The sequence below is a fragment of the Centropristis striata genome, chromosome 6 (genome assembly GCF_030273125.1).
Source record: "Centropristis striata isolate RG_2023a ecotype Rhode Island chromosome 6, C.striata_1.0, whole genome shotgun sequence".
Taxonomy (NCBI): domain Eukaryota; kingdom Metazoa; phylum Chordata; class Actinopteri; order Perciformes; family Serranidae; genus Centropristis; species Centropristis striata.
The window spans coordinates 28,144,262-28,256,020 of NC_081522.1; the positions used below are offsets into that span (position 1 = coordinate 28,144,262).

The 111,759-nt window shown below is 38.2% G+C and overlaps 2 protein-coding genes across 3 annotated transcripts in view; both read right to left on the minus strand.

Annotated features, from left to right (window-relative positions):
• parvaa (parvin, alpha a) overlaps positions 1-9,700 on the minus strand; it is a 24,241-nt gene extending 14,541 nt beyond the window's left edge. Inside the window, exons 1-5 of the mRNA XM_059335764.1 lie at positions 9,306-9,700; positions 2,608-2,697; positions 1,032-1,102; positions 305-407; positions 1-80 (exon numbers count right to left, since the gene is read on the minus strand). The exon at positions 1-80 is cut by the window's left edge and continues 61 nt beyond it. Of these exons, the coding sequence (XP_059191747.1) occupies positions 1-80; positions 305-407; positions 1,032-1,102; positions 2,608-2,697; positions 9,306-9,441 (480 nt within the window). The 5' untranslated portion in view covers positions 9,442-9,700. The remainder of the gene's footprint in view (positions 81-304; positions 408-1,031; positions 1,103-2,607; positions 2,698-9,305) is intronic.
• Positions 9,701-11,398: 1,698 nt separating this feature from the next.
• On the minus strand, positions 11,399-98,518 carry mical2b (microtubule associated monooxygenase, calponin and LIM domain containing 2b). Of its 2 annotated transcripts, XM_059335011.1 has the most exons (37): positions 98,335-98,518; positions 71,232-71,620; positions 67,550-67,757; positions 63,993-64,109; positions 62,767-62,868; positions 61,337-61,492; positions 61,089-61,189; positions 56,846-57,103; positions 56,633-56,748; positions 56,376-56,502; positions 55,698-55,788; positions 52,804-52,951; positions 50,864-51,063; positions 47,827-47,921; positions 47,339-47,407; positions 47,010-47,138; positions 45,326-45,514; positions 44,884-45,132; positions 44,658-44,783; positions 43,052-43,558; positions 41,332-41,433; positions 41,053-41,145; positions 39,020-39,206; positions 37,061-37,134; positions 35,828-35,906; positions 27,273-27,428; positions 24,120-24,170; positions 22,908-23,029; positions 20,796-21,032; positions 20,455-20,630; positions 19,909-20,291; positions 18,693-18,766; positions 18,514-18,603; positions 16,189-16,282; positions 13,668-13,776; positions 13,467-13,540; positions 11,399-12,716 (listed from the first exon to the last, which is right to left on the minus strand). In XM_059335011.1, exons 2-37 carry the CDS (start codon positions 71,493-71,495, stop codon positions 12,481-12,483), a joined length of 5,589 nt encoding a protein of 1,862 aa, XP_059190994.1. In that variant the 5' UTR covers positions 71,496-71,620; positions 98,335-98,518; the 3' UTR covers positions 11,399-12,480. The 2 variants fall into 2 exon arrangements, with proteins under 2 accessions (XP_059190994.1, XP_059190993.1); XM_059335010.1 differs by lacking the exons at positions 11,399-12,716; positions 13,467-13,540; positions 13,668-13,776; ... (25 more) ...; positions 56,633-56,748; positions 56,846-57,103 and adding an exon at positions 59,378-59,482.
• Positions 98,519-111,759: the final 13,241 nt, after the last annotated feature.

The window sequence follows — 111,759 nt, forward strand, 5'->3', positions numbered from 1 at the left end:
AACCGTCTGCAGCTTCTGTTTCTGGGCGATCTCGGACTGGGTCACTTCTGCCACGTTCAGTTTCTCACCTTCCAGCTTTTCTGAAGCACAATGCACAGAAAGAGACACACACATGAGCATAGATATGCTTAATACTTACAAACATCTACAGTTTTAAATGGAACCTTAAGTTCAACATAAGCTAATGTCAATGCATCATTTTATGATTATAACTCGCCTCTTTGTACGACTAAAATGATACAATAGCAGCACAAAATGCCAAGTTTTTTTTTTCTCAGTGCGACTGTATGGTACAACTCCTCACCAAATAGCTTCTGCAGCACCTGTCCATCATACAGATCTTCAGCCAGATCCTTCACAATGATCCTCTCCCCCACCAGAACATCATTTATCCAGTCGATCAGCACCTACATGGGCAGAAATAAAGTAAATAACCCATACATTTACACTTTTCACAGTATTTGTAGCTTTTTTGTGTAGTTGTGTCTAGACCCTGACATGCATAGCATTTGATATATTATAATATATAATGCAGCAAAATGTTGCTGATTTAATTCTTGTTTTTTAATAGTCAGCAATTGACTGAAACTTAACAGTAATTATGTTTATTTAGCTATTTATTTTATTACTATTTATTCTTTATTTTCTCAGTTGTCATTTATAGAATTGGCTGACAATGTAATACATTATTTGTATAATGTATAACAATGTTAAAGTATTACTTAATAAAGTTTTATGTTTCAGAAAGTAGTTCTGTTGGTACCTTTGCAAAGTAAAAAATCAGTGCACAATCCACATGAAAAAGGTCTATTTTCATTCCAGCAAAAAAAAAGAAAAAAAAAGGCTATACGTATCTGCTGCCATATCTGTTATCGATGGATTTCCCCTCTCAAATCAGTATCAGCATCAGTCTCAAACGTCCCATATCAGTTGGACTCTAGTCGTGTGTTTTTAAGTTATCGAAACAATACAACTCTAAACTACATGTGTATATTGTAGAAAAGTTAAAGACTGGATGATTTGAAGCTTACCTTCATGAGTTCTTGCAGTTTACGGTCGTTCTTGGAGTTGGGGTCGACCATGGTGCGCACTTCGTTCTCCTCTAATGGAGGAAGAGAAACAGGATAAATGTTAAAAGCTGAGAGGTAACATTTTATCAGCTTAAACTTAATAAACTGGGCTCAACACCAGCTTTTGCCAAAAGTGGCAACGAGGCATTGCCATTTTGAATTACCTTATATTTTGAGTAGTTAAGATACTATGTCATATAAAAAAATAAAAATTTGATTACAGTATGTATGTTCTTAACCATGTGTATGTTGTGCATGACTTGCAGAGTAATTTCGTTTTTTTCTCTTGTAAGGCTTAGGCACACACAACTAAGTCAAATGACAATTAAATGACAACAAAAAAACTAAATGGCTTTTCCAAGATAGTTATAGTATAGTATATAGTATATAATAGTTATAGTTGGTTCTATGAGCAAGTTTTCTCTTTCAGCTTTCCTTCCTTTCACTGATATTTCAAGTGCAATATGATTCACATTTTTTTTCTCAAATTTTTACTAAAAGATATATTCAAATGATCATGATGTGATTCTTTGTGAGGATCTCTATCAAATAAAAATATTTTTCACAAGTCTGTAGAATATGATTTGCAGGCCATCTCTGCAAAACCATAATACTGAATTCAAATTTGGATATTGCAGCCCTAGTCTAAAGAAGAAATACATACGATTAAATAAAGGTTTCAAAATGTTTAACAAAATGACATATAACATATGTCATAACATATATAACAAAATAATTGTGAGAAGTGCTTTACATGACATTTATATGGAAATAAACAATTATTTTCTTTGTAAAGATATGTTGTAGTAATAGCGTGCTGACCAGAGAGTGTGGTGTAATCTGAGCTTCTCTGTTCTTTGTAGTGGTAGCTATGTGTGCAGGTTAGTGTTTAAAGTGCCCAGTGTGTTAAAAAGGGATGCAGATGAAAATGAGAGCCATGTGGAGGCAATCACAGCTTAAACTCTGAGCCATTGATGCTCTCAATATTGTGTACAGCAACTTTAGGAAAAGGTATCTGATAGAGGTGGCCCGTCAGTATTTTCACCGCTTTTTGTTTATTTTGGGAGGCCATAGCGTGCTCAAATTTAGGAATATACTGGAGATACTGGTATCATATGAAACTAGAAGATCTAAAGGAATCTATAGGCACAGGATATTGTGTCAGGAAGTTGTCAAAATAACACTGCAAAGTTAGGCTTTTTTATGATTCATTCAAAAAAATTCAGAGCAGTGAAGCTTAAAGTTGAGGAAAGTTTGAGAAAATGCTGCAGTTGTTGTCGTCAACATACATGTTTATCAGTTCAGTTCAGTTTGACTGAATACTGAATACTTGAGATGAATAGACTGAGAATTTTCTCTAATTTGACAAAACAATTCTTGACTGAATTTAAACAGTTAAATTGCACTATATTGTATCGCAATACTCACCATATCGCAAAATGCTTAAAATCGCAATAATATTGTATCTTGACTCAAGTATCAGGATAAAATCGTATCGTGGGGTCTCTAGTATTTGAATGTGCGTGTAGCTGTTTACCTAGCATTGTGTCCTCCGGGTCCAGCTCGTAGTGGGAAGGGCTGAGAGGAAGGTTGATAGCATTTATTCCCTCTTCCTGAAGCTCAGACACTGCAAGAAAGACATATAAACATTTTTATCATGAGGTTAATGTAGATCAACCAAACAATGTAGACGTGTAGGCATGTTATGAGAACACTTGTTGCCAACGGTGTACTGGCTCCCAGTTGCAGCCCACATCAAAATTAAAACCCTGTCTCTTGCCTCCAAAACAGCAACTGGCACAGCTCCTGCCTACCTGAGCTCCTTCATTCAGGTCCACAAACCCCACCGCTCACTACGCTCTTCCAGTGAAAGGTGCCGCTTCAGGATCCTACATCTCCAACGAGACTTCTCCTTTGTAGTTCCCTCAATCTCCATCCGATCTGCTGAGTCCCTCTCAAACTTTAAAAAGAGACTGAAGACCCAGCTCTTTACTGAATACCTTCACACTACCTGATAGCATCTACGCCCTAATGTACAATCCTACAATGTCATTTAGCAGATGAAGTAGTAGACGATGAAGTCAAGAAACAACACAAGAGTAAGTGTCATGGGTTAAGTTTGAGTCCATTAGGACGTAAGTGCTTTTAGGTCGGGTGAGCGATTAGTGCGATACTTTTTCATCTGTGTAGATCAAGTGTGAAGGTTTTCAGTAAAGAGCTGGGTCTTCAATCTCTTCTTAAAGATTGAGAGACGGAGTTTTGAAGTTAGTTCCACCACCGGGGCACTACAGACGAGAAGAGTCTCGTTTGAGATGTAGCGGAGGAGCCAGACAGGCTCAGACTTAACTCATGGCACTTACTCATGTGTTGTCTTTTGACTTCATCTTTGCTTGTGTTGTAAGAACTCACAAATGTATGTTGCTTCAGATACAAGCATCTGCTAAATGACAGTGTAGAATTGTAGACAAACTTTGCACGAATACAAGTCAGTATGGTCATGGTCAGACATCTTAGGTTGACTTAAACATAAGAAGAACTAAATTTTGAGTGATTTTAACAGTTTACTTTCCAAGCAAGGGCTAAATGTTTAGCCAAATGAAGCCAGAACAAGGCGGTTAGACGTCTTTCTTTGAGCCACTTAAAACACCACATGAGAAGTGGATCAGCTGAGACCAAAGCAGAACACCACCCCGAATAATAATCACTCGTAGTGTTCAGCAGCAGTTTGGATGGTATACTAAATGCTCTCTTGATTCCACAAACAGCCATTAGCAGACCCTCCGTCGAGTCTATTGACGTCAGACAAACACAGACTGCTGTTGCTTCCTGCTTCTCAGCGGGCTTTATAGAAGCTCAGCATGCCATTCTTCTCAGTGTGTCAGATACCTGAGGAGGCTTGATCACTGTTGATCTCTGTGTGTATGTGTCAGACTGTGTATTTATGTGTGTGTGTGTATGCTGAGAGCATGGAGTGAACATCCTGTGCATTTCTCTGTGTTCACTGGAACATCCTCTCAATCAACACCATCCACAAGTGCTTGCATGTGCAGTACGTCTGCATGAACACACTTAGATTCAGTCTATCACATCGCACTGGGGTGCATGAGAATATTCCTCCAGAGTGGCACATGCCTCGTTCTTTTCTTCTGCGTTGAGGGGGTTTGAAATAAAAAACAGAAGTAAGGCCAATACTGAAAAGAGTTAATTTATTCAAAAAGCCAACTAAAGCCTTCAGATCAAGTACGCACACATGCTGTGACTATTTCCCTCCAATAAGGTATCCAAAAACTCAGTTTTCAGAATGTTAGAATTTGATATGAAAAGGCTTATTTCGGCTGGCAAAAACCAAGGGGCAGATTTAAAATGTGACTATGGATATGGCTAAAAAAATGATCACAATATATTTTTTTATATCGTCTGATCTTGATTATTATCACAATTTTTTATATTGTTTTTAAAATGCCGGTTTTAAAGCACCTGTACTGATAAATAAAGAAACTAGAGATTAGTTCAATATTTTTATTAACATACTAAGTAAAAAACAAAGCAAATTAAATAAATGAACATAGAAAAATATAAAAACACAGTGAACTGCTTTACAGTCCTGAGTGTTTTTGTAGTTATGACAGACCCAAAATAAACAAATCATGAGATCTGTTGTTTTTTTAGAAAGCCCAAGCTGCTCATGTTTTGCTAACTTGTTTATTACACTAAGTTCCATTCATATGTCCCACGTTCTTGAACGCACCCAAGCCGTTCCCACGCTATTGAACCATACCTGTGTGTGAATTGCCGTGCTGTGAATGTTAGTTTTCTCTTGATACAGCGGCGAATAGATTGTAGTTTCCTTTGCTCTTTCCCAACATTCACCTGTACCTCCCTGGTTTATTGCTACAAGTCACAGCTGACAACTATTTCGCTGTCCTCAGCTCCGCGTTTAGCTCCATGTTTGGTATTTCTGCTTACTTCTGCAGCAACTTACAACTTACAAATTACTAAGGAACAACACATTCTTAGATGGTATGTCGACTGATGCAGATAATGCAGCTCATAAACAAGCATGAGTTCTGCCCAGAAACTTTTATCTGCATGCAGTTGCCAACAATTAGCACAAGAAGGTGATTAGCATGCAAGTCTGCCATACTATGGTAAGTGCAAATTAAAGTCCAGAGTGGGAAAGCCCACCTACTCCAGTAACAACAGCAACAACAGCAACAACAACAACAACAACAACAACAACAACAACAACAACAACAACAGAGAGAGCTGTGTATAAGACTAACTTTCTGACAGAAGCTTTCTTGAATGACAAGTTGGATTCCCCAAGGATCTATTTCATAGGGTGACTTCTTTTTAATATGTTTCTCCTCTGTGATGTCATCAGGAGACACTGCTTCTCTTATCACAGTTATGCAGATGACACACAGCTTTATGTGGCTGATTAGTTACAGCTCATCCCGGATAAAGTGGAAATTTTAGTTTTAAAGCTCAGGGAGACAAACAAAAATGTAATTGTCTTGGACTCCCCCGAAGCTAACAAGCATGATGTCTTGGTGTGGTCCTGACTCAGATCTGAATTTTAATGCTCAGGTGGAGAATGTCACCAAATGCTGTTTTTAATCACCTTAAAGCTAAGGTGCATCCATGTATCTCTCTGAGAGACTCAGAGAAACTGATGCATGCTTTCAAATCAAGCAGGCTGGACGACTGTATCCTATCTGGTCCACACAAAAAAAGTAAAAAGTTAGTTACAGCTGCTTCAGAACCTTCTAAAAATCCTTACACCTGTTGGCATATGTCTTACATGCTTACAGTCTATGAACCAGTAAGGCATCAGAGTCATGCAGACTGCTCTGGCAACTTGGAGCATAACAGCTAAAAGCTGCTTTGCCAAAGGTTTTTGTCCTATACTTCAGAATAGCTGAGATCAGCTGTTGAAACTTTGGAATTTTAACTTAAAACCTACCTCGTGAACAAGGCTGTAAAGGTTAAATACATTATCTATATAATTTTACTGACTTATTTAATTGTATTATTGTTCTCAAACTGCATTCCATTTTTTCTGTTATATAAAATATTGTATCTAGCTTTAGGTCTAGTCTTTTATTGACATCATTGTTACTCTTGTTACCTATTCTTTATCTTACTTACTATTTCTACTCTTCTTATAGCTCTTAATTTAAAAAAAAAGTGATAATATTTACAGTTTTGTCGTCTTTAATTGTTAAATTGCTTTTGTATTTATCTGTGGTTTTAGTGTCTACACAATTTCTTTGTTATTACTAACTTGTTGATCATCTATTAGTGTCTCTTTGAAGTGCATGAGATGTATGAAAGATGCCATATAAATATTGTTTAATTGACCAGTTGATCATAGACGAGGACACCGTGTCAGCATTGCTTCACTGTTGCAGGCTATGTTAATAGAAACCCATACAACATACGAACCTACATTCTTTGGGATCTCATCAATATTTGTTTTTTATTATTCTATTTACATTATATTTTGATTTCACAGCACAAGAGATGCTTTTCAGTTTCATAGCTGGTGTGACCTATTGCCATATGGGATCCCCGTCAATTATAGAGGGGTTCAAAAACTTGTATAGCTACTGTCAGTCAGTGGCTGGCAATTCACAGACTAATATGGTAAGGTAGAGCTGTGATACAATTAACACCATACCAATAGGCACTATATGATATTATTGTAATTATCACTTGTGCTATTTTAGAACAAGCAAGTATGAAGAAAACAAGTAGAATTACAATATGAAGGTGAGAAGACCATGGTTTTATTTCGAGTGAATTTAATTGCCAGCTGTGTTTCCATACTGGTGTGTCAAGCTCGTCTACTATGATTTTTTTTATTTTATCAATTCAAGTGTTAAAAAAAAACACTTGCTCACTTCTATTAACATGTTGAGAGCAGATTAGATTTTTTTTTGTTAGCATTATAAGCAGACTGAATACAAATCGCCGGCATCCTCAGTGTACATCACTCCTCCCCCTCTGGGCCAGTGTCATAAAATGAGAGTATGCGCTTGGCTAAATAAGGTTAACAATAAAAAGGCACATCAATTCAGGCATCATCCAGAAACATGGCTCATGTTTGATGCCTACATGTAAGGACAGAATGCATGCTGATGTTGTGTCCTACCTGGAGGGCAGAGTGCTCCACAGCCCATGTCTGTCTGTCTTCGTCCCCCAGTTTCAAGCATCGTCCCCTGGCTAGCAGGACAAGCTCTCTCCCCTGCAGTTCATCCTTCACAGGCTGAGCTCACGACTCTCTAATATTACATCTGATCCTAATATTAATTCTAAATTTGCACAGAGGAACAGAATCACTTATTACCTCTCCTGATTTACGTGCTGTATTTTCTGCTTGCACTACATCCACGGTGCACAGTTTGTGTCCGTCTGTATGCATCGCACAGCCTTCTGACCTTCTCCTCTCTTCCCATACCATCTCGTCCACATCCTATATGTCTTCTTCACCTCCTTTACCCCCTTTTCTTTTTTTTCCCCTTTCCATCCTGCTCAAGCCGGCGGCCCCTCTCTCCCCCAGCACACGCAGCGACTGCCATAAACGTCACAAGAACTACAATTTAATCAATGATCTCTACAAGAGCGACCAGCCCACGTTTTCCATCAAATCATGAAACACACTGCAGACATCTTACACACTGCACATGTGTGTGTGAAGTGAACACGAGCCAGCATGACCATAATGTGATTGCATGCATGTCCTGCAGACAAAGGCAACATAAAATGGGGCTCAGCTGTGCAACAGTATCCTGAATGACACAAAGTAATCATCCGATTGAAGGAGACCTTTCTTATTTGATGATAAATCCTGTCCTTTAACAATGAATGCCATGCTCTCTAAAGTGTACTGGATTTCCAAATGAGCTGGCTATAAACTGAACTGTGAATATAAAATAAGGCTTTGGTACTATACGCCTTGGTAATTTAAGTCCAGCATAGCACGGTTTATAACAAATATAAATGACAGTGGAGTGTCCCTGAGCAAGACGCTGAATCTCCATTCAGATTTGTGTCTGACCGTGACCTTTGACCTTGCTCATGAAATCAACCTTGCAACCTTTAATTGAACCTCATTACAGTATATTAAGTATTTAAACTTAGCCCTACCATGACAAATTAAAACACTGTTTACATAATGCACCAATAATATTAATAATCTAATAATATATTTGGAATATATAAAACAATCTGAGTGGGTCCATTCTGCATCAGGAGTGCTTTTACTTTTGATACTTTAAGTACATTTTGATGCTGATACTTTTGTGCTTTACATAAAAATATGATCAATTCAAAATGATTAGACTTTTTTTTTTCCCTGAGCAAGACGTTGAATCTCTATTATCCTATCTCCAGGAATCAACCTTGCAACCTTTCCCCATAAGGAACAACAGCACTGTACTGCTGCTGTTATCCCCACAGTGTGCTGAGGGGTACCACAAAGTGGAAGTGAAGATGTAATAGTTAAACCACAAGAGGGTAGCTGCAGATAAACGTTACATACTGATTTCAGCTGTGCAACAGTATCCTGAATGACACAAAGTAATCATCTAATTGAAAGAGACCTTTCTTATTCTATAACAATGACTGCAATGCTTTTTAATGCTGGGCTTACACCAAACGATTTTCACAGTCCCAGACTAAAAACTAAAAGTCTTTAGTAAATCTAGGAATTTTACGGGAGTCAATCTCTATTCAGATATGTTGCTCTGGGTCTGACCGTGACCTTTGACCTCGCTCCAGGAATCAACCTTGCAACCTTTCCCCATAAGGAACAACAGCACTGTACTACTGCTGAGTGTGGGTGGGTGTTGGAGCAGCCTCAGTCTGTGACGGGCCTGCTGTGTTTACTCCTGCCTCATTCCTCTCTTACAGTAGTAGCGGATTCAATACCTTACATGGAGACAGACAGCCCGCGGCCACGAAAACACACACAACTAACCACACGTTGTATTTATTGCTGTTTCTTTCTTTTAAAGTAGAAATACATGTTTATGTTAGTGTTAGCCTTGCCCGTACGATGAAATTAGGTTGTGTAAGGTAATTTTTTTCCACACAGTAAGACAGACTACTGTTGTTGCTCTTACTCATTATTTCATCTTTACTTTTAAAAACATGCTGACGATAATGGGTACAACGAGCTTAGTGACGGTTAAGTCACTTTTTGGCTCATTTTCTTGCTAGATTTTTTACCTTCTTTCGCCTTTTTCCTTCTTGCCAAAGTTCCACCAAGTTTTCCCAGGAAAGAGTCATCTTTCTTTCTGGAGGACGGTGATTTTGGCGTCGGAGACTTCGGGGAGGACGGAGACTTCTGAGGCGAAGAAGCCATCGTCGTCGTAGCGATAGTTTACTCCGGGGTAGGTAACGCAAAAACCACCCGACTTCTTCTCGATGATATGAAAGTTGGTTGGAAAGTAAAAAAAAAAAAAAAATCACCGTCCACTCCCTAAAGCGGAAACGGAATTCCAGACATTTTCCCGAAGTTGGCTGCAGTGGGAGGCCCCTCCTCTGTTGGGGAGGGCTGGCGGAGTTCAGAGCAGCGAGGCAGGAGGCTGCGGACCGACCGAGCGACCGCGGGCAGGGAGCCCCACTGGTAGGCTTCAAGAGGCACAGCTTCCGGCTGAGGGGAACCGGGGGAGCGGAGGGGTACCACAAAGAGGAAGTGAAATAGTTAAACCTCTGAAGTCCAGGAGATTTTGGTTCAAATCCCAGTTTTGTTCACTTTCTACAGGAACTGGAGCAATACTTCACTTCTATTAAAGTACTTAAGAGCAAGAAGGCTCTGAAAACTGACTTTGTTTTGGACCAATACTTTATTGATTGAGGAATCATGCGTCATGTTCTTTATTTCTTTATTTATTCTTTGTTTTGTCTGTTTCTTACCCTGTGTTTATTTTGGAATTGCTGTTTCTTTGATTTTGTTTGTGTTATTCTTTCTTAACCCCCTGGCAAAAACTGTGTAAATTGTTATTGTGAATTTAAAAAATAAAATGAAATTTAATAAAAAAAAATAAAAAAGAGATTTTGGTTCAAATTTGTCAACTTCTTATGCATTCGTTTCTGTCTCTGTTTAGCATCTTTCAACAAAGTATAAAGCTGCCAGGAACGACAGACACAGGTGTCTATGGATATGTACCTTTTTTTAAATGTATTTATTTTACCATTTTTATACACAAAAACAGCAGAAAAAATAATAAATAATAAAACTACACAACAGTCTATTTGCATGTAAATTAAAAATAGTAATAGTTTTCATTGTAGCGTCAAAGTGTAGGCTACTAAAAGTATCGAAAGTAAAAAATACTTGTTATGCAGAATGGATCCATTCAGATTGTTTAATAAATTCTAAATATATTATTACGTTATTTGTATTGATGCATTTATGTAAGCAGTGTTTAAATTGATCATGATTTTATGTTAAATCTCGACCTGAAAAGTAACTAAAGCTGGCAGCTAAATGTACTGGAGTAAAAAGTACAATACTTGCCTAAAATGTAGTGGAGAAGAAGTAAAAAGTTACATAAAATAGAAATACTCAAGTAAAGTACTTCAAAATTGTACTTAAGTACAGTACTTGAGTAAATGTACTTATTTACTTTCCACCACTGCACCTTTTTTACGTGTATGAGCAGGTTAACTTTCTTTATATCATTAAAACCATATTACTATCTGACCCAAATTTGTTTTTGGTGTTTAATTAATTCACTTTACTGGTTTATTTGCACAATCTCTGTTTAGGCCTACATTAGGCTATCTGTATTTTTTCTATATTATAAATATGTCATATACCACTTATACTTATTCAATTATGTTCATACCACTACATGCAACAACTTATTTAACCTATTTATCATGCTAAAATATATTTTCTTCAATGTGCAATATTTGTAAAATGCAAAGTACTTTCAGGAAATTTTAAATTATTTTTTATATTCTTTATTCTGTCTTCTATATCTATGTGTCTGTACCTTGAGCTGCTGTGACAACTAAATTTCCCCATTGCAGGATAAATAAAGTCATATCTTGTCTTACCACTGGCGGACAGTTTGAGGGGCCGAGGTGAAAATAATAAAAAGGGCAACTGCTGTATGTGGTGGGGCACCAGCGCCACTGTGGAGGTCACTTCATCATGTTTTATTTTCCACAGGGGCATCAAAGAGGACACTTTTGCCACTTTTTAAATTTATCCTTGAACATTAGAGCACCGGGTCTACCAGTGACACCTACTTCTTACAATAAAAAATAAAAAAATACATTAAACAGAATAGACATTTTTTTCAAATTAATATTTATTCGATCGTTTTCTCCATTTTAAAATATTCAAAGCAGCCTAAAACCCAACACTTAAACACACAGTTTAACTTATTCTGAAATTAGCGTTAATTACAATATAAACAAACTTAACATTTAAAGCCCAGGATCCACATGAGAAGTATGGATCCTAGTTCTTGGATTAAAACTCATGTAAACACATTATTAATTTTAACTCACAGCCCACACAGTAGGTTTAAACCAGCACACACTAAACAATCACAGTGTAAGTGACAGTAGTTAGTCACAGGGTAAGGATTCAGTTTTGATTTATGTGGTAACTTATGTCACAATGGAGTAAAAAGGTGAAATTTTCAACCACCACCAGGTACATTTTACAAGCTGGCTACAAATATGTGGCAGTTAGGACTCAATTTCTCCTGTGTTCAGTGCTGTTTGGGTGTAAATACAAACATAAAGTGGAAAATAATATTAAAATACATACAAGAGAGTTTACACTTAAGTGACTTACAGTGAATTACATAAAGCACATCCCTGGATTCATATGACAATTTAAAACAAACCACGCTGTGCAAAACATAAAACGTCAGGGAAAGTGCTGAGTCGTTCCACGCGCTATTCATGTGTGAGTCTGTCAGTGTTAGAAGAATAATAACAAATCTGTCACAATTATTCCACTCTTAAGGCAAGCAACCACATAAAGCAGCTGTTATTTAAGCAGTCAGTTCGGTTTATGAGGTGTGCCGAAATGTTAAAAGGCAGTCAGTCACATTAGTAGAAGTGGTTAAACATATTGTACATCCAGTTTCAGGTCAGTGTCAGCCCGGGCTATGACAAATTACATGTCTAGGCACGTAGGTCGAATAAGCTTAATGGCAGAGATGTCATTAGCGCTCATGGCTGTGAAGGAAGTCATTAGCTCAGGCTCCATTTTCATTCTTCCTCAGTATCTGAGTTTAGACTACCAGCACAGAGTGAGATGACCTTAATCCCCGGATTCATGAGGATGACCCGGGACAAACTATTATGGTAAAATTTCACCCTGTTTCTTCAAAATACTGTATTCTATCCACCCTGCTCTTTACCACTGAGTTGCTCAACATTCAACATTCACTCCAACTTCTCCCGCCGCCCAGCTGTCGTCTGCCTGGTTCCAGTGGAACTCGTAGCCCTTAGACAGCACAAGGCTCTCCAGGTCCCTGTCCTCGGCCTTCTCCTTCAGCCTCTGCTCCTCCAGTATGGAGACCAACATGTCTCGTTTCTCCACCGTCCTCATGATCTCTGACAGGATCTCCTGCTCCTCCTGCAGCTCAGAGCTGCTCTTCTGTGTGTCTGAGGGTGAGGTGGAAGAGAGTGGAGGAAGAAGTTTATGTTAGGGATGGGAATAATTAATCAATGATTGATTGATTGTCGTAAGAATTTGGTTAATTACGTGGAGTTTTTATAATCGATCTGCGTGTTTTTTTATTTTCATTTTATCTATGACTGCGTATCAGTACTCACTGAACTGAAACAGCGTTCAGTTCTGCGGCCGTACGTCAATAAGCCAATGAGCTGAGAAATAAGTTGGATAAAGCTACAGTTTGCAAACTGAAAGTTGCAATAACAATTATAAAACACACACAAATACAAGAGTATTAATTGGAGCAAAACTAGCTTACTGTATCAAACCTTGCTAGCATGAATTACGAGGTCAAAACTTATTTAAACACAAAACACATTTAAATATGCAAAATTACTGTGAAAACTAACCTCATGCCTCTTTTAAAACATTGAACTCCTTGACGTTATCTTTACAGTATAATCTCACTTGAGTTAGTTTTACGATCGAAAGGAAGTCTCTTTTCGTCCTTTCAAAATAAAAGCGTCTGTTATAAAACAGGCTTTTGCATAGTAATGTATATCAACCTTTTATTTTGCCCATATATCATGTATGTATGTATGTAGTGATGAAGCGATTAATCAATCTTTAACCTTATAGATGGTTGGGTTGGCAGGTTTCATCCAAACGCCCATCCCTAGTCTATATTTACTATTATGTCTGACTATCACTCTGCATGCTTGTGTCTGTTCAACACTTACCTTCTGTGGCCATCCTCTGTCGCAGATCTTGCTGCAGCCGGCTCTGTGTGTCCTGCAGTTCAAGCTCCTGAGCACTAAAAGAGAGAGGAGAAAATCAGGTATCCTCTTCTGGTAACAAACAGGAACTGCAACAATATTAACACAATTTATGTTTCCTTTACAAGTCATTAAATCCATGTGTGATTTGATGCAGCCACTTACAAGATCATGAGCTCAGACTCGTAGCGCGCCAATCTGTTCTTCTCCAGAACGAGTTTAAACCAGGACTGATAGAGCTGTGCCTCGTCACTGTCATCTGCCAGAGATGATTCTAGGAGGGGGGAGAGTGAGGAAGCAAAGAGGGAGATCAATGGGATGAATGTAGCAGGGGGGGAGGCAGTGAAAGAGGCAGGATGGAGAAGAAAGAGAAAAATATTTTAGATTTTTTACATCAATCACATAAAGCCATTACAGAGGGAAAAAATCGTACTGGAATCAAATCTCAAGCAAAAACAGACAGGGCATCTGCTTTGCTTCAACCTGACAAGACCTCACTATTCACTGGAACACAATCAAAGCCCTGGACTGTAAAAAAGATGAAGCAACAATGATGTCTCACTGTCTATTGAGAGTACAGCCATTAACTGTTAGTGGGATTACAAGGCAATGCTTTTTGTCTGAATGGTCTGAAAAGTATGGGCATTGAAACTAAAGCTGAAGAATGAAGCTTTCACAGTGGAATTCCATTGAGGTGTATTGTACACTTAAGCCCCTCTCACACATGCATTATGTCCATTCCTGAAATTTTTAGCAACATATCCTGCATTGGGGGTGTGTATGAATGAGAGCAGGGGTCGATATTTAGGGAGATCTGTACCGTTAACCTCTCCCACTTAAGACTGAGTGACATTTCATGGAAAATGCTGGTATGTCTGAGTTTTAAATAAGAGCAGTAACCGTACGTTTCAGGGACAAGCATGCAAAGGTCAGTCGGACTAAAGACGCTTTCATGTGGAACAAGAGAAGAACAGTGGAACCGGCCTTCAATGTCCTTGAAAATAATAGAATCAGTTAGGTAAGAAGCTAAGTTTTGTTCATATTCTGGACTGATTTAATATATATGTATTTTTGTTTTTTTATCCTGTTTTTTTTTTACAACTGACTGGTGTTGCATGTATGTTGTTGTTTTTATTCTATTTATTTTCTACATTTTTATTCTACTTTCTTATTGCTATTGAGTCTTATTGTCTTTTAAAAAATATATATTACTCTTGATTACCCTTTAATGTATGCATATATTGTGTCAAAACATTTTTTTCACTAACACTATTTTCAGTTTTGTGATCTGTATGGTCTTACGTGTTATGCCAAGCAATAAACAAAGTTGGGAAAAAAAAATTAAAAATAATAGAAGATGTCTTCTGCTGCATGTAGCCATGCAGAAATTAAATCATAACATTCAACCACTAAAACTATTTTTGCTGTTCAGGAATACAAGTAATTACTAATGTTGTTAATTTAGGACAGTTGTGGCACAAACTGGTGGTCTCATAAATTTGCTAAGCACTTTATATAATGTTTCAATTTTGGATGTTCACCTTAAACATGGTCAAAGTGTAAAATAATGTTTTTTGTAGTCTGGGCTGGAATGACATCACTTTATACCGGGTTTCAATATATGGTCATCTGGTATAGTCACTTCTCCAGATGCAGTTGTGGACAGTACAGCGATGGCCAGAGCACAGATGTCAAAGACCTAGAAATGCTGACCAATCAGAGCAGACTGGACTTTTTCAAACAGGGGATGTTAAAGAGTGATGTGCTGCAACGAGTGAATACGGGTGCAGTACCCATGCAGTATGAGGATAAATGTTTTGTTTGTGTAGAAATAAATAATAATAATCATAATAAAAATAGTATGAACCTGAAAATGAGCATTATAGGTCCCCTTTAACCCTCCTGTTATGTTGCCGGTCAAATGAAAAAGAAAAAAAATGTAAAAGAAAATTTTCAAAAACTCAATGTGATGTAAAACCATTTTAACGTGCATTTTTTTAAATGAAAAACGAGTGAATTATCCTCATCCTTATTATATATATTGATTGAGGTGGTTATTAATGGAGTTATTATGAGAATATGAAATATAAACAATGTTTATTGGGATTTTTTAGTTTCTGACACTTTTGGATAATTAAACATTATGCTCTCCCTGAGAAATCAACATAACAGGAGGGTTAATAGCAGTTTTGTAATGGCAGTGTGTTCAGGGTTATTTATATATATATATATATATATATATATATATATATATATATATATATATATATAAATTAGAATGTCATAGAAACGTTTATTTATGTTAGTAATTCAATTCAAAAAGTGGAAATAACACATTATATAGATCCATTACAACAATGAAACATTTCATGTCTTAATTTATTTAATTTCTTCTAATTATAATTATTATGGCTTACATTTAATGAGGACATAAAATTCAGTGTCTCAAAAAAATGTGAATATTACAAAAGACCAATTTTAAAAAGTATGTTTAATATGGAAATGTTGGCCTTTAAAAAGTATGTCCATCTATATGACTCAATACTTGGTTGGGGCTATTTGACTTGAACTACTGGAAATTGACTTTTCCATGATGTTCTAATTTATTGAGATGCACCCTGTGTGTGTGTATATATATATATATATATATATACACTGGTCTGTGTGTGAGAATATTGTTCAGTACCTGTTTCTCCTCTTAGGATCTTTTCTATAGTCACTCCTTTCTCCTCTAGATCTCTCTGTTTCTCTTCAACCTCCTCCAGTTGTCTCTGGATGGCCTGGACAAAGGAAAGCATGGGGCATTATATGACACACATGATGAAAGACAATCATTTTTTTGTTCAAGTTATCTTTGTATAGTGTTTGGGGACACTTTGGAGTCATTTTATTCAGTACTTTAAAAACTTACAAACACTTCCTTGATCTAGTATGGTTTTAACTATTCTCCCTTTATACCTGCCTAGTACAATATGATGCACATCTATTCTCCTCAGTGGTAAAATCTTCTGATCCTTGACTTAAGGGCCTCTATGGCTCTCTTGATACGATGTTATCACAAACACACCATAGCTGTGATTAAGTCTGTTATGAAGCCAACCACCAATGGTCTGCCCGCCAAATTTTTCTTTTTCTTTTCTGTGTATTTATTCTTTTTTATTAATATTATTTGCTCTCTTTTGTTTTTTAGTTTTCTCTATATCTGTTCCCCTTATTGTATGTTTAAAATATTCTTACTTATGATTTGTGTGCTTGTGATGTTTATGCTCTTTAACATTCATATAATATTTGTAATGTTAACTTCACATTTGTGCTTTAAAATGTAATTTAAAAACCACCACTATACCATGGTCATGGCAAAAAATCTCAAGGCCAGATATCTCAAAACCTGGTACAAAACACAAAACTAAAGTTAGATGAAAGGTTGATACCATTCTCATGTCTATAGATTTAACATGCATTTCAGCTAGTTCTTAGCTTAGCATAAATACAGAAAACAAAACAACAAATAGAAAACCGGAAGTATAAAACAGCCCCTTGTGGCCCTACAGGGTGTTTTAAGCATGCGCTGTTAATCAAATGTGGAAGTTTAAACAATCCAATAAGGATATATGAACTGAAAGTAATTTTTTTTTTTATATATAACAACATAACCCAAACAAACAATATTGATATGGATCAAATATTATTTTTTGTGTACTTCCCAAAATATCAAATATGTTAAATACAAAATATTCAAACTATTCCTTTAATGTGGGGAAATAAGATGAAATATAAAAATGATTTTCTCGTTTGTAGCCCAAAGTTCAAGTTTATGCTGGTGCCTAGAGCTACTTTAATGTTTCCCACACTAGGGCTGTACCGAAATCTGAAGCTTCATAAGTAATGTTGACATTCAAATTATAAATCAACATTTAAAAAATGTATTGCATGCCTATTCATTGTGTTCTATTATTATTAGTAATCCTGTAAAATCATGTCAAAGCCAAAATTGATTGAGAAAAGATAAATATAATAATTTCCAATATTCACAAAATGTTTTCATCCAGTTAAATATTCTGCTAGTGTCCATATTTGTTGGCATTTAGCCTTTTAAAAACATTTTCACTGAGGTGAAAAGACTGTTTGCTCTCCTACTTGCCACCACAGACAAAGGAAGGCACACACCTGTATAAACAGGTTGGCCTAGCAGCAATCTAACAACACCAAAGTTCATTTGAAAACCTCAACAGAAGGTTTATATGGGAAAAATGACATTGTGTGCCACCACATTAGACATAGATTAAAAAAAAAGAATTAAGACAATAATAATAATAATAATAATTATTATTATATAATAATAATAAATATTATTATTATTATAGTAAAAATAATAACTTAAAATTATATAACGCCTTTCAAGAAACCCAAGGATGCTTTACAATACAATACAAAACAATACAGTAGGATAACTAAATAATTGGGCAATGATGACGGGTTGAGGGGGTTAAGTGAGTCTTTGTGAAGAGATGGTGCTTGAGAAATTTTTTGAAAATGTCCAGGCAGGCAGTATTCCAGGTTGCGGCCGGGAGAGAGTTCCAGAGGGTGGGGGCTGTGAAGCTGAATGCACGAGCCCTAAAATTTTTTAGTTTGGTGATTTTGGCGGGGAGTGATGAGCAGACCTGTGTCAGAGGACCTCAGGTTTCAAGATGGTGGTGGAGGTCAGTGAGATATGCAGGGGTGAAGTCGTGGGGAGAGATTTGAAGGTCCTGAGAAGGAGTATGTATTCAATGCGTGATTTAACCGGGAGCCAGTGAAGGTGGATGAAGTTGGGGGTGATGTGCTGCCAGGGCCTGGACCAGGGGAGAACTCTGGAGGCGGAGTCCCTTATTCCCTTATTTGTCCCACAATGGGGAAATTCAAACTCTACATTTAACCCATCCTTTTTACACAGCTCCTACACAGCATCAGAATCCAACAGGAAGGTGAAGAATAATGACAACACTGGAAATGGACCCAGAAAGAATAGTACCTGAGCTCTGTGAAGCCTCTTCAGCTGTTCGCTTTTAGCCTGCTGGGCTACCGTCCTCTCCTGCTTCCTCCTCTGTCTCTCTGGACACAGCTGGGACAGAACAAAATTACACATAGAGTATTTGTTACAATTCCTTGTGTTGTTCTGTCTTTCAGTACATAGAAAAGGTGAATACAAACCTTCTGATTGTACGTCAGGTTTTCATTTTCATCGTCACTAGACGATGCCTCCTCAAGATTCTGTTGTCTGGAAGCTATATTACAAGAAAAGAAACAAAATAGTGAAAACAGCCATGTGACTTGAAAACATTTTTAGTTTGTACAAAAACAGTTTAGACCTATAACCTGTAAAACGAATATAATATGTCATGGTGTGAATCTATCCATGACACATCACTCTTTGGTCGTATATGTTGCTTCACTTTAAAAGTGTACATAGTAAACATAGTGGCAAATCAAGCAGGCAGAGAGGCAGAACTTTATTTATACGAGTTAAATGTACGTCGGTTGATTGCAGACTATCTGTCTGCAACAGTTTTTAGCTTTGGTGTTTTTAAACAGCATTTTTCTTATTTTTTTTTCTTGTATATTATCTGTATTTTGAATTTGTATTTCTGTACTGTTTTTAAATGTTCTCGTCACTGTAAATGAGGGAAACCTCAGTGCCTTATAAGTTTAAATAAAGTGTTATACAACTTCTGCCACTAGGGGTCTCTCATTCAAAACAAAAGACAGACTTTCATGACAATGTGTAGTAGTGTGGAATCATGGGAGTTGTTGACATCATTGTTGAGCAACCACCATCGCTGAGGAAAATCTACATTTATTCAGATTACGTTTAGTCACATGTATCCACTATGTCCTTTCATTCAAATGAAATGGCTGCAAGTAACATTAACTTGCTTAGGCCCTAATCCGACAGACCGTGTTTTGTAGATAATAAATGTCTTTTTTTGTTGGAAGACACCCTGATCAGACAGAGTGTGTTTGTTTTTTTGCTAGACAACCACTAAATAATATGTCCCTAGCCAAACTGCTGACCCAACACAGATCTGTACCTATACATTTTTATAGTAAGTTAGGCAGGTAGATCTGTCAGTCCAGGTGGTCCAAGAGCTTTGCCTGGATGATGGTTGGTTCAAGACATTTTTTAGGACGAGTTGGGGACAGTTCCACCTCTCAATTTATCTAATCGGACAATGAGTAAAAGCATAATATCGCGCTCAGCAAAACACTTTACTCCCATTGAAAACAATTACTAAGCCCTGGCTGCCCTGCCCTCTGAACAAAGTCAGTCAGTCAGTCACATACAGACCCGTGTGTAGGGCTGACCTCCACCTCTTCATTTAGGTTTAAAGGATCATGTGCAAAAAAAGGTTAGGGACACAGCACTAACCTTTGTTCCTGAGGTTGGTGAGTATCATCCTGATTTCCTTTTGCGTCTCCTGGTCTTGCCCCTCACTCTCTGAGTCCTTCCTCTTCTTCAGCCTCAGGGATGAGAACAAGTTGACCCGCCTGGCTGCCAATGGTGCCACGTCCTCAGCAAACACCCCTCCAGAGTCTCTGCGACCCTTTAGGGACACCTGCTGCAACAGAGAGGGCAGGTCTCGCCCGGACCCCCATGGACTGGTCCCTACAGATGCCCGTTGAGCTTCATACATGCCAATCTTCTTTTCATCTCCAGATGCCTCTGGACCCACGTTGCTGAAGAGGGAGGTAAAGTTCAAGGCTCCTTCTGACATGGGCCTCCGTCTGCGGTAGCCGTCACGTTCGGTCCTCCTGATGAAGTGAAAGATGAATCATAATGTACATTCAATTTAAATTCCATCCGAAATAGCTAAAGAGGCAGTTTAGACTGATAAAACAGTTGGATTTCTACAGGAAAAAAGCTTCTCCACAGCAGCTTTAATGTGGTACTTAAAACAAAGTATTTTATACAAACATTGTGACTGCAGTGTTGGACCTGCTGGAGGCATTGGTCACACTAAATGTCCTCCTGAAGGCGTTTGCTATGAGCTGGAAGGCTGAGGGGGGCGGGGCAGAGGATTGGCTCTGGGATGGTTCCCCGTTCTGGCCCGAGTCCGTCTGAAGCTTATCTTCTTCTGTCTCTGCTTGTACCTGATAAAACATCAGAGGACAGGAAAAATGCGCTGAGCATAATGTGAAATTAACTGCTCTTATCTCGAAAGTAGTAGTTTGAGATTAAGAACGGGAGAAAGTATTTATGTTCAGGCGTATTTTCTCTAGAACTCCTATTATTGATGCTTTAATAAATGACTCCACCTGGTCTTCATGTGGATGTGTGTTGTTGGTGTTGGTGTTAAAAGAAGCTTCTTCTTGTGCGACCACCATGTCCCAGTTCAGAAGCTTCTCTTTGTCAGAAAGAGATAACATCAAGCGTTTCTTTGGGGCGGACGAGTTGCACATTGTTTTTATTGTAGCCGAGTGCTCTTCGCTCTTCTCGCTCCCCTCTGAGGCGTTCTGGGTGTCTGCTGATGTCTTGGAACTGTCGTCAGAGTTCTGAGAGAACGGGAATATTGTCAGCGCTGATATTGAAGCAATGTCAATAAATTATGAAGAAGACATTCATTCATATTAGGGATGAGCATTAGGACGAATCCTGCCATCTCAAGCATCTATAACGTTAACGATTGATTAATCGATGAATCGCTTTGTTTTTATACATACTCCAGTATGTATAAAAACAAAATAAAAGATATATACAGTACTATGCAAAAGCCTGTTTTGATAAGGACAAAAAGATACTTCTTGTTGATCTAAAAACGAACTCAAGTGAGGTGATACTGTAAGGATAATGTCAAGGAGTTCAATGTTTTATGTTTTCGCCCTCGAAGAGGCATGAGGTAATTTTTTTTACAGTAATTTAGCATATTTAAGTGTGTTTCGTGTTTAAATAAGAAAAATGAAAACCTAGTAATTCATGCTAGCAAGTTTTGATACTGGGTCCATTTCCTGTGTTGTCATTATTTTTCACATTCCTGTTGGATTCTGATTCTGTGTAGTAGGTGTGTTAAAAGGATGGGTTAAATGCAGAGTTTGAATTTTCCCATTGTGGGACAAATAAGGGAATCATCATCATAATCGTTTGGAAGAAACTTGCCAACTCGATTATCTATAACGTTAACGAACAATTAATCGATTAATCGCTGCATGCATACATGGGCAAAATAAAATATATATACAGTACTATGCAAAAGCCTGTTTTGATAACAGACACTTTTATTTTGAAAGGACTGTAGAACCTAATAATGTAATACATTCCCGATAATGTAATAACCCCGATAATATAATAAAAATCTGCACTTGAGTCCATTGAAAATGTAATAAAACCTGATAATGTAATAACTCCCAGATAATGTAATAAAGTGCATTTCCCAATAATGTAATACACTTTTTTACAAATAATGTAATAGAGTACAACATTAATGGAAAGTTATTACATTATCAGGTTAGCCTTCATTTTGCAAGTCCTGATAATGTAATAATTCCCCAATATTGTAATAATTTAACAGCAGACCACCCATTACTGGAGTTCAAGTGGTGATACTGTGTAGGCAACACTAGCTCAAGAGCTCTAGCGCCACCAACAGGTCAAAGTTGAATGTTTATTAACTTTCGACCCGTTCATCAGTTTTTCACAAACGAGGTATCCATGACACACGAATGCATTCAACAGCTTCTTGAAATCTAAAGGTGCTTGGTGTTATACTTTATTACATTGTTGGTAAAAAAGTGTATTACATTATTGGGAAATGCCCTTTATTACATTATCGGGAAGTTATTACATGATCAGGTTTTATTACATTTTCAATGGACTCAAGTGCAGATTTTTATTACATTATCGGGGTTATTACATTATCGGGAATTTATTACGTTATCAGGTTCTACAAGGACGAAAAAAGACTTGATCCTGTTGATCGTAAAACTAACTCAACTGAGATGATACTGTAAAGATAACGTCAAGGAGTCCAATGTTTTATGTTTTAGCCCCTGAAGAGGTACTCTTGTATTTCTGTGTGTTTTATAATTGTTATTGCAACTTTCAGTTTGCAAACTGTAGCTTTATCCAACTTAACTCTCAGCTCATTGGGCTTATTCACGTACAGCTGCAGAACTGAACGCTCGGCCGTGTTTCAGTTCAGTGAGTACTGATACACAGTCATAGATAAAAATAGAATTAAAAAATTCACAGATCGATTAAACATTCCATGTGATCGACCAAATTCTTAACGACTATTAATCGATCATTGATTAATTATTCCCATCCCTAATTCATAATATTAACTATCAATGATAATACTGTACTAAAAGTACATATAGACTACATATGAGGTGTGTATCCAGTAAATGTTTAATGAAGTCCATGGGACATACGGTTTGTTTTTCTGCTGAAGTGATCTCCTCAAAGTCAGAGTCTGCTTCAGGGACGGTCTCTGGTCCCTCCTTGTCCAGAGGCAAGCTTCTCTGGAAGTGCTTGATGAAGATCAGAGGGAAGGCTGTACGAGGGCACAAAGTACACTCTTAGTTGTTGTTTGGGAGCGATTGACTCAGAATTTACTATGACATCTAGATCTGGTGCCTTGTAATTGGAACAAACAAGCGATCTGATACAACCGCAACATTTGAAAAAAAAAAAAAATCATGCACAGGCTACGGAGCAAATAATAAACATGTTTGATTAAACAAATAAATAATTTTTGGCAGGGACTGCTGTCAGAACAACAATGCTGACATCTAGTGTTAAACACTGTGCATTACAACAGTGATCATATCTGTACAACCTCAGACACAGTCACTGTCAAATGCATGTGTACCAGTCACAGAAACACACACAAATGTAGTTCGTTATAGTCAGTGGTGGAAAATTGATTCAGATCCTTTACTTAAGTAAAAGTAATTATACTACACTGTGAAATTATGCCACCACAAGTAAAAGTCCTTCATTCAAAACTTACTTAAGTAGAAGTACAAAAGTATCAGCATCAAAAGGTACTTAAAGTATCAAAAGTAAAAGTACACATTATGCAGCATTGTTTTATATTTTCTAAATATATTATTTAGATTATTTGTCTTGATGCATTTATGTAAGCTGCATTTAAGCTACTTAGTATACTGTTGTGAGGTTTAATTTTTTTTTTTTACTTTAAATTGATCATGTTTTTTATATTAATCTCAACCTGATAAGTAACTAAAACTGTCAGCTTAATGTAGTGGGGTAAAAAGCACAATATTTGCCTCAAAATGTAGTGAGGTAGAAGTATAAAGTTACATAAAATGGAAATACTCAAGTACAAGTACTTGAGTAAATTTACTTTTGTACATTCCACTTCTGGATATAGCCTTCAGTCTTTATCAACTGATGACATTTGTATTACGGTTGATAATATGACACAGATAAATACCAATATGATTTGATCAAATATGACAAGAAATCGATAGAATTATACTTCAGTATAAAACACCAAAGTACAATCAGCCCCAACAGGCTTCAGTTCTTAATCAGACTACAATGAAGACACAGTGAAAAAAACAGGAACATTTAATTGAAGATGAGAGACAGATAACATGATAATCTGAGTGACTCACTGGCTTTGATCTTCCGTTTCCATCGATTATTCTGTTTGGTGTTCAAGTGATCTACAGAGATTGGAGATAGAGGGAAAGTGTTACATGATAACAGCACAACGACCAAATCCTCTGCAGTGTGTTTCAGGAAAGAGTGTTGGATCTGCTTCTCCACACTCAAGCAAACAGAATGTCCAGTGATGGAATGCAACTAAGTACATTTACTCAAGTACTGTACTTAAGTACAATTTTGAGGTACTTGCACTTTTCTTGAGTATTTCCATTTTATGTAACTTTATACTTCTACTCCACTACATGAAGATGCCAGCTTTAGTTACTTTTCAGGTCGAGATTTAACATAAAAAACATAAACTATTTAAAGTGATTAGACTTCTTTAAACTAAACCACATAACAGTATAATAGGTAGTTAAAAGTGGCCCTATATTGAGAAAATTCAAATGTTAGTGACATAAATCTATCAAAATAACAATACAATAATATATCCTGAATATATATAACAATCTGTGTGGGTCCATTCTGCTTAACGAGTACTTTCACTATAATACTTTAAGTATATTTTGATGCTGACACTTTTGTGCTTTTACTTAAGTAAGTTTTGAATGCAGGATTTTTTACTTGTAGTGGAGTAATTTCCAAACCACTCCACTACATTTTGAGGCAAATATTGTACTTTTCACTCCACTACATTGAGCTGACAATTTAGGTTACTAGTTACTTTTTAGGTCAAGATTTAACATGAAAAACATGATAAATTGTGATTAGACATTTGTTTTTCAATGATACATCATAACAGTAGATTAGGTAGTTAAAATGAGCATCGTCTCTACAAAACTAAAATACTACGCACATTAAAGCATTGATACAAATAATATAATATCTTTAGAATATATATAACAATCTGAGTGGGTCCATTCTGCATAACGATTACTTTTACTTTTGATACTTTAAGTACATTTAGATGCTGATACTTTTGTACTTTTACTTGAGTACGTTTTGAATGCAGGACTTTTACTTGTAGTGGAGTAATTTCACAGTGTGGTGTTAGTACTTTTACTTAAGTAAAGGATCTGAATACTTTTTTCCACCACTGAGCATGTCACATATCTAGTGACTACAGGTGATCTCACAATCATCATCCCTCAAAAATAAATAAGTGACACCGTTTGTAGCGGCTGTTGAGCTAAATGCTAACAGCAGTGTGCTAACATGCTCAGAATAAAAGTGTTGATGCTGATCTTTATTTTTTTTAACTTTTTATTGTTTTATTTCCTTCCTTAACTCCAACTCCATTTTGAAATGTAGTTTTTATTACTATTTTATTGTTTTAGTATTATTTTATTGTTTTCATTTTGTGAAAATGTTTTATTTGGTCAACTGAGGTTGTTTTTGAATGTGCTCTATAAATAAACTTTGACTTGACTTGAACTGATATGTCTGTTTAGTATTTTAGCAGCATTTGCTAATGAGCAAACACACACATTAAACTTGAGCTGACTCGAAAATTTCACAGCAATCCATCCAATAGTTTTTTATGCCATTTCACTCAAAAAAACACAAATGTCAACTTCACGGCGGTGCTAGAAGGAAAAGTCAGGGGATCACTAAAGCCATCATGATTATTCCATGAATATCTGTACAAAATGTCATGTCTGTTCAGTAGTGGTTGAGATATGGTGAAGAATCAACCAAGCAGCAGAAGTGAATTCCTTCTAATGGCCAGCAGGGGAGGCCTCCACTGGTTGCAAAAGTCTGATTGTATAGAAGTCAATGAGAAAATGGCCCTTCTTCACACTGAATTTTTCAGTAAACATTTTCCAAAGGATTTTTGATCTCAATCACTAGTTTCCACTCTTCTTCGATACAGCATGTTTGTTTTGTAAACGTTGGTCCCATTTAGAGTTAAATAGATTATAAAGCAGTGTGTGTGATTTAGGGTGTGACTGCTATGTGATGAACAAATTGTTGCCATGGCCATTGCTGCCAATCAGGATAAAAGCGAGGAGTGTGTATCCATGGCATTTTGTGCATTGAAATAGCCTTGAACCTGGGCAGTTTTTTGTGTTTTCATCTCAGAACTTTGACCTTTTTAACAATTTATTTTCACTTCATTAAAGTTAATACAGACATTTGGTTACCTAAAATATCTTGCTCAGTGTTCAATAGAACTAAAAGACACTCTAAGGACTCAGCTGCTCATCTGTTCCAGGAAGTAGGATACACTTTGTCTCAAACACTTTTTTCTAGCTAGCCAAAATTAGCATGCCAATTAATACCCTTTTTCATGTTTGCAGTAAAATTCATTTTTATTTATGGTACCTAAATGTACTTATCTTTTAAGCTTCAAATTATGGCTTAAGGGTTATGGGTTAGTGTGAATTAAGGCTACACCTTGCTAACTAAACTAGCTAGCTAGCTAGCACTAATGTTAACTGGCAACTTAACATTTACTATGCTAATAGTCCCCGACCCCGCCAGGCTGGTAACCTCCCAAGCTCTATCCACTGGTCCAAATATGTTCACTTGTGGCTTCAAGATGGCAAATATGGCAATAAAATGCCATATTTGAAGCTTCAAAACGGCGGCCAAAAAATTAACCAATGGCTACGTCCATGGGACCAACAGACCAGCAGACATGCCATCCATACAGTCACGTTGCTAATGTGGATAAAAATGTAAAGCTTACACGAAAAAGTGAAATAAAATAAAAACCTGGCAGCAACACCCATACTGAATAATTAATTCAGTCATTAATTTATTCATTCATTATCCTTAACAGCTTATAATTACCTGCAAGAAAACATGAATGATTTTAATCCTATTTAGAACATGGGATGGTTGTACGTTTCAGCTCATTGTGGCCGAAATAAATGCAAATAGAAAAATGTTTCTGACAAAAACAATTTCACCTGTCAAAACGTTTTCCTGTTTTCACAGATACAAAAAAGTACCTAAAAAATGATCCTAGCAAAAACTTTCTCCCCCAGGAACTTTTTCCCCAGGGTAAGATACTCATTTGTGCATACAGTATCTTTGTGAAAAGCTCTGAGAGACAGAAGTCACTTGATGTCAACCAATCAGAAATTCTACCCAGTGCTGCATATTTTGGGAGCTTGAATATAAACCACACACAGCACCGTAGGAGCCACACTAACCTTTGGTACCGTCCTGGTCCTTGGTCCCTGCAGTATCTTGTGCTGTGGGTGTGACTATACAGGAAGCATCCAGAGCTTCAACAGCCATCTCCGTGTCTTCAGGAATTATTTTCTGACCTTTACCAAGCTGGTCTGAATGCAAGCTGGATGCCCCACCTGCAAATAACAACATGTGGACATTAAGTTTTAACTAGCTTTGAAGGAAAGCTACTGGAAACACTAGCATGTAGCTCATTTCATGCATAATGTGGGAGTCAAGTTTAGAACAACAGGATTTTAGCAGTTACTGTTAACTATATTACCTAAAACAATCATTGTAGCATGCCAGGTACGAAAAAAAAAAAATTCATATGAGGCAGGAAACATATCCTAATGTAATTTTTATAAAGCAAAAGCACTTGGTAAAAATAATAAATATAATTACTGCTTCTGAAAATGGCACATAATGTTTAAAAGTGCAGTCCATTACACAGTTAACATTCATTTCTATTTGCACAAAAGCACAGAAAAAATACATGACATGTTCATAACAGTACTCACAGAGTAAGGAAGTCAACATTGTACAGAATCTTTCCAAAGATGATTCCACTTGGTCACAGCAAAGAAATGAAAATATCTCGACAAAAACTTTGTATGCAGTGTTCTACGGAAGCCCTGAGAGGCATGTGAGAAGAAAAAGATTTTTATGATCCACATTCTAAGTCTGATCTCTGTGGTGTTTATGAATTTAGAACAAGTAAAAAAAACTTTTTTTTGAAGGGGTAGGCATAAGACTGACATGACACTGTCATTACCCTGACATCTGCGGTGGAAAAAGTATTCAGATCCATTACTTCAGTAAAAGCACTAATACCACACAGCAGAATTTCTCCACTACAAGTAAAAGTCCTGCATTCAAAACTTACTTAAATAAAAGTACAAAAGTATCAGCACCAAAATGTGCTTAAAGTATCAAAAGTAAATATTCATTATGCAGAAGGGCCCCACTCAGATTGTTTTATATTCCAAATATATTATTATTTTTTCATGCATTTTTGCAAGCAGTATTTTACTTGTTGTCAGGGTAAGGCTAAATTAAATTATTAATATACTGTTATCTGGTTTAATCTATAAACATGCACAATCATTTTAAATTGATTGTATTTTTTCATGTTAAATCTTAAAGCTGTAAAATAACTCGCAACTGAAGCTGGCAGCTAAGTGTAATGGAGTAAAAAGTACGATATTTCCCCGTAAAATGTAGTGACGTCGAAGTATAAAGCTTAATATGTGGAAATACTCAAGTAAAGTACAAGTACCTCAAAACTGTACTTAAGTACAGTACTTGTGTAAATGTACTTAGTTACTTTCCACCACTGCATGACATCTGTCATTAAGATGAAGGAGGCTTTATGCATGCTTATGAATGTTGTCATGAACTGTTATTCGGTCAATTATGTCACCTTAAATGCAAAGTTGACATTGTTTGGGATGTCTTTGACAAGAACACAGGATTACTTCCTCACACAGAGTGCCCCGACATATTCACGTATAAATACATTTTGTACTTTTGTGGGAAAAAAACTTAAACAAAAGAGGATCACTTGTGTTTTTTTTAAAGTTTCTTTTAAAATTTGTGATCACATATGTTCTAACAGGAAGTAAGGAATTAGTTAAACAGATACTGATTTATAAATATTTTAGTCAAGAACCTAAGGGTGCTTATACATTATTATGAGGAGTTTTCCACTTTTTTTCTTTACTGTGATAATTTCAGCCATCTCAAACAATGTTAACTTTGCATTGAAGGTTATGTAACTGACCGAATGACAGTTAATGACAACATTCATAAGCATGCATAAAGCCTCCTTCATCTTAATGACAGCGTCATGTCAGTCTTATGCAGTGGTAGAAAGTAACTAAGTGCATTTACTAAAGTACTGTACTTTTTATTTCCATTTTATGTAACTTTCACTTCACTACATTTTGAGGCAAATATTGTACTTTTTACTCCACTGCATTTAGCTGACAGCTTTATTTACTTTTCAGGTCAAGATTTAACATTAAAAAAATACAGTGAAGTGATAAAAGTGACAACAGTATGTTAAGAATATAATGCTTTTATGCTTACGTAATGCATCAATAATAATAATCCAAACAACATATTTGGAATATATAAAACAGTCTGAGTGGGCCCATTCTGCATAATGAGTATGTTTACTTCTGAAACTTTAAGTACATTTTAATGCTGATTGAAGTTTTAAACGCAGGAATTTTACTTGTAGTGGAGTAATTTCACAGTGTGGTATTAGTACTTCTACTTAAGAGATCTGAATACTTCTTCCACCACTGGTTTTATGCATACCTCTTCAAATAAAGTGTTTTGCTGGATAATCACCCCCCTCCTCTTCCTAAGTCATAAACAGGAGAGAAACAATTTAAATCAGATTTAGAAAATGGGTAAATATACTTTTTTCTCACTTGCTTCTCAGGGCTTCCATTAGATAACCAGATAATTTATTTATGCAACACTTTCACTTGTACTCATCGATGTTCTCACTGTGGTTTGGCACTGTTAGAAAAACCTCATAAATATAACACTTCACCACATTATACATAGATACCAAACTCAGAGTAAAGGACAGAGCAGACCCACTAGCAGAACCCACGAGGAGGCTGACGAGTTATTCACTTCAGTTCTGTTCAGGTCGACTGGAGTCTAGTTCAGTTAAGTTCAGTTAGGTTACATTCAACTTCAACTCTCAGTGGTACGATGGCAAATTAGGTCCAATTATGGGGGGAAAAATACAGACCAGGGTAAGGGGGGTAATATTAAGAGAAAAAAGTTGAAAAACGATTAAAATTGCAGATTTACGAGATTAAAAGTGACAAAAAGTAAAAGAAAAAAAGTAGCAGATTTATGAGAAAAAAGTCGGAATTACTTCTCCACATTACATTCGTTTCTACCAGCGGGATGTCTCCCGCTTTTACATACAAAATATTATTTTTCTGACTTTTTTTCTCATAAATCTGCTACTTTTTTCTCATAGATTTGCTACTTTTAATCTCTTAAATTTGTGACTTTTTTCTCGGAATATTACCTCCCTCCCCAGGTCTGTATTTTTTATTTATTTCTTCATACTTGGCCCTAATATGCCGTCGTACAACGGTGCTTGATTACGACTAAGCTTTTGCATATATATATATTTTTTGTCTATATTTCATGTTCCATTGATGATGAATGACTGCAAATTATTTTTTTTAAATCCATCTGATTAACCCCACTGCTGTGCCTCCCTCTGAATCCGCTGCTAACCTGAAGGTTGTTGAGCTTCTCATCAGATGTTATAAAGCACATGTTATTAGCGGAGTTAACAAAAGCTGTGATTGTGACCATGATTTATGTGGGTGATGTTACGCCAACAGCACAGGTGGGAAAAAGGATTTGCTTTTTGATGAAGTTGTTAATTTTGGGGTTAAAAGGTATGGAAATATTCTGAAAATTGATCATGTCTAAGCTTCTGTTTCTGGGAATTATTCAAATAACGCAATTGGCAACAAACCACGAAGCAAATTATTTATGTAATCAATTTGATTTATTATTTTTTTTACAGCTTATAAATATAAATTAAGCAATTTTTACAGTAATTATCAATGTGGAAAACACACAAGGCTTGCAAGCTGATTCAAGATAAACACAACTACGAAACATTCAGAATACAGCGAGCGAAATGTACGTGGCAGTGTGCAAAAAAAGCAGCTATGGGGGCTTCTGATCTCCTGAGCAAAGTCTAGGAGGTACAGGAGAGAGATCTGGAGAGGGGCTCTGAGGGGGGGAGGCCTCCTTCTGAAACATAGGGAACCACAGACAGACCACAGACAAGTGTTTGTTACTGTCAAACAGCCTGACGATAAGGGAGGATGCTACCCATGATGCACCAGAGAGAAAACATAAATTGAGGGGCATTCAGATGGATGTTAGTTGTTAGGGAGGAACACAGCACGACTTGAGTGTTAGTGGGGTTAGGTCGGATGAAATGACTCCAAACTACCAGAAGGACAACTAAAAGGTGCTATGTGTGCATCAATTAACTATCAGCTTCCAACAACCAGTTTGACTTGAGGGACGAAATTACATATTTTTGGAGGCCAACCCATCACCATGGGGTCTTTTGAGAATTCCTCTATTGGATTTTTGCATTTGATTTTGGATCATGGCAGAAAATACACTCTGTGACAATGCATGTTTCTGATGCTGACACATTTTGTTCAGCAGGATAATCTTCACAAATGAACACCACTTTTTTATGATGTTTGTAGCGTTAATGCAACCGTTGTATAGCCAACTACACAACGGTCACATGACTTCTATGTCACTACAGTTTTGCTTCAGATGATCTCTGACAAGCTAACCAGCAGTTTTGACAAGCTAGCAAATCCGTAGCCCAATAAATTGTTTATTTACATCATTAACAATCTACAAGAGTTTGCAAGAGCACTGAAAAACATGACTAGAGGCTGTGAGGTGAACTAGTAAGAGTTTCTGTCTGTTTCCGGCATGATGACATTTAATGTCCCTGACAACCACTGTAGTCTCATTTAGCCACTTGTTCGCAACTGCCGTTTTATGGACACGTAAAAACTCCAAAATTCACAAATGCGGGTACTTACTAACGTGTTTTATGTCATACACGAACATCTCTTCAGCTTGTGTTAACCGTAGACATTATTTCAGGCACCTAACCAAAATCCCACCCATTCAAAATCCTCATTGAGTTTGAGAGGATAGACCCCAGGGCGCTAAAATGCTAACTTACTTCCAGGTTTAAGAACTCATTCCTGTGGTGCCCTATAAAAGCTTTAAAGCAAAATCCGAGCTTGATTATATACTTTCCTTATTGTCAGTAAATCCCCCAAAAACCAACAATAATTGGATCTTACTGACGGGTATTGTTAGTTGCTAAAGACTTATGTGCCAACAGAACTCTGAACCTAGAACTGTTGTCAAACAACACCATATTCTATACTTGCTAAAAAATTACTCTAATTAATTAGAGGCTTTGTAATTAATTAACCGAAATTAATTGCATTTTAATCGCATATAAATATTTGACCTGAGAACAGTGAGAAGTAATTTTTTTCACATGGATATTTAGTATACCATTGAATAATGACTGAATACATAAGCTTAAGCAACAAAAATATTGTTTATTTTTGTTCAAGTCCAACAGACCAGTGCAATTTTTGCCATTAAGTGTAGCAATAGCATATTTAGAAATATAGTACATTTCAGAAATTCAGGTAGCCTATAGGTAGGTAGACCTTCTGTAAACTAGAATACTTTGGTTTTATGGGTCATAGCTTGCACACAACCATGCTCTTATCGACGCTTCCATCCGTTTTTGTAACAAAATTTCCCATCCATGGGGCCAACCAAAGCAGTCTCATCAGCTTTTTCGTTCATGTTCACTGTGGTTTGTTGTTGTCTGAACTCGTGAACGCTAGTTGGTGCTCCAGTATAATCGGTCTGCCTGAAACTCATCCAGTGAGAAACGTTCCACGGTGCAAAAATAAGTGTGATTAAAATGCGTCAATTTTTTTAACGTGTTAATTTTTGTGTAATTAATTAATCTTAATTTACACGTTAAAGTCCCGGCCCTAATACTTGCGCAAACTTTGCATCAGAGCCAGGAACATTCATTCATCCATTATCCTTAACTACTTATCCAAACTTGATCACTGAGGGCTGTAGCCGATCCCAGCTGACAATGGAGCGAAAGGCGGGGTACACCCTGGACAGGTAGCCAGACTGACACGGCTGACACATAGAGACAGACAACCATTCACACTCTCATTCACTCCTATGGGCAATTAAGAGTAAAGACCTAAACCTAAGCTGCATGTCTTTGGACTGTGGCAGGAAGCTAACCACTACATCACTGTGTAGCCTGTGTAGTTTTTTGTCTTGGTTCAGACTATAAAACCGTTTGTGTTGTTGTTGGTGAGCGGCCTTTTTTCGCAGTGCAAAAGTTAAAAAATGTACTTTGTTGTGCAACACATAACACCTTTAAAAACTACTGCATGCCATATGCTGGAATAATGCTGCTTTGTGGTTGGTTAATGTGGGTTAGCCAATGCAGAAGCAATTCAACAAGAACTTATAACCAAAGCCAGCCAATCATCACCTTCCCCGTCGGCATGAATCAGCCAATCAGAGGGTGCAGCATTGGAAACTCGAAACAGACTGAACGAAATGAAGTGAACGATTTGGAAAAAAAGAAAATGAGTGAAATATGGGAGAAGAGAAAATGGGAAATGGAAGATGAAAAGAAAACACTGAGTGCTGAAAAATTACAAAGACATTTTTTTACAACAATAAGACACTAGATTGAAATGTAACTGCCCTACAGTGCATTTTAGGAAATGATCCCTAATACTGTATAATTAAACCAAACCATCAGAATTAAATTCACCTTAGGCATCATTTACAACAATATTTAAATTTTAAAAAAAGATAGAGGAAAAAAAGGAAATAATTGCAACATTTTAAATTAATTTAAAATAAAATAACAGAGCAAAGGATTTTCACTCAGTCAGAATAATACAGTTGTGTGGCTTAAAAATAAAATAAATGTATGTTCACTAATGAGGAAAAAAACATTCTGGAGAGATTACAGAGATGGCTCATTGTTTTTGGCTTAGACTGATATAATTGATAAGGCACTTTTTTTTCCTTGTGAAAATAAAATACTACATATATGGATCTGCACAAAAGTAGTTCATTGGTTAAACATTTACTTTTGTAATCCAATTTTCTACCGTTTTATTTTCAGGCAGTTTTATTTTTTATCATTGATGTATTTTTCAAAATAACTTGCCAGATTGTTTTCTTGTAATATGATAACCATAAACAATGAGCCCTAAATGTATAAAGTGAAATCAGTTGGAAATACAGAGTAAAATAAAACACTACCTTCCACAAAAAACATGTCAGTAACAAACATTTTCCTGAAAATATAATACTGTTTTGGCATTTCCATTGCACATCTCCGTGGTGCAGAGTTAAGGTGCAGCAGGCTATATGCAGAGTCACAGTAAACATCAATAACCATGTGGATTACTCAAAAATAAATCTAGAAACCAAACCACACTGTCCAGACCACAGACTGTATACAGAATGGATTACTTATGCTGCCATCTTGCACCCATGAGACAGCTGTCAATCATGATGTCACAAACCGGTTTCATAGCATCAAATAACAAATTAGAACCAAATTTATCAGAAAACCCCTTAAGCATACATCAGTGTGCTACAAACTACCTAATTGATTTGATTTTTTTTTTTAGTTTGGTCCATATCCCATCTGCTAACATGGAGAGGGTGGGATTTATGGTCTATAGGTGCATCTCAATAAATTAGAATATGCCCCCAAGGGGCGATGAAGACGTATTGGCTTCACTTTTGGGCAGCTGACATGCTGTTCCGTCTCTATAAACAGTCTATGGTCCAGATAGCTTTCAAGGTTAGAGTCAAAGGGCATGTTCCAGGTCATTACATGTCCCTGATATATATATATTTATCAAAACAGACTTTTGAGGTACCTCACAGTCTGTCTGAAGTGCATGGGAAGGTTTTTTGTGACAATTCAATTGGTTGAGTGGCTTTTCATGTGGTGAAAAACAACCACCTGTTTTAACACATAATCTAGGGATGTACCAGTCATTAATAGCACCATTGGGTGATGCCTGCAGCCTGGAACATGCCCATGTGAGTCAGAGATGCATTCAGCAGGGCACAACACCAGGAGACCCCGACAACAAACCAGTCACTACCAACAGAGTGAGCATAGAGGATGCAGCATTTTAATCATACATCACCACTGAGGACAGCTCAGCATGTACCATTAAATACTTAAACACACGATATAGAGTCGATTTCAACATTTTTTGTGCGGTCCACTGCAACTGCAGGCAAAATTAGCACCAGGCACTGAATACAAGCAGCAGAAGCTATTTAAGTGAAGCTCTTTTATAGAAACTGTTAAACTGAAGGCATACTATGCAGAAATTGTTACCCATTGTTTGTAAACACAACATTCAATCTTGCATAGTGTACCTTTAAGTTACTTAAAACACAAAAATGACTATGGACACTTGGAATGTATGAAATACAGATAATATTTGGTTTAAAAATGATTACCTTTCTGAACCCCTGATTAACCCATGTTGTGGAGTACAAGAGCACAAATTTAACTCTACGGGTCCCCATCTGGTCAACTGGCCCAGACGAGGCCCTTAATCCTCCCCTCTCTATGTGAGCTGGAGGCTGGGGGCCAGCTGGGGCTCCTCCTGGTAGATCTGTCCCAGCACCTCGTGCATCATGCAGAGCAGAGGACAGCCCAGGCTCAGCAGCTCATACAGGAACACATAGTCGTGTGAGAAACTCCTGACGTGGGACCCCACGGCTGTGAAAGACTTGCACACACTTCCCAACAGTCGTCGAGGCAACACACACACAGACCGGCTAGCACGCCTCGGCCAGCTCAGGCCTCGCCTAAGCAAGGAAACCAGGGTACCTGGGGGCTGGATCTGGACGCTGCCCGAGGCCGAGTAGCTCCCACTGTCCAACGACGAGGGAGAGCGCCGTTGGTCTTCCTACACAAACCAAGACACACAGGATGAATATCCTATCATCAGAATCAGAATCAGAAAGCCTTTATTGTCATTTCACAGGGTAGTACAACGAAATTTTCCATCAACCCATCCAAAACGTATAAAAAACACACAAAAACAATATGACAGAGGTGAATAGGACAGGAAGACAGGGATAAAGAGAAAGAAATATAGCACAACGTGAGGGGAGGAAAGGAGGAAAAAAAGAATAAAACGATGAAAAAAACCTCAGCAACATAAGCATAATACACGTCACAAACATGACTAAAGACTTATGACATGCCACAGGGTAGAGGGGGGCCAGCATAGTCAGGCAGCCATCCGGTCCTGCAGCCATTTAAGGCACTGGACGTATATGTATATGTCCAGTGCCGTCTCAGCTCACTGGTATCACAAAAGCGAAAACATAGCAGTTGCTATGGAGACAACCTTCCAAGGCCTCCAGACAGCAGCAGACATCAGCATACATGTTTGCACGACTAGTTTTTTAGGGTTGTCTTGGTTGTTTGTTTGCTTGTATTATATTATTCGATTTCATTTTTTAAATTCTATTCTATTATTCTTGTTTTACTCTCTACTTGTTATAATGAAACACCTGAATTCCCCCCATGGGGGATCAATAAAGGGAAATCCTATCTTTTATCTTACTATAGCAAAATATGTCATTAAATAACTAGAAATCTATTATCTTTAAGCCATTCAATTTAGTATGGAGCATCTGCTTCACAGATTCAACAGGTTACAATTCAGGTTACAATTATCATTTCTACATGATTATAGTTGCCATTTTCTTTTCGTTTAAAAACTTCACATTGCATAAGAAGAATTATGATTTTGGGTACTCTGTGTCAAGGATGTTACAGTAGCATCTATCTGTATAAATAACTTTCATATTCCTCAACACCCTTTTCACTACTATTGGGCAAGCAAATGCAAAGTAGCAAGTCTGCAGCTGAGAAGCCATACAGCAGCTCATTGTGCAGCAGGTAAATGACAGTAAACAAGTAAAGAAGTAACAGGATGTTCTTTGGATGCAAAATGGTTGGCAGGCTGCAAACACACTCTTATAAGCCTTTTTTTTTGTTGTTGAAAATGATAGTTTTGCTTTTTGTATGTCACTCCTGCAGTGTTCTTACCATTCTCCTTCTGAACCTCCCCATGTGAGTGCTGGACTGGCGCTGGGCATAATGCATCTTGCAGTAGAACTTTGCTGTAAAGGAAAAAAAACACAAGATTCACAAATCCACACAGCTTAAGCACAATCAAATATCTACTCAAAACGACACATTGACACAAAACAATTTTTCCAGCACGGCTAAAACAAAGCTAAGGACAATAAGTCAAGTCTTTAGTGTTTTACTAGATACATCCTTTCAGAAGATGTAGTGGGCTCAATATAGAGAAGATAAAATGAAAAGAGATTAAATGAAAATGGCCTCTATTAGGGTTTTTCGAACGGGAGCCGGAGTACGGCCAGGGCTCGTATGGTTTGCAGTTAGTTCAACTTAGTTCAACGAACCAGCTCTGTATTGTTTGCTTTTCCACAGGCTCTAGAGCCACGTCATTACGTCACTGTTAATGTCTGTATTATGTCTCCGCCCTCTCAGCCAATATAATAAGAACGGCAGACTACATGTCTCTACAACACATCTGTGCTGCTCATCTTGATCTTGGACGCCAAATACATTCTTATTAACACTGAACGTAAGATGTTAATGTCGGACTTTTTTGTGAGCTAACGCTAGCGGGCTATCGGGACATTGCAGTTAAACAGGTCAAATAAATGAATGATACATGTTTTAGTTGCTCTCTCTTAATGGCACCGAGCTGGTCTTGGTCTTGGAGCCTGCTCTTAGGCTGTGGAAAACCAAAGAACCGTTCGCAATTGATCACTTGCCTCCGGTGAAAAAACCCTATATGGGTAGCCACACTTCTCCTCTTTACAGACAGGCCTGCTTTTTGATGATAACATACAGTTTATATATTTGGGCAAAACAATTTGTCATGCATTACTTTCACTGTCTATATTTTAATATTTCTACATACTGGGGTCCAGAACAGTTTTTTAATTGGATTAATTTGGATATCACTGAAAGCTGAGACTCTTGTGGATTTAAGAACCAACTTTTATTCATGTCTGCTGATATTTCCAAATATTTCATTGCAGTGAGGGCATTTCTTGAGTCTCAACCTCACTGTATAAAATGAGCTGCTGTGACCTCTGGGACAATCACAGCATGGTAAAACTTTACAACTACAAATTAGAGACATAGAGCATTCTGAGGATGGGTTACTTTCATAGGTATATCGACAATTAGGGGGGTACTTAGCAGTTTAGAGAACAGAATGCTTGTTATACAATGGACGGAAATACAGAAATCTCAAAAATGTCTCATGTTTTTTAAACCAGAGCATGGTGTGTTCCAAAATCTTGGTGTATTGATGAGATTTTTTAACCTGAACATCTTGACACACAGTGCTGAGCTGCATCTCAACTTCATCTTCAGGTTCACAGCTTTTAGATGATGTAACCACTTCTATGTGGCATTTATTTTTGACCTGCTATCTCACCCTAAAACTCTACACTTTACAAACATTAAACTACATTTACAGAACACAAAGTTCCCACCTGTATGTTTTAAAGGCATTCCCAGGTGAAACTTACTGGAGTATTTCCATTTTATGTAACTTTATACTTCTGCTCCACTACATTTTGAGGCAAATATTGTACTTTTTACTTAATTGCATTTAGCTGCCAGCTTTAGTTACTTTTCAGGTTGAGATTTAACATGAAAAACATGATCAAGTGATTAGACCTTTTTATTTTATTTTATTAAACCTCATAACAGTATATTAAGTGTTTAAAATGAGCCCTACCATGAGAAAATTAAAACGCTGCTTACATCTGCATAACATATTCTACTTTTGATGCTTTAAGTACATTCTGATGCTGATACTTTAGTACTTTTACTTCAGTAAGTTTTGAATGCAGGACTTTCACTTGTAGTGTAGTAATTTGACAATGTAGTATTAGTACTTTTACTTAAGCGACCTAAATACTTTTTCCACCACTTGTTACAGCGAGTAAAACTTACCCTCCTGCGAGTCGAAGATGTGTCCTCCCAGACGAAGGGTGCTGTTACAGACGTCACAGCGGAAACATTCGCGGTGGAAGAAGTAACCCTCAGCGCTCAGCCTCTCCATCACGTACACACGCTTGGTGCAGAAGTGGCAGATGTCACTGCCACCTAGCCCCGGAGGTAAGTCCTTACGAGGCACACACTGAGAGGAAGAAGACCAAGATGGAGTTACAAAGTTGCTACATGCACAATTTTTTTCACGGTTGTTGATTATTTGAGATATCTGCAAAAAAGTTCACACAAAAAGTTAGTCATACGGTCTAGCGGTGAGATGGTTGTTAAAAGCAGTGCAACCATCAAATCTACGAAGAATGTCAATCATTTGAAAGATTCAATTTCTCAACAGTTTTTCTATGAATAGGTACAATGTGAGTCACAATTTGATCTTTTTTTCTAGCAAGGGAACATTTTACAGCACGTGTCAAAACCATTAATGTCCCAGTAAGTCATGGTGTTCTGTGGGCATCCCTGTGAGAACGTTTTTTATTATACCAGGAAATTAAAACAGTAAATGATCCCTGCCAATATAGGGTTTGCTGGAGGCCCAGGTCATGTCTTAAAGCAGTATTTCAACATTCTTGGAAAATGCAGTTATTTGCTTTATGGTGAGAGTTAGATGCAAAGACCACTAGCACCTTTGACTATTTCTTTAAGACACAAGTCTGAATCTCCTAAAATCTGAATATAGAATTAGCAAGTAACACATTTCAAGTCAACTTTCAAATGAAATGTAGAAAATCATGCCAAGTGAGACAATATAGAACCAATTTGGAATGTGAAAAACCTAAATTTATATTATATTATTTATATTAATTTATTTAACGTAACTGTAGCTTTTGGCTAACATTCAATCAAAATTTCACATTAACTACTAAAATAAATGATCATGTTATGTTTCCAATTAATTAAGTGGTGTAAAACGTGTAAAAAGTAGAGTCTAACTTCTTCTCTTTCAGACTGTATATCGTTTTAACTGTGTATTTTAGCCTCAGGGTTTACGCGAGTCGACAACAGGACGCTACTGCTGGTGAATTAGACATGTGCCAACTGTATTCCACATCAGACACTTGGATCTCCTCGCTGTAAAACAACAGGGGCTGCTGATTTTTGGAGGGAATTGGATGTTTCTGGGTAACCCAAATAAATATCACCATTATCAACCATCATTATGAACACACCTGGACCATACTTCTGTCCTTCACAATAAAATATAGTACAGTAAAAATAAAGATGTACTTTTAAGAACGTTGCCCAAGTGTCGTCCAAGCGTTCTTACTGCTTTCTCTCATCGGAATTAATTTCATATTGTAATTAGACATGTAAATCTACCGGTATATGTACATAATTTTAATTTCACATGTAGATTGTTAAATATGTGTATATCAGCTATACCCACACTGGTTCTTTATGGACCATGAAGCAGAATTGTGACTTGAGTTTAAAATCATAGGACCACTACCATCAGCATTGTTGTGTGAGCATCAACCTGATCATCATCACGTCTCTTCTAGCCCTCTACATTGTAGCCAACAAGCCAAGCAGTAGTTAAACAAAACCTAAAGGTAGCAATCACTGCATGCAGATGTGTAGAAATATGTAAATAAAATAGGGCAATAAGCAAACCCAGCCAGTCCTCTGCAGCTTCATCTAATTTTTCTGTGGTGTGAAAACATCTCACACTATTGCAAACACACTCGCTACTTTGTTGCTTTGTCCTCGTGAAGGCAAAGCAGAACCTGTTTACCCTTTGATCCTTAGGAGCGATCCGGGACCAGGGAACTAGAGGCTGAAAAGGCAGATTATCTGTTGTCAAAGCTGGGAGCAGCATGGTATTTTTTATTTTTGAATACCTTCCTTTGCTGATGTTCACACCTAAGTTTTCAAAACTGAATGTTACAAATCAATAAGAAAAATGCTTGAATATGTTATCTCTGCTGCACATGAACTCTGGGTTAGATTAGTCTCTGCAACATCCACATGCATCTTACCGGCATGGCATTGGGCCTGTGGTCTGTCTCATACATGATGGCCAATATCTGAGCTTTAGCATTGATGGATGAGGATACCTTTCCCACTGTACGCTAACATTAACGCCAGGGAAACACAGGTGCAGGGAGATGGAGAGGGAAGAAGAAGGAAAAAAGAAGGAATTGGAATCCACAGAGAGGAGTTAGAAGGAAGACAGGTGAAAATGCAGAAAATCAATGATCTCCTTTGAATTTATGGAGGTGCATTTAGACTGAGCTATCGACTAGTACCTCCTTTACTTCCTTGGTGTAAGCAGCTGCTCCAGTTGGACAACTCTCAGAGCGAACAATTGACTTTTGAGTTATTCTTCTAGGGTTCTCAAGAGCACCACTCCCATTGCACTAAATGAACACCAGAATTATGATCAGTTTCATGTGTCATATGAAAACAAGCAAGCCATGTTTCTATTCAACTGTCAAGAGTATTTGGAACTTTTGAAATGTCACAAAAAAGTGAATTAGTTGCATTACCATCAACTGGTTTGGAAAAATCTAGGCTACAGCTTTATGACTAATTAGTGCTTTAGATGATCCATGGCTATAATACACCAGTAAACAATTGGGAACCAAAAAAACCTATTCTAAAAAAAGGGTAAAAATGGAGAGAGGTCTTCAAGAATTTAGTTTAATTGGTGACATTTTAATTGTATTTCATGTCAGCAAATATTAGCCATGTTTCAGGCTGCCCAGAGTCAAAGAAAAAATTGTAAAATATCCAGGAAGACATCCTTTTTACCTATTCGGTAAAAAAGAAAAGAAAAAGTAGGCACGAGGATGTACTGTTGGAATAAACTATGTTTTGTCTCATTGGGGGTAAAAAAAAAATTGAAAGCACACCTTTTCAGTAAAGTCATTTCAATTTCCCTTTCAAAAGGGAAAACCACATTTAGCAGGCTTAATGAAATTATTGCACAACTGAGAAATTTGTTTTTTTTCTAGTTACATAAAGCTTTTTGAATGTGAAACTTCAAAATGTGGATCAAAATAAGAGGAGAGAAACACAGCTACTGAGGAGAATGTTAAGGAATCCTTGAGATCTTCCTATACCTATATGAATGCATTGTTTGTAATCTATCTCGACCCTTTCCAAAGGCTGGCTACATACCAGCATGTGAATTCATAATTTATGGCCAAAAATGTGTTCTGTGAGGTCACAGTGACTTGAACTTTAAAAGGAAGAAATTTCCGCCTTGCATTCACATGAATGGGATTGATGGATAAACAAACCCAAAACATAATGTGAGTTGCCATGCCGGCATGGAGGCATAAAAAGATACACTGCTTAAAAAAAATTAAGGGATTTAACTTAATCGTCACAGGAAACCAAGTCAGCTAAACTTCAGGAATATCAATCTGTCCATTTAGGAATAACTAGCGATTGTGAATCAATTTCACCTGCTTTTGGTGAGAATAAAAGTGGCAATAGGAGCATGCTCAGCTCAGGGGGAGGACATACACACTACTGAGTCACATTATGAGTGTCTGTGATAAAATTCAAGCAGGTTGGATCAACCTGTGATGTCAATTTTTTACTTTGATTTTGTTGTGATTTTGAATCCAGCCCTCAGTGGGTTAATGATTTTGTTTTTTTCTATTGACCGTTGTTAAGTCATTTTGATCTCAACAAGTTATACAATGTACATCAGTAAAAATTCTCACCCTAAATAATTTGTTCATCAAGATCTGATGTGTGATTAAAGTGTTCCCTTGATTTTTTTGAGCAGTCTATATACTTTATAATGATTTGCTGTAGGCAATAAGGTCTAAGTTACTTGAAGTAGAATGCTATCATTTGAAAATGTCTTTCCTGCGTTTTTTTTATAAGGTTTATACTGTATTCATTTGAAATGTCTTGTAAGCCCATATGTTTAATACCAAAAACATAATCAGAACCATCTTAAAATCTTAAGTTGTTCTTTGGACTAACAGGCCATTGATGTGCATAAGGAAACCCTTTTACCTTCATGTGATCATTTTCAGCTAATTTCTTATCATCTAATGTCTTCCGGGCAGATCTGTGGACCGTCTTCTGGTCACTTTCCAGATTATTCTGAGAACTCTCCTGTATTCTTTCATTGCTTTCGTTATGCAGTTCAGAAACAGGACGGGGAGATGAACTGCCGTGTCCGGAGAGGAGACGGGAGGTCTCCTGGCTCTCATCACAGCCAACAGAAGAAAGGGGAGCAGATGTTTTGATGCTGCATGTGGAGGAATCAAGGACAAGAGAAGAAATGTGCTTGTTTTTGTCACAGTCAGTGTAAGACGAGGGAGTGGAGGACTCTCTGTGTATCTTGTCCTTGTGTCCGACATTACACAGGGAAACAGAGGAGAAACCAGCCTGGGCAGCGGGCTCAGGGACAGGATGGACTACAGGGTGGACAGTGGAGCTCTTACAAACAGAGGCAGAAGGAGAAGGAGGAGGCGGAGTTGAGGACAGGTTAGGAGGTGAAGAGGTAGATAGTTCCACCTACAGAGGAAGAGTCAGACACAAATTAGAGTTGAACAGAAGGAAGAAATTGGAGAGAAAATAACTTGATCACATCAAATCTTTGTGAGCTTGGTTCAGTCAGTTTAGTTCAAATCAGTTCGATTTTGTTTTGATGTTCAGTGTGTGAAAGCAGAAAGACTCCAAAATTGACAGAAACAAAGTTAAATGGAAAAAATGTCTCTCAATCAGCTTCTTAACATGCCACAGGAGTACATAAACACACAGGTTTCTATTAAAGTTAGAAAAGATTTAGATTTTTCATTGATTGAGTGTTAAACTCTAAATAATTAATACTTAAAGATGTTACCAAAGAGCACCTCGGCCCTTGACCTTGAACTGGCAACCCTGTGCTAACAAGGGTCTGTCTGCGTTTGGTCAATGTGATTTCGCAATTTTGCGGGCAATGTGGTCCAAGAATAGTTAATAGTAGTCTATGATGCGAATATTGTAGATACTAGTACTTACTAGTATGCTTTTGTACCAGTAATACAAACAAGTAATATTATGCTTAATGATAAAATAAACCCCTCATCTGTCACTTGTACTGCTCATGGAACCCTGTGGAACAATATTGCTTTTGCACCACTCGGTGCTTGGACACTAATAATTATCTTTGAAAAGCAATGAGTGAGGTGAAAGCACTGTCCTTATGAGGGCAATGACAATATATTTGAATACAGGCACGCGCTGCTGATGTAGAAGATGTAGAAGATGTAGAAGCGGACGAGCAGCCTCTAACAGCTCCACCACCAAACAAAGTCAGATAATCATCTTAAATAAAAGGTGATGATCCACACACACATAGACAATTTGCTGCTTTGCACATATGGTGCATTGAAAGTTTTAGGAAAACATGTTGTATGTCTATTGTCTGAGATTGCTTTTTGCACTGTATGTTCTGTCATGACAGAAAGTTTTCTGTTTCTGATAACTCACCCACTCAGGGACATACAGACCCATGGGTCTGTATGTCCCTGGCTGACTGACCTCCGGCAGTCAGCCAAAAATGTTAGAACACGCAGTAGCCTCAACAATAACATTAGTCAATCGTGTAAAAGAGGCAGGTGCAATACACAACCTGTGATTCAGAAAGAGGGGAAAGAGGAGCAGGAGGAGGTTTGTTGGACCCAGGAAACATGGAGGACAGGAGGACTGCTCTCTCTTTGATACTCTTCCCAGAAAACGACGGTCTCTGGGCTTTACTCTGTTCACACAGCAGGTGGTGAAAATCGGATGAGAACAAAAATGAGTTGTAATCAAATTTTTGAATGAAGAATACTGTATAGAAGTGGCTTGAAATTCACCTGCTGCACTGACTCCTCAAAGGAATGGTCAATATCTGAAGCAGAGAAACGACTGGTGCTTTCTGGGTAGTAACGCTCAGTAACCCTAGGGCTGAGCGAGCGGGGAGGACTTAGTGGACTCTTTGAACGAGAGGGTGAAGGAGAGCGACTATAGCCGCTCTGAGGGTGAGAGGATTCAGGGGAATAGAGGAAAGTGGTTTCCTGGGCTACAGCACTGGGATTCTCCAGAAGACGGAGGTAGATGGAGGGCTGGAAACAGGAAGAAGAGACGATGAGCAAGAGGAAACAGCAGAGTATAGGTTTATAGTTGTTGTACAAATGGTACATAATTATCATTTATTCACGTGAAACTTGCAGCTCATTTAAAATGTGGAATGAAAAGGTCCAGCTTGATGAATAAGAGGGAAACAAACCCCTCAGAAGTGTTCAGAGGGAGCCATACCTGCCACTTGGGGCGAGAGGGAGGCCGAGGAGGAGGAGGGGGAAGATTCTTTGGCTTTGCAAAACGTGGGTTTTCCAGGTCCTCATCCTCCTCTTCCTCACCCTCGTCCTCCTCCTCTGAGAGAGGATGTGGGGTGGTGGACGGAGACAGAGGAGGAGAAAAGGAGGCATCAGATGGTTCTTTATCAGACTGATGTGAGGTGAAGAGGAAAGGAAAAAAGACAGGGAAGGAAAGGAAAGGAAAGGAAATTCAAGGAGAGGAAAGGTTGGAAATATATGGTACATATTTGAACAAGTATTGAACAAAGTTGGTAACCAAATAGTAGCCAATGAAGAGACAGTGACTTAACCAGTGGGCATCTATTAACAAAAGTTACTCTGATGTCTATAGAGGAAAAAATGTCTGATTAAAAAAACTGCAATAAAACTACACTCACCAGCCACTTTATTAAGTGAAGTGTGTACCTAATAAATTGGCGGTGTGGTCTTCTGCTTCAAGGTTGGACGTGTTGTGTGTTCAGAGATGGTCTTCTGCAGACCTTGGTTTTAACGAGTGATTGTTTGAGTTCCTGTTGAACCAGACTGGTCATTCTCCTCTGACCTCTGTTATCAACAAGACATCAAGGCTCACTGGATATTTTCTCTTTTTTGGACTCTTCTCTGTAAACCCCAGAGATTGTTTCCAGTAGACCAGCAGTTTGTGAAATACTCAAACCAACAACCATGCAATGTTCAAAGTCACTTAAATCCCCTTTATTCCCCATTCTGATGCTCACTTTGAACTTCAGCAGCTCGTCTTCACCAAGTCTACATGCCTAAAAGCATTGAGATGCTGCCCTGTTAAACGTGTGCCTAATAAAGTGGCCGGTGAGTGTATATATCAAAATTATTTTCCACTTTTATTGAGTTAAACATTGTAACTAGCTTCAGTCCTGATCATAACTACTGAACATCCATCCACTTTCAGAATGGTAACCTTCTAAATGTTTGTTTGCATAATGCTTCTGATTTAAAATAAAACAAAAAAACAACAAAAACAAACTTGAATTATTGATTTTGTGCAGTGATTCTAAAATTTAAAAAAACTTGTTACCTTACTATTGCAACAAGACATCATCAGTAAAACTAACCTGTCTCACGACGGTCTAAACCCAGCTCACATTCCCTATTAGTGGGTGAACAATCCAACGCTTGGTGAATTCTGCTTCACAATGATAGGAAGAGCCGACATCGAAGGATCAAAAAGCGACGTCGCTATGAACGCTTGGCCGCCACAAACCAGTTATCCCTGTGGTAACTTTTCTGACACCTCCTGCTTAAAACCCAAAAAGTCAGTGAGGCCCCGCTTTCACGGTCTGTATTCATACTGAAAATCAAGATCAAGCGAGCTTTGCCCTTCAGAATATCCCCTCCTAAAACTGCTATAAAAATACTATATACTGACTTTTTTATTCACTATGTTAGTTTTTAACTAACATCAGTCTTGAACAAACATAATAATGTATGAAGTGTATTTTATGGTGCCGTGAGAGTGAGTCTTCACTACTCTGAACTGGCTGAATCAAGTAAGACCAATAACAGCGTTTCATGTGAAAAAGAAATCCACGTGGGTCTGAAACTTAAAAGGGTGTCATAAAAAAAAAAAACAATTCCTTCAGAAATGGTCAATACAGTCCGTCTCTCACCTTGCTACGTATCTTTGCAGTGGAGGAGTTCTCCTCAAACTTGGCCAGCAGCTGAGTTGCCATGGAGCGGACCTTGTTCTCCCGTAGCTCCCCATCCTCACCAGCAGGGGGCGCACTGTGACAAGACAACTGATGCCATGCCAGAGTCACAGAGGGGGAATATAGAAGTGAGAAAAGAGTAGCAGGGAGTAGAATTAATTGAACTATATCACACAAAGCAAAGTGTTATTGATGTTGTTTTGGAAGAAATTATTAAAACTAATAATGCAGGTACAAACTATGGTCCATTATTATTCCTTGTACAACTGTAACTACTGTGTTGAACGTACCTCTGAGAGGTAGTGGTTGCCCTTTCGCCGTCTCTTATTAACAGAATCGTCTTCCGGCTTATTGTCATCCTGTGACAGTAAAAAGAAAACAACAATAATGATTCATTCACAAAGATGTTGAAACACAAGTTTCCATCTCAAACATCCTTTGTGTTCAAATAAACAAAGAAGCATTTCGATGTGATTAGTGTAAGAGATGAAACTGCATCCTAATCATACAATATACCTCTGAGCAGACATCAGAAGTCACTCTAATCATTGTGCAGACTGTCGGCGAGTGTTTGTGATTAGATAACATGTTTTATGACATACAATGCTTTGATTTCTTTGTCAGCTTATCTAATCAAGATTTCATTGACAGGAAATAATGCACTATTGATGAATGAAAAGGCCTTGACAATAGTGGGGAGTGATGAACTCTTTAATCCTCAACAAAAGCATCAACAGAGCAGAGAAGAATTGAAAAATGTGACAGCGCTTGCCATTACCCTGGGTATCCTCTTCTTGGGCTGAGGCAGGTTCAGCACTTTGTGGTTGGTTTTTGCTGGATATCCTTCGTTATTCTCATCTGGTTCTCTTGAACCTGGAACACAAACAAAGTCAGATTCAGTTTAAATTAAGCATTCCCAGCAGGGAGCATCTTCCTCACCAGCATAATCCAAATATAACCAACATAATCCAAATATGAGGTACACCTCACAGTCCAGGATGCTTCCTTAATAGGACAGGTCGTTCTGAGTCAGGACTCCTTCCAATCATTGGTATAGCACACAAACAGGCTTGTGAGTGTGCAGGTGTGTGTCATTGGACAGGTCTGACGTTCAATTCAGCTCCACAATTTCAAGACCAGTGCACAACATGCAGTGGTGGAAAAAGTATTCAGATCCCTTACTTCAGCAAAAGTAATAATACCACACTGTGAAATGACTCCACTACAAGTAAAAGTCCTGCATTAAAAACTTACTGAAGTAGTATCAAAAGTAAAAACTGTCATTATGCAGAATGGACCCAATGAATCCAAATATATTACTGGATTATTATTGATGCATTTATGTAAGCAGCATTTTAATTTTTTAAAGGTAGGATTCATTTTATCTTCTTAATATATTGTTATGAGGTTTAATTTCAACAAATGTCTAATCACTTTAAATTGATCATGTTCTTCATGTTAAATCTCAACCTGAAAAGTAACTAAAGCGGTCAGCTAAATGTAGTGGAGTAAAAAGCACAATATTTGCCACAAAATGTAGTGGAGCAGAAGTATAAAGTTACATAAAATGTAAATACATAGGGTAAATAAGTGTAACAAGAGTAAATGTACTAAGTTACTTTGCAGCACTGACAACATGGATGTGGTTTTGGCATCAGTAGGCTTTTCAACATTCTTGTTAAAATGTAGGAAGAAATAGAAAGGGAACATTGGCGTCAGTCTGCTCATATTTGGGTGAATGCGTTATTATGTTCACAGGAAAGCGTTAACGTTGAATCTCCACACAAAGCAGATTAAGCCAGGATGTTGGCTCCTGGCTGAATTAGGCCACTAAGCAGCGGTGCATAAGTTACCATGGAGATGTGTTCTGTAATTTCGTTCGCCATTTTTTGAAACTCCCTGCAGACCATTGTGTACAAAGCATTATGGGTGCACAATGTGAGCACAGGATACACACATGCATCATCATCATAATCATAATCTGTAGCCAAGTGGCCGTAGGTGCACTATGATGTTTTTCACCAGCTCTTTCTATTTCGATTAATCTTCTGCAGTTCTCGATGCATTATACTGTGTCATATTTCAATTCCATACTACGATGCAATAGAGGACGCGGTCGTTGTTTACCCGGGCCACGATGGGGTTGACAGTTTAGTCGCCGACAACTCGACAAGCTTTGCAAGGCGAGGACACTTAGTTCCTTGAGGTGTTAATCTACTGCATCATTGGAAATTCACTGAAAGAAAGACTCTGTCCTCGATAGAATTCTGAAGATCCTTGACATCGGAACAGTCCTTTGGCAGATGTCAATGATGTAGTATCTTTCCAATTCAGCCGTTTGAGGTCCTTCCTTTTGAAAAGCACCTCTGTTCACTCAGGATGATGTTGGCCATATTATCAAACTTGAGAATCCAAAACAGTAGTCCACAAACCAATTGGTGACATCACCATGGCTACATCTTCTCCTTTTATACAGGCTATGTTGTCTGGACAATGTACTTCAATCTATTTTATCTCACATGAAAATACCAAACACTTAGAACTTGTTCATTAGCATCTATTTGAAATTAAAGCTCCAGCTACCGTTTACAACCATCAAGGACATAAAGCATGGGGGCTGAAAACACGTTGCCAACACTGTACGTATGTCAAACTGATCGCCAAAGCATTGATCATAGATCCTGACAAACATCTGCAACTTATTTAAGATGCACAAAGACACAGTAGCAGTATGAGCTCTATTCTTAACCAGGTTCTGTGAAGATTATCCACAACTTCATTAAAATCTAGGGCTCTGAAAAGAATCCAGATGCTAATAGCTAATGATGCTAATGGTGCTGAAAGACCTTTGTTTTCTTTTGGGGTCATTGAACATTTCCTTACTTTTTCTTTGTTGTGCGGACTTTACACTCAAGCTCCTAAAATATCTGCCAAGTACATTCCCAACAAATGGAATGGGCTGTGAATATGGTTCACTGAAGGCAAAATATTTTCCCAGCCTGTCAGGGGTGTGGATCGCTCCGTGGTGACAGCAGCGTGGGTGACACAGACGTTCGCAGGACATTAACATTAAAGCACTAGAGGTGCAATGTGGCTGAAGCTGCAGCTTACAGTGGCGGTGTGAGCAGCTGAGGGGCCTCCAGAGTTACGCACAGTGACTGGATATGACTTACACAGACATAGGATACATACCAGTCATGTCTCTGTGAGGGACTAACTCGCGCACTGAAAAAAAATAATCCCAGAGCCTCAGTTATTTCATATACAACTGAGACTATACTTTGAAACACAATAAAAACGTGTTATGTTATGAATGTATCTATGTTAGGGAATAAGGAAATGGAGATCCTGTTTTGACAGCTCTTTTTGGTTGGGTATATTATTACACATTTTCTTGGTGGTTAGGATGAAACTCTGTCCAAGTGTGCACTGTAGCTAACCCAGGCGCTTCCCCATTCTCATGTTCTGTATAACTCCATTTTTCATATGCTGGAGTGAATTTGTAGACAAGTCATTTCCTTTAGTCCAACTAGGACTGGGAAGTCAGAGAGGCATTGAGACTCTGTTTGTTGTTGGTCATTTTGGAAGCTAGTTATAGTGGCTTTGAGTTTTTTGCCAATGTCACTTCTAGGAGAAAACCCCCCTCCATAATAACATCCATTAACTTTAGACTTAGACAATTTAATTGACATAAGCATTTAACTCCTGATTTTATCCCATATTTTTCACATTATTACACTCAGTGAGTATATGATTGATCAGTAATTGATGACCCTTTTTTAATTCTCTGTGACTGAAACAAGAAGTAGCCTGACCGTTGTTGTTTCCTGGGGAGTTCCTGAAGGCCTCGTAGAACTTGGAGAGGTAGAGGACCATCAGCAGCTTGTCTGGTTCGGCCTCCGCAGCCATCTCCTTCCCAGTTGTCACTGGCTGGATGCCAAACTCTCGCTCGGCCAAGTCAAATGCCAACTGGTTGTTTCCTGCCACGTCCTCCTCATTCAGAGAATCATAGTCGCTGAGGAAGAAGAAAAGTGAGGGGAGGTTAGTGTATAGTGTTTCTTGGAACACCCTCCACATTCTCAGCACTGGCAGAAAAATAAGATAGTGGGATGTGGGAACGAGACAAGGTCGAAAACTGATACTGCTTTATCTGTTTTTATGATCTAGTAAGCATTTTTGGCAGGATGCAACTTGTGTTGTAGTGGAATGTGGATAAATCAGAAAACAGTATGCAACAGTATATTTGCTAGTGCCTTAGCTTGCTAACCATAGTTGCTAACCAGTGGTGGAAAAAGTATTCAGATCCCTTACTTCAGTAAAAATACTAATATCACACTGCCAAATTACTCCACTATGAAAAATGTACTTAAAGTATCAAAAGTAAAAGTACTCGTTATGCAGAATGGACCCACTCAGATTGTTTTATATATTCTAAATATATTATTAGATTATTATTATTATTGATGCATTTATGTTATGTTTATCTTCATTTTGTAAAGGTCTGACTAATTTCAACTACTTACATTTAATTATTTCAAAAAGGTCAAGTCTCTTTAAATTGATCCGGTTTTTATGTTAAATCTCAACCTGAAAAGTAACTAAAGCTGGCAGCTAAATGTAGTGAAGTAGAAGTATACATCAAATGGAAATACACAAGTTAAGTACGTCAAAATTGTACTTAAGTACAGTACTTGAGTAAATGTACTTAGTTACTTTCCACCACTGTTACTAACACATAGCTTACATTAGCTTGTTTATGCTCTTTGGTAGACATAGGGTGCTAAATAGTCATTTGACATACTTAAAACTAATGTTACTAGCTAGCTACAGGCTATTTTTTGTGTTTCAGCCCTTGGTTGTTTTTTCTCCAGTGAAAATTAGCATCACGATTAATATCATAACATGAATTATAACCAAGCTAGCCTGCTAGGGCTGACCTTTCTATTCAAGCTGCAGAGATATTTAACATCCTTTAAGCCCTTTACATACTCCACAAGAACTGAGAAATATGTTCTTGTTCTTGAGGTGTCAAGAACAAGAAAACAAGTTATTTCTGGCCAGGACATTTCATACTTCAAGTTTCTGACCAAATTCAAATTTCTGACCGATCAAACAATAATTCTTGGACACCACACAAAAACAGAGTTCTGCCCAGATGATGTGTCAAGAACAGAGAAATTTGTTCTCTCTCCCAGGGCTACAAAAACAAAATGAACAAATTTCTTTGTTCTTACGGAGTATATATTAGCCTTTAAGATGGCTCAGAGCTAATACATGACACGAGATCACAGGACAGGTTGGCCTCATACCAACTCTGAACTGGGAAAGACTGGTTTCTGACACTATGCACCTTACCAGTGGAACAATGCAAGACAGCTCCAAGTTAGAGACACTCATTCCTCTGAGAGGCATTAAAACTGTACTACTGCTATTGTTTGAATCCAGCATGTGTGTGTGATGGTTGAAATAATTCATTTTTCTTGTTGTGCTCTATGTATAATTTGTTCTCAGGTACCTCTTGCAAAAGAGATCTGGATCTCAATTAGATTTCCTTCACCAACTAACTCATATTTCTGAGCTGAAAGCTGACTCAGTTCAAACATTTGGGGTTGACATTTTGTCCCGCTCCTTCATTTCATTAAGCTGCTCAGTTCAAAGAGAGCCAGTCTGGACAGGTGACAGAAAACCTGAATAACCATCAGCGTTTCCACGTGTTTCCTGAACACACTGTGTGTGCTTTTGTGTGTGTTCTTACATAAGCTCGGGCCTCTGGCAGTGTATGAGGGCACAGAGGGCCAGGCCGCTCCTCCAGGAAGATGTGAGGTTGGTGATGTCGACCCCTCTGTAGTCCTGAGTCTGTTTCTGACACCAGGTCAGCAGGCGGCCAGGACGCACCTCGGACCCTGCATGGGAAAATGGAGTCAACAGCAGCGTCAGGACGGGTCTGTCAAGCTGATGTACGTACAGCATCGATTCCATTAAAACAAACTCATTAACACCAGTGACTTGTGGGTTTCGCTGGTACCTTGTGACTTGAAACGCTTGATTCACCTCCCAAGCCTAAAGCAGAGTAACCTTGGCACCAAATTCAGACATTCAGGTCAGGGCACAAACCGGCCTACTTAAAAGATCTACAGCACTCACTTTAACATGCTTTAAAATGCACAATTCACTCTACAGATCGACTCTTAAGTTCAATCATGAAGACGCAAAGGAATGGATATTTTCTTCAAGGTAAATTTAACTTTACAATATTTTATGCCGTAGTTTACACAGTATTTGGTGTTATACTTAGGGGTGTGCCTACATTTATGAATAGATATGATGTGGTCAAATGATCTGAAACAGCTGATGCATTATGTTGTGATTTAAGTCAACAGTACCACACACTGCAGCCTCCAAAGTTGAATCAACCACCCTCAGTTACAACTTTAAAAAGCCAATTTTGATGAAAGTTCTAACTTTCATGATTGTGGGATTAAGCCTCATGTAATAGAAGGCATATGTTTGAATTGATTGATCTTCATTCATATCTCACCAAGAGGGCATGACCATGTTTAAGGTGTTTCCAGTGTTAAAGATCTGATAAACCCACCAGCTACTATCTGGAGCAGCAGTAGCAGCTGAGGAGCCAGATATTTTTTTTCAGAATGGAGACCAAAACAGAGCTAAAAGGAGAATGAATATTGGGCTTTCATTCTTCGGGTAGCCAAATAAATGGTAATATTAATTTGAATGTTTAAAAAACTGCTGTTTGCAAAACAATTTTGCCCAACAAGATCTCCAACCTAAACAATGGAATAGATCGTTTATCAATACCACCCATAACGACCCATATGAGTGTTTTGCGGCTAAAGGTATCGCGGATCGTTCACAAAATAGCACAGACATCATTATACATACAGGTATGATTCACGGTTCTAAAAAAGGCTGCAGTTTCTGTGAATTTAGGCTACAAAACCACTGAGCTAGGTTTAGGGCAAAAAACTTCCTGGTAAGGCGTTATAAAAGACGAATAAAGGTACGTAAATGCCAGAAGTGAAGTAGTTACGAGGGTAACGTGAGCCACGGAAGTTAAGTAAAAAGAGTAATTTACGTTAAAAAGAACGTAAAAAGTAATTTACTTTTGTTTGCACATGGGACACGAGCCCCGTTCGCCTGGGTGAAAGTCTGCCATTTGTTCGAGCTTGTTCTGCTGCCCAAAAGTGGCCTAAAAATATTTTAACGCTGCCTTAAGTTGTGACTTAAACATTGACTTGAAGCCTCCATCAAGGAAAGACAACAGTATCAGTTCCACAATGTTTAGTATAACCATGCTGGTGCAGAGTAGAGCAGGTCAGTGCACGTCTGTGAGAGGCATCATGTTTGACCCTCATGTGGGTGTAATGTTAGTCAGCTGTATTGTCTGTGACGAGGTGTGTCAGCCTGTGACTGAGATAAGGCTCAAGTTTCCCCTCAGTAAAGGCTTGGCAGACATTTGCTATGATGTCAGCCTTTTTTTCTCGTAAAAACATTTTCAGGAGTTCCCTCTGGTTTGGTAAAATGCAACATGTTTAGACAGCCAGTTCATGTAGCGTGACAGCTTGAGAGCTTTAACAAAGCTGAGTCAGTGACAACTATTTTATAAACAGTAGCAGAGCGTCTTATTTTCACTTACAAAGGTATCATCAAAAGCTTTCATGCAGTTTTAATGGGGCTGTGGAGGCATCTAATCTCAGTGGTTCCTCATAGGGTGATCAGATTACCATTCCAGCATTACAGGGAGCTTTGAAGGTACAATACTGTCTCATTGAGTAGTTGGCAGCCATCCTCAGTGTGACTATTGGTCTAAAGATATTTGATGTTATCACAGCAGCATGAACACACATCATGCTATCCATGTAATCAATTTACACATGCTCAGCCCTATCTTAAATCATAATCAACCTAAAATTAGAGATGCACAAATTGATTGGCCCTTGGCCAGAACTAACCAGACCATAGCTGGTATACGCATCTGTTGCAAAGATCTCTTTGTGTAAAGTAAAACATGTTACATAAAGTTGGATAAGCTGCAAATTGGTTTCAGTTCGATTATATTTGCACAAAAAATGCTGTGTCCAGAACATACGATAGGTATTGATCTTTTCATCTTACTCTGGCTAAGAAAGTGTATTTCACAAAATATTAAACTACTCCTTTAAAATATATCTGCTGTAAACTCTTCTGTTGCTTAATAACTGCCTTACTTAGTCCAGTGTGTAAGATTGAAGCCTCGTTTATACTCTCTTTACGGACAAAAATAGATATGTCAATTTCAAACAATTTAACTGTCACTGCCCAAGTTGGCGTGGATGTTAAGCAACGTACACACTAATATAATATTAACTAATCCCCAATATTTCATGGTAAGAATTTGATTCATTCACTCAAATACATTTGGAAGTCTAGAAATGGCAACTTCCTCAATTTTCCATGAAATAAAAGTTAGAACATTGTTTGTTTATGCAGTCAATTATAGAAAATTGGAGTAAAAAAACGGGTTGGGTCAATTGCAATTGGAGCCTCTGAGATTTACATTCACAGTCATACTTTATTGTCCTCCATGATAGAACTATGTTTGTGGTTGTGGTTTGGGGGAAAATAGATTAAATTAATTTTGCATCTCACCTCTTCTGGACAAGTTCGCTGATCTATGTGTGGGTCCTCCTCTCTCCAGGGGACACGAGTCCTGTTTGCCATCAATGAACAGGTGACGCACCTGAAGAAGAAGAAAAAGAAGAAACAGAGGAGAAAAAAAAGACAAGAGAACAAAGGAAATATTAGATTCAGATCGTACATTAAGAGGGAAAAAAATGAGAAAATTAGGAGAGAAAAAAAAATAATTAAAAAAAGGAAATGAAAAACACAAGGAGAAAAAAAATTATCACTCAGGAGGAAGAACAGAAGAACAGTTAAATAAACAAATAAAGTTTATTCTTATATCTTGTTTTTCTTGAAAATGCTGCGGCGGAGCCAGGTTCAAATCCGGCCTGAGCTCCCTTTGCCGCATGTCTTCCCCTCTATCACCCCCTTTCACTCTGTCACTATAAATAAAGCAACAAAAATGCCAAAAAAAAAAATCTTAAAAAAAAAAAAAAAAAAATGATTTTGGTTATTTTCAAGAAAACCATGGAAAATGGCTAGATATCAGCTCTTAAATTAAACTCTTATGAGCTTTTTCTGTTGTTATCATTATATTTGTCCAAACAAATTAACCTTTAGTTGTACCAGGCATTAAAATGAACAGGAAAATGAAGAAAACAATGGTCTAATAATTTTTTCCATGACTGTAAGGGTTTGACTGACCTGGTGTGGGCGTACACAGCTGGAGTTGAGGTTTGGGTAGCGTGTGGAAGGGTCAATGGTGTACTGTTCAAAGTTTTTACTGATGTTCTCTGTGGTGGTCTGAGGCAGCAGCCGGTAGAGACTCTCCCTGAGGAACCAAAGTGGCTGATTCAAGATACTGCAGCTTCAAAGATCTCACAACTATTACGAAATCTAGAACAGAACGTTTCTATCTCTCTCATCTGAAGTGAAAGGAAGTGGAACTTAAAGCCACACACCTCTCAGCCAGTATCTCCAGAGGACTCCTGCCCAGTGCCCAGCCCCTCACCATCCAAGCACTGTCGAAAGCCGCCAGAAATCCCCGAGCACATCCCGTACCCATGGGCCAGAAAGGCTGTAAACAGAGAACATGATGTCAGAGAGAACACACACTAGCTGAGCCTCAGTCATGGTGGAGGTCAGATTATCAAACAGTCACCGCTACTTCATACCTCGAGCAGACTGTCTCCAACCAGGAAGACGAGTAGCTGATGTCCGTGTTTCTCCCTGATCAAGGCTGCATTCTCTGATGCGTACATGCTGGTGAAGTCAAACATGGCTACATCCGGCTGCCCGTAGTGGTTGATGGCATAGTCCAGAGACGGCAGCTGGTAGTTTGTGCCGAAGTCGGCTGCTTCACGGGCGTATGAGAGCAACGCTTCCTGGTTGACGTTGTCTAGACTCAGCAGTCGTTCTGTTTCTAAGTAGTCCTGTATTAAAAAGGGAAGGAAGGTTGAAGGCAGAGATTATTTAAATAAACTGGATCATTTAACTGAAGTTATCAATATTTTTATATGAATGATGGATCAAATGCTCAATCAACAGTAACAAAAGGCGTTGATGACATCAAGTACTTGTATGGGATGATGGGGATCATAACTGTTGCTGCACAATGATGATCCCTGCTGCTAAAATTTTACAGGATTCAGTGTTTACTCTAAGATTTTTTTCAGCAGCGGGGTAAAGGGTTATTTGTCCTCTGGATGGTGGGTGCAAGTAAATATAAATCAGCAGTTTAGAAAGTATTAAAAAATATGACACTGAACAGCAAAACAAGTTTTAGAAACAGTGTTTCCCACAGGATTTTCACAGACTATGATGGCGGGACCCGAACAAAGTAGGGGGATCCGGGGGCATGCTCCCCTGAAGAGAATTTTTGCCCTAAAAGACTAAATTTGGTGCCTCTCGCACATTCTAATGCCACTATCTTAATAACTGCATATTTTAATGAATTATTGTAAAGGAGAATAAGGGTTCTTCTGTTTTATTCATGCATCATATTTTGACAGTTCTTATAAATTCTTGTGGACTCTGCTTACACATACATGTGCTCTTATTTTGAAAGCTTCATGTGTTTGCTTTTATGAGAAAGCAGGTCTAACACGTTCTTACCGTAACGCTTTTAGAGTTAAAAAACAAAAACAATCAAACTACCTATTGTAAGGTAGCGGCCGGCATAATTTAGGAGCGGTGGGCCGCCACTATTAAATTATTTTTGCGGAAGCCCTGAGATCATTAATGTCCTCTGCTTTCATGTTTCATCAAGCGCGGGGCTTAGCTTTTACACACATGGTGGAGGTGAAACAGGTGAAAGGAAGACAACTTGATCAGTAAGGGTTACTAAAAGCCTTTGTAGTGAACAAAAGTGAAGATGCTGACATGTCCACACACAAGGGACAGACCGTGAAGAGGAGATTACGTTGCTCGTAGCCAAAAAATGTACAACAAGGGTCCAGTCATTTTTAGACATTTGTAGAAATGTTACATATTCTATCTTTAAAGGGCAGTCAAACAGCAGACAGACAAAGTCAGCATCTATCTTGTGAACATTGTGTAATATTTAGCTGCTTACCTCACCGAAGATAAAACAGAAAGTGAACCTCCTTGTTATAATCTATTCTATAAAAGTATCTCATGATGAATTTCAGCCCCACTTTCTGGAATTTGAGCTCACCAATTGGTTTTCTCTCATTTCAAGGAACTTCATGTCATGTCAAATATCATTAATTCGCTCGATTCTCAGGCATTTTGGCAATCAGCCGAACGTCATTTAATGGTCAAGCTTGTACTTCCAAATCACCAAATCACAAGGGTCCAGTTTGCTACTGCAACTGATCCTTATGTCAGCTCCCACGCATAATTGATGCCATCTTCCTTGGACTCACTCGGGAAATAACTGCCACGCAGCTGAGGGACTGAGATATCACTCTGCACTAATGGGCAATGTAAGATGAGACCAGAGACCACTGAGGGCTCAATAGGCAGAGTTTCAGCACCTGTGTGTGTGCATGTGCGTGTGAGAGAGGGTATATTTGAGTTCCTCCCAGCATGTGTGTGTTTGTGTGTGTGTGTGTGTGTGTGTGTGTGTGTGCTTTTAGAAGACTGTTCACAAGTTCAACAGAGCCAGGCACTCTTTGCCTTAGCTGGCTCGACAAAGTCTAAACCCGATCAGAGACACTCAACATGCCTTGCTTACCCACTAATCTCCCTTCTCAGTACACCCTTCCAGCTCTGGGTGGGAGGGTTAACAACACACTGCACCCTGATGCCATAATCATATCCCAATTTATACTGTCTAATCTCTGCAAGAGGACAGCAACCTCTGACTCATAATGTCTCTGTGTGTGGGGGGTGTTTGTGAGTGTGTCAGGAGGTCGGAATGAGAGAGACAGTAAGCGTCTAATTAGAGCCCTATTTCATTATCATACCCTATGGAGGCTCATCACTCACTGCCAAAGCCAGCTTCTGCCTGCCCTGGTGAACACAAACACACTCCTGTCTACAAGTGTGTTTCAGTCTGTCAACACAAACTGTGACAAAAAAATTCTGTGCAGTGGCTCTCTTGAGTGTGTTTATTACGCCACTAAGCCCCAATGTTTTTTTCTAGGTAATTCCTTCTCCTCTGGTTTTATATTCTACTTTTTTATTTTTAATATATTTTTCATTACATTTTCCAACATATACACATACAACAAACAACACCACGGCCACAAAAAAAACAAATATCCAACTACTTATTATGCAATATAGACAATACAATGAAAATGCTCTGTTCCATTACAATTGACAATGATGTATCAAATACATATCTGGAAAGAAAGAAGAGTAATAAAAAAGAAAATTACAATACTCTCAATTTGTCTCAAGATGGTTTTTTTAAAAGGAAAATAAAAAAGGTTATAATAATTATAAGTAAATTAATGTCCTGCCTTATAACCCAAAAACATCAGTTAGCCAGTTTTCCTCATTGCCACCTGTAATTCCTTTTAATACAATAATTGTGAGCCTTTTCCCGGCATATTTAAGGAAGGGTGCCAAAAAATATATCAATCTTACATTTACATCTGTGTGTTGGTAGTAAGTCAAATATCACTTTGTGCCAACCCCCTAATTGTTTGTTGGTGCATTTTCTACAATTTAAACTTAAAGATTAATGTGCCTTTTTCCCTAAACCTACACAGAGTTTGCAAAAGTGAGTTTATTCAACGACACATCGGTTCCATAGTCTATACCAGTGTTTCCAAAATCTTCTACTGTAGTACCACTTGTCCTGCATGTTTTAGATCTCTCCCTGCTCCAACACAGCTGATTCTAATTGACAGCTTGTAATCAAGCAGTTTCAGGAGTTGATGACGTGCCGATTATTTGAATCAGCTGTGCTGGACCAGGGAGAGATCGAAAACGTGCAGGACAAGTGGTACACCAGGAGAGGTTTGAAAAACACTGCTCGAATCTCGTATTAATATATTAGAGGTGTGAATCAGGAGAGGTCCCACGATACGATTTTATCCCGATACTTGAGTAACAATACGATATGATTGCCATTTTAAGCATTTTGTGATATGGTTAGTATTGTGATACAATATATTGTGATTTAACTGTTTAACTGCATTTTGTGTCCACAAAATTAAATTCAATCAAGAATTGTTTTGTCAAATAAGAGAAAATTCTCAGTCTATTCATCTCACTTCAGTCTTTTTATTTCTCCACAATGAGAGTCAAACCCACAGACTGACCAACAAAGTATTCAGTCAAACTGAACTGAACTGATATCAAACATGTATGGACGACAACAACTGCAGCATTTTCCACAACTTTAAGCTTCACTGCTCTGAATTTTTTTTCCAATGAAACATAAGAAAAAACGTTGCTTTCCAGCCCTTATTTCGACTTCCCCGACACATGCCTATAGATCTTCCAGTTTTATATGATACCAGTATCTCCAGTTTATTCCTTAAAGTGAGCCCACTACGACCGCCAGAACGGCAAAAATAGTGGGCCGTCGGAACGCTAAGTATCAATATTTGCAGCCGTGAATAGATATAATATTGCCACACAAAGTATTGCGATACTATGCTGTATCAACTTTTTCCCCCACCTCTAAAATATATATGTAAATAGTTACGTTATAATGTAATTGATATGTAAATTAGTATGTGATGTCATCTTACGATTTATGGTTTCAATTCTGCATTCAACAGCATTCTGCTACATCGCTTTTTTTAAACTGTCCATTCTGAGTCAAACATTGTTGCTGCTAATCAAGTGCAATGTTGAAAATGCAAAAATGAGACTTAAACAAGTAATGACACATTGACTAAAATTGCACTAACTAATATACACGACTAACACTATATCAAAGTCCAGTTTTCAACATCAGTATTTCTGTTTTTACATATGCATGTGAAAACTTACATTTATGATGACTCCTTTGTCCAGCAGACTCTGCTTCTTTGCAGTCATGACAAAGTAGTGCGTGTTGTCTTTGTAGTAAACTATGTTCTCCAAGTCAATCCCTGAAACAGGAGAACATTTACTGAACAAAATGTACTAAACATTTTTGGGAGGAGCAAACAGAAAGCCTTCCAGAGTATAGGCTACAACACAAGCAGAGAAAATTAATAATTAAAGTGTTACAAGGGCCACTTTTTCTCCTAATTCACCTGTGTCCTCCTTGAGTTCCAGAAAGAACTTCTGGTTGAAGATGAACGCCACGCCACTGATCTCCTCCACTTTGGCCTCTGCTGTGGTGTTCCTGTTGACAAAGTTGGCCGTGATGGCGATGGCCAACTTCCCTCGAAACTCTTTGCGAGCAAAACCTGCCAAGAGGGGAAGAATGAACCTTGTAATGAACCATGAGGAAGGAAACCTCTGGCGAAAAATATTTCATTAAGGGCTGATTTTTCAATGTGCAACATTTAAGCTATGGACAGAATTTTAGTTTAAAACACCTGATAAATTAACCAACATTACTAACAGAATGTGAAATGTAACATCAATGCAGAGATATCTACTCAAATTAGCATGCTAACCAGCTAGCTATATAGCTTATAAGATAGCTGTGTTATTTTGAGTTTCAACAGTGTTAATGCCACCTGGCACTACTGTTAAGTGATGAGCCAAGAAGTTTGGAAAGTTCACTATACATTATTCAGTGCATGCATGGAGTTGCTTGCGAAAATAGTAAGCTGTTGGACTGTAAGAGCCTGATTACATGAAATGACCACAACCTCTCAAAACCAAATTCAAAACAATGGAAATTGCAAAAATAATGCCAATGTAAAGTCAGTGTGGATCCTTTTTGGTGCTGGTTTAATCTCACTCAGTAACGTTTGATAATAACCAAAATAATTTTCAAGAAAACCATGGAAAATAACTAGATATCAGCTCTTAAATTAAACTGTTGTTATCATTTGTTTATTATTTGTCCAAACATATGTCCCTTTAGTTTTACCAGGTATTAAAATGAACAATTATCTGAAGAAAACAAGGGTGATCTAATATTTTTTTTCCATGACTATATATATATATATATATATATATATATATATATATATATATATATATATATATATATATATATATATATATATAGCTACAGTAGGTTTACACATAAGGGAGTTTCCCAGCATTCATGGAGACACAGCTGCTTATGGAGTGAACGTTCTCTCTGTAAGTAACTTTGTAATCAGTAATCAGTAACTTTGTGTCAGCAAACATCTGCACAACACATATACCACACTCACACAGACAAACACACACACACAGACAAACATAAATCACACATATCATGAAGCACTCCCCAACAGAAAGTTCATAAACAGTTCACACACTCTTTCACACTGTTGAAACCATACAACTATTCATCTTCCAGTTAACACTATATCAACAGGAAATGTTTTACAGTGACTACAAGCAGCATTGTGACAACTCCCTTTTTCAGTAAAAATAACAAATAATGCTTTGACTGCAGCGTAAACTATAAATGTGGTCCAGGAACAAGCCTTTTTAGGATTTTGAACATTATTGACCACCCCAGTTAACCCCCAGCACTACTACTGATTGTGAGTTATTTTTTTCCCTTCTTTCTCACCATCTAACGTGTTTTTGCGTCCATCAGCTCCAATCACAGCATCAAAATCAAAGTCAGAGACAGGATGGCTGGAGGGCCTGACTTCTGCTCGCCACCCAGGACCTGTAGAAGAACGAAACAAACTAACTGAGTCCACTTAAATGTTTCTATTATACCATAACATGCATTTATGTAATCTAAAGAGAGTGTAAGTGAATATGTAAAGGAGAGGCAGATGACAGAGGTACAAAGGATTGGTGCCAGGTAGGAGGAAAAAAATAATGAGGAGGCTTATTTTCTCCATTATGGTGTTCGAGAAAAAAGTCGAAATGACGAGAATCAACTTTTTGTGTTCGGTATAGTTGGAAAGACAGTGAAAGATTTGTTGTTCCCGTGTCAAAAGTCACCAGAGGAACATTTTTTCTATCCGAACAGTTGGGTAGACTGAAAGCTACAATCTGAATTTCATCATAAAATGAGCAATAACTACAATATTTAAGGGTTTAATGGGTTTCTTGATAATAACCAAAATAAAAAATAAATTAAAAAAAGCCATGAAAATGGGTAGATATCAGCTCTTAAATTAAACTCTTATGAGCTATTTTTGTTGTTATCATTATATTTGTCCAAACAAAACCAAACCTTTAGTTGTACCATGCATTAAAATGAACAAGAAATTGAAGAAAACAAGGGTGGTCTAATATTTTTTTTCCATGACGTATTTAGGAAAATCTGGTTGTAGCTTGCAGTCTACTTTACCAAACTCAAAAAGTTTACTTTATTCTCAACATTTCAATGTTATTCTTTTTATTTAAACTCTTTTTTAAGTGCATAATGATTTTTTTCCCTCCTTTTTTCTCCTACCTAATCCTATCTATAAAGAGGGCTGTGCATGTCAAGTAGATGCTGTCTTGAGGACAGTAATAACACATGATAAGGACTTTATATAATACAATTCTCTGTTAAAGTGTTAAAGAGTCAGCATGTGCCATATTTAGGACACTTGGCATTCAAAAAGGCAACTCAAAGCAGAACTATCAATAGACTTATTTTCCACACTGTTTGCTATTAACGCTGCCACTGCAAACGTGTCCTCTCTAGGACTCTTTCTGATCACTTTAACATATGTATTTTGTGAGCAGGGAGTGTTCCATATATAGCTGAGATATGCAGGAGAGTCACTGTGTGTCACTGCCACTCATGACCCTTTAACGCATGGATAAGAGCACACACACACGCAGACTTACTGTCGTCAGTCTGCTCTGCCGGGGGCTCTACAAGCTTGACAAACTCCACGTTGACGTGAATTTCCACACCCAGAATCAGACTCACTTTCAGCAGCATCAGCTGGAGCTGGCGAATACCTGGAGTGGACACACACACAAATATACACATGCGGATACTGTGGTCTTAAATGTTACATAAAGGCTTAAAGGCTGCATCTGCCACCTGGTAATCCCTCCAGTCCTACTAACACACTGCCCCATATGCTACAGGTGCCTTCTGTCCACCTGTAATCCCATCACAACGCTAGAATTAGAGCAAGGTGTATCTTAAAATACAGGACATGGCTGGCTAAAACTACAACCCTGTTTCCAAAAAAGGAACGCTGTTTATAATATAAATAAAACAATCAAAACCAAATTTAACATCATTAAAATCATCATTTAATAATTTGAACAAAAAATATACTGTCTCTGTGAGGATGCTGTCTCCCTTATGCTGCCCCTGTGGTATATAAAACATGATGAAGTGCTTTCCAGCCTGTCCTTTCAATGGACAAAATGTGAATGTGATTTTATGAAGTTTATTTCCTATCTTTATTCAAGAGCAGGGTTGTCAGTTTAGGATTACTTGATTGTGTGTTTAGATTGTTTTACTGCCCTCTCTTAAACCTCTTCTCTTGCACTAGAAATGTCTTTACTCAGATTTTCTGTCCTCGAGCTCCCTGAATTGAAGCGAACACGCCCGCAAGAGGGCAGCTCCGCTGTGATTGGTCAGAACCATACTGAGCACCCTATTGGCTGTGAATTTTGACAGTGTTGTCTCGCTCAAGTTCCAAGTTGTGAGTCTCAAAGTTTCGAGTGCACACACAAAAAAGTTTGAATCCAAAGAGAAGAGTTCAAGTGAGAGCGACTGCCGAAGAAATGTGTGTTTGCACTCATAACTTGCTGCTTACACACATTTCTTCAGCAGTTGCTCTAAATTGAATTTTTCTCCTTGGATTGAACCTCACAGTTTTGAGCTCAAGGACAGAAAATCTGAGTGTGAGCTGAGACATTTTGAGTGCAAGAGAAGAGGTTTGAGAGAGAGCAGTAACACAATCTGAATGCAAAATCAAGTAATGCTGCTCAAACGGAAAACCCTGCTCTTGAATAAAGATAGTAAATAAACTCCATATCCTTTTTATTCTTCTGACCCTGCCCCTCAAACATCCTGAGTCCACCAGTGCAGTTTTCAACTGAATAAATGTCACAAATGATTAGCAAATGATCCCTTTTTGTTTCATTTACGCTGAAAACAAAGTCCCAACTTTTTGGAATCAGGGTTGAAGGAAGGTCGACTGTGAAATGGCTGTCATCGTCTTTTTACCATACTAATTGTTGCTGTTCTGCCATGATTTCGATATCTTTTTTTTTTTCTCAATATCCTGACTGTGTAGAACTTATTGATCCTTTTTCTGCCTATTGAAGATGATGTTGCCACGTCTCGAGTGTGGCACAAGTTCATAAAGTATCTATTGAGGCTTTATCAGTTAGTTTAAGCTAGGGTTGTCACGATACTAAAATGTTCAACTCGATACCGATACTCAGGAAAATATTCAATACTCGATACCATTTTCGATACTACAAGGATAAAAACAAAGACCCCAAAATTTAACAGAAATATTTTTATTAACAAGAAAAATGCAATATGTAAAAATTAACAGAATCACAGGTTAAATATTTATAATAAAAAACAGTTGCAAAAAGAATCTGCAATTATGATAACAAGCTTCAGATACTCGATACTTTTAAAAATGAGTATTATATCCAGAGACAACGTTTTAGTATCGATACTTTTTTGAGTATCGATACTTTTGACAACCCTAGTTTAAGCAGATGCTTTCTCAGCAGTAGTTATGGGAGGAAGACCTGGCTGCACTCACAGATGAGAACAAGTTGGGATGTACTCAGAAGAGCTCATCTTTGAGAGGAGATATTAATACATGACACTGTTACTAAAGCTGGTGAGGAAGAAACGCCAATGGAAACATGCCACTAGGGAGACAGAGACTGCAGAAACAAACTGCAGCAAGCTAGGCTGCTGGAAAATCTCTTCTCACAGGTTACAGAACCACACAGCCAGCAAATACCGCCCCGTCATGCCACAATGTTAAATATAGAGAGCAGACATGAAAGGCAGCTTTGTGAACACAGCTTTCGTTGTGTGGTCACACAATTTTTACATTTATCTGTATCGACGAGATTTGACACAGTAGGCCTTTATTTACATGTAAGGCTCCAGAGAGCTTTGCAGGTTGTCTCTTTAAAAAAAGGAAGTAAAATAGTACATAGACAGAACAGCAAAATATCAACATACAGTCAAGGAAAGAATTATTAGATTATTGTTTTTTTCAATTTCTTGTTCATTTTAATGCCTGGTACAACTAAAGGTACATTTGTTTGGACAAATATAATGATAACAACAAAAATAGCTCATAAGAGTTTAATTTAAGATATCTAGCCATTTTCCACTGTTTTCTTGATAATGATTTTGGTTATTATCAAGAAAAGCATGTAAAATGTCTAGATATCAACTCTTAAATTAAAGTCTTATGAGCTATTTTTGTTGTTGTCATTATAGTTGTCCAAACAAATGTACCTTTAGTTGTACTAGGCATTAAATGAACAAGAAAGCAATGAGAAAACAAGGGTGGTCTAATAATTTTTTTCCTGACTGTAGGGTTTCTGAATCTCATCATATCCAGTTTCATGGTGGCATTTTATTTTAGCTTAAATGTTCAAAAAACACAATGTCTTTCTCAAACCATCTGTCTGGATATTCCTGTATTCCCCCTCTGCCTAATACACTCCATTTAAGTGCCTGTCTCTTTAAGGCCCCCCTCCAGAAAAAGCCCAGTATGCTCTGATTGGTCAGTGTTGTTTTGGGTCTGTTGCTTCTGCATCAAGCCCCCAGGAACAGCTCCGGGCTTTAAAGCCCAATTTACATAGTGGCGAAAGGATGGAATTAAAATTTCTGGATCAGTCACATGATGCCACTGGGCCCAACTGTGACCTCACAACCTAACAGAAGTGGGACGCCTCATTTAAAAGCACAGTTTCTGAAGAGAGGCTGTGTATCGACATTTTTACATTATTTAAATAGCCCCTGGTTGTGCTTTATAAGCAAAAAAGACATGGAAATCTTACTTTTTACAATATGGGACATTTAAGAAATGAGTGGTTATGAAATTATTCTGCTATTCACAAGAATAACAGAAAAGAGGATCAGATGAATAATATTTCCTCTCTGCCTTTATTTTACTTTTTAAATAAATATTAAAATTACTAAGAACAACCACAGTCATAAAAGTCTCCCATGACCCTGTCAGCTTGTTGAGTGTCTTTAAAAAGGGGTTTCATGACCCATTGGTTGAGGAAGTTGTGTTTCTGAAACTATTTGACATGGAAAAAAACATTTTCTCTTCCTTCCCACAGAACTATAAGGGAAACTAAAGAGGGTTAAAAGTTAAGCTTCAGTCAACTTCCTCACTTCACTCTCCCTTTATATGATAGAAATGTTTAAAAAAGGAGCCACTCACTGATGTGGTCGATGGCGCCGGCGCAGAACTTGCCGTAGAACTTCTTCGCTCCGAGGCCCCGGAGGTCGTGGATGGTGAAGGGCCAGAGATGGAGCACATTGTTCCTGGAGAAGGTGTCCCTCTTCTCAATCACCACCACCTTACAGCCCAACAGGGCCAGCTCGATGGCTGTCCGCAGACCACATGGACCCCCTCCGATGATCAGACACTGAATACGAGAAGCACAAGAAAGTAAAATAGTGAGAACGAGGTGGAAGGGATGTTTCAAAAATAAATTTCAAAGAAGCATACAAACCAGTAATTATGAGTGTGTTCTATTAATTGGATCAAAAGGGGGATTTAATGGAACCAGTGCAGTGCCCGTAGGAAGTATGTATTTGTATAGTTTTTTCAATTATGGCCAAATGAGGTTGTGTGTGAAAGTGGGATGTACAATGAGGTGTAATACTGTTGCATAGTGTTAATATACAAAGTGTATATTGGGTAAAACATGGATGTACATTGAGATATAAAGAGAGACACAGAAATTAAGAAAAATAAACTTAATCATTCAACATGGTTAGACATATATACAGACACAGATAAAGGGGGGTTAGGGTTAGGGTTACATGCAGCACAAACAGATGGATGTGAATAGGAGAATTTGCACATTGCATGCAGACCACTACAACGTCTGCAACGCCATCCAGCACATATACATTGATATTAGCTGGAAACAATTAGAATATTATTGGAAAATCGAACCTTGTAGCGGACTTTAAAACTCAGAAAGATAGGTAGGCTAAATAGACTTACAGATGAGATAAGTCAGGCGTACTTTGTTTGAGCATGTTGTGTTTACAGAGGATAATAAAGTGCACTAAAGATTTTTGCATGCACATGATGGGCTTTATCATCTCCAAAAAGCATTGAAAAATTGTGGACAGAGCAGTTTGATTGACATTTCTGCATCCTGTGATATTTTCTATCAATATATTCATCTTGTAAAGAACATGCTTTTTTGAATAGCAACTAAAAGACAAAATACATCATAAAGGTGAGTATAGAGTGTATACTTTACAGAATCATAATGACCTGTAACTTCACAGGTTACAGTGTGTGTAACAGAAAGTCCGAGCTATATTTACTGTAACTGGCACTGATGTTGTATCTGCTTTTGGAAAGAGAAGAGTGTAAAGCAGCAGACAGCATCCTCATGTGGAAATGGGAACAGGGGAAGGAAAAGGCTTCATCTGGAAAGTCTCAAAGGTCCTCTGTGATTACAGTGAACGTCTCATTTCCAGGCCAGCATGCAGTTTACCCCTTTACAGTTATAGGGAAATTAACTGGTAAAACGATTAGCCCAACCATGTGGGAAGGTTTGTTTAAATTACTTTTGAGAGTATGATTGGTGGCATATCCCATGTAACGAAACAAAAAGTACAGAAATGTTGATGCTGGATCCAGAGATCCAGAAAAGTGAGCGCCCACCCAGCTACAAGGTCACCATCTTTCTCCATATAGCAGTTTCTCCCACAAAAATGTCTGGAATAATAATTGAGCTGTTATTTTTGGCCAACCCTGGGCCCAACCCATCTCTGGTAATCTCCCCTCTGCAAGTCTCTGGCCTCTTTCCCCTCCGGACGTCTTATCTCTTCCTTCAGATGTGAAGTCATTCCAACACTTTGCTAGACGTGCAGCTCATAATACTTAGACATACATGGTCAGACAATAAGACAAATCAACATATCCCATAAAACAGCAAATATGAGATAGCACATGATGTATCTGAACTCCCATCTTGTGTTTAGGCCTCAGTGTAAGCCATGCACTACGATCTGACTAACACACATTGCCCACATTTATACAGTTTCTTGTATAAATAGCTCAAATTACTTAATCAAATGGAATTTATTAGTAATATAAACAAAGTCCAGTGAATTCAGTCTCTCAAAGCAAGGATTACTTTGGTCTAATTAACGATTTGCATATAATTACAGAAATAATCTACTTCCATAATCCATTTTCCCAACAATCCACACTGGATTGGACTCTAATTGGGTATTTGAACAAATGCGCCATAATTCCTTAAGCTTTTTTTAGGTTGGTAAAAGAAATAGTGCATACTGCATACTGTTGTAAAGCAAAACGTGGAGACCTTTGTAGCTTTTAGCACAACAAACACCAGAACCTCTTGGTCAACTAGTTCCTGATTGATACCAAGCAAGCGACAACACCTGAGCCTGAAAGTGAGGTCAATGCAGAAGTGCAATGGACCTGCATTCTTTTTAATGACCAGCAGGGAGATACTGGTAACAAAAAAAGTTCCAATTGTATAGACGTCTATGAGACAATTACAATACTTCTTAAATTATTACTCCCTCAATAAACATTTCCCTAATTATTTCATGGTCTCAATTGCTTGTTGCAATTCTTTTTAAAGACAGCGTGATGTTCATTTAGGTAATTATGGTTCTAGGTACAGTAAAAAAAAAGGTGATTAAGCAGTTACGTGTACACACTACATACTCTAGTAAGGTACACTGAAAATTTTAGTATGCACATGATGGGCACTAAAAGCATTGACAATTGTGGACAGCCCTGAGAAAAATTGCAGAAAACGAACAAAAAAAGTATTTAATCTACTTTTCTTTGTTTTCAACTGTTATATATTTTCAGACACAGTTTAATTGACATTTGTGCATCCTCTTATATTTCCTATCCATAATTTCATCTTGTAAAGAACATGGTGCAAAAAGAACTGGTTGCAAAAAGAGATCCAATCTGTGTCCATGAGAAAATGACCCTACTTCTTAAATTATTACTACCACAGTAAACATTTTCCTAATTATTTCATGGTCTCAATTGCTGTTTGCTATTCTTTTTCAATACAGCATTATGTTCATTTAGGTTATTATGGTCCCAGTTACAGTAAAAAATAGGTGATTAAGCGGTTACATGTACTACCCATGTTTTCATCTTAGAACTTTGACCTTTTCAATTCATGAAAGTTAATGTTTGTTACCTGAAAGTCTTGTTCAGGGTTGGGTTGTACTAGAAGACACTGAGGAGTCAGCTGTTCATATTTCCATCTATTAACCAAGCTAGCTGGATGATAAATAAGCTCCACCCTCTTGTCCAAATATGGTCACTTCTTGTGGTAGTCCACAAACCATTGAGTGACATCACAGTGGCTAGGTCCTTTTTACACGTTCAGGTGAGTTTCTTTCACCAGTAAACCAGTGTGAGGCTTTTATTTTGAAGCAGATAAAAGCAACACAATGATTTCATTACAGAATTACTAGAACACCTTTATCTATAAAGACATATTTGGCACTATTTGGTTCTATGTATATTTTGGTTATTATTATAATTTTTAAAGCACAGTGCAGAGAAGACAGAGAGGAGCTCTGAAAGCTTGTATGGCTGACTGGCATGTTAGCTGTTAGCTTCCCAGCTAGTGCAGTGAGTAGTCACTGTGACAAAAGGTCACAACAACGCCTTTTACCTTGTCATGCTGTCCTGTTTAAAAATGTTCATGCATTCATGTGCGATCACAGCTTAAATATTTCCTCATGGCAGACATGCATGAGTACCCTCTGATTGTTGAAAGCCTGCTAAGATACTTGAACAAACTAGTTTTCCATGTTTATAATTAGCCCGAAATCCACAAGTGGTCCTCTCCAGTGAGTGTGTCTCTTACCCTGGTGCCCTGGCAGACTTTATTGTGGTTGTAGACCTTGTGCTGTGCCCTTTTATCCAGTTTGGTAAACAGGGCCTTGACCTTCCAGGTGCTGATTGCAGCTTTCAGTGAGCTGTAGAAGTTGCTGTAGTCCAGAGGATCCAGCTCCAGCTGCCGGCAGAGGATGCTGAAGGCCTGCAGAGTCCCTTTACATGTAGACGCCTGGACAAAGTTCTCAAAGAGCACGCTGGCCTGCGCTGTACGCTCATCCTCCGTCTCACCCATCTGCTCTGATGGTAAAAAGTGTCCAGTCTCTCACTCTTCTTCCCTCTCCTGCTTCCTTTTCCTGTTCCTCCTTCCACACTGTCAGTACGGGACTCCTATGGTGTGCTGTTTGCCGTCATGCTGAGCTAGTTAGAAGAGAAGCAGATAAAGAAAAATACAGCATTAATGAAACTTACAAAACGTGTTGAATTGCATTTAAACTATTGACCAAATAACATTACATTAGCTTGAATCACATTATGCAGACATTTGTGGTTGTGGCTGTAGTTTGAAACACCACTGATGGATAAGTATACATTTCTAACAGATATGTGAGAGTGACATTTCAGATAGTTTACTAATCAGTAAACTAGACAGGACCAGTCTGTTTTTTTGCAAATTCAGCAAATTAGATACCAGATGGGTGGGCTGGTGTAAAAATGTTCAAACCGGTTTGATAATAAGCCAAACATCAGACCGGACCGTGATACCAAATTGTACCACTAGGTTCCACACTCATCAGCTTCTCCCAAGTGTAACATAATAAGACTGAGAGAGCCCGTTAATGAGAGTTGTCGTGTTTATACATGTTTGTTCAGTTTGACTGAATACTTTGTTGGTCAGTCTGTGGGTTTGGCTCTCAATGTGGAGAAATAAAAAGACTGAAGTGAGATGAATAGACTGAGAATTTTCTTTTATTTGACAAAACAATTCTGGATTGAATTTTATTTTGTGCACACAAGATGCAGTTAAACAGTTAAATTGCAATATATTGTATCATAATACCCAACATCTTGCAAAATGCTTAAAATCGCAAAAATATCATATGGTGACTCAAGTATCGGGATAAAATTGTATTGTGGGGCCTCTGGTATTATGTTGTCATGTGGCTTGTTACTGTTGTAATAGAAGTTGAACTTTGGCACAGGCTGCTGATAGGCTACTTTTTACTTTGCAAAAGTATGTCAGAATGACAAAAGCTGGTTCAGCCGCTTGACATAAAATCCACAGGTTTAAGCTCATACATCAGACCGGACTGGCAAAACCAAAGATCTACCAAACTTTAATACCAGACAAATCAGGGCACAACTTCTTACGCTGTAATAAAATCAGTTTTTACTTTTGCCTCAGACTGAATTAACCTTACAGGAATACTGATGACGTTCATTATCCTTTGCCATACACATGGACATACGTAATGTAGTGGAAAACTTTAAAAGCATATAATGGAGAAGTCACATTCCGAATGTAAAGAATGTCTGCAGCTCACACCAAAAATAAACTACAGAGGTCATTGTGTTGCCTCATATAGCCAGAGTCATGTACTGCATTCTATATGAAGTGGCCAGGGACACACACTGCTATGACCATACATCCCTGGACAGTTACAGCCACAACATCAACAACCCTGCAAAGTTCAAACAGTCATTAATTAAGCTGCACATATTTTTCTCTACAACAAAGATATTTTCCCCCCTCCAACTCCACTGAATGCCTGATAGGATTATGACAGAGAGCGAGCTTGGAGGGGTTCAGCTGAGCAGTCATGGGAGAAGTGCAAACACGGTGGCTGCAGGAACACAGACAAAACAGTCACAGTCACATCACATGCAAGCTGCAACTTGGTGAAGCACAAGATGCAGAAGAAATGACCCACTATCAGGAGAACATCACATCATGAGAGTCCTGGGGTATGAGAAATCTCCTGATTACTGGGTCTTTCGGTGATCTAATCTTATTCGAAAGACCAAGAACATCTGATGTTCAGTGTTTTGAAATTTGGAGTTTTGGAATTTCTTCACTTTCATTATGTATTCCAGTTTTCAAACAGTTTTTTCTCCTCCCTCTCTCACAAATCCACTGGCCTCTTGTGTTGGAGCCAAAGCACGTCATATCCTTAAACCCGGAAACAAATTAGCCACCCTCAGGGCAGCTGAAACAAGTTGTGAACACAACAGTGACCTTTTAAGCTGATATGGCAAACTGTTAGCAAACAGTTGCTTATTTACACGTCCACCAGTTAAGGAGCAACGCGATTATTCAGTTGGAGTCATGTTGGCCACCTGATGAATGTACAGGTGCATCTCAATAAATTAGGATATTATGAGAAAATCCATTTCCAGTAGTTGGGCATACTTTTCCAAGGCCAACATTTCCAGATTAAACATACTTTTTAAAATTGGACTTTTGTAAAAAAAAAATAATAATAATAAAATAAAATTTGAGACACTGAATTTTAGATCTTTATTAAATTTAAGCCATAATCATAATAATTAATTAATTAATTAATTAATTAATCATAATAAGAAATTAAAAAAATTAAGACATGAAATGTTTCTGTGTGTAATGGATCGATATGTGTTATTTCCACTTTTTGAATTGAATTACTGACATAAATAAACTTTCTATGATATTCTTATAGGGCTGGTTGATATGGACCAAAAGTCAAACGGAGAGCAAATGTTCAGTCAAAGTCAAAGCCAAATAGGACTTGTCACAAGTAGTTTTAATGAAACCGTTTATTTAAGTGAACATAAATACTGTATAACACTGTATACCTTTTTTTTTTTTTTTAATCAAAGCTCCATAAAGTGCACATTTTAATAAAAAAAATATCTTAATAAAAAATAGCCTATGAAATAAATCTTTTTCTGAAATAAATATATTTATATGAGAAAAGAATAATGAACATTACAAAAGAAGTAAATATGACAAACCCTAGTAAGGGCAGCATCTATATATAAAGAAAGAAAAATTATTTGAACTATATCGATGTGTGATATGTTCTAATTCCATATCACTTTTTAAAAATATATCGATATATCTTTTATATCGATATAACGCCCAGCCCTATATTCTGATTTATTGAGATGCATCTGTAAGTACAATATTCTCTATAATAATATCTGACTGTTTAGCTGCCTAAAGCTCCACTCTGTTCAACAGCAAGTCTCTAAATGTGACTGCTGTTTAGTGCTGAGCAGGTAGTAGGTATTTATTCATTCATTTTATTTGCTATTTATTTATTTGTATTTATTATTTACTTAAATGGTCAGTAATTGACTGACTGAACATATGGTATTGATATGTATTTATTCTTTACTTTCTCAGTTATCATTTCTAAAAAAATCAATACATTACAATACTATACAATAAAAATGTTTGTTTGAGAATATAGCTTTTTGAGTCCCTTTGCATAGAAATATTTGTGCAAAACTGCTGAACAATCCACATAAAAAAGGTTTATTTTCATCACAGCTTAAAAAAAGTACTATATTGGCCACCATATCGGTTACAACTGATTTTTTTCCCCTCTAAAAAAAAATCGGAATCGGTTTTAAAAAATCCCTTATCTGTCTGGCTGTAAATTCTTTACCCAACATGAACCAATGGATTAACTCTATTTCTATTCCTATCTACTCTATCTCAAATTCTACCCAACAACAGACTCTCAAGTTATCTAAGGCTGATGCCAAGCGTGGTGGATAACATCTCTGTCAAAGTGAAGTATCAGATCCCAATTGCTGGAACCCTCAAAGCATTATTCTCACTATTACAGCTATGGAATCTGCTGTCCTGGAGGAGTTGGGAGAAAGATACTGTGTTACACACACACTCCAACAGGCCTGAAACAAAATCACCTGAAAACTGGATGTACTCTGTATTTAAGCATGTGTGCGTCATGGCAAGGGAGTGACTGTGCACAAGGACAGCACCTGGCTGGCCCTTTGGTTTGTGCCAGTCGTCTAACACACACACACACACACACGACTCCCCAAGAAGCACAAACTTTCCCTTTAATTCCTTGAGAGGCCCAAAGGGAGTCTCAGATATCTGCTACCTAACAGTTTGGCAGTAGACAGTATTACAATTACACCCTCCAAACACACACACATACACACACAACTTGAAACCCTCAGAACTTTCATGCTCTGCTCGGATAAAAAACTTTCCAAAGCTTTGTTCCTTGTTTTCCAACTAAAACCTGGGCTTCACCTCAGACCTTAGGCTGACATATGTGCTTCAGAGAGAATGCCAGTGAATTAATGGGTTTAGCTTGTGGAGGATAATAATTTACTCAAGACTGCCTCAGCAAAACAACCACTGTCCGAGATTATTCATCCTTTTTGATGTTGTCCGTATCTCTAAAGCACAGAGAACCATGGGAAACAGTTTTTTGAACTAACTAGGACCGTCTCGAATACCATTTATGGGGTCTAGGGCTCGACTTGCTGCACATGACTTGGTGTTACAGGTGTTACACGTTTACATGACGGGAAACAAATTATTGCCTTAATCCGACTATAACTGGACAATTGAAGTGCATGTAAAAGTGTTAATCCAACTAATGTCTGAGTTCTCCAACTCCGATTCAGGCACCCAGATAATTTCGATTGGAATAGGATTTTTACCAGCATGTATGACAAGACGACGCATGTGCGCATGCTCCGTACATGACCCTGGAACAAAAACATCCAAGGAAGCCGGTTGCTGTAGCGGGTAAGTAGCGACGGCACGAAGTGTCGAACCGAAGACAGGCGACTGTTGTAACCCTCCAACAGCATCCAATGTAATAGCTCAACCAGAAAGGGGGCCGTATTAACCCGCTGAAACAACGCATATCGCCACCTAGTGTTGAGGAGGAGGAAACCTTCCTGTCAGTTATTCGATTTTCTTAGTTGCATGTAAACTGGGACAAGGACAGAAGTCCGATTAGACGCCAAAATTGAATTTTAAGCATAGCTTGATTAAACTGTGCATGTAAACGCACTTACTGTGTTCAGACACAAACACACCAATTACAATACTGGCACCACAGTTCAATTTCAGCCAAATATTAGCTGTGTTTCCATTCAAGTCGAATAGAATTTTGAAGCAACATTTTAAAATGTGACATTAAAGAAAATGCGAATTAGGAACGTTTCCTTTTAGAGCGAATAAACAAAGCTGCATAAACATACTTTGGTCAGAAGATGGCAGTGTAATGTGTTGCTGCTGGCTAATCCGTCAGTAAATAGTAGACGAAGAAATTGAGCAAGAAAGAACAAAATTATAAAAATTTAAAAAAGAGGTTGCTAATCAGGTAAGTCTGGCCACCCATGAGAGAAAATATGTCTTCAGGAATTAGATTCAATTGGGCAACTTCTAATCATTCTTTCATGTCAGCTCGAAAATTCATCCAACAACATCCTGATATCAGCTCAGAGACCGACTGCCCTACTTGTGTCTCGCTCTGAGGACCAGACATGATGTACTGCAACTCCCCATGACCCATCAGGTCAAGAGGAAAATACAGTAAAGTGTGCTCTGATATACACACAGCGAGAAAGCTATGGGAAAGATCACGATCTCTAGAAGCTGGACTGTTTATAACCACATCTGGTAGGGTGCATTCTGGGAGTCTTGTTACAGGAAGTGGTTAAATCAGTATCTCTTTCCAAATTAGTGTGTGTGTGTGTGTGTGTGTGTGTGTGTGGGAGGTTGTGGGGTTTACATCTCTAGGCATGTTTTCAGGGAGAAAGAGTTGTCTGTTTTCCACTGAATGTTCTCAGGTCATTTATTAAATGTTCGCACAGGAACGATGATCTGACTGGTAGATTAATGGGCTTGGTGACTGCTAATCATTACCAGAAATATTATATTATATACTATCACTACGAGTTTATTCATGTGGTCCCTTTCAGATGCATACTCTTAACCCTCCTGTTATGTTGCAGGTCAAATTGACCCATTTCAAAGTTTAAAAATCAAAAAAAAAATTGTTAAAAGTATTTTTTCATAAAAAGAAAAAGTTTAAAATGTAATTTTTTAAATGTATTATTATTATTTAAATCAACGTCATGTAAAACCATTGCTCTTTATATGCAGGTCTTTCCAATGTACATAGAAAAAGTTTTAACATGCATTTTTTTATGAAAAACAAGTGAATTATCCTCATTAAACCATGATCTATGAGGGGTAAAGAACACCACTGCAATAAATATTGATTGAGATGGTAGTAATGGAGTTATTAATGAAATATAAACAATGTTTAGTGGGATTTTTTACTTTCTCACACTTTTGGATAATTAAACATTCCCCTGGTCAAACTGACCCATGAACATTATTCCTGTTCCTGAGAAACAAACATAACAGGAGGGTTAAATTTGTATTGCAAAAAATCTTAAATTAAAATTTCAATTACTTCTGTACATTTTGCTATTTACAGAGGACACACTTTAGCTAAATTGCTTTCCATATTTACAGTGTAACTGAGTATTTGTACTGACATACTGCTTTTTTTGCCGATTTCTTTCAAAGTCATCAGCTGGAAGAAATCTTTCTCTTCCAATCTGCTTTTCAGAATCGTTAATGTTATTATACAAAGTACAACAAAATGGGATTCCATTCAGTGCAAAGAGAAAAAAGTGCAACAAAGAATAAATAAAAAAGTAGATAGATCAATAAATAGATGAATAGACCAATTAATTAATTAATTAAAATGTGTGTGTGTGTGTGTGTGTGTGTGTAAACAAGGAATTTCTCATATTAAACTATTATTATTAGTTCATTCTACTGTAATATAGTTAAAATGGCCATTCAACGAATATGTATAAGAACATTTGAAACATTTGTTTAGTAACTGTCAGCCAGTGTGCACAGTGTGATTCATGACTGTCATGATCCAATGAGTGACTACACATCATGTCTTTTTCCAACTTACAGCTTCCTATTCATGACTCCATAGGACCCTAGGGTGCACTATACATAGAGGCCTATTTCGGTCACTCATGCACACCTATTAACGCTGAGCATTTATATAATACATATCTATTTCTGAACACTTAACGGACGACTTGTTAATAAAGTCAACTATTTCAATCGTTTTAAGTGTCTGTAATGGAGGTTTAACCTGCTATACAAGAACCTTTCAAAAGTAACAGGATACAAACAGCACTTAAGGGTATATGTATGTACGTCAAGGATATCGTCCTGTTAGGTGTTAAGGTCAGTCCTCAGATCAGTGCACCTGCCCATCCACTTACACAGAAATGTTTGCCCCAACTGGAAGAAAGAAATATGGTGTCATAAGAGCTGAAGCAAAAGAACATGTCCAATACCAGAAGGATCTAGACAGTAAACTTTAAAAGTATTTAATTATCAGATATGTTTGTGAAATGCAGAATGCTTGTTGAATCATGTTCACTGTCTTTGATGGCATTAGCCATGTTTCCATTCAATTGTCAATGAACCAACAAACAAAAACAGATTAAGCTACATTTCCAAACTAAGGGCCTGTTTACACGAAAACGCTCTCCGGTGAAAACGACAAAATATTTTATCGGATGCGTCTCTCATTTAGACGGCAACAGCTTTTTGGGGCTTAAAATCACCAAAAAAATCAAACCACCCCACAGAGTGGAAATCTTAATAACGCTCCATCATTGCATTTCCGTCTAAAGGGTTGAAGACGCAAAAGTATGCTCAATTTTTCCATTTCTATTCTATTTGATGCTACTAGAAAGAGTGGTAGAAGAGACGGGGAGTGTCTACGCATGCGTAGCTCTTGGTGGTGTTGTGCTTCACAGTACCACCGAGCCACCTGGCGTGCATACTACATCAAATTTCACAGAGTTTACGTCACCATTTGCACACAGATTTCACCCTAAAGACGCTTGTCTAAAATTAAGAACACAACGCCACTTCTGCGTTTTCTGTCCAGGTCGTCTCCATCTAAACAGGGCCTAAGCCTCAGTGTAGTTTCATCAGGAGTTGGCACTGCAGGCTATTCAGACTGTAATCTGCCAGTAAACAGAGTAGAAGAGGTGGAGGATGCAAACTGAAATCAAAACAAAAGTGGCCTTGGATTTCTAAAGCTAAGATGACTCAACAACACGAAAAAAAAGGGAGGTATTCAGGAAGGTCCAACAGGTCGCATTTTAATTGTTTGCGTCAGCAAAAGATGCCCATGTTTTATGCTATACAAAGGCCAGCTCATATATTATCTGGGAAGGTGGCGACAGTGAAAACAGCTAATGTTTACAGGAGTTTACATTCCCAATTTACAGTCTCAACTCTTTTCCAGACAAAGGCAAATACCAACTCAAGCAAAAACAAAATTTGAGTAGGTTTGATTGAATTCTGATGTTTCAATTCAGCTTTCTAATGTGATATCACAACAAAATAAAAGTGAATGAAACATGGTCAATACAGGTGTGAATCAGCAGAGGCCCCACAATATGATTGTATACAGATACTTGAGTCACAATACAATATTATTGCGATTTTAAGCATTTTGCTATATGAATGAATGAATGAATGAATGAATGAATGAATGAATGAATGAATGAATGAATGAATGAATGAATGAATTTTATTTTAGGACAGACAGTACAGAGCCATTAGACATTTCAACATGGAACATGAGATATGCGAAGATGGTTGTACATAACAGGTTTAGCAGAATTGCTATATTTCACCCGGCTGTCCGTAGAGTACATATATACACATGTATACACACAGCTGAATACATATATATATATATATATAAACATATTATCATTATTTTTTTTCTAATGGTGTTTTGTCCTGATTAAACTATCCTAGTTATGGACAATTGGGGCCTGGTTAAAATAATTGTCTATTTAAAAGACTAACTTGCACTCCTGCCGTGCGAGGGCCTTGGTTAAAACTTAGTTAAAATATGTTAAAATACCTTGTCGAGAGTTGTACCGGCCTCATCAAGGTAAGTACGTTGGTGGCGTCAGTGCAACTGTGGCCTTTCAACAAGTTATGTTGTCTCCACTATCCGTGGCTAGCGGGGGGTGCTCTGACGGATTCTAGTGCCGGCATAATTGGTTTCCTATCAGAAGCTGTTTGATTGCATCCGAGAAGCTGGCAAGACTCATAGTTTTAACATACTGTGGCAGATTATTCCAGAGTTTTGGGCCTGCGAAAGAGAGCGAGTTCTGGCCGAAGGTGGTATTTTTGGCGGGTAAGGCGCAGTTTCCCAGAGTGCCGCTTCTTAGATTATTGCGGGTTTTGTTGAAGAATTTATCTAGTGGTCCAGGGGCTGCATTGTTTAAAATTTTGTAAATCAGGGTGAGGTTAGCTAGTTCAAATATGTTTTGGAAGGAGAGTAGATTGTGTTTTTCGAGTATCTTACAGTGGTGGTGCATAGGATTTTTTTTATCTAATATTTTCAGGGCTCTTTTGTGCAGGGATGTAATTTTGATAACCGCGTTGTTGGTCGCGAAGCCCCAGGTTGTGAGGCAGTATGAGATTCGGGAGATGATGAGTGCGCTGTAGAATGTTTTTGCGGCTTCTAGAGGGAGAGAGTCTCTTATCTGTTTAAACGTGTTTAGCGTTCGTTTTAATTTGTGTGAGAGGGTTTTGGCCTGTTTTTCGAATTTTAAGTGATTGTCGATAATAAGGCCTAGGTACTTTGTTTCAGTAACATTTTGAATTGGCTCGTTATTTACTGTTAGGAAGAGATTTTGATTGTGTGGGAATGCTCTGATTGAGAACAGAACAGCCATTGTTTTTTTCACGTTTAGAGCGAGATGGTTGGATTCAAGCCAGCATGCGATTTTGCTCAGAGCGCTGTTAAGCGTTTTATTAATTTCGGCTACATTTTTGTCATGAGTAAGGAGGACCGTGTCATCTGCGTACATCTGCGTCATGATGTTGGGGCAGATGCTCGGGAGATCATTAATATACATACTGAACAAAAGGGGGGCCAGAGTTGACCCCTGGGGCACTCCCATGAGGCAATTGCCTTGATCAGACCGGTAATTGTTAATGCTCACACATTGGGTGCGATTTTTTAGATAAGAGGCAAGCCAGTCGCTCGTGTTGCTGGAGAGATTGAATAATTTTAATTTTTCTATAAGTTTGTTGTGATTAACAGTATCGAACGCCTTTCGAAGGTCGAGGAAAACCGCTCCTACTTTGTCGCCATTATCTAGGTGCATCTTAATGGATTCAACTAGGTGGCAGCAGGCTGTTTCTGTGGAATATTTAGGCCTAAACCCAAATTGTAGCGGGTGGAGAAGTTGTTAATTTTCCAGATAGTTGGTTATTTGTTTTGCTACAGTTTTTTCTATCACTTTGGAGAAGACTGGTAGAATACTGATTGGTCTATAGTTATTCACATCTTGTGGATTCCCAGCCTTGTGTATGGGGGTGACAATGCTTTTCTTTAATGAATCAGGAAAAGTGTTGTGTTCAATGGAGTTGTTGATGAGGGACGCTAGGGGGAGTACAAATGCAAGTTTGTTACGTTTGACAAGATTGGCGTCAATGCCGTAAATATCCTTTGCTTTCGAGTTTGAGAGGGAAGTGATATGATTCAGAACCTCCAACTGTGTAATATGTTTTAGAATGAAAGGTGGTGAGTGGAAACTGAGGGGCGGTATGGGGGCGTGTTTGTCAGACACAGGGCAAATATTTAGGAAGTGAGAGTTGAAGGAGTTTGCAATTGCGATGCTGTCCGTGACCAGGACGCCATCGTTGTTTAACTGTAAATTATTGTTGCTCTTAATCGGCTTTCCAGAGAGATTGTCGATCTGTTTCCAAAGTAGTTTACTATTTCCTTTGGCTGTTTGGATGAGCGTCAGGAAATAGTTCGCTTTGGCAGATCTAAAAGCTGCGATTGTTTTATTTCTGAGTGATTTGAAAAGAAGGTGGTCAGTTTGCCTTTTTTTATATGGTGAGTATTGAGATACAATATATTGGGAATTAACTGTTTAACTGCATTTTGTGTCCACAAAATTAAATCCAATCAAGAATTGTTTTGTCAAATAAGAGAAAATTCTCAGTCTATTCATCTCACTTCAGTCATTTTATTTCTCCACAATGAAAGTCAAACCCACAGACTGACCAACAAAGTATTCAGTCAAACTGAACTGAACCGACAACAACTGCAGCATTTTCTCAAACTTTCCTCAACTTTAAACTTCACGCCTCTGAATTTATTTGAATGAAACATTAAAAAAGCCTAACATTGCAGCGTTATTTTGACAACTTCCTGACACACACATGGCACCTATAGATTCCTGAAATCTAGTTTCATATGATACCAGCATCTTCAGTATATTACTAAAAGTCAGCTATGGCCTCCGGCCGCACAAAATGTTGCTATACTATGCTGTATATATTTTTTCCCCACCTCTAACTGTTAATGTAAATGCTCCAACTCAATCACAAACAGAATGAAAAACGTCTTACATGATTATTTCAGATGCAAAATGAATCCATGGTACTACATGAATGCACAACGATTTCATCACAGTGCATGAGTTCTGCACATATAAATAACTCAATTCTCAATAACTCAAATAGATCAATCCACCACGATAGCTTCCATGTATAATGTGGAATTTAGGCCAATACCATGAGTGGGTCTTTACATGAAGTCTGGGCCCAGTGGAAGAAAGAGCTACGCTTTGAAGAAATCACTATTCACAGGAAATAGAAGTTTGGATCAAAAACAGAAAACTAAGTCATCTTCAAGAAAAGCTGGTGCAGCGGAATCATTAAACAGCTCGCCATCAGCTGTGGTCAAAGTGAGAAAGCCTGTATGACACCCAAAAGCCAAAAGACCTCTCCAACCTAGAATCGCAGAAATCTGAATCCTGCATTTTACAGAGGAAACACATTATCTGATGCCAAGTGTCCAAGAACTCAAAGTAGATTTTATCGTAAGCTCCAAGTCTTCCAGGAAGTCAGAAGTCACGTAAGTCACGTTGGAGAGTTGAAGATAATATTTCTAACATTACACCATATGGAATCAAGTTACCGGAGCGCCTGAAGTACAAGGAACTGGAGCGTACAGGTGACAAGTAGAGCAAGAGAAATGTGTCACTGGGTGACAGACAAAGAGACGCTTCATTCTCAATAAACACACAAAATCACCTCATTTCACAACACATAGCCTGTCAATATATTCTCTGCATACTAGAAAAGGTGGCCAGTGTCAATAAGATAATAGAAGGTAAAGATTACATCTACTTTGAGTTAGATACAGTCATAATGATCTCAAATGACCCACACTCCGTTTTTGACTTTGAGGAACTGGGTCCATCAGCTCAATATGAAACAGGAATGGAACAGTGCTCGAGTCTGGACTGCTTCCCTGCTCAAAACAGGAAATATTTCAAACAATAGAATTATCTTTTGGCTTTCGTTTGTCTTTCTGTGAATCCTTGCCAAAGAGCTGCAACACAGGCAGTTCATCTCTCTGTGTCTTCATCACATTCCTACACTTTGACTAATGTGTCCATTTCAACACTTCATTCCAAAATAAGTATGAATGGATGCAGCCGGCTTGTGTGAGTGAGCACTTCCCCCGTTTAGGGTTTGGCTGACACTTTCCACTTTCCAGCCATGAATGTAGCAGGACACGGTGGTGTCACTTCGCTATAAAGGGGCATTCACTCCTGAGCCGTTTGGTCCGCTTGAAACAAACTCTGCTGCGTTTAAAAAATGGGGGTCTCGTTTCGCTACCAAGTGCACCAGAGTTCGGTCCGCTGCAGGTGAGAACACAGTTGGAACCAAAGGAAGGAAGCGAACCAACACACAGTGCATTCTGGGTTGAATTTGGTCAACACCAGACCAGGTAGTAGCAGGCTTGTGGACAGACATGAAAAGAAATATGGTCAGATGATCACAGTTGCTTGTGTCTACACACAAAAACCACAAAGTCTTCAAATTATTTATCAACAGAATGGTGGCTTATCAGTTGCACAACAAACAAACTACGGCAACAATACCTTATAGTCCACGACTTGCATTGAAAAAGTGGTAGCTCTGGGGATGAGAAGGAAAATATATTCTGCCCAATAGACGAAGGACAAGGTCAATGTGACATTTGTTTACAATGCTTGGTGTGCTTGATAAAGCACAGTGTGAAAGCGAACCAAACCAAATGAAAAATGCAACAATGTTGCAATTTCACCACTAAATTGCACTGAGTCCGCCACATTTTATATGTGAAAGCGAGCTATGAAACCATGATCACAAGTCTTTCACATTATCCAGAAACAGTGTTCATAAAACCGAGCAGGCACGATACTGATCAAGACCAATTTCAACTCCAAATTGGTGACCTCCACAAATGTTAGAATCGGAAAAAGACGACAAATTTATATTTCATACAAATTGGCCATCACAGTAAGGAATCAAAATGAAACAAAAGGTGAGACGGTACGACAGTATTGCTCAGAATTCAAGTGATGTGCGTCCGACAATTTTTGCATTTTTTCACCATTGTATAACAATCCAACAATCACACACACACATACACTGCAATAGGGCTGGGCGATATATCGATATATTTTTTAATGTGATATGGAATTAGACCATATTGCACATATCAATATAGTTCTTTTTTTCCCCCCCTTTCTTTACATATAAATGCTGCCCTTACTAGGGTTTGTCATATTTACTTCTTTTGTAATGTTCGTTATTCTTTTCTCATATAAATATAGTTATTTCAGAAAAAGTTTGGCCTATTTAATTTCATAGGCTATTTCTATTTAGTATATTTTTTTATTTAAACGTGCACTTAATGGAGCTTTGATTTTTTTTTTTTTTTTTTTTAAAGGTACTCCTGTTTTACATTATTTATGTTCTCTTAAATAAATGGTTTCAATAAAACTACTTGTGATATGTCATATTTGGCTTTGACTGAAAATTTGCTCTCACTTTGCTATAAAAATATGAGGATATATATCGATATCCAGCCTAAATATATCGGGATATGACTTTTGGTCCATATCGTCCAGCCCTACACTGCAATATGAAACTGGACATGTACTTCACTCTAAAACAGCTGACAAAGATCACTGACAGACAGACACTCAGGGAATGTATTCTTTTATCACAGCCATAAAGAGTCTTAACACAAAAAAACATTGATATCGTTTCATATTCTCCAACATAAGCAACATGGCACTGTGCAGAAAGACTTTAATTAGGGCCCTGTGTTGGTCACAAGATGTTCTTTGATCAGTCAATTACTTAACAGAACTTTAGTTGTGTAAAGTCGATGGCCTGTGGATGTGTGCGTGCGTGTGTTTGCGTGTGTGTGTGAATGTCTGAGAGAGGGATCAAAGCTGAGTCAACAAGTTCCTGCCCAGACAGACGGGATGCCAAGAGAGAGGAAAAACACAGAGTGACGCATACAGATGAGAGGCATAAGGCTTGTGGAGAGGGTTCCACACCAGGAGTGTTAGGTCCAGAGAACACCATTGCAGATTCTTTAGTTTTGAAATGTATGGAATTTAAATCTGACCGCAGAGAGTGCATACTTGGCAAGTAGACACGGTGCTCCTGAATGTGATGCTGATTAGCTCCAGCAGCAGTGATTTCTTCTGAAAACAGGAAATGTGAACAGCTGGAATGTCAGAGAGCTGTGTGGACCTGCTGCCTCCTACTCAGAAACTCAGCACAGAGAAGTCTGCTGCATCACAGATCCAATGACTGGATCTGGACTGAGAGATTTGCTTTTGAAATTATTGGGAAATCTGTCCCTCTAACCCTAACCCCAACTCTAACCCTGACTTGCAGGTTTAAAGAAAGCTATAAACAAGGAACTGTCATACAGTAGTTAGGTTTAGCTTTCATAACCCAGGTCTGTTTGCTTAGTCCGAATCAGAGTGAAATTGATACTTTTAGTCCGTTTTGCATTTAGTCTGGTTTTCTTTCACAGTGCATAAATGTTAACGGACCAAGATATTCTGAGGGGCGTGTGTGAAGGTAGAGGGCTGGAAATATACTTGAAGTTTTATTTCTAATAATTGGTTGGAAAGTTGTTGGTGAAAAATGTAAACACTGAAATAAACAAGGGCTACACAGTGGTAATAGGGTTGCCGGTTCGACTCCGGCCTGCAGCTCTTCTGTGTGGAGTTTGCATCTTCTCTCCGTGTCAGCGTGGGTTCTCACCGGGTACTCCAACTTCCTCCCACAGTACAAAAACATGCAGCCAAGGTTGAATTGGTGACTCTAAATTGCCCGTAGGTGTGTATGAGAGCATGATTGTCTGTCTCTATGTGTCAGCCCAGTCTGACGACCTGTCCAGGGTGTAGCCCTGGCTCCAGCCCCCCGCGACCCAAGTGCAGATAAGCGGTTAAGGATAATGAATGAATGAACAAACATGGAGCTGAACGCCACCCGAGTACCTTTGATTATACCGGCCAAAATCCTACTCTGGTGTTCCTACCGGACACATTTGGAAAGAAACGCTTAGAACGAGCTCCTGTTGAAGCTCCGGGTCGTCAATAATGTGTTGATCCATTATTTCCACAGATGTGCTGCGATCAGACAACTGTAGAATCAGAGAAGATGAGCCTTGATGCACTTCTATCGTGATCTGAGAAATTAGCTTTAGCTCAGTGGTAACCTACAGAGTGAAACTGAAGGATGCAACTTTCATCTTTAAGCTATGATGGGACCTCACAATTTGATTAGGAGCCCACAATCCGCTCTGTTTTGGTCCAATTCCTGTACTGGGTTAGATTACCTTCAGAATGCAATCGAACTAACTAGGGTTAGTTTGGAAACAGACCGAGACCCTCTCTCGCAAGTGATCTTGGGCTGGTTGTTTTGATGCGCACCAGAGTGCAACCAAACAAACCGAAAACAAGGATTTAACTGCACCAGAGAAATACCAAATGGGTGCAATACTGAACGTTTGGTTACAGAAGTCAGCAGTTCTTTAAAGTTCCCAGAAACTTTTTAAAGTATTTATAAATTCTGCTATTATTAATATTTCATTTAAGAAGATTTTGCCACATAAAAAGTAAAGGAAAACTCTTCCTCCCTCCCTGAGAAATTCTGGATCTGGACTTACCGTTAAAAGAGCAGCACAACCAGGCCACATGGAGAGGGACTTTAAACAACTGATATATTTATATAACTCCATGTTAATCTACCTTAGCATAAGTAATAAAGTGTAGGAGGTTATGAACTTGGAAAGTTCCAATTTAAGACAGAGCTCTCCTGTTCACATGACCCTCAACTCAGCCCTCTCCAAACACAAGGCTAAGGCTTCAGGATAATTCCACCAGAAAAGCAATTTTCCTACTTCCTCCCATGACTCACTCAGCATCCTGTATTTGCACGCCATCCTCAGTTTTGATTACTACCATAACAACAAGTGCATATACTTCAACGGTCTTCAGCACGTCCACTTCAACTCAAGGTCCAACTGTATTTTTATCATGCACATATTCGCTGCCATCTCAACTGCTTTAGCCTTTTTCTGACATTACGAATTTAGTCCCTACACTAAAAAATAAAAACTTCTACCCTTCCCTTTTAACTGCTACTTTATCTCATCAACTACAACTTAAACTGTTTCAGTATTTGAAACATTTCAAATCTTTATCATGCTGCACATGTAGATTTTGTTTAAACATTTACCTTTTTTCTTGTTACTATGATTAGGTTAAAATAATTCAATATGTTGTGCCCCAACGTCACAGTAACCACTTTTTCTATCATAATGTGACCAATTTACAAGGTGTTTCCTCTTTCCACTTTTAATTTGATTACTTTTTTAATTCAACATACAACATCAACTGCCAACAGGCTTTCCGGAGGGGAAACGTCCATGTGAATATCTATAAGCCACATTAGAGTGGACCACAGCTCAGAGCAACACACCCATACTTAACCCTCAGATAAGAGGGAGCAACTGCTCATCAGCTACATATTTGTTATTCCCTGGGTGGGAGAATAAATGTCAAGAAAGTACAGAATGGAGGCAAAAATGCAGATGTGAATGTGTGGGTTTTAACATGGAAGCTTGTACGTTTGATTTGATATACAGAGATTAAAGGAAAAAAATGTGGACTGAATTATCAGCCCAAGTCATATTCCCATTCTGCGCCACCATCCTTAGAGTGTTAAGTGACAGATTTTAGACTCTGTAACTCAGTAGTGTGGTGATAGTGTGGGCTGTGTGCAAACTTATGCTTTAAAGTCTGATGCACAATAATATTGGCAGGTTATTGTGGGTCAACAAATATACTGTGTGGAAAACATTGAAAAAGATTAAGTATGGCATTTTTGTGTTTATGTTCCCCAAAATTAAGTTATTAAAAGGTACAATTTTGTATTCATATTGTGCAAAATTCCCCAAATTTCTGAACTGTTTTCAAAAAAAAAAAAAAGTATTCCCTTACAGATATGGATAGTAACAATTTGTATGATCTTCAAGTTAAATCATATTCCGAATAAAGGTTCCTTATTAAAACTGCACTTCTCTTCACAACCAAAGACTCAAAGCCCTGAAGATATCCACAAGGACAACAATACTAAACATAAAGGCAGCATAAAACAAAGCCACGAGGCAACAGCTGAGTTATATGACAAGACTTCCCAGGGGGTAAAGTACAGCCGTATCCTATTTTCAGTTTCACACTGTCCATGCTTGAACTCCAGTTAGCAGCAGGGTTATGACTTGTTCTCTTCTTGCATCAGTGGGACTGACAGAGCACCATAAATCAACTGTGACTTAACATACTGTGTTTTAAGTCTCTTGCAGGCCACCTACAAATCTCATATTCTGTTATTTGTATTTTGAAAAATTAATACTAAATTTACTGCGCAGCCTGACAGCTGCATTGAAAGGTAAAGAGAGATAAGAGGATGATACTGAAGTAGGAAAATATTTGAACCTCAGTTCTCAAATAGATATTTTCCATTTTTTTCCTCCTTTTTGTGAAGACTGGAATCTCTACGTTCTTTGTGATTTTTTTGCCACCGTGGGCTGAAAGTCTGCTAAAAGTCTGACAAACTGACTGCTGCTCATCCCCTGGCCTGTTTTTGAAAGTGGAAAAGCACTTGATATGAAGGAGGAAATGAGCAAACAGGGAAACATATTTGCATCTCTTGTCTGGTTCATCAGATGTAAATGTCAGGGAGTGATTGAAACATCCAAAGAGCCAACATTTAAATGCATGGAAATCACTCTGAATGCACACGCAAATGAAAAGCAGGGTTCTGGCAAATCTGGTTCTGGCAACACCTGCTCTGAAATTATGTTAAGTACTGACTTTTGACTACCTCCGCAATTTTATACAAAGACATTAACAGTTACAAACAATATGTCATAGATTAATATTAACTTAAATGTAAAATAAAGAAAAAAATGTAATTAAATTGTTTTTCTCCATACAATATAACAAAACTAAGCATTATGATTTATTCATTAGTCCATAGGATCTTGACACTTTTTAAACATGTGAGCAAATATTAACCTTTTGGTCTTTGCAGTTGGAATAAAACTTAAAACGGAGAAACCACAGATGCATGGGTGCTCCATGGAATCAAGCCCAACTAAGCTTGAAATAGGCCTGTCACAATAACACATTTTTAAGACGATATATTTTCCCAGAAAATATAACGATAAACGATAGTATTCCTGTATCAATGCTGTTTTAGTTTTATAACAAAATTAGAGCACTATCAGTACATCCTTTTCCACAACAATTAATTTTTTTATCTCGAGAATATTAAACATTGGAATTGAAATGTGGAAAAGAAATATCCTAGATAAATAAAACAATAAATAAACTACAACCAAAACAAAAAATAGACTTCCAGGCTCTGTTAACAAAACATTGCAATGAGACAATCATTATGTATTATATTATTTTATTATTAAAATAACATAAACAGCTGGAATGGCTGCTTGGGAAATAGTTTTTTTTGGCAATTCGTACTGCCTGTCAAACATTTACAGCATTACTTTAAACACAACACAAAAAAGCACAAAAAGTCAATATATTGAGTCCAGAAAAAAAAATAAGTCGATATAGTAATTATAATGACAGGCCTAGCTTGAAACACACTCAATGTAAAGACACTACTGTTTGTACATACCATCAGGTGAAGAATGATCGTGTCTCCAAGAACTGTTGATGTGGTTTTCACAGCAGTTTGTAATCTAACTCGACAGATATATAGGGAGCGAGATAGCAAAGTCTGTGTTCAAACGTCAAGTCAAATGTGTGAGTCGGGGTTAAAGATTCCTTTTAAGGACTGACCGTATCACACTTTTACTAATAAGGGCATAGTGTTAATTGCTACCTGGTACAAAGGTTGTATCAAAACACAAGAGAGTGTCCAAACATGTAGTAAAACACCAATAAAACCAATCGGCTATGACTGAAAAAGGAAAGGTTTATTGACAAGACCTAAATTGGCATTGCTGAAATCACTACATGATTTGTACTGATAGGAGACTTCCTATTCCATCAAATTAGTTATAATCTTAAATATTTAGATATTAAGACTTGGAATTTATGCTAAAGATGTGAGAATTTACATGTTTTTGCAGTAATGCCTAAATATCTTACTGTAAAAAGTCTATGGTTCAACTGCTACACTTTAATTTTAAGATTGCCACTGGCTCAAACATATTAATTAACAACCAAAATAAAATATAACCTGAGACCTACCAGCTAAAATAAGAAAAAATGTAAGCAAAAATCATATTTCTAATAGTAATACATATTGCTTTATGACAAATGGCAATTGTTTCCATTTCCATATCGTCCAATCATGGAGTAACTCAGGATAGCAGCTGTCTTTGTATGGTGCAACAATATCACAATATCAATAACATTATCATCTTATCTTTAAATCCAAATCATATCCATAACGCTAACTATACTCATGGAGCACAGAGTGAAGTTTTGGTGAGCAGGCAGATGACAATGGGAGTAAGGGTGTCAGATCCATGAAAAAGAGACGACAAACAGGTAAGTAAGGATTTAAAATGCAACCGTCCCTCTTGCTGATTAACAGAGCACTCAGCAGGTGGACGTTCGGCTCCCCCAGGAACGTCTCTAAATGCACAGTAGTATACAGAATCTGAGATTATTTTTATAACATCTTAGTCCTGCAATAAGTCGGTTAAATCACTTTAGAGGTGAGGTCTGTTATTCCTCCCTGGCTCTGAAAGTGGGAAACAAATAAAGTGGCTCTAATCAATCCAAACAGTACTGTATAGGGGTGGGCAATATGGCCCAAAAAGAATATCACTATATTTCAGGGGTTTTCTGCAATAAAGGTATTCTTGACAATCTATCTATCTATAAAAGCAAGTGTGTGTGTGTGTGTGTGTAGGGCATATCTCTCTGACTGTTACTCAGACTGATTTAAGATTTCGTATGTGGCTTGCGCATGGCACGAAGGTGTGCATCCTCAATTTTGAAGATTTTTTAATCCATTTTTCAAAATATCATTATTTACGTAGGATGTGTTGCAGCATTGCACAGTTTCTGATCGGACGCCTTTTAGGGGAGCTCCGCCCCATTGTGTGATAGGCCTACACCTGGTCAGTAACACAATTCACTCTGGATTTCCACACATGACTCATCTAATCTTTAAGTCTATTTAGCCTACCTGTATTTCTGTGCGCTACAAGGTTCGATTTTCCAATAATATTCTAATTGTTTCCAGCGAATATCAAAGGTCAATGTGTATGTGCTAGAAGGTGTGTACCTTGTGAAAAGTAAGTGTTTTATGGAGTTGCAGAAGTTGTAGTGGCCTGCATGTAATGTGCAAATTCTGTTATTCACGATTAGGGGTTCAACTCCCTTCGGTGTCCTGCTAAAAGCCACAATATATGAAACACAATAGTTATCAATCAATCTACACATTCCACAATACACCTAATAACCCTTACTCACATTATTCACATCCATCTGTTTGTGCTGCATGTAAACTTATTCCCTCCTATATCTGCGTCTGTATGTATGTATGTCTAACCATGTTGAATGATTAAGTTTCTTTTTGTATATTGAGACTACGCAAGAGTATTACAGCTCATTGTACATCCCACTTTCACACACAACATCATTTGGCCATAATTGAAAAATCTACTTAATCTCCCACTTTACGAATACATATTTTCTACGGGCACTACACTAGTATTACAAAATACTGAAAATTGAAGATTAAAAAAATAAAGATTTTTGAGTCACCTTGACCACAGTAAAATCCTGCTTACATAAATGCATAAAAAATAATTATCCAACAATATATACAGAATATATAAAACAATCTAAGTGGGGTCATTCTGCATGACGAGTACTTTTACTTTTGTTACTTTAAGTACATTTTGTTGCTGGTGCTTTTGTAGTTTAACTTCAGTTTTGAATGCAATGATATGACATCACTACGTCAAGAAGTAGAAATGTTTCCATTATTGCGATATGCATTTAGTTTTATCATATAAAATATAAAGTGGTAGTATCATGAACGATACGATATAGCGCACCCCTTGTACTGTAGCGTTCTTACTCGTGAACAGGACAGGGGAAAGGCCATGGGTGTATGAAGAGAGAGGCAGTGGGAGCAAAAGCTTCAATAGCTTTTGTTATAATCCAATTAGAAAAAAATGTGAAATGATAACATAATTTCACCACAATGAAACTGCATATCAGTCAGTTATAACATCTTTTTATCTACAGTCCTACATCTTCCCCGCCCACCTTAACCTGGTACAGTAAATCCATGTCTAGAACTCAGATTTTTTTGGGACTATATATAAGTTTATGAGTGCGAATATGAGCCAGGCCTCACTCTGCCCCTCTTACAGCACGGACTACAGTGGCTTGTCTTGAGTAACACAGGGCCATATGTTTGCTTGTACTGAGATAGGCTTTAATTGGTGCATGCGAGCCCTGAAATCAAACCCTTAATCCTCACAGTATTAACACCACCCATTGTAGACGTTTGGAGTTGGATTAGACCTGCAATTTGCCAGCAGTTGTGACATGATAGGCCATACAGTGTGTCCACATTGCACAGCATCCGGAGGACACAATGACTTGTTAAGTTTCAAGGTGTCTTGAAGTAACCAGCACACCACTATTATTTCTCTACAGCTGTGCTATAAATGCTAATTTATGATATCCACATTTTGTTGACACTAATTAACTTGATTGGATGTCCAAATAGACAGCAAATTAAATTACATATTTTTGGAGGCCAAGATCACCATGGGGTCTATTGAGAATTCTCCTATGGGATTTTTGCATTAGATTTTGCATCATTGCAGAAAGTAAGCTCTGTGACATACACATGTTTCTGATGCTTACGCATTTTGTTCAGCAGGATAATCTTCACAAATGAACACCACTTTTATGATGTTTGAAGCGTTAATGCAGCCGACAGAAGTAAAAAGCTAACGTTATGCTATAGTGAACTACACCACGGTCGCATGACTTTAACGTCACATCACAGCCGTTATCCTTAAGACAATCTTCGACAAGCCAACCAGCAGTTTTGACAAGCTAGTGAATAGATTGTTTATTTACAATCTACAAGAGTTTGCAAGAGCCCTGAAAAACACGACTAGAGGCTGTGAGGCGGTCTAGTGAGAGAGTTCCTGTCCGTGTCCAGCGCCAAGAAGTTTAATGTCCCATTAGTCTCATTTAGTCACTTGTTAGCAACCGCCTTTTAAAGGACATGTAAAAACTTAAAAATTCTCAAGTGGGGGTATATACTCACATATTTTAACCCAAAAACCCATTCAAAATCCTCATTGCGTTTGAGAGGATAGACCCCAGGGCGCTAAAATGCTAACTTACTTCGAGGTTTAAGAACTCATTCCTTTGGCGCCCTATGTCCGAATAATCCTGCCGTCATGACTGGTTGTATCATTGTGATGCAACAGACAGTCTCAAACTTTTCTGGACAGAGAGAGATTTAAGTGTCGCATCAGGTCAGGTTGGGCTAGGGCTGCAAAACTTACAGGCTCTGTCAGGCTGTGCTGGATTAGGGCTTGAAGACTACAGGCCAGGGCCACGCTAGGCTGGGGTGTGGGCCCATGAAGGCCCCTAATCTCTAGTCCAGACTGCATGTTGATTTAGATTAAATTAAAGTCCCCATTTTATGGGTTGGATTTGGAAGTAAAGGATCTAATAAGTATTAGACCCCTGGAGTGCACAGCATGTTAGCCCAGTCTCTGGCTACAGGGGTCTCAATGTTTCCAGACTTTGACACTAAACCCTTCAACATTCATTGAAAAGAGGCGCATTTAAATATAAAGTCAACTCTACTGTTAAACTACAGCTGCAACAATTTGCTGACTAATCAATTAGTTGATCTCCAGAAAATGATCACCAACTATTTAGATAATCGATCAATCGTTTAAGTCATTTCCTAAGCAAAAAAACATAACAAGCTGTTTTCAGTAATGAAAATAATCATTTGCTGCAGCCCTACTTAAATGGAACAAGATGGTACTTTGCTTATGGTGCTCAAAAAATGCATTAGAAAGACTCAGCAGCATTGTCTCTTTTCAGAAGTTATGACCCGGTTACTCAAGATATTCCACAGATGTGCATTTCAAACACAAAACCTACACAATGAGTCATTTCTTTGAGGAGTTTGCTACTTGTATAATGCATGTACATTTAAAAAAACAAAACACATAAAACAATAATTTATGAATATTTCCTGATACTTAGGCCTTTCGGTTAGTCAACTCAGGCCTGGTGGGCCATCAGGCTTTCACTACACTGGCAGAAATCCTCATCCTAAAACTCAAATTCTGGTCCTCCACCCAACCTTTGAAAAATCCTCTGACATAGTGGCGCTCAACTTGGCCTTTCTCATCTGACAGCAGCCCACTGGTCAGCCAGTGACACTCGGCTCCCTGGTGTATTTTTGTCCTGCTGCTTCTCCCCCTGGGCTGATACATGCAGTGGCACCCCCTTATAAGTCAACCGCTCATTCCAGGAAGTGACAGCTTGTGCAACGGCTTGTTTTTTTTCCCCCACAGGCATCATTGTAGAGATAAGTAGGAAACGCCAACATGAAATGGTCAGATTAACATCTTGAGCGTTGGCTGCATCGCAGTAGGGAGTGAAGATCAAAGCGTAAAATATTCAGTTCAATTATGATTTGTGAACACAAAGGAGTCTGTATCAAGGACATGGGCATAAAAAGCAAGATGATGAGAGACAAACTGTGGCGCCACTCAAACAACAAAGACGGTACAAAGTTGATGAACACATGGAGAGTCATTTCTGTAAAAAGAGCCAAACTAACACTATGATTAACTTACTGTCCAATGCTTTGAACCCCTACAGGTTTGTCTCCAGGTTTGAGTCAAGGTTAGTGCTGTGCCATATAAGATAAATTCAATTCAGTTCATTTTATATAGCCCAGAAACACAAAATGTCTCAAAGGGCAGGATATGACAGCCTTCAGTCCTTTGACCCTCACAGCAGACAAGAAAAAACTCCTCAAAAAATATTATCACCATAATACCAAATGGCAATATTCTGACTAGTTGACACAATGACATCATACTGTTACGTACAGCAACAAGCATGGCTGAAAGTGAAATTTTTTAAAAAACTGTCTTAGCCTGTGTTTTATGAAAAAAATATGACTAATTTGTTAGATCTCAAGGATACATATGTGTTTGTGGGAAGCCACTTAATGCAAGTCATATTTTTTTATTGTTAACAAGAAAAACCCTTCAGGTAGGGCTGGGCGATATGGCCAAAATCTTCTATCCAGATATAGGTCATTTATAGATCTCAATAACTATATAAATCACGATATAGCATCTTTTCTGGTTATTCGGATAATGAACTGACGATATGAAATAACTAAGGCCTATTTTTGTATGCTCCAAAATAGGGATGGGCATTTGGAAGAAACCTGCCAACTCAATTATCTATAACGTTAACGATCAAATAATCGATTAATCGTTGCATGCATATATGCACAAAATAAAAAACATTTATACAGTTCTGTCCAAAAGCCTGTTTTGGTAAAGGACGCTTTTATTTTGAAAGGACTAAAGAGACTTCCTGTCTATCATAAAACTAAATTGAGTGAGATTATACTGTAAAGATAACTTCAAGAAGTTCAATGTTTTAGCCCCCAAAGAGGCAGGAGGTTAGTTTTTAGAGTAATCTTGATTAGTTAAGTAAGTTTTGGATAAAATGAAACCTACTAATTAATGCTAGCAAGGTATAATACAGTAAGCTAGTTTGCTCAAATTATAACTCTTGTATTTCTGTGTGTTTTATAATTGTTATTGCAACTTTCAGTTTGCAAACTGTAGCTTTATCCAACTTTATTTTTCGGCTCATTGTCTTACTCAGGTAAGGCCGCAGAACTGAACGCTCGGCCATGTTTCGTGATCGAACAAATTCTTAACGACTATTAATCAATCATTGATTAATTATTCCCATCCCTACTCCAAAACAGCATCTCTATGTCCGCTCCAGCTTTGCCCCCACCTGAAAGGATCGGAACTTAAAGCGCAAACTAAATGACTTAAATCTTGCTGTAACGCAATTTGCCTGCTGGTTTTTGACATTGTAATACAAACATAACAGAAAAATATATATAACAAGCATTTTTATATCGTTTAGGTGATATATTTTGTCATATCGCTCAGCCTGAGTACTTGTTATTATCAAATTAGTAATTTTGTATCCAGATATCCCTATATTTGTTTTCATCACCATAAGAAAAATGATAAATTATTGTATTTTTAAAATTTTGCCATGGGAACATTTTTTATTTGTCTTGGTAGACAGCAGACATCTGTTGGGTCACAGAAGCACATGTAAAGAAACAACCCTTTGCTGGAAAAGTGGTAGAAAAAAAAATGTTGTGCTCGCATGGTTTAGTCAGCAGTAATGGTGTAGGAACAGCAGCAACAAGGTAACACTGGCTTTTTTTCTACAATAACCCCTGTTTAAAACCACCATTTAACAAGGATTTGTCCAAGTCCTGGACCTCTGAACCATGAGCCCTTTATGCTGACCAAGCTGTTTCTAACCAACTCTCACATTCAGCAACTATAAGCTACTTACAACAATTGCTCTAATGCTTATTTAGCTCAAATCTATAAATGTATATGAATGGACCCATAAAACTCATTCGGTGACCAGTGGAGGCCTGGTTATCTCTGCTTAACACACACAGCCTTCAGCAGCAAGACGTTCTGTCCTCTGCACTGCTTGGCAGGGTTATGTATTTTTTAAAAAGGGGAAGCACTCATTAGGGTTGAATCCAGTTTAATTAATTCATTATATTACTCAAGTGCAATTTGAGTGAACTCCTGTAACAACAGTCCACCACAACTGCAGGTTCTATGAGAGGAGCCATCTCGCCTGACTGGGTTACAGGTCCCTGAGGACCTGGAGACACCTCACAGGAATCAGGTGGGCAATAACAGCAGGGACACGCGTGTGTATCACTACCTAATACCACAATTTCACATGCACCACTCAGGGAAAATTTAAAAGATTGTGATGCAAGATTATTCTGCTAAACTCAGTCGACCAATGTGCTTTCACACTATGAAACCCTCTTTGATGTCCTATCTGTCTTTGCAGCTTGTTCCAGAGGAATTTTTGCAGCTGGTGGGAAATGATTAGCAGCAACCTTTCCTTAAAACCCCTTCCAGAGGTAGAGTGCAGGTAAAATCAAGCAAAACTTATTTTACGCTTCCCTTTTTTATCTGACAATCATGTATTTAAGGCTTAAATGCTACAAAAACTATTCGTTACACTAATTCAATAGTTTCCAGATTTGTTTGTTCATCATAAACTGATTTTTTAAACCCATTGAGCACCTTTGAATGGGGCCTGCACACACAGTCACCTGTTGCACCTCTATTTAACGAGTCAGGAATAAATAATTGATCCACAGCGTCAATGTCCCATAGCTTCATCAAACACTACACACGGAAAACAAAAAACAAGGCATTTTCCCGACAGTGTAAGAGCTGAATGTCACATATGAAGCATTTCAACATAACATTCCTGATAAGCGCTCAGTCGTGCACTCACGCTCAGAGAGGAAAGTGCGGCTCTCAGCTACTTACCCCGCAGCAGAGTCCATGGAGAACCTTATACAGTCTATGTGGGGAACAGGAGCACAACGACTCGTATCCACAGGCTGAAGGCAGTGGAAGTCACAAACTATCCCCACAAGTTGATAAAAACAGCCGTAATGTCAGCGCTGTGGTGCTTCTCTTCACCGACCTGTTCCTCACATGATAGCCGCCGTGTGTGTGTCTACTGCCCCCCGTGTTGTAGACTCAAGACAAAGCCGGAGACAGCAGAGAGAGCTGACTTCCGGTTGGTGTTTTCCTAAAATAAAACTCACCATTAATGATTAGAGAAGTGGTTGAGTCAGCGGCGGTTCTAGACCGATTTTACTGTGGAGGGCAGTGTTTTATCAGAGGGGCACATTAAAAAACGACCAAGATGATATTTAAGCATTCAAAACCTTTATTTTAGCTTATTTAAACATCTCATTTAAGTAGGCTCATTGAAACAATGAGACTTATCAACAATAACAATTATTTTTGTACGACAATGACATTTGTCAGTTTTGTGCACAATTACTTTTTTTATTTTGAAAGTGCAGTACGGTGAGAATTATCTTTTTTAAATATATATATACAAGCTTTTATTGCACATACATATATATATATATATACACACACACACACACACACACACACAAGCTTTTATTGCACAATTAAACTAGGCTACTAAACAATGTACACATTCTGGGTTCCTTTTGTGTACAATGAGATATTGTTCAAACAAAAAATAGGTAAGAAACAGCAAAGATGACATGTAAACATTCAAAACCTTTATTTTAGCTTATGTAAACATCTCATTTAAGTAATTTTGGAAGATACAAATACATTGCTTGAAACAATTGTTAGAAAAATTGCATGAGTAAACCTTCAAAATTGAATTATCTGACACCAACAGGAAAATACCTCACCAATTATTTCTGCGCAGTCTTTGATGGGGAAATGATGAGCTGGAGTCGTCCGAGTTCTCAGTTTAACATAGTTTTATTACAATACGTCAAGAAATGTGAATTACAGAGCTCTGGGATTCACTTTAGGAATCAGTTTAACTGTCCCTGATACACACAGACAGGTTTCAGGTCATGAAGTCTGAAAACCTCGTCTCTACTCCTGCAAAAAACCCCAGTTTTACACTAACATAGTTTAATTATATCAATGAAGGTAGATTTCTTCCAGGAAGTCCAGCCTTCCCCCTCCGCTGATTCGCCAGTCTTCTTTCATACCGTCACACATCAGGCCACCTGGGCAAAACAATCACTGCTACCCAGGACAAGGCCTTGTGGCCTGCTAACAAACTTGTTATGACGAACATACTGCCTTATTATGTTCTACAGAAATATAACAACTATTCTTCAGAGTTCTACATGTTCTTTTAAAGGTTAAAAAATATAAGACAGACAATACTATTTTTTGTGATTATAGAATCTTAATTAGTTTAAGCAAATGGAATATATGTAATTAAAGTAATCATAGTTTTCTACATCAAAATTAACACACAAACACAATCAATGTATCAAAATCATATTACCTGATTAATATAAATGCATAGAGATAGACATTATCAAGGTTCAGTGAATTACGCATGCATAGTGACCTGTGATGACTGTTGGGAGAAAAATGTCAAAGAGGAAAAGAGAGGAAGACAGTAACATTTCATTTTCAACAAGTATAATATTCAAATTATTCTAACACAATGAGCCTTACCTAGCCTGGGTATACCCATGCTGATTTGCGCGCTCGGTTTCGTTTGGAACTGCAAGTTCATGGTGTCCATGACCGATTCTTAGCCCTGCTTTTGCTATCTAATCACAGAACGGGGAGGGACGGCAAGACGATGACGCGTACTATTCGACAGACGGAAGCTTGTAGTTTGCTTACGGATCCAACATGGCTGCAGCAGACGTGAAGCTCTCTTTTGTTCTAGCTGTAGACAGTGTTCTAGATAGTTTAGAGCAAAAGTTTATTTTAAAAGAAAAACAACGTTTTGCTTTACACTCTATCACCACCAAAAAGGATGTTTTAGCCTTGCTTCCAACAGGATTTGGCAAAAGCCTAATCTACCAACTAGCCCCGTTAGTGGCTAAGCTAATGGGGTTTAGCGAGACCCCGGTCGTTGTGGTCGTCTCGCCATTGATCGCCTTGATTTATATCTCATTTGTGATATAGTCTGGCGTTAGCCAGGCTAACGTCATCTGGTATAATTGATACGATTGGCTAAGAGCTACATACAGACGATTATGATGGACAATAAACAGCTCTGGACGATCGTAAACTACGGCTCCTCTACGGAAAAATGAATAGGTGGTCTCCAGACTACATCTCATTTGTGATGAAGACTTACCTACGATAACAATTGTTTTTTAGTACGACAATGACATTTTTCATTTTTGTGCACAATTCTTTTTTTTTATTTTGAAAGTGCAGTACAGTGAGAATTATGTTTTTTAATATATATACACAAGCTTTTATTGCACAATTAATCAAAGCAGAGTACCGAAATATGAAAACCACAGGAAGGTGTAATTTTGTTAAAGGCAAATATGTGTCAAAACCAAAACACCATTCTGAATTATTATTGTGGTGCTGCAAATCACACCATGAACATTTTAATATATTTTCTAATAAATATGTGAATAATGATGCAAAAAATAACCACTCTGTACTACGTTGTGAATAAAATTATAGTTGCAATATCAGTCAAAATATCAAAATATCCCAAATTCTAAATATTTCCAAAATTGTGCGGTCCTACTGTAACGTCAAGTCAAGTCAAAGTTTATTTATAGAACACATTTAAAAACAACCTCAGTTGACCAAAGTGTTGTAGTTATTAAAATACAATAAAATTATAAACAAATATAGTAATAAATAAATGTTTTTGGTACTTGTTTTATGGTAACAATTAATGTGTAAGCCTGCATTTGGCCCATTTAGCCCTTTGTTTGAATTTTTCTTCTTCTGATGAAACGTGCAACAGACTAGATGTAGCAAAGATGTGTTGCTGCCCTCTAATTACGTACTGTCTTTTATTTTGAAAGTAAATTCGCCCATGTCCGGTACTGCTCTGTCTGTGTGTGGCTAACTTCACACTGCTGCAGCAGAATTTGAAAAAGCTGCGCTTCCGACAGCCTTAAAAAAAGACATCCAATAGGAATCCAAGTGTTAAACTTGGGCTGGTGTCCATTTCGACTGTCAAGTGGATTTTTCTCAGTCAGCATAACATATCACAGAGGTAACAACAGCAAAGCACACACAGGATGTGTCTGTCATATCATCTTTCTGCAAACACTTAATAGCCGACTTGGTTGACTTTGTTGTCACTCTATCAGACACATAGTGGTCACAGTGGTAGATTTTATATCTTTTAGTGATTGAATATTTCATGCAAAGTTCAAAAATCATCCTGTTAGGCTCAGGAGTTCTGTTCTTTTACTGTTGCAGATTTTATTTACTTTCGCTTTATTCTCCAGATTGGTGATTGCAGTAAACCAAAGTGAATCCATCCCTCAGCATTAACTAGTGCACAGAGTCTCTGAGGCTGACCTCTGACCTTCCTGTGGAGGTAAAACAGAACCGCACAACTATTGTGTCACATTGGTTGTTTTTTTTTAAATCTCAATCTTTAAATGGAGTCTCTAGGTGAAATTATGCCGGAGAAGTAGACGTTTAAAAATCTCCAATTATTGTTCTTTTTCGCTCATTTTTTTTCGGCCGTCCCATTCATTTCAATGCAAAATTTTGGGCAGTTTGAATTTGGACCAGTTTGAATTGATTTGAATTTTGCAGTTTGGACAGAATATGAATTTTTCGCGACGTAAGTCGCGAAAAATTCATATTCTGTAGAGAACAGTAATAGCACACCGATCCTGATCAAACCGCACGTTTTGATATATAATTTGTCCTGCAATTCTTCAAGTTGTAGGACTAGTAGTGGGACGAAATTGCGTCCGGAAGAGGAAGAAGAAGAAATCCACAGTATAACAGTATAACCACAGTATAACTGGTCCCTACAGCTATTGCTGTATGGGACCAGTGCTCGGTGCGATTGCCCCGTGGCCCTAATAACCACTGGTTACAACCAAGGTCTGCAGAAGACCATCTCTGAACGCACAACACGCCCAACCTTGAAGCAGCAGCAGAAGACCACATCGCCACTTTATTAGGTATACCTTGCTAGCTAGTAAAGTGGCTGGTGAGTGTATGATAGGTTGTACTTTCTAGGATTTCAACATTATACAAATAAGCAGACACAACTACATGTGTTGACCAGATAAAGGCACCAACATCAGTACTTAACACTGGAAAGCAAAAAGCAAGAAAGCATGTGTTTCACCATGCAAAATGAGAAACACTTTCTAATACCTCCTTGCACTTTAAAATGCCCCCCTCCCTGCCACCAACTCACACACACAGCCTTCTCACTACACCAGCTGCATGGCGGAACTTTTTTTATTGCTCCCTGACAGCTGTCTTCTGAAATCACAAGAAAACTGCACTTGTGTCTAACATGCTCTCCGTTCCACACACACACACACACACACACACACAAAGAGGGGAGTACAGTATGTAAGCAGTATATCAGTGGTTGCTAATTTCTTTTGGCTCATTTACAGAAAGTGAGTTATCAGAAATATTCTGCCCTACAAAGTCTAACTGCAGTAATTGCGCAAAGAGCAAAACTGAGAAAAACTGCTTTGAAGTTTTTTAAATGTTTTTTAACTGGCCAGCCAAAAGGTAATAGGTAGGTAAGTGATATTGCACTTATTTCTACATGTATTGATGATGTCATTTTTATGCTAAACAATCAAACGATTTATTTAACCTTTGATCCCAAAAATTTAGTTGCTGCACTCTGGTTTTGCATTGCTGTAAAAGGTGCTAATAGTGATGCACAAACAGAGTGCAGTAACTACAATGTTGTTCACTTCTTTCAACTATATTTTGTTTTCAGTGAATAAACGTTTTCAAAAGGAATTTGTTATCAGTGTATTTAAAAGTGTTTTAAAACCCTACGCAAAGATTTGTGTATTTTTTAGATTTAATATTGTAAAGTAATGTTATATTTTAGTCTTAATATCATTTTATCTCACTTGTTTACTTGTTTAATCACTATCTAGATATTAATTTCCCTATTAAACAACCTTATAATTAGGGACCGAGCACTGAAGGTGAGAGGACCCTATTGTAATTGGTCCGTCTATTATTATTATTTCGACAAATGAATCGCCTTTTTTATGCCTTTATCATATTCAAAAACTCACCAAACTCGCACCAAAATTCAATGGTGTTGAAAATGTACGTATTTTATAGGTTTCAGAAATGGGCGTGGCAAAATGACCTACTAGCACCCCCTAGAATGCAGCCCCTCACACAAGTTTGTCGTAGTGACACGAAATTTGGTACACACATGTATCATGGGAAGACGCACCAAAAAGTCTCAAGAAGCCATACCCAAAAATGTACAGGAAGTCGGCCATCTTGGATTGAATATGGAGTTTTCGCCATTTCCACGCCGCATACTTTAACAAACTCCTCCTACAGATTTCACCCAATTGCCTTCAAATTTGGTCAGTAGCATCACAAGGCCTTTGGGATCAAAAGTTGTATAAATATTTACCGACGGTCACACTCTTGATTTTCGAGGGGGCGCTGTTGAGTCATTTTGCCACGCCCATTCCCGGGACCACTAGAATACGTAAATTTCAGCGGAGATGTATTGATATTCCAAAAATGCAGAGTTTTTGGATATGATAAAGGCCCCAAAAAGGCGATTCATTTTCCGGAAGACAAAGAATAATAATAATAGACGGACCAATTACAATAGGTTCCTCGCACTTTCAGTGCTCGGTCCCTAATAACTAGACCTGTAAACAGGACTGAACGGGACCCAGCAGAGTGGAGCCGTCGGGGGAGGCCACGTCAGGCGCGACGATGTGGGCTCAGTCCCTATGCGTACCAAATGGCGTGTCTCATACCACGGTACTCGGGGTAGGTGTAAAACATGTAACTTGCTGTTACCAGCCGGTGCGCTTTGACTGTGTGTCAATATTGACATGTGGGTGTGTTCCGGGCTGGACCCTAATTACGTGTGTGAAATTTGGGACAGATTGAACAATGTATGGTAAATGGTAAATGGACCTGCACTTATATATCGCTTTTCTAGTCGCTTTGCGACCACTCAAAGCACCTCCGCTTTACACTACAGACTGCGCTCATTCACCCTTTCACACACACATTCATACTGGTGGCAGAGGCTACCCTAAACAGTGCCACCTGCCACCATTGGGAACTCATTCACACACTGATGACACAGCATCGGGAGCAATTTGGGGTTCAGTATCTTGCTCAAGGATACTACGACATGTAGGCTGCGACGGTCAGGGATCGAACCACCAACCCTTCGGTTGGGGGGCAACCCACTCTACCAACTGAGCCACAGCCGCCCCATGGTCAAGTTAGCCAGTCTGGTGTTAGATGGCGAGACGCCATATCTTGCCGCCATGCCACGCCCACATAGTGTGAGGGTCAGTAAAGTTTTTGAGAACTTTTGTTCCCAAAGGCCTTGTGATGGTACTGACCAAGTTTGAAATCAAGGATGTTAAATCTGTAGGAGGCGTGGATATAGCATAAGGGGCGGGGCTTTATGAAATATTGTTATGTAGAAGTGTTAAGGGCTGGACTCTGATGAAGCATGAGAAGTTTGGAGCAGATGGGACAAAGAATGGAAAAGTTTTAACGATCTCTTGTTTTATGGCGAGACGCCATATTTTGGCGCCATGCCACGCCCACATATTGTGAAGGTCAGTAAAGGTGTTGATAAGTTGTGTTCTCCAAAGCCTTGTGATGGTACTGACCAAGTTTGAAGTCAATGGGATTAAATCTGTTGGAGAAGTTATGTAAAGTATGCAACGTGGTCATTTTATGAAAGGGGGCGTGGATAAAGCATAAGGGGTGGGGCTTTATGAAAAAATTGTTATGTAGAAGTGTTAAGGGCTGGACTCTGATGAAGCATGAGAAGTTTGGAGCAGATGGGACAAAGAATGGAAAAGTTATAACGATCTCGTGTTTTATGGCGAGACGCCATATTTTGGCTCCATGCCACGCCCACATCGTGTGACTGTCGGTAAAGATTTGCATAACTTTTGATCCCAAAGGCCTTGTGATGGTACTGACCAACTTTGAAGTCAATCAGGTTAAATCTGTAGGAGGAGTTCATTAAAATATGAAATGTGGTCATTTAATGAAAGGGGGCGTGGATATAGCATAAGGGGCGGGGCTTTATGAAATATTATGATTTAGAAGTGTTAAGGGCTGGACTCTGATGAAGCATGAGAAGTTTGGAGCAGATCGGAAAAAGAATGGAGAAGTTATAACGATCTCGTGTTTTATGGCGAGACGCCATATTTTGGCACCATGCCACGCCCACATATTGTGAAAGTCAGTAAAGGTGTTGATAAGTTGTGTTCCCCAAAGCCTTGTGATGGTACTGACCAAGTTTGAAGTAAACTAACCCTAGCCCTAACCCTAACCCTAATTAGGGTTAGGGTTAGGGTTGTGGCTAACCCTAACCCTAATTAAGGTTAGGGTTAGGGTTGTGGCTAACCCTAACCCTAATTAAGGTTAGGGTTAGGGTTAGGGTTGTGGCTAACCCTAACCCTAATTAAGGTTAGGGTTAGGGTTAGGGTTGTGGCTAACCCTAACCCTAATTAAGGTTAGGGTTAGGGTTAGGGTTGTGGCTAACCCTAACCCTAACCCTAATTAGGGTTAGGGTTAGGGTTAGGGTTAGGGCTAGGGTTAGTTTACTTCAAACTTGGTCAGTACCATCACAAGGCTTTGGGGAACACAACTTATCAACACCTTTACTGACCTTCACAATATGTGGGCGTGGCATGGCGCCAAAATATGGCGTCTCGCCATAAAACACGAAATCATTATAACTTTTCCATTCTTTGTCCCATCTGCTCCAAATGTCTCATGCTTCATCAGAGTACAGCCCTTAACACTTCTACATCACAATTTTTTCACAAAGCCCCGCCCCTTATGCTTTATCCACGCCCCCTTTCATAAAATGACCACGTTGCATACTTTACATAACTTCTCCAACAGATTTAATCCCATTGACTTCTAACTTGGTCAGTACCATCACAAGGCTTTGGGGAACACAATTTATCAACACCTTTACTGACCTTCACAATATGTGGGCGTGGCATGGCGCCAAAAGATGGCGTCTCGCCATAAAACACGAGATCGTTATAACTTCTCCATTCTTTGTCCCATCTGCTCCAAACTTCCCATGCTTCATCAGAGTACAGCCCTTAACACTTCTACATAACAATTTTTTCATAAAGCCCCGCCCCTTATGCTTTATCCACGCCCCCTTTCATTAAATGACCACATTTCATATTTTAATGAACTCCTCCTACAGATTTAACCTGATTGACTTCAAAGTTGGTCAGTACCATCACAAGGCCTTTGGGATCAAACGTTATTCAAATCTTTACCGACAGTCACACTATGTGGGCGTGGCATGGCGCCAAAATATGGCATCTCGCCATAAAACACGAGATCGGCATAACTTCTCCATTCTTTGTCCGATCTGCTCCAAACTTCTCATGCTTCATCAGAGTCCAGTCCTTAACACATCTAAATCATAATAATTCATAAAGCCCCGCCTCTTATGCTATATCCACGCCCACTTTCATTAAATGACCACATTTCATATTTTAATGAACTCCTCTTAGAGATTTAACCTGATTGACTTCAAAGTTGGTCAGTACCATCACAAGGCCTTTGGGATCAAAAGTTATTGAAAGCTTTACCGCCTGTCACACTATGTGGGCTTGGCATGGCGGCAAAATATGCCGTCTCGCCATAACACACGAGACTGTATAACTTGACCATACATTGTCCAATCTGTCCCAAATTTCTCATATTTGATGAGGGTCCAGCCCTGAACACACCCACATATCAATATTGACACACAGTCATAGCGCCCCCTGCTGGCTACAGGAAGTAACTTGTTTTATACTTAGCCCTTGCAGTAGGTTTCACGTAGAGACACGAAATTTGGTACACACATGAATCATGTGGAGACGCACCAAAAAGCCTCTTGGACCCATACCTCAAACCCAACAGGAAGTCCGCCATCTTGGTTTGAATATCGCACTTGTCATCGTTTTTGGCCATTTCACCCGATTTACTTCAAACTTGGTCAGTACCATCACAAGGCCTTTGGGATCAGAAGTTGTATAAATCTTTACCGCCTGTCACACTATGTGGGCGTGGCATGGTGCCAAAATATGGCGTCTCGCCATAAAACACGAGACCATATAACTTGACCATACATTGTCCAATCTGTCCCAAATTTCTCACAAGTGATGAGGGGCCAGCCCTGAACACACCCACATGTCAATGTGGACACACAGTCATAGCGCCCCCCACTGGCTACAGGAAGTAACATGTTTTACACCTAGCCCGAGCACAGTGGTAGGAGACACGCCATTTGGTATGCATGGGACTGAGCCCACAGCGCCGTGCCTGACGTGGCCTCCTCCAACGGCTCCACTCTGCTCGGTCCCGTTCAGTCCTGCTTGCAGGTCTAGTTTTGATTGTTTCCTTTAGATGTTTTGTCCTGCTCTGCCCCCAGGTGGTGGATGACTGCTATAACATGATTAAAGAGCACAGCAGAAAAAACATATTTGTGACAGTGAGGTCTGTATACGCCAAAATTAAAAGCATGGATTGTGCAGGTAAAAGTAAGTGCAATTAAGTTAATAATATGTATTATATGAATATGTACACTACAGGCCAAAACTTTGGAAGCAACTTAAATTTTCTGTTCACAATGGCTTTCTTAAAAACCAGTATGGATTCTTTGGATTTTTGGATGTGTTTACTGCATGATCATACTTTACCTTTATTCAATTGAACCATTTTCCTCAATTTACCTTTAGGTATACATTGATGTTACCAGACCATTGCTGAATATCCAATCCAATCCAATCCCCTTTATTTATATAGCACAATTTTAGCAAACACAAGGTTTCCAAAGTGCTGCACAAACAATAAATACATAACACAATACAAAGAGATGTAGTAAACAATAGATCAGTAAGATGCAATAAATTAAAAATGGGATAAAAATAAATAAAATAAAATATAAAATGTAAAATGTACTGCCCGCACAAAATAAAATATGCATGAATACAATAAAAACAAAAAATCATAAAATCAACATAAAATCAACATAAAATCAACACTCTACGTGGTGTTAAAAGCCAACGAGAAGAGGTGGGTTTTAAGAAGAGATTTAAAATGAGACAGTGAGGAGGCCTGTCTGATGTGCAGCGGCAATTCATTCCACAGTTTTGGAGCTGCGATGGCAAAAGCTCGTTCCCCTCTGAGCTTCAGCCTAGCTCTTGGCACTCTCAGGAGAAGCTGGTCAGCTGACCTGAGAGAGCGGGTAGGAGAGTAGGAGAGTAGTAATAAATGTTAACAAAGGAAAATAAGGGCTTAGTTTTAGGGTTGAGAAGATTTGGAAGAGTCACAACTTCAGTCTAAAAGTAAAAAACAAATCACAGCTTGCATTATTCGCTTTCGCTCTTTGGCTTTTGAGAGTTTGGATACAAAAATCCCAATAAATCTCAACTGTGTTCATATCTCTGACAAACTACCACAGAAATGGTTAAAATTAAAGCAGCCGAGTAAAAAAACAAGAGTACAGATTGATACATTAAGGAAAGAAGGATACACAAAGTCTAAGCAATAAAAAACAAAAGACTGATAATTATAGTAAAAATGTGTTCCAGTAAGTGACTCTTTATATAATAATCATGTTTATTTTGTTGCAAAGTATATATATATATATATATATATATATATATATATATAGCATATACATATTAGATATAAAATATCATTATATCGTCTGTTTATCCTACTGTACATTTGTCTTTGTCATTATTTACGTATTCACTCTTTATGCTAGGCTTACACCAAAAGATTTCCACAGTCTCAGACTAAAAACTGAAAGTCTTTAGTAAATCTAGGAGTTTTACTGGAGTCACATCATGCTCCCGTCATCTCCATCGTTAAGTTGAAGTTAGATATTTTTTGCGATAATATTATTAGCGCAAGTCGCAGTGACGTAACACAATCAACAACCAATAGATGAGCGGGGGAAAGGTCCCCGGTTCCAGACCGGCCAGTAAAACCAAATAATAATTAAATGGGACATAAATGTATATCATGAATTCATTTCTAAATTTTCCTTTCCTTTATTCTTCTATATTATATCTATTTTTACTGTAAAATAGTCAACTTTTCATGTCAGAAAACCCTTTTTTCAGCTTTGTGAGGGGCATTTTGTGGCGTCTTCTCTTCTTTTTGTTGTATTTTTTTTTTTCAACACAAACCACTGCACACACTAGAGCAGCTGTAGCCAAAAGCTGCTTCTCCTCCATTTTGTAAGTTTCTACTAAGAGCATGATGAGAAAAAATGCTAAAATAATCTAGTTGTAGTCTTGTAAATAGTTACCCTGAAAGGTTCACAGTCTGTCTAAAATCTCAGTCTGAGACTAGGCTGGGACTAAAAACTGTAAACACTTGTCTTTAGATGTGAGCAGGTGTGAGCTGATAGTTTTCTGGGAGTCTTTTCCAAATATTTTCTAAGTCTTCTGATGTATAGGTAGCATTAGTTATGGTAAAAAAAATAATGTTGTGATGTCATAGTGACCTCAAACTTTGACCACCAAAATCTTTTAATTTTTTTAATCTTCTGAGCCCACTAGATGGCGCTCTCTGTTTAACAAAGGGCTAAAGGCACCCTTGATTACCAATCCCTAAGTCTTTTTCTTTGAACTAGGAGGACCATCTAGTGGGCTCAGAAAATAAAAAAAAACGTTACCACTGTGTGTAGTAACCAGCTGAAGAACCCTCCTTTCCTGAAACTTGGCACACACATCATGACCTGTGAACATTAAAAGAATATACAAGGATTGCCATCATACATGTTTAGTAGGCTCTCTGACGCGTCCTGCAGAAGGGTTGAACAGCTACATCGCAAATTTGGTCAGGAGAATCTCAAGACCTTCACAATGCTTACTTGTAAACCTTTTCTGTGGTTGTAGAACAGCGTCACCATTGTACAGGAAGCTGTTTTAACTTTTAACTAAATATGCCCCAAATATCACATGCTGGATAAGAGTCCAGGTCTGAAGACATAAGTGTGCATCCAGCACCACATCATTGCACCTGTAAATAACCTGTGGCTGAGAGGGGTTTTTCATCTCTGCTTGCAGCTTTGATTATTCTTCATCCAATCTATGTGACTAATAGTGGAGCGGCTAAGTGCTCATTTTTGCCAGAATCTTTCAGTTTATGATACAAGCATGAAAATTGGCATGAAGACTCTCCATGGGTCACTTAACAAGAAAATTGTCCGAGACATTTGAAATTTTAAGATGGCGGCCATTTTTCAAGATGGCCGACACCTAAGTGGAGCAGTTAAGTGATATAATGGTTTATTTGGTGATACAAGCATAAAAATTGGCATGAGCAGTCTCTGCTGGTCACTTGACAATAACCCACCCACAGTTACTTGAAATTCCAAGATGGCGGCCATTTTTCAAGATGGCCGACACCTTAGTGGAGCAATTGAATGATATAATGGTTTATTTGGTGATACAATCATAAAAATTGGCCTGAGCAGTCTCCATGGGTCACTTAACAAGAAAATTGTCCGAGACATTTGAAAGTGTAAGATGGCGGCCATTTTTCAAGATGGCCGACACCTTAGTGGAGCAATTAAATTATATAATGGTTTATTTGGTGATACAAGCATAAAAATTGGCATGAGCAGTATCTGTGGGTCACTTCACAATAACCCACCCACAGTTACTTGAAATTCCAAGATGGCGGCCATTTTCAAGATGGCCGACACCTTAGTGGAGCAATTGAATGATATAATGGTTTTTTTGATGATACAAGCATAAAAATTGGCATGAGCAGTATCTGTAGGTCACTTGACAATAAGCAACGCACAGTTACTTGAAATTCCAAGATAGCGGCCATTTTTCAAGATGGCCGACACCTTAGTGGAGCAGTTAAGTGATACAATGGTTTATTGGGTCATATACGCATAAAAACTGGCATGAGTAGTATCTGTGGGTCACTTGACAATAAGCCAGCCACAGCTACTTGAAATTTCAAGGCGGCAATTTTTTTTTTCAGGATGACTGCCGCCTGCCATGTGGGCCTTTCAATTACAATAGGCCACCCACAGTTACTTGGGTTGACAAAAAAACACTCCCAGCCACTTGAAATTTCTATTTTCAAGATGGCTGCCCCCTGGATCCTCAAAAGATAAATTTTCTCAGAGAAATGTATTGGGTTTTAGATTATTCTGGAAAACAAGTTTTA

Coding starts and splice junctions, on each gene's coding strand:
- mical2b (XM_059335011.1), bottom strand. CDS start 71,495: ATGGGTGAGACGGAGGATGAGCGTACAGCGCAGGCCAGCGTGCTCTTT. Junction 64,110..67,549: donor CGGCGCCATCGACCACATCA/GTGAGTGGCTCC, acceptor TGTCCACTCCAG/GTATTCGCCAGCTCCAGCTG. Junction 39,207..41,052: donor ACAGGCCCAATGCCATGCCG/GTAAGATGCATG, acceptor TCTTCCTCTCAG/TGTGTGCCTCGTAAGGACTT.